The 108,505-nt window shown below is 54.3% G+C and overlaps 4 protein-coding genes across 8 annotated transcripts; 2 read left to right on the forward strand and 2 right to left on the reverse strand.

Annotated features, from left to right (window-relative positions):
* Positions 1-219: 219 nt before the first annotated feature.
* On the reverse strand, positions 220-17,599 carry fam53c (family with sequence similarity 53 member C). 3 transcript variants are annotated; one of them, XM_069196040.1, is made up of 5 exons: positions 17,515-17,599; positions 12,020-12,263; positions 11,715-11,772; positions 6,670-7,475; positions 220-655 (listed from the first exon to the last, which is right to left on the reverse strand). In XM_069196040.1, the coding sequence occupies exons 2-5, from the start codon at positions 12,098-12,100 to the stop codon at positions 383-385; spliced, it is 1,218 nt and encodes a 405-aa protein (XP_069052141.1). In that variant the 5' UTR covers positions 12,101-12,263; positions 17,515-17,599; the 3' UTR covers positions 220-382. The 3 variants fall into 3 exon arrangements, with proteins under 3 accessions (XP_069052141.1, XP_069052143.1, XP_069052142.1); XM_069196042.1 differs by lacking the exon at positions 17,515-17,599 and adding an exon at positions 17,013-17,089; XM_069196041.1 differs by lacking the exon at positions 17,515-17,599 and adding an exon at positions 12,668-13,281.
* Positions 17,600-19,154: 1,555 nt separating this feature from the next.
* On the reverse strand, positions 19,155-25,255 carry slbp2 (stem-loop binding protein 2). 2 transcript variants are annotated; one of them, XM_069196044.1, is made up of 8 exons: positions 25,067-25,255; positions 24,649-24,780; positions 23,773-23,850; positions 23,298-23,381; positions 23,037-23,183; positions 20,765-20,935; positions 19,715-19,802; positions 19,155-19,632 (listed from the first exon to the last, which is right to left on the reverse strand). In XM_069196044.1, exons 1-8 carry the CDS (start codon positions 25,111-25,113, stop codon positions 19,516-19,518), a joined length of 864 nt encoding a protein of 287 aa, XP_069052145.1. In that variant the 5' UTR covers positions 25,114-25,255; the 3' UTR covers positions 19,155-19,515. The 2 variants fall into 2 exon arrangements, with proteins under 2 accessions (XP_069052145.1, XP_069052144.1); XM_069196043.1 differs by having other exon boundaries at positions 23,773-23,853; positions 25,067-25,247.
* Positions 25,256-27,440: 2,185 nt separating this feature from the next.
* Positions 27,441-38,250, forward strand: LOC107077630 (M-phase inducer phosphatase 1-B). The gene is made up of 15 exons (XM_069196045.1): positions 27,441-28,106; positions 28,183-28,253; positions 28,347-28,392; positions 28,865-28,903; positions 29,407-29,440; positions 30,175-30,270; positions 30,844-30,969; positions 31,469-31,552; positions 31,635-31,838; positions 31,981-32,067; positions 33,652-33,714; positions 33,815-33,913; positions 34,636-34,769; positions 35,808-35,919; positions 37,204-38,250. The coding sequence occupies exons 1-15, from the start codon at positions 27,667-27,669 to the stop codon at positions 37,342-37,344; spliced, it is 1,776 nt and encodes a 591-aa protein (XP_069052146.1). The 5' UTR covers positions 27,441-27,666; the 3' UTR covers positions 37,345-38,250.
* Positions 38,251-49,394: 11,144 nt separating this feature from the next.
* Positions 49,395-65,967, forward strand: gfra3 (GDNF family receptor alpha 3). Of its 2 annotated transcripts, none has more exons than XM_069196046.1 (8): positions 49,395-50,458; positions 58,122-58,400; positions 59,261-59,362; positions 60,096-60,441; positions 61,916-62,025; positions 62,882-63,016; positions 64,036-64,160; positions 64,966-65,967. In XM_069196046.1, the coding sequence occupies exons 1-8, from the start codon at positions 50,326-50,328 to the stop codon at positions 65,131-65,133; spliced, it is 1,398 nt and encodes a 465-aa protein (XP_069052147.1). In that variant the 5' UTR covers positions 49,395-50,325; the 3' UTR covers positions 65,134-65,967. The 2 variants fall into 2 exon arrangements, with proteins under 2 accessions (XP_069052147.1, XP_069052148.1); XM_069196047.1 differs by having other exon boundaries at positions 49,398-50,458; positions 59,261-59,353.
* The last annotated feature ends 42,538 nt before the right edge of the window (positions 65,968-108,505 follow it).

Raw genomic sequence — 108,505 nt, forward strand, 5'->3', positions numbered from 1 at the left:
CGCTGTTTGGCAGACAGGGGGCGATGGTGAGCTTCCCAATTATTCCTGCGTGTTACAAGAACTGAGAAAAACAACCACCATCTCAGATCACTGCTCTCAAAACAAGGACGCGGAGAGAAAAGGAGGCGGACAGAGAAGCAGAGAGCGGAGCAGAGACACAGCACAGAGACAAGAGCAAGGTCCTGGAATGTATTCAGCCAGAAGGACAGTGTCCAAGGCTACCTGCATCATAATTATTTTATTATTGTTAACGTTAAGAGTAGTATTCTGGTTGTTATAGAAACCCCTGTCCACGGGGAGGGTGGCTGTGTTCCTGAGAGCTCTCCCGGGGGTGAGGGGTCAGGGGTCAGAGGTCGCGGAGGCCATGGCGGGTTGATTTCCACTAGTTCTCCTCGATGAGCGTCAAGTCCAGCTCTGTGCAGTCTCTCTCAAACACCCCCTGCTGTTCCTCGCTGTCACTCTTCGAGTCGTCGTCATCCTCCTCCTCCTCCTCCTCGCTCTCACTCAGGGGCCCGATGCTGACTCCAAGCCCTTCAGGAGGGCTGTGTGACCCCAAGAGACACCCCAGACCAGGCTCCTGGCCCAAACACATACCCCCTCCTCTGCAGGCTCCTGAGCCCCAGTCACCACAGCATAGAGGGTCACTGCTGCGCGTCTGAGGAGAGAGGAAGGGCAGGGTCAGTTCACACACGCTGACTTACTGACCGCCTGTACCCTCACACTGCACTGAGACACTGATCCTGACCGCCTGTACACTCACACCGCACCGAGACACCGATCCTGACCGCCTGTACACTCACACCGCACCGAGACACCGATCCTGACCGCCTGTACACTCACACCGCACCGAGACACCGATCCTGACCGCCTGTACACTCACACCGGACCGAGACACCGATCCTGACCGCCTGTACCCTCACACCGCACCGAGACACCGATCCTGACCGCCTGTACACTCACATAGTTGCTAATCCTCATTTTCCTAAATCACTTTTCTTTCAAATAAACAAAACAAAATGGGAAAACCTGGACTGGAAGTCAGATTGACAGCACTGTAAAGCCTGGAGTGGATCAGACTGCTGTGCACTGGGAGTGTGACTGAAAGCACTGTAAAGCCTGGAGTGGATCAGACTGCTGTGCACTGGGAGTGTGACTGACAGCACTGTAAAGCCTGGAGTGGATCAGACTGCTGTGCGCTGGGCCCGATTGGCTGAATCAGTACTGTTTCATGGGATCTGCGTGAAGGACTACGGGGGTTGGCTTGTCTTACTCAGCTGCTAGCTCCGAACAGTCCCCATGTGCGTGAAGACATCAATGCGAGCAACGGACCACAGGAAGAAGATCCTTCCCTCTTCTCCGTCCCCAAAAAACCGGCCCCTCCCCGCAGCCGGTGACTAAGGCCACCGTCGATCTCGCTGCCGGGCCGAACAAAAGCAGCTTTCAGCACGAGGTTCCAGAGCAGAAACCCCACACGCGGGCAGGCAGGAAGACGGCCTGGGGCCGGGAGTCTGGCAGAGGGGGCTCTGGGCAGGCAGCTGTATGCAAAGCGTATGCAAATAGGCACCGTGCCTTCTCCCGGAGCCGGGTCTGCAGCCAGGACTCCGAGGGGGTGGAGGAGTGTGTGGGGGCCTTCACCTCTCCGGGCAGCCCCCTGCCAGAACGCTCTGGAGCCTCCTCACAGGCAGATCGCTGCGGCGGCTGTTGGGTTTCGTTTGATTTTTAAGAATAAGAAGCCGATACAAATATTTACCCTCTATGAGCAAACTGCATCAACTCTTCTGCCAAGGCCCCGCTTATCCCAAGAGCATGCACGCACGCGCACGCACACCCACCCCCGCACACGCGCGCCCACGTGCGTCAGTGCAGAAAGGATGGCGCGCCTTGGCCACTAACAGAGTTACTGCAGGGCACCCAGCACTTGCCCAGACTTCCCTGCAAGAGGAATGTCAGTCCTCCCTGGGAGCATCTGCGTCAGGCCCTGCCCCCGTCGGCGCTGGGCTCCTGGCAGGGCGGTGCGCCGTGGGCGAACGCCAAACAGCGATTTACACTTCAATCCGGCAGGCTGGCTGCCTCTGCGCTGTGAAAGGCCGCCTGACGTGACAGCACGGCGGGAGGTGGGGAGGGTTGTGTCAGTCATTTTCCACAGGGCTGGGAAGGCCAAGACCTTTACACAGCGTCAACCCCCACCCCCCAAACCCAGCCTCGGGGTCTCGTGTGTGGACGATAACACTAGCGTCCGCTGAAGCAACTAGCCATACAGCAGAGAAACCTGAGCCAGAGGACACCACTGGGAGTGAGACTGACAGCACTGTAAAGCCTGGAGTGGATCAGACTGCTGTGCACTGGGAGTGTGACTGACAGCACTGTAAAGCCTGGAGTGGATCAGACTGCTGTGCACTGGGAGTGTGACTGACAGCACTGTAAAGCCTGGAGTGGATCAGACTGCTGTGCACTGGGAGTCAGACTGACAGCACTATAAAGCCTGGAGTGGATCAGACTGCTGTGCACTGGGAGTGCGACTGACAGCACTGTAAAGCCTGGAGTGGATCAGACTGCTGTGCACTGGGAGTCAGACTGACAGCACTGTAAAGCCTGGAGTGGATCAGACTGCTGTGCACTGGGAGTGTGACTGACAGCACTGTAAAGCCTGGAGTGGATCAGACTGCTGTGCACTGGGAGTCAGAGTGACAGCACTGTAAAGTCCGGAGTCCAGGGTAGTGCTGGTCTGTACTGTAGATACTGTCCAGGGGTCAGAGGCCTTGGTCAATTGGAAAATGGAGAATAGAGCTACTGTTAGCAACACAGACAACTGATTTTCTGTTTACCAGATTTCTGAGCGAGATGCTTCAATCCAGCTAAATGCAGCGCAATGTACTGTCGCCCCCAACACCACTAAAGCGCCGAGCGGCTGGGTGTGCAAACACTGCGCAACAGGAAAACATCCACTGCAGCCGAAGAGGCAGCCGAGAGGGAGGGCGGAGAAGGGTTAAGGAAACGAGAGCCAGGCTCAGTCTGGAAAGGGAAAGCGCGTTAGTCCTTGTGGACCAGGCTCATCCGTCCCCAGAGCCGACAAGACGGAGGAGGACAGCGCAGGGGTCTTGGCAGGGGGGGGGGTCACACAACTGAAAGAGGCCAGCAGCCGGGTTCAGGATCCAGCAGGAGCTGCTGGAGGACGATCACGCAGCGGGGGAGCTGCCCTGCGGGAGGAGGAGGAGGAGGAGGGAGCTGCTAGCTGTGTACCACAGGGAGGACCAGGAGGGCGGACTTCACAACGCAGGGAGCAACACGAGGACTGACAAGCTGCAGCCTTTCTCAAACTTCAACAACACTAATGCACTGAGCTAATAAGGGGTCAAGGGTGTTGGCTTGTAACGCGTGTCGGGGCAAGTCACACCCAGCGGACTGTAGACCCAGCTGCGATCAGAAGACCCGATTTGCCCCTCGAGACGGCCGCAGGGGATGTTTTGCGGGGAAGGGAGGGGGGGCACTCACTGGGAATTGCCCCCCCCTCCCCAGGGCCTGCCATGACGGAGAGAGATGAGCTTTAACCCGAGGTGCTGCCTCATCACCCGTCAATGCGCCAGCTGCCAGAACGATCCCCTTTCCTCCTCTGCGGGACGCACACCAGGACGCAGGAGTCCGGATCGCTCGCGCTCTGTGGATCTCTGGGATCCCGGGAGGTGAGCCCTTCTTCCCACAATCCCAGCACAATGGCTCGTGCTCTTTTCCCTGCCCCTGCGACAGCGAGGGCACGCTCGTCCTTCGCCCGGCTCGGCCCGGCTCGGTTCAGCCCAGCTCGCTCTCTGGGCCGCGGACAATGCAAGGCAGCCTGCTTGTCAACAGTTTCTCTGTCGGCAACAACGGGCCCAGTGTTGACATCACAGCATCCCCTGCGGGCAGACAGGGGTGCGAACACAAACACGGAAACTGGGTGCCCCCCCCAGAGGAAACGGGGGGGGTAAAGGACTTCCAGAGGAGCCCGTGTCACTTCCTGCAAGGCCGGGGGTCCTTCCCCAGACAGTGCAGGAAGTGACACGGGCGGCACCTGCAGAGCAGCAGTGTCTGCAGGCCGACAGTGAAACGGTTAATGCTGTACTGTTGCCGAAGTACAAAGAGCACAGAACGCCTTTCCCACATAAATCTATTCCGCTCCCCTACGCCTCCAACAGAGGAGAGTATATTTAGACAGTAATAACAGGAAACACAGCCTGGCAGATCGCAAAGCTCACTTCCCCCCTCTCTCTGTCTGCCTTAAAAAGAGCTGAGGATAATACCCCATTTCAGACACGCACACGATCCCCACACACACACACCGTCAAACCCGCGATCCCCACACACACACGCACCGTCACACCGTCACACTCGCGATCCCCACACACACACGCACCGTCACACCCGCGATCCCCACACACACACGCACCGTCACACCGTCACACCCGCGATCCCCACACACACACGCACCGTCACACCGTCACACTCGCGATCCCCACACACACACGCACCGTCACACTCGCGATCCCCACACACACACGCACCGTCACACTCGCGATCCCCACACACACACGCACCGTCACACTCGCGATCCCCACACACACACACACCGTCACACTCGCGATCCCCACACACACACACACCGTCACACTCGCGATCCCCACACACACACGCACCGTCACACCGTCACACTCGCGATCCCCACACACACAGGCACCGTCACACCAGCGATCCCCACACACACACACAGTCACACCGTCACACTCGCGATCCCCACACACACGCACCGTCACACTCGCGATCCCCACACACACGCACACCGTCACACTCGCGATCCCCACACACACGCACACCGTCACACTCGCGATCCCCACACACACACGCACCGTCACACTCGCGATCCCCACACGCACCGTCACACTCGCGATCCCAGGCACACACGCACCGTCACACTCGCGATCCCCACACACACGCACACCGTCACACTCGCGATCCCCACACACACGCACCGTCACACTCGCGATCCCCACACGCACCGTCACACTCGCGATCCCACGCACACACGCACCGTCACACTCGCGTTCCCCACACAGACCGTCACACTCGCGATCCCCACGCACACACACACCGTCACACTCGCGATCCCCACGCACACACACACCGTCACACTCGCGATCCCCACACACACACACCGTCACACTCGCGATCCCCACACACACACACCGTCACACTCGCGATCCCCACACACGCGCGCACCGTCACACTCGCGATCCCCACACACGCGCGCACCGTCACACTCGCGATCCCCACACACGCGCGCACCGTCACACTCGCGATCCCCACACACGCGCGCACCGTCACACTCGCGATCCCCACACACACGCGCACCGTCACACTCGCGATCCCCACACACACGCGCACCGTCACACTCGCGATCCCCACACACACGCGCACCGTCACACTCGCGATCCCCACACACACACACTGTCACACCCGCGATCCCCACACACACACACTGTCACACCCGCGATCCCCACACACACACACTGCCTAATTTAATAATACTGCACACAGAGAGATCTCACAGCATGACCTGTGAAAAACAAGGACACTCTTCAGTGCATTAGTAAACAATTTTAAAACATACTTATGTGTAAGTGGAGTGTGTTATGTAAGAATTTTTCATCTACTTTTAATTTGTCAAAAAATCTCTGATCTGCTTCTTAACACCTGTGAGATTTAAAAAAAAAGATGTAAAAAGTCCCTAGGATTTCAGATAAGCATTTCATCAGCAGCCACAAAGAACAACTGGCTTCCTCTCCCCTGTAGACACATGCCCTCCTGTTGTCCCCTGGAGGGACCCAAAAAGACACAAGGAGAGACACTAACCACACAAACAACACTATGCCTCCACTGTACCACCCAGACTCCACTGTACCACTCCGACACCTCATACTGACACTGTACCACCCTAACACCACTGTACTCACACTGTACCACCCCAACACCTCATACTGACACTGTACCACCACAACACCACTGTACTCACACTGTACCACCCCAACACCTCATACTGACACTGTACCACCCCAACACCACTGTACTCACACTGTACCACCCCAAAACCTCATACTCACACTGTACCACCCCAGCACCACTGTACTCCCACTGTACCACCCCAATACCTCATACTCACACTGTACCACCCCAACCCCACTGTACTCACCCCAACACATCATATTAACACTGTACCCCAACACCACTGTACTCACACTGTACCACCAACATTCATGACAAACAGGAGAAAGGCTTTCAAAATGCTATGTCAACATCGTCACACCACAGGAATCGTGAAATATGCTTTACAATATTTACAATATTCACACATCAGCACCAGCCTTATGCACGAGCATCTGCACCAGGCTTCCGAGGCCGACAAGGCCCAGACCACAGTGCCTTGTTGTGGTGTGCTCCCTTTTGTGGTTAGTGTTGTGTCCTCTGTTCTCTCTCCAGGTTTTCAGCGGAAATGTGGATGGCGCTCTGGACGGGGTGACCAGAGCAGCTGGAAAGGCTCCCAAAGCCAGTACCGCTCACTACAACACACGCGCACGCACGCACGCACGCACCACAAACCGAACCCATGAGCCTCCCCGCCACGCGCTCTCGCCCACCCCTCACCTGCGCCATCTTGCCGAAGTCCAGCCCCGGGCGCGCGCAGTGCGGCCCCTCGGGGTCGCGGCGCCGCTTGATGCCCGGCTTGCGCAGGTGGAGGTCGCAGGGCTGCGACTGGCTGCGGGGCAGCGCGCCGGCCGGGGGCGGGGCGCGCCGCGAGCAGGAGGGGGTGCTGCAGGCCGAGGAGGGCGAGGGGGGCCCGGGGGGCGGCGGCAGGAAGCGGGCGGCGGCCTCCTGGATGTGCACGGGCGAGAGGGAGAAGCGGCGCTGGGAGAGGGGCGGCGGGGGGGCGCAGAAGAGGGGCGAGGAGGAGGAGGACGGCGGGGAGGGGAAGAAGCAGCCCCCCCCGCCTGCCTCTGCCCCCGCCTCCCAGGGGAAGCTCCAGTGCAGGGGGGAGTCCGGGGACAGGGCCAGGCTGAAGAAGGTGGGGCTGCTGGGGGAGGGCAGGGAGGAGCTGGGGGCTCTCTGGGGCCTCTGTGGCCCCTGCAGCGGGCAGGACCCTCCGGCCCCCCCGCCGCTGTGGCACCGCCGCTTGACGGGGGTCCAGATCTTGGAGCCGCTGGGGCGCCAGGGGGCGCGGCAGCGGGACAGGTCCTCAGGCACGGACAGCGAGCGACAGTGGCGCTTGGGGGGCGGCGGGGGGGCAGGGGGCGCGCCGGGACAGGACAGGTCCGTCACCGAGGTGCTGGGGACCAGGAGCTGCTGCGTCGCCTCGCCCCCGCCTACGGGAGGCGCACCGTGGGCCGCGCCAGCCAGGGCCGAGCTGTCCTGCAGACCGGGCCCGGGGGAGCACAGCCTCCAGCAGCTGGTCTCTGCAGAGAGAGAGAGACGACATTGGAACGAGGCAAGAGGAAGAAAAAGGAAGTTGAAGTGATGATAACTGCACTCTAGAGCCCAGCTGCTGTTGTGTAGGAAAAGCAGAGACAGAGCAGACGTGTGGAGAGAAGTGATACAGAAAGGAAAAGAACCTCAAAATATCCTCCCAGTGTCCCCCAGTCCTCACTCCTCTGCACAGACAGCCAGATCACCAGTGTCTCCCCAGTCCTCACTCCTCTGCACAGACAGCCAGATCACCAGTGTCTCCCCAGTCCTCACTCCTCTGCACAGACAGCCAGATAACCAGTGTCCACCCAGTCCTCACTCCTCTGCACAGACAGCCAGATAACCAGTGTCCACCCAGTCCTCACTCCTCTGCACAGACTGATCGCCAGTGTCCCCCAGTCCTCAGAGATGCTGTCCTCCTGTTCTCAGTGTTAAATGCTCTTCCCTGTAGTTCCCACTGGAATCCTCCTAGATTATGTTTAGCTGTTCGTTCTGAACAAGTCCTCCAGGTACGAGCGTGTCGGTGTCTTAGGAGAATGTGAGCTCTTGTATCAGGGTCCCCTCAGTCATCTCTCTTCAAGACCAAAGAGATTCACTTCCTTCTGCCTGTCAATGTGGCACACTCCCGTATTCCCCAGAATAGATCTGGTCACTCTGCTCTGGCCTGATTCCAACCCAACACTAATTTTCTTGTATTGTGGTGTTTGAAACGGAGCATCATTTTCTAGATGAGCGCATTGAAAAAAACAACAACATCCCTGGCTTTGAATCCTACATGTTTAAGTATATACCCTAACATTCTGTGTTTTGTTGCTTCCTCGGTGTCCATGAAAAGGATTTGTCAGTTCAGACATGCATGAACACGTGTGGCATTTTCCATCTTGTCCTGGCCCAGGCAGAGGGCAACAAAGGGTTAAGTCCTTCGCTCTAGAAACGCAGGAGTTCCTTATGCACATGCCTTTCTGGCCAGACAGACGTTACCAACTAAAAAGAATATAAAAGTGGTCTTCCAGGACTCCCTGATGAGCCTGTTTTACCCGTACTGTAAAAGGACGAGTAGCTTACATCCCGAATACGAGCTGGGCCACACCCCAGAGCAAGGGGAGGACAGAGCTGTCTGAATGGAACACCAGAAAGCAAGAGCGCCACTGATCACCGATAGTCCCCCAGGACACAGCTGGCCAGCCATCACTAGCCACAGGAGAGAGCCTGACAGTCACACAGCGGGAGCCCAGGGCCTGGTGCAGGAGAGAGTCTCACAACCACACAGCAGGAGCCCAGGGCCTGGTGCAGGAGAGAGTCTCACAGTCACACAGCAGGAGCCCAGGGCCTGGTGCAGGAGAGAGTCTCACAGTCACACAGCAGGAGCCCAGGGCCTGGTGCAGGAGAGAGTCTCACAGTCACACAGCAGGAGCCCAGGGCCTGGTGCAGGAGAGAGTCTCACAGTCACACAGCAGGAGCCCAGGGCCTGGTGCAGGAGAGAGTCTCACAGTCACACAGCAGGAGCCCAGGGCCTGGTGCAGGAGAGAGTCTCACAGTCACACAGCAGGAGCCCAGGGCCTGGTGCACGAGAGTCTCACAGTCACACAGCAGGAGCCCAGGGCCTGGTGCAGGAGAGAGTCTCACAGTCACACAGCAGGAGCCCAGGGCCTGGTGCAGGAGAGAGTCTCACAGTCACACAGCAGGAGCCCAGGGCCTGGTGCAGGAGAGAGTCTCACAGTCACACAGCAGGAGCCCAGGGCCTGGTGCAGGAGAGAGTCTCACAGTCACACAGCAGGAGCCCAGGGCCTGGTGCAGGAGAGAGTCTCACAGTCACACAGCAGGAGCCCAGGGCCTGGTGCAGGAGAGAGCCTGACAGTCACACAGCAGGAGCCCAGGGCCTGGTGCAGGAGAGTCTCACAGTCACACAGCAGGAGCCCAGGGCCTGGTGCAGGAGAGAGTCTCACAGTCACACAGGAGTTTGAGTAAACTAATTTTTTCAAAGTATGCCAGTAGCTACATTGGTAATTAACTTTTTAAGCTCCCCCCCAAGTTCTTGACAGTTTTGAAAAATAACCACCTTCGCTGTTGGGGTATGGGACTTGGCTTGGGAGAAGTGAATTTCCCCATCACTGCAGGAGCGCCAGGGCACAGACACTCATGGCGTCTTTATTTAACTGGAGCACCTTGGCTCTCGCAGAGTTTGCACTTCTTACGGTAAAGACACAAAACAAAAACACGCCAGGGGCGTGGGCGTCCCGACTCGGCCCCGCGCGGGGCTCTGCTCTTTCGGTTTCGCTCACCGCGGCCTCGGCTCCCTGCACCCCAGGCCTCGCTGAGCTCGGCGCCCGGGAGGCAGCCCAGAGGTGACATTTACACCTCTGAAAGGTGATCGGCAGCGCGGGCCGGGGCGCAGACACTGCTGACGTCCTCTCGCCATCCGGCGAGCTCGCCTGCCCACAGCTCCCGCGGTGCAAGAAGAAAACGGGTCAGATATAAACCCCAGAGGGCTGGCGGCGAACACGAGCGCTAGCCTTCTCACCACCCGAAACACAAGAACTGCTGACTCCGAGACTCGGGTATCGCGCCATCACGCTCTTCCTTCCCAGGGCCGCAAGATAAAAAAAAAACGACTTCAGAAACGACCACGGCAAAACGGTGCTGTCAGCAAGCACTCTCCTGTGCAACGCCACGCTCACGCCCGCCGAGAGCACCGAGCTGGGTCGCACGTCTGCCCAGGGCAGAGACACGCAAAAGTTCAATGTAAAGGTCACGGATGAGTACAGGAGGCTGTTTGGTAGCTAATTGATCGCAGGATCTCGGCCAGCTGTTTCTTGAAAAGAAGCCAGAGTACCGGTTTCAACAACAATAGCTGGGCAGCTTGCTCCACACTCCCACCACCCTTTGTGTGGAGAGAGCCTCTTGTCCCGACAGTAGGAACTCTGCCAGCTGTTTCTTGAACAGAAGCCAGGGTATGGGTTCCAACAACAATCTTCCTCTGGCTCCCAAGTCCGAGCTCTTCATTCTGAAGAAGAGGCTGCTGTGCAGTTCAGCACGCTGCAGGACCAGGACTCCCCACCTGAGGTGAAGAGGAGGAGCTCTTTCCAAGCTGCCTGCTGCCATACAGCACTGCCTGTCGCTTCCCAGCACAGTGTGGCCGGTGTTGTTCAGATACTTCAGCTCTCTCTGGCTCACAATGCTGAGGAGGGAGGTACCGCTGCAGCAGAGCCAGGGTGTCTGCAGCAGGGGTCCCCAGTCCTGGAGGGTCAGGGTGTCTGCAGCAGGGGTCCCCAGTCCTGGAGGGTCGGGGTGTCTGCAGGAGGGGGTCCCCAGTCCTGGAGGGTCGGGGTGTCTGCAGGAGGGGGTCCCCAGTCCTGGTCCTGGAGCATCAGTGTGTCTGCAGGAGGGGTCCCCCAGTCCTGGTCCTGGAGCATCAGTGTGTCTGCAGCAGGGGTCCCCAGTCCTGGAGGGTCAGGGTGTGCAGCAGGGGTCCCCAGTCCTGGTCCTGTAGGGTCAGGGTGTCTGCAGGAGGGGTCCCCCAGTCCTGGTCCTGGAGGATCAGTGTGTCTACAGCAGGGGTCCCCAGTCCTAGAGGGTCAGGGTGTGCAGCAGGGGTTCCCAGTCCTGGTCCTGTAGGGTCAGGGTGTCTGCAGGAGGGGTCCCCCAGTCCTGGTCCTGGAGCGTCAGTGTGCCTGCAGCAGGGGTCCCCCAGTCCTGGTGGGTCAGGGTGTGCAGCAGGGGTCCCCAGTCCTGGTCCTGTAGGGTCAGGGTGTCTGCAGGAGGGGTCCCCCAGTCCTGGTCCTGGAGCGTCAGTGTGCCTGCAGGAGGGGTCCCCCAGTCCTGGTGGGTCAGGGTGTCTGCAGCAGGGGTCCCCCAGTCCTGGAGGGTCAGTGTGTTTGCAGCAGGGGTCCCCAGTCCTGGTCCCAGTCCCCACCCTGGCTGCCTCTGAGGACACCAGATACCAAGGACACAATTACGATGTCTGGACCCTGCACCCTGAAAGCCCTAGGGATCCTTCAAAAGCCCACATCCTTCAAAAGCCAACGGCGAAAATAAGGAGCTCCTCCAATATCAGCTGGAAATCCAGAAACGTCGGAATGGATTTTTTCAAAGGGGGAGGAGAAAAAAGGAGCTGAGTGTCGTCCTGTCTAACCGTCAGCACCCAGAGTCGAACCCGAATGTGTGGTAGGGGGCTATTACACTGTCAAACCCAGGACAAAGAGGGATGCGGTTACCAAGGTGACCCCTACCTGGCGTCAATCCATAGGTGGTCCAGCAGCCTGCGTGGCCAGGGGGCTCAGGCACTGACTGAAACACACAGACACAGGCAGTCAGCCCACAGATCACAGCTCAGGACCCGAGTGCTCCCCAGCACGGCCGTACAGCTGAAACAGAGATACAGGTCTCCACGGGATCAGACCACACATATCTGAGCGACATCAGGGCCATCGGGCCGCACTTTCACACAGGGGGACAGCGGAACAGAAGAGGTCCGGAGACCCGGACCCACACATGACGGAACGGACACAGACGGGACAGCAGTGGGCTCCCTCACCAGGTTGAGGGTGAAGGCTCTGTGGTAGGTGTGGTCGTCCAGACTCTGTTTCTGCAGCTGTTTGGTGATGAGGGTCACCATGGCGACGGGCGGCGGGGTGGGGGGGAGGCGGGGGAAGCGTTGGGCGGTCCGTGCGTGCGTGCGTTGGCGAGCGTGGCGCTGGCTCCGCCCCTCTGGGCCGGGCTGCCCAGCCCGCGACTCACTGAGACTCCATGATTGACACCAGGAGCGCCATCTCTACAGCCTGAGAGAGACAGAGAGACAGGGTCAGGGGTCACCCCCATCACTGACACCGAGAGCACCGTCAGGCACTGAGCTTTCTCCTTCAGATTAGAATGAGGCTCTCTGATATCAATGCTGCCACAAACATCTGGCTGAGGACATATGAAAGTTTAATACAACCTATATAGCGGCTACATCTACTCAAGGGTCCACTCACAGGCCAGGATTACACTAAATGGGACAAAGACCCCCCCTAAAAGATCCCATGGAAGACCTGCACACAGAGTTCTGTAAAAACATTCTCCATGTACAGAGAAAAACACCTAACTATGTGTGCACGGCTTTATTAGGCCAATATCCATTACTAATCAGCATACAGAATAGAGCTATAAAATAAAATACTTATTACACTTGAAACACACTGACCAGAGCTCCTACCACCACAGGGTCCTGCTGAGCCAAGAGCTGAGCCCAGAGAAGAGCCCCCTCAGACAGCTGGTCCTGAAGCTCACTGACACCAACCAACCTCAGGACAGCACAGCTAGAACATCATGGATCAAAATAAACCAAACAACACTACCTCATCCACTGGGACACACACACAAACACAACATAAACTGGGCCCTAAGAAGGCAATACACTCTAGCTGAGTATCTGACCAGGATAAGAAACAGCAAAGAGATACAGACCCTGTGAAGTGCTGGCTCAGTGACCATAGCCTGGACATAAAAACTGGACACAGACAGACCTGAGTGTCCAAAGAGGACAGGCTCAGTGACCATAGCCTGGGCATAGAAACTGTGTGACACAGACAGACCTGACTGTCCAGAGAGGACAGGCTGTGTTCTCACTGCCAGCAGGGAGCAGCAGGGACAGAGATACACTTTCTGCTGCACTGTGAGAAATACTCTGGGATTAGACAGTTATTCTCCCTTAAAATAACAATTCTAATACCACAATTCCCACACCTGTTAGAATCAGCTTCCGATCCCACTGGGAGAGGAAACTCAATAGAGATCCAGCCCAGTGTGTGTGATCTCCTGTCACAGCCTGAGGACAGACAGTGAGCCCGTCTCTCAATAACGTTGTATGTGATGTCTGAAAACGTCGTATAATATGTTTGCACTATAAATATTGTATTATTTGTATCATCTTCGACAATTAATCAGTCCTGGCAATAAAGCTCTTTGAATTTGAATCTGAGAGGGTCAGGGCAAAGCACCTGACAAAGCGCTGAGGGGACAGCGAGTCTGTGGCACGTGCACATGTCTGCCCTCCATAGCACAGACCTTAAATTCAAGGTGGTTTGATCACCTTAATAACTCTTGCGAAATGTACACACTTGTATAATCCAGAAAAATGCATATGGACTTCGAGTGAAATTAAAGATACAAAAATGTTATCTTACAGTAAAGTAAGAGGTTTAAAGACCCATCCTTGCAGCAGGTAAAACTTGTAAAACTTGTAGTGAATCCGACTGCTAAGACACAGGGAACCAGAAGGACTGCCCAGGAGCCTGGTTCAAGCATGAGGCTGATGATTATCTATAGCAACACCGGGCTCAGCTTCCTTCTCTCTTGAAAACAGGTTCATGATTGACAGCTGGATCCCCAAGGAAGACAAGCACAGCAGCTCTCGTTATCTGGGCACCTCCAGCTCCATGGGAGCACAGACACGAGCACGGAGACCGACTCCCGAGCCCGTACCGACAGTCTGCTCGCCAGGCTGCGTGCACACGTTTACGCAAAACACACACCCAGCAAGACAGCCAGCTGCCTGGAGATAAGGCAACTGCCACCACTTCCACCCTCAGGGGTAAGGAAGGTGAAACGCAGAGGTCAGAGGGCGATGAGGGCTAGGAGGGGCTGGGGTTCTGGAGATCTCGGTTTAGCAGCAAGATGGAAGGAGGAAGAATTCCACTCATCGACATGTAATTAAACTGCAGCTCCACTCACGCCCCCATACTCTAGCCCTGAGCTAGATTTTTGTGGGTGTATTTACTTCATAGAAACCACAGAATCTCAGTGCACAGCCGTTTGATCCACTACAGTGCGACTCCCAGTGCACAGCAGTCTGGTCCACTCCTGGCTTTACAGTGCTGTCAGTCACACTCCCAGTGCACAGCAGTGTGGTCCACTCCAGGCTTTACAGTGCTGTCAGTCACACTCCCAGTGCACAGCAGTCTGGTCCACTCCAGGCTTTACAGTGCTGTCAGTCACACTCCCAGTGCACAGCAGTCTGGTCCACTCCTGGCTTTACAGTGCTGTCAGTCACACTCCCAGTGCACAGCGGCCTGATCCACTCCAGGCTTTACAGTGCTGTCAGTCACAGTCCCAGTGCACAGCAGTCTGATCCACTCCAGGCTTTACAGTGCTGTCAGTCCACTCCCAGTGCACAGCAATCTGATCCACTCCAGGCTTTATCAGCTACACAGTTCTGGTACAGAAGCAACACCAGCTGCTGGAGATATCAAGCTCTGAAACTTCTGTAACTCCATCATTGATATTCACAGAAGTCCTGCAGCTGCTGAAACTGGAGTGGATCAGGCTGCTGTACACCGGGGGCCTAATCACTTTCTTCATAACTAAAAACAAGCCCCAGCAGCCTCCTCCCACCTCTCTCATTGCCCCTCCCTTCCTGCTTCTAAGATATTTCAGGTTATTTCCCCGCGATTAAAATAGAACACAGAATAAGTCTTATTTCTCAATTCAACCACCACATTACGCCTCTTATCCAACCACACATAATTCAGAAAATGACTTCACGGGCCTGCGCCGCACGTTCCTTCAGAAACACTGGTCCTCTGCTTTCACCCCTCCCCCCTCCTCTCTCCTCTCGTCCTCCTCTCTCCTCTCTTCTCCTCCGTTTCCTCTCACCCCTCTCTCCTCCTTGAGCCCAGGAGTGGAAGTGTGCCGATTATTCACTTCCCTCCCCCTTCCTTCCCCACACTCCCTCCCTCCCTCTCCCTCGATCCCCGATCCCCGCTCCCAGCCCGCGGTCCGTGTTGAAGAGAGAGCCGTGTGAAACCCCCCCGGCCGCGAGACACCGCGGGAACCAAACGCAGCTCCGCTGGGGACTTCAGCGCGGGGAAACGCAGACGGAAAACCTAGGCGATCCCTAGGAATCGGCCATCCCTGGACAAGCCCAGACATCCTGGCAGCTGACTTCACCACATCCCAGAGGGAGAGAGAGAGGAGCTTCCTGCCCTGTCTAGTCAACCCACTGATCGGAATCTTAACGAGTTCGCGGGGGGCAGGGAAATCGCCAGCCTCGCGCACGAACTCAGGAGCATCTGCCCTCTGCCATCAACTCACCCTGCCCCGGAAGCAGAAGGCCAAATTAAATCAGCCGAGCCACACTTGGCGTCTCTGTCCATCTCCCGCGTCCACAGAGGGGGACGGCGGCCCCTGCCCAGGCTCCCTAGCCAGGCTGACGGATGAGAGAGGGACTGGACTCGGACCCCCCCGGCGTGAACATGGTATCGGCCTGCGGCCATGCCAGCGGATACTCTGGCAACAGCAGCCAAAACAGGGCAAGAGAGATGACAGAGGGAGGCCTGGTGCTCCCCAGTGCTCCAGCAGCACCAGTGTGGTCCTGTAGAGAGGCTCCACAGAGGCAGGTCTGGGGGTCCGCAGCCACCCCTTGTCACACACCCGCGTAGCTCCAGAACCACAAACCCCCCTCGTCAGGCACCAGCACAGCCATGGAGGACGACCCTCCTACAATAGAGCTAGCCCCTTCCTCTGTCCCAGTGCGGGTTCGCTGCAGGCACAGCAGAACAAAGCATGAACTTGGCAATGAGCGCCTATAAACCTGCTCACCGACAGCATATCACCTGCATCTGACCCTTCAAAACCAGACCATATTCAAAAAATCAAAAAAATCAAAACATCTGTGGTCACATGAAATGTTCATCAGTCTCATTCCCAGTGCACAGCAGTCTGATCCACTCCAGGCTTTACAGTGCTGTCAGTCACACTCCCAGTGCACAGCAGTCCCATCCCCTCCAGGCTTTAGCAGTTGTATATACTTTGTTGCAGTTTAATTTCGGATCAGAATTTTCTGATCTAATCAGCTAAAAACCAGCTTGGCTCTTCCAAGTCAATGGTGACATGCTTCTGCACACATGGAATCACAATGTAATACAGGACCCTTGGATAAAGCCCACGTTGGGCGCTGGACAAGATAAAAAGAAGTGAACACAGAGCTGTCCCGGAAGAGCCCGAGTTTCCAGAGGACTTGATTTATGACACTTATGTAAATCTTCACATGGCCGGTTTGGCATCTTGGGGGATTAAAAGAAAAGCAGCAGCAGGGACAGAAATCCAACTATCTGGCAACTTTGGCGGCTCGCTATTATTTTTCGGCTCGGTTTCACAGAGTCCACAGATGAGATCGGGGGGGGAACCACGCGTGTCAAGAGCTGACCACTCGGGCTCTGGGGGGGGGGTCATTTTAACTCAGGAGAAGAGTGGAGCCGCCACGCCAGGCACACACACAGACACGCACCCGAGTGGGGACCGCCCGGCAGAAACGGCTCCGGCCCGTTGCCTTAGTAACGAGCCAGGGAGCGGAGGACCGGGGTGAGCCAGCCCGCCCGCACACAGAGCTGGCGACGAGTCCGTTTGTGCCTTAATGTCATTAAACGTCATGACCCATCCGCTCGACCAGCCCCACGCGAATAAACACGCGACAGACACGCACGGCAAAACCTCCCCGGCAGCCACCACGACAAGAGACAAATCGCTACAGCGGCTGATCAATAACTTACTATTTATAGGCGAGCGCCGTCTCCTGCTTGTTTTCCATTTTTACTCCTACGGTGTTAGAAACCAGTGATGTGGCTGGCGAACACACAGAGGAGGGAAAGAGCCTTCGCTCGCTATAGGTGGGTCAATTTAAATACAACATTTTAAAAAAACAAACTGCGATAACGTGCCTGACTCGTACAGAAACGGCAATCATCACGCCTCCATACTGCGCGATAAAACGAGAAGTAACGTGAAACGCCTATCCCCATTTTTTTTAGAAAAAACACCCCTGGAATGAAAAACAGGATTTATGATGCATCTGTAATTGATCTCCAGCAACTCTACCAGGTACGCGTGCCGAAGGGAAACACACACATCGGGAATTGAGAAACGAGCAATATTATTCAGCGTTTTCAGGAACGGGTTTTCGTCACGACCCGTGGTATCTATCGCAGAGAAACCCCCTCAGCCTGTGGCAGCCCATCGCGACTGAGCGCTCGCCGGAGATAATGTCCGCATTACCTGCCCGAAGGATCTCCTTAGCAACCGAGAGCAGCACGGAGCAACCAGAGGCCTCGCGCTGGGAATAAATACCGCGGGAGGTACCACCGTGGAGAACGAGGGGGGGGGGGGGAGGCGGTTCTTTCTCAACGTGCCGAGAAACGAAATCGGGGCTCCACACGGACAACCGAACCCGTACATGGGCCTCCACGTCAACAGGATGGCGTTACCATTTTTGTATTGAGTATTTTTATACCCGCTTTTGCCCAGAATTGTAGTATACTGTTCCCCTTGAACTAAAAATTGCTTTCGCCCAGGAGCAACGAAAGGAAAGAAGAGGGGAGTGCAAATGAACAACACGAGTAGAATAAAAAAAAAACCTTAACATCTGTCTCTCACATGGGTTTAAAATTCATTTTAATTCTGGAGCCAAAACAATTTATTAAATACAGGGCAGTTGAGGGGGAAAGGTTGTGTTAAGAGCGCATTACTTCTCAGGAAAACACCCCCTTGCGCTTGGGATTTCAGGGGGGGGGGGGGGGGGTACGAACGCGAGAACGCTGGAACTGTGGGTAATGTAGTTCTGCCGAAGGTGCTGCCCGAATGCCCATCACCTGTGTCGGCGACTTCGGGTGCTTGCAGAAAACCTTTCTTTTACCATGCGACAACACCGTGCACAAAACTGTTAGAGAGGGGTTAAAGACTTGGAAACAAGACGGGTTCGAGCCCGGTGGGAGAAAATTATTTAACACTATAAAAACCATAAGTAAATATAGGACGGGAGACAAACGGCAGAAAACCAGTCCCATAGCCTGTTTTGGCTTCAGGGGGCGGGGGAAGCCACCAGAGAGCGTGCCTCTAATTACAGAGGAGCCCTCCCGCCGGGGAATGAGAAAATGAGCTGTTGATAAACCCAGCTCTGCGTGGGGCACAGACACGGGGCAGGCAGGCCGCTCGCTGGCATTGGCGAATTAGCGTTTCGGAGCCCTTCCGTGGGTAAGGGTCATGAGCGTTTTCTCACTCTAGTTTGGCCCACAGCTCCGAGGGAGCTTCAGAAAAGTCTTCACCCAGACGACAGCCCTCTAAACTAACATTCTAGAGTCCTACTAAAAACCCGGGAAAGCTCATTTTTGGCGACGCGCAGCCCGGTTCCCACGGGTCGCGCCTCAGCTCCGGGCGCCCCCTGGTGGAAGCGAGCGGTACTGCAGCCGCCCGAAAGCTCGGCGCCGCGAGGCGCGAAACGCGAGACTGGGGGGGGGCTCCGCGGGCAGCCCTGGCCCAGACCGAGCTCGTGCCCAGAGCCCTGCTGCACGTGTCCTCCAAACCACCCCGCTTCCCCCCCCCGACCACGCGCTCGCCCCCGGGATTCCCCGCCGAGACCCGGAGAGGCTTCTCAGCGCTCTCGTGACTTTTAAAAGCAAAGTGGGCCGGACCCCCGCCGCGCCCCCCCCCCGCTCCGGAGGGACCAGCAGGGAGGGGGCCGGGGGTCGTGAAGACCCACGCAGGAGCGGCTGTGGGGTTGAACTCGTGTCAGGAAGGGGTCGGCGAGGGAGAAGGGTGGGAACAGGGAGGAAGGAGCTTCAGACGCACACTGGCGGCTCCCCAGCGCCTCTCACTGGGCGACGGCTCAGACGGACAGTGGACAGTGGACAGTGGACAGTGGACAGTGGACAGTGGACAGTGGACAGTGGACAGTGGACAGTGGACAGTGGACAGTGGACGTCAACCCCCGAGCCGGAGGAGGTGGGGGTGGGGGTCTGTGCGCGTGTGCAGGTGCTCTGTGTGTGTGTGTGGGTGTGTGTGTGGGTGTGTTCCTAAACAAACGGTGTTCTATGGGGGGGCCCGAGGACAGTGGACAGTGGCTCAGCGCGCGCGCGGTGAGAGGGTGACGACAGCAGCGGGGTGCGCGAGGACGGTGCTCTCGGGGGGAGCTCGAGACTCCTGGGACTGGGGGGGGGGTCCGTGGGGCGAGGTCAGCGGTCAGCGGTCAGCGGTCAGCGGTCAGCGGTCAGCGGTCAGCGGTCAGTGCGGCGGCGGCTGGCAGCGCTCCGTCTCCATGAGCCAGTGCAGCCAGTCCAGCAGCTCGTGGTCGGCGGACAGCGGGGCGCAGGGGGGGCCGCCCGGGCCGGGCTCCAGGACCTGGGGACAGGGGCACGCCTCAGGAGGGGGCCGCGGGCAGGAGGGGGGGCGGCCGGGGGCGGGGGGCGGGGGGCGGGCGTACCTGAGGAGACCAGCTGTGGCAAGCGGGCAGGGGGGGCGGCGGCGGCCCCCCGGAGTCTCCCCTGGGCGGCGGCCCCGGCCATCCCGGTCTGGAACGCAGAGCCCAGTCAGCACAGCCAGCCCGGACTCGAACCTGCAGGACACGGGCCCCTCCCAGGGATCTCGGGGTGCGCTGCGTACCCCACACACTCCCAGGGACAGGTGGACAGCAGTGATTCCTGTGTGTCTCACCCCTTCCCCTCCCTCAGGGCGTCCCCCCCCATCTCTCTCTGTCCCTCCAGTGCTCACTGCAGATCCTCGGGGTCCCCCTCCCTGTCCCCCAGTGCTCACGGCTCATCCTTGGGGTCCCCCCTCCCTGTCCCCCAGTGCTCATGGCTCATCCTTGGGGTCCCCCTCCCTGTCCCTCACTCCTCACTGCAGATCCTCGGGGTCCCCCTCCCTGTCCCCCAGTGCTCACGGCTCTTCCTTGGGGTCCCCCCTCCCTGTCCCCCCAGTGCTCACGGCTCATCCTCGGGGTCCCCCTCCCTGTCCCCCAGTGCTCACTGCTGATCCTTGGGGTCCCCCTCCCTGTCCCCCAGTGCTCACGGCTCATCCTTGGGGTCCCCCCTCCCTGTCCCCCCAGTGCTCACGGCTCATCCTCGGGGTCCCCCTCCCTGTCCCCCAGTGCTCATGGCTCATCCTCGGGGTCCCCCTCCCTGTCCCCCAGTGCTCACTGCAGATCCTCGGGGTCCCCCTCCCTGTCCCTCAGTCTTCACTGCAGATCCTTGGGGTCCCCCTCCCTGTCCCCAAGTGCTCACGGCTCATCCTTGGGGTCCCCCCTCCCTGTCCCCCCAGTACTCATGGCTCATCCTTGGGGTCCCCCTCCCTGTCCCCCAGTGCTCACGGCTCATCCTCGGGGTCCCCCTCCCTGTCCCTAAGTCCTCACTGCAGATCCTCGGGGTCCCCCTCCCTGTCCCTAAGTCCTCACTGCAGATCCTCGGGGTCCCCCTCCCTGTCCCCCAGTCCTCACTGCTGATCCTCGGGGTCCCCCTCCCTGCCCCCCAGTACTCACGGCTCATCCTCGGGGTCCCCCTCTCGCTCCTGGGGCTCCGGGGTGTCTGCAGGGGGGTCCCAGGCGTGCAGCGCTCGCCTCCACAGCCTCACCTGCATGTCCCAGGAGCGCCGGCTGTACTTCCTGAACTTGTTGGGGGTACGGGGGTGCAGCCCCGGGATCCGCTGCCTCCTGGGAGAGTACAGGGAGGCTCGCTGCTGTCGGGGTACTGAGGTGTGGGGGTGGCAGGAGGAATGGTGCAGAGGGGTTTCGGGGCACTCTTACTTGGGCACCTCCCGCAGGTAGTTCTGGGTGTGGGGGTGTCAGGGTGTGGGGGTGCTCTTACTTGGAGCAGGTAGTTCTGGGTGTGGGGGTGTCAGGGTGTGGGGGTGCTCTTACTTGGAGCGGGTAGTTCTGGGTGTGGGGGTGTCAGGGTGTGGGGGTGCTCTTACTTGGAGCAGGTAGTTCTGGGTGTGGGGGTGCTCTTACTTGGAGCAGGTAGTTCTGGGTGTGGGGGTGTCAGGGTGTGGGGGTGCTCTTACTTGGAGCAGGTAGTTCTGGGTGTGGGGGTGTCAGGGTGTGGGGGTGCTCTTACTTGGAGCGGGTAGTTCTGGGTGTGGGGGTGTCAGGGTGTGGGGGTGCTCTTACTTGGAGCAGGTAGTTCTGGGTGTGGGGGTGCTCTTACTTGGAGCGGGTAGTTCTGGGTGTGGGGGTGTCAGGGTGTGGGGGTGCTCTTACTTGGAGCGGGTAGTTCTGGGTGTGGGGGTGTCAGGGTGTGGGGGTGCTCTTACTTGGAGCAGGTAGTTCTGGGTGTGGGGGTGCTCTTACTTGGAGCAGGTAGTTCTGGGTGTCAGGGTGCTCTTACTTGGAGCAGGTAGTTCTGGGTGTGGGGGTGTCAGGGTGTGGGGGTGCTCTTACTTGGAGCAGGTAGTTCTGGGTGTGGGGGTGTCAGGGTGTGGGGGTGCTCTTACTTGGAGCAGGTAGTTCTGGGTGTGGGGGTGCTCTTACTTGGAGCGGGTAGTTCTGGGTGTGGGGGTGTCGGGGTGTGGGGGTGCTCTTACTTGGGGACCTCCTGCAGGTAGTTCTGGGTGTGGGGGTGTCTGGATGTGGGGGTGCTCTTACTTGGAGCAGGTAGTTCTGGGTGTGGGGGTGTCTGGATGTGGGGGTGCTCTTACTTGGAGCAGGTAGTTCTGGGTGTGGGGGTGTCAGGGTGTGGGGGTGCTCTTACTTGGAGCGGGTAGTTCTGGGTGTGGGGGTGTCAGGGTGTGGGGGCGCTCTTACTTGGAGCAGGTAGTTCTGGGTGTGGGGGTGTCAGGGTGTGGGGGCGCTCTTACTTGGAGCAGGTAGTTCTGGGTGTGGGGGTGTCAGGGTGTGGGGGTGCTCTTACTTGGAGCGGGTAGTTCTGGGTGGGGGGGTGTCAGGGTGTGGGGGTGCTCTTACTTGGAGCGGGTAGTTCTGGGTGTGGGGGTGTCGGGGTGTGGGGGTGCTCTTACTTGGAGCGGGTAGTTCTGGGTGTGGGGGTGTCGGGGTGTGGGGGTGCTCTTACTTGGAGCGGGTAGTTCTGGGTGTGGGGGTGTCAGGGTGTGGGGGCGCTCTTACTTGGAGCAGGTAGTTCTGGGTGTGGGGGTGTCAGGGTGTGGGGGTGCTCTTACTTGGAGCAGGTAGTTCTGGGTGTGGGGGTGCTCTTACTTGGAGCAGGTAGTCCTGGGTGTGGGGGTGTCGGGGTGTGGGGGTGCTCTTACTTGGAGCGGGTAGTTCTGGGTGTGGGGGTGTCGGGGTGTGGGGGTGCTCTTACTTGGAGCGGGTAGTTCTGGGTGTGGGGGTGTCAGGGTGTGGGGGCGCTCTTACTTGGAGCAGGTAGTTCTGGGTGTGGGGGTGCTCTTACTTGGAGCAGGTAGTTCTGGGTGTGGGGGTGTCAGGGTGTGGGGGTGCTCTTACTTGGAGCAGGTAGTTCTGGGTGTGGGGGTGTCAGGGTGTGGGGGTGCTCTTACTTGGAGCAGGTAGTTCTGGGTGTGGGGGTGTCAGGGTGTGGGGGTGCTCTTACTTGGAGCAGGTAGTTCTGGGTGTGGGGGTGTCAGGGTGTGGGGGTGCTCTTACTTGGAGCAGGTAGTTCTGGGTGTGGGGGTGCTCTTACTTGGAGCAGGTAGTCCTGGGTGTGGGGGTGTCAGGGTGTGGGGGTGCTCTTACTTGGAGCGGGTAGTTCTGGGTGTGGGGGTGTCGGGGTGTGGGGGTGCTCTTACTTGGAGCAGGTAGTCCTGGGTGTGGGGGTGTCGGGGTGTGGGGGTGCTCTTACTTGGGGACCTCCCGCAGGTAGTTCTGGTAGCCGCTGGTGTTCTTGCCGTACTGGATCTGCTTCTGCCGGCGCTTCAGAACCGCCTCGTTGGTCTCACAGCGGGACGGGTCCAGGGCCCGGGAGCAGGGGGCGCCGTCGGGCTGGGGGCTGCGGAGAGGACGGGGAGGCCGAGGGGGGGGGCCCCCGCACGGTGTCAGGGCAGACGAGAGGGGAGCAGGAGAGCCAGCTGGACGTGCAGAGCGGACCCCTCCTCCTCCTCACCTCCCAGCCCGGTCCAGGTCCTCAGTCCCCACGGCGACGCTGGCAGTGGACAGCCTCAGGATACAGCGCTCCAGAATGGACGCTCTGCGGGGACGGAGACAGCAGGTTGTGACCCGGGCGGGACATCCCGCTGGGGGGCTCTGCTCAGCTCCTGGCCTGACACACACACACACACACACACACACACACCACACACACCAGGGCACCCCAACAGCTGCGCTGCTCTCAGACTGAGAAGACCCCACTGCTCAGGTGCTAACAGGTCACTTCAACTCCAGGGACTCCAGGGGGCGCTGTGTTCAGCTGGGAGCGCCCCCTCTCTGCAGGGCGCCTCGTTTCCCCCGCCTCGCACCCCGCACGAACCTACACATCCTCCGCCCCGATCGCACCCCCGACTGCCAACGCCACGCCTCAGGACAGGGGTAGCCCCAAGTCCAGACCGGCACGGGCGCCCCCTGCTGGCGAGACGGCATACCTGTGAGGTTTGTGGGGGACGCCCCCCTGGTCAGACTCTCCGGTCATCCTGCACTGGGGCTGCGCCGCCTCCGAGGAGCTGCTACAGGGAGCAACAGAGAATGAGGGACCTCAGTAGTGCCCCACGCCCCCCCTTTTCTCACACAGCAGGCAGAGGGCTAGGCAGAGCCACACAGACACTCGAGGACACCCCAAGCGCCTGTCCGCAGCTGCCTCGGAGAAAAACACTCCGAGCTGGGAGAGGCTGCTTGTGAGACCGGGAGAGATGTAGGGTTGACACATCGTGGTCACTGGGGTCATCTGCCGGACACTGAGGAAGCGAGGAAACAGGCCAGCAGAGAGAGGACGCAGGGTCAACAGCGCAGGATCTAAACCAAGTCGAACCCTGTCGAAACTGCGTCACACTCCAGCAAGACCTCAATGAGAGCTGAGGACGGTTCTGGTCACCAGGTTATTTCAGCGCCACACTCTCGAAGACAAGATGCTCCGGAGACGAGTAACGACTTCCTTTCACAGGCTCGGAGGCCTGTCCTGCAGCGACTGGGTCCAGCGACAGATTCCGTAGTCTTAAACAGAAGACCGCAGACCTGAATCAAGCACCCCCAAATCCTGAAAGACTCCGACAGTCAACCAGGGGGACTTCAGAACCAGAGAAGCAAACCAGAGAACACCAGTGGAAGCTACAGGGAAGAGCATGTAGCACTGAGAAGTGGAGGCACTTTACACAGAGGGTGGTGGGAGTGTGGAACAAGCTGATACCCTGGATTCTTACAAGCTTATTTAGCTTTTGGCCTCTAATAAGCTTTTGGAGTTAGATCTTCCTCCTGAGCCCGAGTCTGTGCAGAGAAGTGCCCAGGAGTGGGTCAGCGCCCCTCACCTCACCAGCCTGTTGTACACGGAGCTGCAGCCCGGGAGCAGCCAGGGCTCTGGCATGCAGGTCTGGGGCAGCGGGTCCCAACAGGCCAGGTCCAGGTCTAGGGCACCGGGCCAGGCCGGTACCGGCCACAGCCTGCAGGAGGAAGCGCAGGGGAGACAGTTAGACGGCAGTGCCTTGCCGACACAGGGACCGGCGGAACGGGCGGAGACAACGCCACCTCTCCCCCGGGCACTTCCGGGGGGAGGGCTCGCGGGCCGTGACGCAGACGGAGCGGGCGCGCGCTGTCCCGAGAACACGCCCCGGGACAGACCGCAGCTCGTCCGCGCGCCGGCCCGCCCGCCCGCGCCTCCAGAAACCGGATCGGGAATCAACTCGTCACTCGGCGCAAGAAACGCGTGCACACGCAAGCGCTCCAGACCTGTGGTCCGGCGGGCTTGGCGAAGCGGGGTGAAAGCTGCTGGTCATGCTGTTCGGGGCTATAGTAACAGCCAAACTGATCTGCCGCCGCCTGGGGGCTTAAATACCCGCCAGGTGACCGGGGGCGGGGCTCCGCGCGGGTGGACACAGGAAGCAGGGCTGGACTTCCGCTTTGGCGACACTCAGTCCAACCAATAAAAACTGAGAGTCTGAGCTCGAATTTGTGCGGGTTGTTTTATTAACAAGAGCCGCTAGGAAAATGAAGAGTTTCTTTAATAGTGTTTTATAATTAGCATATTTATACGAAGCAAGAGGAGATATGTCACTGAACTGTATCAGAAATTAAATAAGATGTAAGGAATGTTTCATTTAGCCGGGTGAGTTTAGTAAACGTGTTGACAAAGTCCGGTTTTTGGCTTTCACGGAAGCACAGTTGGTTTATATCGGGGTTTATAAGTATATCAACATATCTTCTATTAGTTAACCTTCTCCGGGGCAGTTTAAATCAAATTTAATCTGGCTTTGTGGTTAAGAGCTCGGCTCATAGAGCAGACTCACGCAAAAAAAAAATGCCGTCACTTTTCATCAGGCTCCAGCTGACGTTAGAGTTTTCGGAGAGAATTAAAGTTTTGAGATCGCCATTTACAGATTGCTGATCATTTTTATTTGAAAGATGTCTTATCTGCAGACAGAGTATACTCTACACTGACTACCTTAAGCCCATGCACTGTTTGTACTGCTCGTACATATAGCATGTCAATATTGAGCACTGGCCATGTAGCTTCTGTTCCCTGTAGCTATGTACTCTGATCAAAGCTTTTTTTTCCAGTGGGATTTCCTGATGTAGTAGGTGCTCTGGACTATCCTCATTACACCCCCCCCACAGGGCCAAACAAGGCTGCTTTTATTAGAAGAAAAACAATTCACAGTGTTGATGTACAAGTAAAAAAAATAAAATTCCAGACTCAGAAATATAAATATATTGATCACAAAAAGACAATCCTGTCAGTCAGTTCCATTGAAAGACATCTCTAAACGTGTGACTGCAGTGGGTGTTAGCTAGTCTTAGGAGCTCATCATGCAGTTTCCTGAGTATCAGGTGATCTGTGATGCATGATGTACATGACTCTCACATTTTCAGACGGTCCACGCTGTAGCTATAAATCTGAGCAAAGGTATTGAACACACACAACCATTGATCTTAAGTACAGTTTGTTGTGAAGCAATTTGTTTCATTAATCTACATTTCAGCACCACCTTACTGACCCAAATCGACCCTGATCCGGGTCCGAGAGACCAGGCCCACTTCAATGAGGCTGTTGCAAGGCCAGTAGCCCAGGCTGAGGTGCCCCTGGAGCTCCTGCAGTCAGAGCTCATGGTGTTGCTGGGGTGGGGGATCCCCAGACGGGGCGTGTGACATCACTGCTGCAGGTGCTGTGCTGCTCAACACTGCCCCCCAGGGGAGGGAGACAGTCCCTCCCCTACCCCCCCGTACCCCGATGGTCAACAGGGCGGCAGAGCTGGGAGACACATCACAGCTCAACAACATTCTAGTGAAAACAAAGGTTTTTAAGATATATTTTTTTCTCATTCCATTTAGGTTGTTTTTTCCCCACCCCCAATTATAATTGGGTCGCATTTTTATCTTAAGACTTTCTGCAACTTGGGGGGGAAACAGACTCAACTGTAAGCCCCCCCCCGAAGATGTTGGAAAAGACAGTGTCGCAGAAAAGGAATCCATTCTTTGTTGTGCTGATGACGGTTCCTCCTCGTCCAGTCCTACTCTGCACACACCTCCTCTCTTGGCTAAAATCACGCAACAGGTTCACTGCAGTTCACGCTGCAGTTTTCAGGACCGCTGTGGGTGATACCCTTGCATTTTGTCCTGACCTGCTGTTAAAAGTTTGAACCCACTTATCGAGTTAATTCAATAAAAATCACCCTTTGGTTGGAAACCACCCGTGGATCTGTCTCTGATTCATTGTTATTCCTACAGATAACAACGCGTGGGAGTCTGCAAAACACGAATTACATTTAGGCAGCATTTTTCTTGAAGGAGCTCTCTTTAAACTGACTCTTTATGTCGTTAAACGTACAGATATTCCGCGTGTTTTAACTACATAACACAAAAACCACGAACAAACATCACGGGCCGTATGATACTTCTCCAGCGTGGTTGAGCTTTCCGGCCAATAGCCTTCAGCGCCGTAGCTCTCCAGCCCCTCCTTCCTCGGGGCACGCTTTGATGGACAGCAGAATGGACCAGTAGACCTGCAGCGTCCGGAAACGCTGTCGTGAGCGTGCTTTGACTCACGTTTCGCGGACGTCGTGCTGCGGAGCGTGATCCGTGATTGGCGGATCGCAGCGCGTGAAATTTAAAATCCTGTGTTGGGGAGTTTGGGGGAATGTAATGGAGGGTTTTACAGGAAAGGAGGGATTGTTACGGAATCGCAAGCTTAAGATTAGTAGATAAGAAAATATAAATTTTCCATCAAGTATTAAGATGCATTTAAACATAATTTCGTTCATTTGTTAGCACGATGTCTGAAATGCACCGGGTTTTTTTTGCTATCAAGAGGAAAGGGGCAGCACTGAAGACCTATGTGTTGTAACTACAGCACCACTTTCTGCTCTGTATTAGCGTTCGCCTGGAGTTTTATTCCAACCGAGAGACGCAATCCGAGCGCAGGGCGCCGTGTGTCCTTATTCTTTCGCAGTCGGCGTGAGAGGGAGCGGGCGAGGGTCGCAGGCAGGCGCGAGACGCCCGGTTCCGGCTGCCGACGGTTCGAGAATCGCCTGCGCCGCGAGCAACGCAGCAGGAAAGCGGTCTCGGGGAAACACGCGCAGGAGAGGGACCCGAGCCCCGGCCGCAGCGCAGGGCGCCGCCGAGTCAGGATGAGCGAGGGCCTGTCCTTCCGCGCCGGCTGCCGGATGCTGCTCAGCCTGGCGAGAGAGGGGGAGGCCGGCTCCCCGGAGCGCCTGCTGTCCCCGGTATCCGAGCTCACGCACAGCCTCGGCAGCCTGAACGCCTTCCAGAGCGGGTGAGTGCAGGTCCGGCCTCCCCCGTCCCCCGTGCCCCGCGCCCCGGGCAATAACCTCCTCGCCCGTGTCTTTCAGAGACACCCCCCGGCGGTGTCTGGACCTGTCGGGCCTCAGCGACGGCGACGCCCCGATCCCGGCGCACAGCGGTCAGTCCGTCCTGTCCACCCGAGCCGAGCCGGCTGTCTCCCCGGCGCCTCCTGTCTCCGTCCTCATGTCTGTCTGCGTTTGTGTCTCCCCAGACCAGCTGCTTTCCCCCCGCGGTCCCCCAGACTCTCCGGCCCCGAGGTAACTCCTTCCAGTGTCTGCTGACCGCCGCCGAGTCTCTCTCTGGCCCCGCTGTCCACATCTGGCTCTCTCTCTCTGGCCCCGCTGTCCACATCTGGGTCTCTCTCTCTCTGGCCCCGCTGTCCACATCTGGGTCTCTCTCTCTCTGGCCCCGCTGTCCACATCTGGGTCTCTCTCTCTCTGGCCCCGCTGTCCACATCTGGGTCTCTCTCTCTCTGGCCCCGCTGTCCACATCTGGGTCTCTCTCTCTCTGGCCCCGCTGTCCACATCTGGGTCTCTCTCTCTCTGGCCCCGCTGTCCACATCTGGGTCTCTCTCTCTCTGGCCCCGCTGTCCACATCTGGGTCTCTCTCTCTCTGGCCCCGCTGTCCACATCTGGGTCTCTCTCTCTCTGGCCCCGCTGTCCACAGCCGGGTCTATCTGTACGTGATTGTAACTTTTTAATCCAGTTTTGCTTTCTTCTGTCTTCCCAGTTTCCCCCAGAAAGTGACCCCCGACTCGGAGAAAAACAAGTGAGTGTGTGGGGGCAGAGGGGAGGGGGCGGCAGTGGGGAGGAGGGGGTGAGATGGGATGGGCGGACATTACAGATCAAGTAAAAGCTGAAATGACAGGTTCGACAGAGAGAGCACTGATGGTCAGTAACATGCCGCATGGCCCACACTGGGCCCTAGACAGTATGGCTGATGTCCTTCTCCTGTTCCTTAAGTAGTGTCCGTGACTGTAGTAAACTGTGAAGCCGGGAGTGGATCAGGAGTCTCACTGACAGCCCTGCTGAGGCTCTGGAAGGCAGCGCCCGAGTCTCGCTCCGTCACGAGTATCCTTCTCAGCCCGGCCTCTGCCGGCGACTCTTCGCTCCGAACGGGGTCGTTAACGAGGCGTTCGGTTCCCTGCCGGGCCGTCGCTGTGGTTGCCCGGCTGGCCGCGTGCTTGGCCCGACGGGTCGGGTGGCCAAGCGGGTCTGTGGATGACCGGTCGTCTGCTCGGCCTCATGCCTGCTGTTCTCTCTCTCTTCCAGGAAGGGCCATATGAAGCGCTTGAAGTCCATGCTGGTAAGAGATCAGCCCCCTCTCTAGGCCAGGGGTTCGGGTTCCTGCAGTCGGCTCCCTGAGTCACCTTGTCCCCGAGATCTGGGTCCTGGGCTGTGCTATTTCACTAAGAATTATAATGCTTAATAATTCCATACACTTATATAGCGCTTTCCTGGATACTGCACTCAGAGTGCTCTACAGGTAAGGGGGATCCCCTGCACCACCACCAGTGTGCAGCCCCACCTGGATGATGCTCCAGTGTGCTCACCACACACCAGCTCTCAGTGGGGAGGAGAACAGAGTGATGAAGCCAGCTCAGAGATGGGGATTATCAGGAGGCCATCATGGGTAAAGGCCAGGGGGGAATTTGGCCAGGATGCCGGGGTAACACCCCTACTCTTTTTCAGAAACGACTTGGGGTTTTTAATGACCACAGAGAGTCAAGACCTTGGTTTTACCTCTCGTCTGAAGGACAGTGCATTTTTTGCAGTATGTCCCTGTCACTATACTGGGGTGTTAGGACCCACATAGTCCAGTGGGTGAGTGCCCCCTGCTGGCCCCTCTCACACCTTTCCAGCAGCAACCTTAGCTTTCCCAGGAGGTCTCCCCTCCACACCTGCTGGGCTTCAGCGGGCTGCTAGTGTGAGCTGCGGGGTGATAAGTCTGCTGGCTATCTAACTGTCATCTGCTAATCGTGCCACCTGGATGAACGTGTGTCACTCCTGTTCACTGCTCTCTGTGTTTCTGTTTCTCAGCCCAGGTTGCTGTGCAGCAGCCCTAAGGTCGGCTCAGGCGGTCTCAGCCCCGGCGCGCGGGGCCCCAGCAGTCCCTGTTTCAACAACAAGGAGAATGTGAGTGCGGCCTTGTGTTTCTCTGGTTGTCCAGGAGAGTGTTCTGAGGTTCTCAATCTTGGGGAAAATGCAAATTGAAGCGCAGACTACACAGCACAACTGCATTGTTTCATCAGACCTAGGTAACTTAAGACGAACGTAAACACAAAAGTATAATTTTCTCATTATAATTATAGAATTCTAATGTTAGGTGTAAAGAACTGGTCTTCTTCAGCGATTCTGAGCAGGGTTGCGAGACCAGATTTTGAGAACCAAAGGGTGCAGCTGCAGTACTGGTTAGGACCCAGTGTCTCTGGGAGAAGCCTGTGCCTTGCTGTAGTTCTCCATGTGGGCACCAGAGGGTAGTGTTGGCTGTGCTATAGGCCACAGTCTCATCCAGAGCCACAGGCCTCCCTGAGATGAGGTTTTGTGCAGGTTCTATCCCGAACACTGCAGGGCACACTGGTAAAGGGCATTGTTGACCTATAGCAGTGTTTACTGATGGAGCTCCCAGAAATTTGAAATCAACCTTTTCTCTGCCCCGGACCCGTGGTTCTGACCCGTGGTTCTGACCCGTGGTTGCGTGTACTCCAGGTCCAGGAGACCAGGCCGGACTGCGAGGTGGCCGGGCTGGGCAGTCCCATCTCCTGCGGTCCCCCTTCCTCCCCAGTCCTGATGCAGTCTGACGAGCAGGATGGGTTTACAATGGTCTTGGATGAGGTAACACACTGGAGTGCAGGCTGGGGGCAGACCCTTGGCACCTGTGAAGGGGGGGGATCTCTGTATGGCAGTGGAGGGCGGGGCTGTGCCAGCAGAGGCGGGGCTCTGTATGGCAGTGGAGGGCGGGGCTGTGCCAGCAGAGGCGGGGCTCTGGATGGCTGTGGAGGGCGGGGCTCTGGATGGCTGTGGAGGGCGGGGCTCTGGATGGCTGTGGAGGGCGGGGCTCTGGATGGCTGTGGAGGGCGGGGCTCTGTAGGGCAGTGGAGGGCGGGGCTGTGCCAGCAGAGGCGGGGTTTTCAACAACGAGCGTCGTGGCTCTTCTTTACTTATTTAGGTTGTGTAGAAGACAACAAAGGCTCTTTCTGCAGTAAAGTCCTGCATTCTTCATGAAAATAGAGCATTTCTTGCTCTTGTTTCTACTATGTCCTCTTCACTGTGTTGATGTCTTATCTGCTGCCTACACTGCTCAGCGAACTGTTTTGACCTCTCCCCCTCTCAGAGCTGTGGCAACCCCCACATGACCTCCAGCATGGCCCGGCTGCTCTCTGACCCCCTGATGAGCCAGGAAGTGGAGGTGTCCTGGGTAAGCGCCACTGCAGCGGGAGTGTACCTCTCAGAAAGAGCCACAGCCCCCCGCTAATCTCCCTCCTGCCCCCCCCCCCCAGCTCCAGCCCCAGCCCCCCCGCGGAGGCAGTCGCAGGCTGGTCCGGTCGCCCTCCATGCCGGAGCGTTTGGACCGGCCCGTCCTGAAGAGAGCGCCGGCCCCCCCCGACCCCGGGCCTGACCCCTGTCCCCTGGCCAAGCGCTGGCGCAGCACGGCCCCCATCCACGAGGAAGAGGAGGAGGAGGGAGACGGCAGGAAGAGAGGGGTACGAGGAGGGGCGGGGGGCGCGGGTGTCATGGCGGACAGGTGGGAGGGAGGGGATGGAGGATGGGTGGGGGGGGGGCGGGGATAGAGGAGGAGGGACAGAAGCAGAGGCGTGGGAGTCAGAGTGGTCTTCCTCTCCACAGCGGCTCCTGAAGAAGACCCTGTCTCTGTCCGACGTGGAGACGAGAGGGGAGCCCGGAGACTTGGGGCTCATTGGGGACTTCAGCAAGGTCAGACAGTCCCGCTGTACTCCCGACTCTCAGCCTGCCACACTCGGGGTGTGTGCGCGCGCATCTTCCTGCGCGTGTGTGTGTGTGAGCGCGTTTTCCTGTGGATACGTGTGTGTGGCACCTACAAGCGCACATCTCGGCAGCAGTGTGCAGCAGGGCTCAGGGTTCATGTCTCTGGGAGGCTGAGGGTTCGAACCCCAGGTGAGACCCTGATGCTATGCCCTCCAGTGAGGCAACTGGTCCAACTAAACACCCGGCTGTGTCGGTGCTTCTGTATAAAGATACCAGTCCAAGAAATTAGTCCTGTTAGTCCTGCTCGCAGCTCCTGAGAGCTGGCAGGAGTTTGTGTCCGGCTGGCCCCCTCACAGCTGTAGAGGGTGGTGCTCTGGGACCTGGGAGCGAATTCGCGGTCTGTCATTCCTGACCGAACCAGCCTGGAGCCACTCGGCGACAGTGCTGTCATCTGTGTGAGCGCTGAGCCGCTGACCAGCCCTCTGCGTGGGATGGAGAAGGAAAAGGGCAAATGAAATGCCTGGATAGGTGCTGAGAGGTGGGGCACTGATTTGGTGTCAGAATTGTATAAGGCGCTAGTAAGACCACATTTAGAATAACTTCTTTCATAAAGAAATTTAAGAGATTACTTCACTAAGAGAAACAACCAGATACATTCTAGGACTTGTTCAGAATCTTACAGTGGAGGCGCTATTGGAAACTACAGGGTGCAGCATTTACAACTGAGAACTGGAGGCACCCCTTTACACAAAGGGTGGTGGGAGTGTGCTACAAGCTGACCAACTGTGTTGAAACGGGTACCCTGCTAAAAAGCTGGATGAGATGCTGTGATGGATCACTGGCATTCGAATAAGACGAATGGGCTCCTCTGTTCTGTGACCTTGCTGTGGTTATTAATCCGTTTGCACACCCCTCTCAGCGCAGCCATGGTCTTAAAAGCAGCACTTCCTTTTCTGACCACTAGAGGTCGCCGTTGCTCTAAAGACCTTCAACTTGAAAAAAAATCCTTGTAATCTTTGTAACGAGGATGTGAGAGGCCATGAATCGCAGTCTCTGGGCTTTACCCTCTAATACCAGCTAGATGCTGTTCGTAGAAGGTCAAGACGGGGGAACCGAAATAGTGATCCTACGAACTCGTCATGCAATGCGCTACATTTTGCTTGAGACCCAAAATAAGCTTTAGTTTACTGCATGTATGCCAAAAGCCATTCCTCATCAATATCACTAGTGACAGAGCTGAGATTTTATTTTTAAGATTATAATTTAACTTGTGTTCCCCTGATCTGCGTGTCGTGGGGCTGCAGGAGGACTGAACCCCACTCTGGTCTTACACAGATCAGGGGAGGAGAGGGAAACTGTACAAGACCAGAGTGGGGTTCAGTCCTCCTGCAGCCCCACGACGTACAGTTTCTCTCTCCTCCCCTGGGGGGTCCGGGGGATCAGGGCAGAATGACGCCTCCCGTGCCTGTTTTTGGCAGCCTGTGAGCCCGGTGGGCCAGTCGGTGCCGGTCGGGCTGGGTTCGGCAGCCCCGGGCTCGGGCGCGTGTTGACCAGGTGGTTTGTGTGCCGCAGGTGTACGCCCTGCCCACGGTGACCGGGAGACACCAGGACCTGAAGTACATCACGCCGGAGACGGTGAGCGGGGAGCCGGGGCGACGGCGGGGTGCAGCTCGCCCTCCTCCTCGACACCGGGGCTCACGGCCGCCCTCTCTCTCTCTCTCTCTCTCCCCCCCAGATGGGCGCTCTGCTGCGGGGCGAGTTCAGCAGCCTGGTGGAGAGGTGCCTGGTGGTGGACTGCCGCTACCCCTACGAGTTCCAGGGTGGACACATCAGGGTGAGGGGGAGCTCCTGGCGGCGCACCATCGCCGCTCGGCCGGGCTACTGGAACAGTCTCCACGGGGGGCTCCCTTCCTGCCCCCTAAAGATACTTCACACGCTCCAGATCTCAGCTGTGTGACTTCCAACGTCTGCGGGGCCCCGTGACCACGTCGCCCCCCAATCCTGACACGTCCTCACTGGCTCCCCCTTCCCCAGCACACTCGGCTCCAGCCCCGCAGCCCCGCAGCCCCCCAGTTCCCCTCTGATCGCCCCATGTGTGCCCGGCTGAGGCACATCTTGTAGCGCCCCCTGGCAGGTGGGGGCGTCTCGGGGCGCAAGCTTTCAGAGCCCCGCTGCACAGCGAGGGGGCTCAGTCCCTGGGGGCTCTCTTACAGCGCTCAGACCTAGACTGCGGGCCGATCCGTTTAGTCGGGCTCTTCATTAACATTTATCTTTTCTTTTTTGCCGAAGTTCCAATCTCTCTTTCCTGTTCCTTTCGTTCTGTGGAGTGTTATTTTGATTTTTACCCTGTAAGGTGCCTCGGACGCTGCTGGTACGCTCGGGTGTCGCGGTAAATCTTTGTAACGAGAATGTGAGAGGGCTTGAATCGCGGTCTCTGGGCTTTACCCTCTAATGCCGGTTCACAGGAGTTGTCTGATGTCTTAAAGGGGGGCGTTGTGCCTCCGAGCTGTGGGGAACCATCTCCGAGCTGCCTGCCTGTCTGTCTCTCTCCACTAGGGGGCGCTGAACCTCCACGACCCGGACGCGGCAGTGCAGCGCCTCCTACGGCAGCCCGTCGCGGTGCGCAGTCCGGACCGCAGGGTGATCGTCGTCCTGCACTGCGAGTTCTCCTCCGAGAGGGCGCCCAGGATGTAAGCTCCGCTCCGAGCTGCGGCCGGCGCAACCCAGAACCCTCCACGTAGCCCCCTCGTTCGGGCCGAGCCCTCGCTTCGTTAAGACTTACTGACGGAGTCCCAGCAGGAACGCCCCCTGTGGGGGAATGGTCCGGTCCATTTTCCTGTGGTGTGCAGAGCAGGACTCCTCCACTTTCAGCCCCCCCGGGGGGGGGGGGGGGTAGATCGGCGCTGGCCATTAAGAGCGCTAGTCTTCAAACGCATTGCTCCGTCCGCCGCTGAACACAGCCTTGCTCCTGCTGCGTTTTGCTGCGGTTTAGGGGCTTTGTACTTCCACTAATTGCACAGGCAGCCGGTCCAGGTCTGCATGTGCAGTAAATCAGTAAATTAGCACTCCTCCGCCACGTCTGTTACAAAGAGCTGGAAAGAAGAAAGCAGCAGCCCTTGTCAGAGTGGGATCGTTATAAATTCTAGCTGAACGAGCTGGGGAGCAGAACGATGATGAGAATTGGGGGATGGGGGGGTGGAGGAAAAGCCTTTGAAAACAGTTTTGTAATGAGATCTTCCCTCTCCCCTTGTCCTGTGGCTCTTCTCCTTTTTACTTTCTCTCTTCCCCCTGTCCACTCCATTCAATTCCACAAGCCTTATTGGCATGACTGATCTGTCTCTGTATCTGTCTCTGCTTTGCCCTCCTGGGAGTACAGCCTGTCCTCTCTGGACAGTCAGGTCTGTCTGTGTCCAGTTTCTATGGCCAGGCTGTGGTTACTGAGCCTGTCCTCTCTGGACAGTCAGGTCTGTCTGTGTCCAGTTTCTATGTCCAGGCTGTGGACACTGAGCCTGTCCTCTCTGGACAGTCAGGTCTGCCTGTGTCCAGTTTCTATGGCCAGGCTGTGGTCACTGAGCCTGTGCTTCGTCAGGGTCTGTGTCTCTTTGCTTTTTCTTACCCTGTTGAGGTATTCAGCCAGTGTGTAGTGTCTGTTGAGGGTCCAGTAGAGGGAGTTTGATCTGTGGTGTGATGTGGTTGAAGGTGTGTGCGGTCCGCTCTGTCTCCCCCAGGTGCAGGTTACTGCGCAGAGAGGACCGCAGTGTGAACGATTACCCCGTCCTGCACTACCCCGAGCTCTACATCCTCAAGGGGGGGTACCGGGACTTCTTCCCGCTGAACAAGGTGAGCGGCCATTGACTTTTAACCCCTGTCCACCCCCCCCACCCCCACCTCATACTCTGTGTCTCCAGTCGTGGACCCCGAGGTAGCTACAGGCAGGGCCAGTCCCTGTCCGTCCTGCCTCGGAGGTTCACCTGGAGAGACGGGAAGGGCAGGAGACTTCAGGAGCCGTGATGCCGGTGATCCCTGAGCCCCTGTACGGAGCAGGGCTCTGGTGCTGTGTCCGGCCTGTTGTGGCAGGTTGCTATGTATTCAGCTGTCTCCTTGTGTTCCTCTAACACTATTTTTAACTTGGCCTCTGCTGAACTGTGGAAACCCTGTTCTCCAGGAGCTGTGCATATCTCACTCGGGCTCTTTGTCTCTTCCCAGCTGTTGTAATTTACAATCGCGGACTGTCTGTCTTGATACTTCCACAGCTCTGAGCTATGGCGGTACATCTCTGTCTGTATTCTCGTTACACCCGGAGCTGTGCGGTATGGCGGTACACCTCTCTATCACTCTCTCTCGTTACACCCAGAGCTGTGCGGTATGGCGGTACATCTCTCTATCACTCTCTCTCGTTACTCCCGGAGCTGTGCGGTATGGCGGTACACCTCTCTCTATCTCTCTCTCTCGTTACTCCCGGAGCTGTGCGGTATGGCGGTACACCTCTCTCTATCTCTCTCTCTCGTTACTCCTGGAGCTGTGCGGTATGGCGGTACACCTCTCTCTATCTCTCTCTCTCGTTACTCCCGGAGCTGTGCGGTATGGCGGTACACCTCTCTCTATCTCTCTCTCTCGTTACTCCCGGAGCTGTGCGGTATGGCGGTACATCTCTCTCTATCACTCTCTCTCGTTACTCCCGGAGCTGTGTGGTATGGCGGTACATCTCTCTCTCGTTACTCCCGGAGCTGTGCGGTATGGCGGTACATCTCTCTCTCGTTACTCCCGGAGCTGTGCGGTATGGCGGTACACCTCTCTCTCGTTACTCCCGGAGCTGTGTGGTATGGCGGTACATCTCTCTCTCGTTACCCCCGGAGTTGTGCGGTATGGCGGTACACCTCTCTCTCTCTCTCTCTCTCTCTCGTTACCCCCGGAGCTGTGCGGTATGGCGGTACACCTCTCTCTCTCTCTCTCTCTCTCTCGTTACCCCCGGAGCTGTGCGGTATGGCGGTACACCTCTCTCTCTCTCTCTCGTTACCCCCGGAGCTGTGCGGTATGGCGGTACACCTCTCTCTCTCTCTCTCGTTACCCCCGGAGCTGTGCGGTATGGCGGTACACCTCTCTCTCTCTCTCTCGTTGCCCCAGGAGCTGTGCGAGCCTCAGGCGTACTGTCCCATGAACAGTGAGGATCACCGCGAGGAGCTGCTCCGCTTCCGCACGCACTCTCGCTCCTGGGCCGGGGAGAGGCGGCGCCGGGAGCAGATCTCGCGCCTCATGAAGATTTGAGCTGCGCCGTCCTGCAGCCTCGGTCTCCTCCACCTCTGAGCCGATCACAGTAACCCTCAATCATGTACGATTTCTGCACCGGGAGAGACGCGGGTCCGATATGATGAGGACATTCATGCTGATGTTCTGCGCCGGAAACCAGACGATTCTGTAACGCTTAAAATGTCTGAGCACATCTCCGGTGCCGACGCCCATCTTCTGACATCATGGAAGGAGGATGATGTCGTTGTCTGATACAGCATCTGGCATCACAATTGCTGAGGACATCGCCTGCCATTTACCCACCTGCTCCTGCTGTCTCGTCTTCAGCGGCCCTCCTTCAAGACCTGACTGGATGGCGGGCAGTGTCCATTGTCTAGTGACCCCGGCCTCTGGGAGGGCCACCGCCCAGCTTCCCCGGTGACATCATCAAGAAGGAGGCTCTGAGGGGTGTGGCCTCGGCTCTGTTGCCGTGCTGGTTGGCTGAGGAGAAGGGGAGGGGCCGGGAGAAGCTTCAGCCGTCAGTGTCCTTGGAAGCTGCATCAGTAACTTTACACTCCAATGAAGGAACAATCCTTCTATCACTGCCCGTCTTTGTTTGAGGTCCGGTTGTTCTTTGTTATGTGAGGATGTCTTAAAGGTGGAGAAGCAGTAGCTGTTGTTGTGAGCAGTGGCCCAGCCCCAGGAATGAACGATGCATGTTGTTGTGGAGCAGAGGGGTCTGTCAGTGAGAATCCAGAGGGAGCTGGGGTGGAGGTGTTCTCTGCACTCGAGCATGCCCCCTAGTGGATGGGAGGGCAGATAGCTCCTGTCTGGATTGTTTTTAATGATGGGGGGGGGGGGAGATAAAGTAATTTACTCCAGGGGGGTTATGTGTCCATGTATCCAGGAAGTGTGTGATGCTCTTCCTGTTTTAATAAAAGCTCTCCTCCATGCTGGTGTGGTACTTGCCAGGGCTGGGCGGGGCTGTGGTATGATGGTTTTGCTGTGTGTTAATCGCTGCGGCGGATCTGGGCAAGACCGGAGACCAGAGCAGGGAGGGAGAGAGGCGTGATGCTTGATCATGAGCTTTATTACTGCAATTACACACATTGTCTTCATTAGTCCAGATTAGCTTGACCTCTGACCTCTGTCTGAAGCGACCTGTCAGCCCCAGCAGGATGGCTGGGGGGTTTCCATGGCAACAGCTCCACCCTGAGACCTCTGCCCCCCCCCCCCTCCTCCCAGCGCCTCCTCTCGCACCCGGCACCTGCGAGGGGTGGCTGGGTTCACCTGCCGCAGGCTCGAGCGCGGTAAGTGCTCGCGGCCGCTGCAGAGCACAGGGGCAGGGGGACTCGTACCCGGGCTGGCGGGAGGGTGGAGAGCAGTGAGGGGGTCAGGCTTTCGGCCCCTGATACCCAAGAGCTGCACACAGCTGGCGTGAGAATCTCTCCCTCTCCCTGACTCTCTCCCTGTCTGTCTCCCTCTCCCTGACTCTCCCTGTCTGTCTCCCTCTCCCTATCTCTCTCCCTGAATGTCTCCCCTCTCCCAGGGTTTTGCTTAGTTTCTGCCTCCCACCTTCTCCCTCTTATGAAATCTGGATTCCGGTGGGAATTTCCTCTTCTCCTCCAGGGAGAACACGGAACACATCTCTGCCTTTTGAAATCCAGAATCCTTAGGGACTTTCCTCATTACTCCCCAGCGAGAGCCTGGACACAGCTGAGCCTCTGAATACCAAAAACGCTGCCTTGGCTTTTCCACTATTTCAAGGATTTGTTTTTGGAGTCTTGATGAAAATATTTACGTTTCGTTCTTTACTCCAATTGACTGTTAATTTTAATTTACAGTTCCATGCAAAAGTTTTGGTTACCCCTGGTCAAATTACATGTTCACACGTTAAATGGGGGGGAAAAAGTTAATTTCTGCAATGTACAAATTTAAACATGACATTTTAATGCACAATTACTATTTATTTGCTAAATTTAACAGATTGAAAAAAAATTCAAAGTGAATGTGTCATGTGCAAATGTTTGGCTGTGATACTTCGTAACACCACCTTTGGCCAAAATCACAGCTACCAAATGTTTCTTGTAGTCAGCGAAGAGTCTTTCTATTCTTGTTTCAGGAATTGTTTCCCACTCTCCCTTGCCGAACTCTTGTAGCTCAGAAATATTCTTAGGTCGTCTTCCAAGCACTGCGTGTTTAAGATCTACCCGCAGACTGTCAAAAATCTTCAAGTCTGGGGACTGTGAGGGCCGTTCCAAAACCATCTTTCATTCATGCAAGTGTTTCATGTTTGATTTTGAGGTAGGTTTTGGATCGTTGTCTTGCTGAAATATCCAACCTCTTTGCAGAGACTAGAAGAGTCTTGAGCCCTGTGACTGGGCCGTGTCAGTGTACTGGACTCCACAGGGACTGGAAGAGTCTAGAGCCTGTGACTGGGCCGTGTCAGTGTACTGGACTCCACAAGGAGTGGAAGAGTCTAGAGCCCTGTGACTGGGCCGTGCCAGTGTACTGGACTCCACAGGGACTGGAAGAGTCTAGAGCCTGTGACTGGGCTGTGTCAGTGTACTGGACTCCACAGGGACTGGAAGAGTCTAGAGCCTGTGACTGGGCTGTGTCAGTGTACTGGACTCCACAGGGACTAGAAGAGTCTAGAGCCCTGTGACTGGGCTGTGTCAGTGTACTGGACTCCACAGGGACTGGGAGAGTCTAGAGCCCTGTGACTGGGCTGTGTCAGTGTACTGGACTCCACAGGGACAAGAAGAATTAGATAAATTAAGGTGTTAAAGTTCTATGTTGCTGCATGAAAAACTTTGTGTAATGCAGAACAGACAAAGTTGGTGTATTGAGTGTCCAAAAGGAACAAGCCAAACAGTTATCACAAAATTAAAAATGCAAAAAATAGAATTAATTGGCCTAGACAATACCCTTAAAGTGGGCTATTATGTGTGTGCTGACAGAATGGGACATTACCGTCTGTCATCACAGGCCAGAGTAGCTACAGGTGCCAACAGCCCCCCAGGGAAAACAGGGAGGGGGATGTGAATGGAGGAGAGGGGGACGGAGAGGAGAGGGAGGGAGAGGGGAACTGGAACGTCACTGGCTATGCATCTGACCAAGAAACAGTAACTAATTAAATCCAGGCTCAGAGTTCACAGCCTGGCCATAGAAACTGGACACAGACAGACCTGACTGTCCAGAGAGGACAGGCTCAGTGACCCCAGCCTGGCCATATACAAATGTATATGTGTATATGTAATTCAATGTTTATTGTTCTCCCTGTAGCTCCTGTAGCCTCACCTGACGAGAGAGAGAGAGAGCTGTGAACAGTTGGGTAAACCACATCAGCCAGTAGCTGTGCTGTTTTGGCAGGAGCAGATGCACATCGGTCACTTTAAACACACACTGAGTACACACGCTCTCCGGGCTGTGTGCCCGCGTTGGCTCTGCCGCGCCAGCCGTGCCGCACCCAGGGGCTCTGCACAGCTGCGCGCCCGCACCCCCTCGCCCCCGGCCCGGGCAGAGCGTCGCCCCGGTGCCCGGCTCGGCCCCCAGGCGGCCACAGTGCACAGCAGCAATCTGTTCGCTGTCAGAGCCCATCTCTTCACACACACCATGTGGGCTCTTTCATCTCTTCTGAAAACTTTCAGCTGCATCCGCTTTAATTTGGCCTTCTTCTGTCCCATCCTCATCCTCTTCTTCTTCATCGGGAGCTTCATCCTCATCTTCACCAGCAGCTGCAGCCTCATCATGATCATCATCTTCATCGCCGTGTTCTTCATCAAGCGCTTCATCATTGTCACCTTCATCAGCGGCTTCATTCTCATCATTATCAGTAGCTTTCTCATCATCATCATCATCTCCATCACATTGGCGTTCTGCATCTCCATCATTGTCATCACCTCCATCACTGTTGCTGGTCAGGCGCATGCTCTCCCTGACCCTGAAATACAACCAATGAGCTTGTCCCAATAAGTCTTGGAATTGATTGACCAGCAGCAAGTAAGCAGAGTCTGACCCTGAGAAGGTACAAAGCCTTGGGGGTATTCTGCCCGCTGCTGTTCCTCAGTGCAGTGATCTCTGTGCTGGTGCTGATGGTGCACACTGTCTGGCTCCTCCCCTTCACTGCCCTGTGGGCGGTACTGGAGATCACATGACCCCTCTCTGGCCCCACCCCTTGATGGAAGTCACACAGGTGATAAAATGTGCTTTTAGAGCTTTGTCTGGGTGTTATTAGTGTGGCTAATTTGCATAGGGCTGTGTTAATCCAAGCGTGCTGGTAAATATTAGCACTGGTTATCTGTGACAAAGAGGATTTGTTTGCACAGCCTTTCTCAGCACCCCTCCTCCTCCACTTGCACACCCCTGTGTTAGTGCTCTGAATTAACCCCCCTGCCTGGGGTGGGGCAGGTATCAGCACCTTCCAACCTCTAATTACAACACAGTCGCACACACTCACTCACACACCCACACTCCCTGTTTGATACGCACCACATGTACACTCTGTAGGTGACACACACTCATCCACACTCTCTTACACTCACTAATACACACTACCTGACTCACACACACTGACACACACACTCCCTGACTCACACGCACTGACACACACACACACTGCCACACACACATCCCCTGACTCACACACTGACACTCACACACTCCTTGACTCACACGCACTGACACACACACACATTCCCTAACTCACACACTGACACACACACACACACACACACACACACACACACACACACACACACACACACACACACACTACCTGGCTCGTAGACACTGGCACACACACACACGCACACACTACCTGGCTCGTAGACACTGGCACACACACACACACTCGCACACACTACCTGGCTCATAGACACTGGCACACACACACTCCCTGACTCACACGCTCTGACACACACACTCCCTGTGAGATCTGCAAGCTGTTGCCAAAGCTCTGCTGTCTCGAACCCTGTGCAGAACTCACTCCCAGTGCCTGTCACGAGGATGAAATCCCAGAATAAAGCAGAAGACATTAAGGCCATCTAATCTAGCTAATTTACCTAGAATAATTAAGAATAATTAATTTAATACGATGCCTTTCATCTGCAAGAACTCCAAAGAGCTTCACACACAGTAGGGGACCCACTTCATCCTCACTGAACTGCAGAACCACCTGGGTGACACTGTTCTGCACCTGCAGCCCCACGACACACAGATCAGGGGAGGAGAGAGAAACTGTACAAGACCAGAGTGGGGTTCAGACAGGATACTGGGGTGACAACCCCACTCTTACTACCAGCCCTGGGATCTGACCAAGCAGTCAGGACCTCAGTTTAATGTCTCATATGAAGGACAGCACCTCCTACAGCTCAGTGTCCTCTGTCCCCTTACTGGGGCTTTGGACTGGAAGTTCTGCTCCAAGAAGGAAAAGTGCCACCTACTGGTCCATCAATCTTTCTCTCTAGTCTGTATCTTAATGGATCTACAGTCAGGCGTCTCTAAACTTTCTTAGTGCAATTATTTTAGGAGTTTTGTAGTTGGTTGTTCATTTTTGTGAAAAAATATGTTCTGAAAAATCTGTATTGTAAAACTGAACACTATATATTTTTTTCCACCTGAAAAAATAAGTCACTTTAAAGCCTAACAACTCCTATCTTTCTGTCTGTCTCCACTTAAAGGCAGCAGGTGAATTTGCAGTCATATACCAGCTTCACTTGCATTTCCTGCCTCCTCCTGAAACAAACAAAGTAATTAGAGCAATTAGAGCAATTAACAGCACTGTGCAAAAAGCAGCTCGTTATTCCCGAGCCAGGGCCGTGACACAGCGAGCGCAGAGCTGGAGCACCAGTGTGAAGAGCTGCTGATAGAGAAACACCAGGACAATCTCACTGATTACAGAGAGAGGCGGAGGGGGAGAGAGGGAGGGGGAGGTTGATGGGAGAGGGTTGGGGAGGTGGAGGGGAAGAGAGAAGAAGAGAGAGAACGAGGGAGGGAGCAAGAGGGACAGAAGGAGGGAGTTGGAGAGAGAGAGACACAGGAGTGAAGGACACAAAGACTGGTGACTGAACAGTCAGGTCTGTCTGTGTCCAGTTTCTATGGCCAGGCTGTGGTCACTGAGCCTGTCCTCTCTGGACAGTCAGGTCTGCGTCCAGTTTCTATGGCCAGGCTGTGGTCACTGAGCCTGTCCTCTCTGGACAGTCAGGTCTGTCTGTGTCCAGTTTCTATGGCCAGGCTGCGATCACTGAGCCTGTCCTCTCTGGACAGTCAGGTCTGTCTGTGTCCAGTTTCTATGGCCAGGCTGCGATCACTGAGCCTGTCCTCTTTGTATACTCAGGTCTATCTGTGTAGTCTGTGCTTGTTCAGGATCCAGTCTGCTGTGTTGTGTTGTGGTGTGTGTGTCCCAGGAGCCCCTGGTCGACTGGGGGAGTCCTAAAGCTGGCTGGTGCTGGTGTACCTCTCAGTCTCCTCATCTCTTTCTCCCAACTCTTTCTCTCTGTGTCTCTCTTTCAAAATTCCTCTGTTCCCCAACTCTCTTCCTACCTGGTAGTAATGAAAAAGCCATAGAAACAGTTAGTAATTTATCAGCCTGGTTCTGACAGTAAAACTTTTTAAACAGCCTCATAAAAGCTCAATGTCAAACATCGTTTCCTATTTTAAGAGCATCACAGCCTCTGAGCATCAGCCCCCGCCCAGCCAGAACAGGCCACTTTACAGTCCACTAAAACAAACAACTTCATGGCCTCTCTGTACTGTCAGTGCTGTCAGCAGCAACCGAATGTGTCAGATAGCATCTATCTCTTCCGCCCACTCCACCACGACTACAATTAATACTGCAGCTACTACTTCTGCTGCTGCTGTACCTGGCTCCTTAACGTTACTGCCATTTCTGATAGGATTACTGTGGATGGTGTTACTCCTGATACTGTCTCCTTACTCTTACTACTGCTGTCACTGTTACTCCTGATACTCTCTTTACTCTTCCTGCTGCTGTCACTGTTACTCCTGATACTGTCTCCTTACTCTTACTACTGCTGTCACTGTTACTCCTGATACTCTCTTTACTCTTCCTGCTGCTGTTACTGTTACTCCTGATACTGTCTCCTTACTCTTACTACTGCTGTCACTGTTACTCCTGATACTCTCTTTGCTCTTACTGCTGCTGTTACTGTTACTCCTGATACTGTCCCCTTACTCTTACTGCTGCTGTTACTGTTACTACTGATACTGTCTCCTTACTTTTACTACTGCTGTCACTGTTACTCCTGATACTCTCTTTACTCTTCCTGCTGCTGTTACTGTTACTCCTGATACTGTCTCCTTACTCTTACTACTGCTGTCACTGTTACTCCTGATACTCTCTTTGCTCTTACTGCTGCTGTTACTGTTACTCCTGATACTGTCCCCTTACTCTTACTGCTGCTGTTACTGTTACTCCTGATACTGTCTCCTTACTCTTACTACTGCTGTCACTGTTACTCCTGATACTCTCTTTACTCTTCCTGCTGCTGTTACTGTTACTCCTGATACTGTCTCCTTACTCTTACTACTGCTGTCACTGTTACTCCTGATACTCTCTTTACTCTTACTGCTGCTGTCACTGTTACTCCTGATACCGTCTCCTTACTCTTATTGCTGCTGTCACTGTTACTCCTGATACCGTCTCTTTACTCTTACTGCTGCTGTTACTGTTACTCCTGATACTGTCTCCTTACTCTTACTGCTGCTGTTACTGTTACTACTGATACTGCCTCCTTACTCTTACTGCTGCTGTTACTGTTACTCCTGATACTGTCTCCTTACTCTTACTGCTGCTGTCACTGTTACTCCTGATACTCTCTTTACTCGTACTGCTGCTGTTACTGTTACTCCTGATACTGTCTCCTTACTCTTACTGCTGCTGTTACTGTTACTACTGATACTGTCTCCTTACTTTTACTGCTGCTGTCACTGTTACTCCTGATACTGTCTCCTTACTCTTACTGCTGCTGTCACTGTTACTACTGATACTGCCTCCTTACTCTTACTGCTGCTGTTACTGTTACTCCTGATACTGCCTCCTTACTCTTACTGCTGCTGTCACTGTTACTCCTGTTACTGCCTCCTTACTCTTACTGCTGCTGTCACTGTTACTCCTGATACTGCCTCCTTAGTCTTACTGCTGTCACTGTTACTGTTACTCCTGATACTGCCTCCTTACTCTTATTGCTGCTGTCACTGTTACTCCTGATAATGCCTCCTTACTCTTACTGCTGCTGTCACTGTTACTCCTGATACTGTCTCCTTACTCTTACTGCTGCTGTCACTGTTACTCCTGATACTGTCTCCTTTTCTTATTGCTGCTGTCACTGTTACTCCTGATGCTGCCTCCTTACTCTTACTGCTGCTGTTATTGTTACTCCTGATACTGTCTCCTTACTCTTACTGCTGCTGTTACTGTTACTCCTGATACCGTCTCCTTACTCTTACTGCTGCTGTTACTGTTACTCCTGATACTGCCTCCTTACTTTTATTGCTGCTGTCACTGTTACTTCTGATACTGTCCCCTTACTCTTACTGCTGCTGTCACTGTTACTCCTGATACTGCCTCCTTACTCTTACTGCTGCTGTTACTGTTACTCCTGATACTGTCCCCTTACTCTTACTGCTGCTGTCACTGTTACTCCTGATACTGCCTCCTTACTCTTACTGCTGCTGTCACTGTTACTCCTGTTACTGTCTCCTTACTCTTACTGCTGCTGTCACTGTTACTCCTGATACTCTCTTTACTCTTATTGCTGCTGTCACTGTTACTCCTGATACTGTCTCCTTACTCTTACTGCTGCTGTCACTGTTACTCCTGTTACTGCCTCCTTACTCTTACTGCTGCTGTCACTGTTACTCCTGATACTGCCTCCTTAGTCTTACTGCTGTCACTGTTACTGTTACTCCTGATACTGCCTCCTTACTCTTACTGCTGCTGTTACTGTTACTCCTGTTACTGCCTCCTTACTCTTACTGTTACTCCTGATACGCTCTTTACTCTTACTGCTGCTGCTACTCCTGATACTGTCTCCTTACTCTTACTGCTGCTGTCACTGTTACTCCTGATACTGTCTCCTTACCCTTACTGCTGCTGTTACTGTTACTACTGATACCGTCTCCTTACTCTTACTGCTGCTGTCACTGTTACTACTGATACTGCCTCCTTACTCTTACTGCTGCTGTCACTGTTACTCCTGATACTGCCTCCTTACTCTTACTGTTACTCCTGATACGCTCTTTACTCTTACTGCTGCTGCTACTCCTGATACCGTCTCCTTACTCGTACTGCTGCTGTCACTGTTACTCCTGATACCGTCTCCTTACTCGTACTGCTGCTGTCACTGTTACTCCTGATACTGCCTCCTTACTCTTACTGTTACTCCTGATACGCTCTTTACTCTTACTGCTGCTGCTACTCCTGATACTGTCTCCTTACTCTTACTGCTGCTGTCACTGTTACTCCTGATACTGTCTCCTTACCCTTACTGCTGCTGTTACTGTTACTACTGATACTGCCTCCTTACTCTTATTGCTGCTGTCACTGTTACTCCTGATACTGCCTCCTTACTCTTACTGTTACTGTTACTCCTGATACTGTCTCCTTACTCTTACTGCTGTCACTGTTACTCCTGATACTGTCTCCTTACCCTTACTGCTGCTGTTACTGTTACTACTGATACTGCCTCCTTACTCTTACTGCTGCTGTTACTGTTACTCCTGATACTGTCTCCTTACTCTTACTGCTGCTGTCACTGTTACTCCTGATACTCTCTTTATTCGTACTGCTGCTGTTACTGTTACTCCTGATACTGTCTCCTTACTTTTACTGCTGCTGTCACTGTTACTCCTGATACTCTCTTTACTCGTACTGCTGCTGTTACTGTTACTCCTGATACTGTCTCCTTACTCTTATTGCTGCTGTCACTGTTACTCCTGATAATGCCTCCTTACTCTTACTGCTGCTGTCACTGTTACTCCTGTTACTGCCTCCTTACTCTTACTGCTGCTGTCACTGTTACTCCTGATACTGCCTCCTTAGTCTTACTGCTGTCACTGTTACTGTTACTCCTGATACTGCCTCCTTACTCTTATTGCTGCTGTCACTGTTACTCCTGATAATGCCTCCTTACTCTTACTGCTGCTGTCACTGTTACTCCTGATACTGTCTCCTTTTCTTATTGCTGCTGTCACTGTTACTCCTGATACTGTCTCCTTACTCTTACTGCTGCTGTCACTGTTACTCCTGATGCTGCCTCCTTACTCTTACTGCTGCTGTTATTGTTACTCCTGATACTGTCTCCTTACTCTTACTGCTGCTGTTACTGTTACTCCTGATACCGTCTCCTTACTCTTACTGCTGCTGTTACTGTTACTCCTGATACTGCCTCCTTACTTTTATTGCTGCTGTCACTGTTACTTCTGATACTGTCCCCTTACTCTTACTGCTGCTGTCACTGTTACTCCTGATACTGCCTCCTTACTCTTACTGCTGCTGTCACTGTTACTCCTGATACTGTCTCCTTACTCGTACTGCTGCTGTCACTGTTACTCCTGATACTGTCTCCTTACTCTTACTGCTGCTGTCACTGTTACTCCTGATACTGCCTCCTTACTTTTATTGCTGCTGTCACTGTTACTTCTGATACTGTCCCCTTACTCTTACTGCTGCTGTCACTGTTACTCCTGATACTGCCTCCTTACTCTTACTGCTGCTGTCACTGTTACTCCTGATACTGTCTCCTTACTCGTACTGCTGCTGTCACTGTTACTCCTGATACTGCCTCCTTACTCTTACTGCTGCTGTCACTGTTACTCCTGATACTGTCCCCTTACTCTTACTGCTGCTGTCACTGTTACTCCTGATACTGTCTCCTTACTCTTACTGCTGCTGTTACTGTTACTCCTGATACCGTCTCCTTACTCTTACTGCTGCTGTTACTGTTACTCCTGATACTGCCTCCTTACTTTTATTGCTGCTGTCACTGTTACTTCTGATACTGTCCCCTTACTCTTACTGCTGCTGTCACTGTTACTCCTGATACTGTCTCCTTACTCTTACTGCTGCTGTCACTGCTACTCCTGATACTCTCTTTACTCTTACTGCTGCTGTCACTGTTACTCCTGATACTGTCTCCTTACTCTTACTGCTGCTGTCACTGTTACTCCTGATACTGTCTCCTTACTCTTACTGCTGCTGTCACTGTTACTCCTGATACTGCCTCCTTACTCTTACTGCTGCTGTCACTGTTACTCCTGATACTGTCTCCTTACTCTTACTGCTGCTGTTACTGTTACTCCTGATACTGTCTCCTTACTCTTACTGCTGCTGTCACTGTTACTCCTGATACTGTCTCCTTACTCTTACTGCTGCTGTCACTGTTACTCCTCGCCGCTGCGGTGGCGGAAGTGCGCCGTGGTCGGCAGGGGTTTACGGTGCGGGCAGCGCCGCGCTCCGCAGTCCGCAGACACGAGCCGGAGCGAGTGCCCAGGTGAGGGCGCGTCATAATCGATCACGTGTTCAGAAAAGCTTCAGTGCCGAGCCGTCGGGCAAGAGTCTGAACGCGCACACTTGAATCCGAACAGCTCGATGCGTCCTGCGGGGGATCGGGGGAAATTACTTAGTAGTTCATACTGAACCGCACTCTAAAAGCCGCGTGAGGACTGTGGCTCCCTGAGGTTCACTCTGCGAAAAGTACCTTGCAGGTGATCGCGGTAATGAGTCGGGAGCGCCGTGGTGTGGCGAATTTATTTGAGGTGGAGGGATCCGAGCTCGCTAAGCGGCGCGGTCTCCAGAAGTCTGCCGGCGGGCCCGGGAGATCCTGTTTAACCGTGACGGTGAAATAAGCCCTCCTCGGCGGTTCGGAGAGGCTGCTGTCCCCTCGCAGACCCCAGCCAGGGCGAGCAGCGACCGCGGCGCTCGCTTCCCGCGCCGTTTCGAACAAACCGTGATTAATTACAGTTTAATTACAGAGCGCGGGTTTGATTGTTTGGAGCAATATTCTGCGCCCGCCACCCTCCTCTTCCTCTCTCACCCGTCTGTCGCCTCTCCCCCCGTTTTCTGTAACTTTGAAGATGTCGTGTATTCAGATGAAAACGGCGCCGCTTTGTGTGCTCTCTCTCCTGAGCCCGGCTGCTCATTCGCTGTTTTCGCGAATTGCCGTTTCGCCGGCGCGGTACATCTGTCACAGCTCAGCCCCCGAGTGTGCGCGTTATGATAAGACTTCATCCCAGAGACAGACTCGCACACGGCCAAAAATCAAAGGACCTTTCGCGCACACACACACACACCCCAGAGCGACACAGCGAAGGAGGGAGAGATTCTGCACAAAAATGAACAGGTCAACCCCCCCCACTCACAGACACGCAAATAAAATAGCCTGTTCTCGAGGGAGCAGGAAGGAGGGTGACTGTCTCTCCCTTACCCTCAAAACACAACACACACAGAATACAACTCGCTCCTGAGCAGAATAAACTCTTCTCTCGGGTGTCTTGGAGTATCCAGACAGTCGCTCTCCTCTCTCTCTCTCTCTCTCGCTCTCTCTCCGCCGGCCGGGCCAATCACGGCGAGCCACCGCGTGTCAAATGCGCGTGCACGGGCTCCTCGCGCAGCCAGTGCGCTCGGCAAGGCAGTGGCGGCGCGAGGCGCTCGGGCGACTCTGCAGGGCTACCGGGGCGAGATCACGAGCCCGCTGGGCGCGCACGGACTGTCCGCGAGCTGGAGAGCGACTGGGGGACCCGTGCCTTTCGGGACACACACGGTGTTTCCCTCTGTGTGTGTTTGTCACTGTGTGTGTTGATGAAGAGAGACTCCCGCAGTCTGGCTTTGCCCTGGAAAAGAGAAGTTGGACTTTGAAGTGATGATCCGCGTCTTGTGAGGATTCTCGGGCTTCGCGAGCCGCTCTGGCCGAGTGACCCCAGGAGGCTGCCACCCCGTCCCAGCGGCGCTCCCCGCAGCGCAGGGCTCCCCCCCGGATCTTCCTGACGCCCCCCGGCTGCATGCGCTCGCGGGGGTGGGCGCGCGAGGGGAGCCGGAGAGCGGGTCCGCTCGCGCCGCTGGCCCGGCCCTCGCCCCCCCGGAAGATGCTGCTCCTGGGGGTCCTGGGGGCTCTCGTGAGCGTCTGCGTGCGCGGTAAGTGGCTGGGTGCCCCAGCGTCTCCGCCGGTACCTGCGCGCCGCCGGGGGACTCGTGTCTCCCGCTCGGGTTCAACAGACCCCCGTCCCGCCGCGAGTGGGCTCTCTGAGCCACGGGCACGGGTTCGTTTTCCCGTGTGGATGTCGCGCTTCAGCCCGGGGGGGGAGAGACGCGTAATTTATCTCAGTCTCGTCCCCTGACCGTGTGGACCGACAGCCTCACACAGCTCGGACCCGGGTCCGAGGGCTCCCCGGGGGAACACAGGGGCTCTGCGGGAGAAGAGGGGCTGGGACGGAGCGGGGTCCTGGGGCTGCGAGTGTCCCCCAAATCGTCTGTTTCTAACAGTTTCTAACGGGGGGGGGGCAGGGCAGGTGGGCAGGTGGGGAGCAGGGTGGGAGGGCAGGTGGGGAGCAGGGTGGGAGGGCAGGAGGGGAGCAGGGCAGGTGGGCTGCAGGGCAGGAAGGCAGGAGGGCAGGAGGGCAGGGTGTTCTGTCCGTGACCCTGCCCGGCCCTTCCGCCGCGCCTGTGCGACAGTGAAGGTTTTATGACACCCCGCGAGCTGAGCTCAGCGCGGGTCAGCAGCTCGAGCCAGCCTGCGACGGTGCGGTCCAAGTCCGCGCGTGACAGCCTGATATACGACCGTGCGCGAGGAGTGAGATGACGATGCCTGTCGATGACATCATCCCCAAGGTCTTCAAAACAATTATCTCCGTCCGCTCGAGAGAAGGGGGGGACGGGAGGACAAAACTTTGGCTCATCGTGGGCTTTGCTCCAGTCTCTCGCACGCGCGCCTTTATCCGTTGTTCCCCCTTCCGAGCTGCAACTTCTTCAGGCAGGAAATCGCACACTTCCCGGGAGTCAGTGGGAAAGTTTGGAAAAGAAGAGAAGCGGCTGCCGCCCGCGGGCTGTCACAGGGCAGTTGGGCTCTCGCGGGGCGACGTCTTTCACGCCGGGGGGCGGCTCTGGCGGTGCCGTCATCTAGCGGGCGCGCTGACGGCCGCTGATGTTTGTGTCGTCTTACCTCACCGCGCGGCGTTCCCGGCACCCCTGACGTCATTGTGTTCCGGGCGACCGACCCCCCCCCCCCGGTGAGAGGGCTCCGCTCCTCCCTGTTCCCGACACCCACCACTCTTGGCGAACAGGGTTCGGCTCCGGGCCGGCGGCACCTCCGACAGGAACCCGCAATAACCGCCCCCCGCTCTCCCTTGTCTGCGCACAGACAGAGGAAGAGCCGGGATCCCTCGTCTAACTGAAACGGCTTCAGGCGCGCTGAAACATGACGTCAGTCTGGGTCAGCGCCTCCTGGAGAAGGTTCTGTTGCTCAGGAACCAGTCCAGGGAAGAGAACCTGATCCGCTGAGAGCAGTAAGGGGTGTCCCACACTGGACCTGTACAGGCTGTCAAACTGCAGGGAACAGGAGACACGTCTTTACACAGAGGGTGGTGGGAGTGTGGAACAAGCTGCCCGGCCATGTAAATGCCGATACCCTGGAGTCTTTCCAGAAACAGTTGGCGGAGGCCCTAACAATACGAACGACCAGACCAGCGTTTGACACTGTTCTTGTGCTTTTCTGTCAGCTCTTGAGAGTGTGTGAGTGTGCCATTGTATGATTGTGTGGTGTTGCTTGTGTATGCATGGGTGTGTGTGTATGGTGGTCTCTGTGCATATGTATATGTGTATATAAATGTGTGTGTGATTGTGACTCAGAGTGTGGCCCATGTTTGGGGGAGTGTGTGCATGTGTGTGAGTATATGATTGTGTATGACTGTGTGTGTGAATGTATGTGTGTGTGTATGAGTGTTTGTTAGTGTATTACTGAGTTTGTGTGAGTCTATATGCATATGTGGGTGGGTGGGTGTATGTTTTTGACTGTGTGTGTGAGTGTATATGTGTACGTGTGTGTATGACTGTGTGTGTGAGTGTATCATTGTGAGCATGTGTGTGGTGTCCAGCCCTGGTCCTGCAGGTCTGAGGGGTCACCCTTAACTCTGCAGTTTCTGCCCCCTGGAGCACTAATCTCCCTCTGACCCCTGGAGCACAGAGCTCAGAGATCGGCTGACCTGCAGACCCTGCACCACCACAGCTGACCGCTCCGGTTTAATTCAACCAATTAACAGTCGGGTGACATTAAACAGCCAACGAGCAGAGGCTGAAGCAAGCTCGGGGGAGACCAGACCTGCCCCGCGACCCGCCACAGAGAGCGCGCGCTCTCCGGGCTCGGGCGAAGCGTGTCCCGCGAGCCGGCGTTTCCTCGCGCCGCCACGAGGAGGAGCGCTGCCTCGCCGCCGTCAGCGCGCGGCGGTCGCTGTTGCCAGGCCCGCGGATTAGACACCGATCCGGGCTCCTGCTGTGGATTTCCTCTGAAGTCGTGGGCTGCGGCTTTTCTTTTTTTTTTTTTTTGGCCGGGGGAGGTTTAGATGTGTTGAAAATCTTGGATTCGCGTGCTTTGTGTGATTAAACAGCGGGTCGTGTGGAGCGGCGCGAGGGACCACTCCCCCCGTGAGCACACAATGAGGAAAAGCACCCCCCCCGCCGCCTCCGGGTGTCGCCTGGTGTCGCCTTGTGTTTGCAGTTTAATTCGCTCGCCTGGCTGCAGGTGTGCTGGGGGAAAGGCGCTCTGCTCCCTCCCGGAGAACAAAATATTGACATTCACCCCTCCCCCCGCAGCGAGCAGGTGGGCCGGGGCAGGTAAACAACAGAGGCCGCCTGCACGCGAGCTGGCTGCGCTCGCGACAAGCGCTGGCGCTGCTGTTCCTGCGCGAGGCTGGCACGCGCTGGGGTTCCCGTCATGCCCGCGGGAAGACGAGCGGCACCTCGCGCTTGACAGCTCGCGCTGGCCGGCGCTGTGCCCCCTGGTTCGCGGTCCCCTTGCCGGGCCCGTGTGCGAGAGACGCGCCTCTTCGATCGCTTTTTGTTCCTTGCATGTTAAATGTGGGCTTAATTCTGGGGCTTTTACTGAAGCAGCCTCAGCCAAGCTCTTTCTTTCGGGGGTGACACACCAGTGTCTCGCCTGGGATTTGAACCTGCAACTCCCCAAATCCCTCTCCTGATTCCTGCCCGCTGTGCTCCACTGCTGCCTTTCCCAGCGTGCTGTGCTCCAGCCGTCCTGGCCAGTGCCGGCCTGCGAGGCCACTATCTTACACTCGTCCCTGCGGGCGACTGTGTGAGTGTGAACGTGCACTAGTGCTGCAAGGGGGAGCTGCGCACTGGTGCGAGACGCAGGTACTCGAAGGTCACCCCTCCCCCCTTTCCTTTCCTTTGAAGCGCCTGAGCTCTTTGGGAAAACCTTCCTGACACCGGCCCTGGGCCTCGGCCTGCTGTCGCTGAAAGAGGCCCCGCTCCCTGGGATCTGTCGTCGGCTCTGGCGCCCGGCGGGGCCGCCTGGAGCCAGCTGGCCCTGGGAGAGCTGTCCTGCCCCTCCCCCTGCGGCCCCTGCTCCAGCAGCCCCCCTCCTCGCCCGGCTCTGTGACCGGCAAACCACCTTGCACCAAAGGGAGCATGCTCCAACACTCCGACGCCTGGGAGAGCTCAGGCCTGTGCGCCCCGTGCAGGGCCTGATGCAGAGGCTGGTGATGTTTACGTGGGGGGCTCGGGGGGGGAGTGGAGTGTGAAAGTGATCGGCACTCTGCCCTTGTCTGCAGCGAGCGGTCTGGGCAGGTGGGCCAGCTCCGTGCGTCTCGCCGCTGTCACCCGAGTCCAGAGGGCGGCCTTGAGCGATTCGTCGCGGCCTTGACTGCGCAGCTCACGGCCCCGCGGCTGCCTGGGGCGCCAGCTGGGCTCAACTTTTAACTCACACTCTGGTGTGGGAACTGCTGGGAAAATCCATTAGGAACCTCCAGTCCGAGTGCTACACAATCTTAACATTGAGGCTACAGTCCCAGTGCAGTAGAACAGTCCTGTTACAACAGGAGCTACAGTCCCAGTACAGTAGAACAGTCCTGTTACAACAGGAGCTACAGTCCCAGTGCAGTAGAACAGTCCTGTTACAATAGGAGCTACAGTCCCAGTACAGTAGAACAGTCCTGTTACAACAGGAGCTACAGTCCCAGTACAGTAAAACAGTCTGATCCAGTGTCTGGCGGGGAGTGTGGAGAGAGCAGTCTTGCTGCTGTGATTAGTCTCTGGGTCTGCGACCTTAACCTCTGCAGGATTTTTAAACCATAAAACCATCAGGTTTGCCTCACGGCTTTCTATAAATCCCAGGCGATTAAGAAATCAATACTACGCATTAAGATTCGCTATTATAGGTATAAATTTCTTCAAAGTCATTTACCCTCTGTCTGTCTGCCTCTCTTCTCAATGTTTCTTTCGTTCACTCCCTCCTTCTCTCATTCCTCTTTACAGAAAATCATGTCCTCTCTGTATTCTGTAGCACTACGACATCAGCTAGCTAAATATTACACTGTATCCATTGCTTTTATTGCATTAGCATAAGTCCCAGTGCACAGCAGTCTGATCCACTCCAGGCTTTACAGTGCTGTCAGTCACACTCCCAGTGCACAGCAGTGTGATCCAGTCCGGGATGTACTAGCTGCTAGGCTCTAGCACAGAAACAATGCCAGGTGCAGGAGATTTCAGTCCTGGCTTATGGCTTTAAGTAACTTGGTCTTGACAGATGTGTGGAATTATCACTGCTTGTTTGTTAGTGCAGAGTGCTCTTTGTTTGCCTTCAGTATTTCATCAGCGCAGCTCTGTAGAAGAGCCACACCTCTGGTGAAGCCCAGATGGCAATGGGGTGGGAACCAGGCATCAGGTCTGCCCGTGGACTGGAGTTCAGGACTGGAGTTCAGGAGGACTGGTGCTCCCAGACACCAGCTCTGCCTGTAGACTAGAGTTCAGGAGGACTGGTGCTCCCAGGCAGTAGAGAGACACCAGCTCTGCCTGTAGACTGGAGTTCAGGAGGACTGGGGCTCCCAGGCAGTAGAGAGACACCAGCTCTGCCTGTAGACTGGAGTTCAGGAGGACTGGGGCTCCCAGGCAGTAGAGAGACACCAGCTCTGCCTGTAGACTGGAGTTCAGGAGGACTGGTGCTCCTCAACAGTAGAGAGACCCCAGCTCTGCCTGTAGACTGGAGTTCAGGAGGACTGGGGCTCCCAGGCAGTAGAGAGACACCAGCTCTGCCTGTAGACTGGAGTTCAGGAGGACTGGTGCTCCTCCACAGTAGAGAGACCCCAGCTCTGCCTGTAGACTGGAGTTCAGGAGGACTGGGGCTCCCAGGCAGTAGAGAGACACCAGCTCTGCCTGTAGACTGGAGTTCAGGAGGACTGGTGCTCCTCCACAGTAGAGAGACACCAGCTCTGCCTGTAGACTGGAGTTCAGGAGGTCTGGTTCTGGTCTGGAGTTCAGGAGGACTGGGGCTCCCAGGCAGTAGAGAGACACCAGCTCTGCCTGTAGACTGGAGTTCAGGAGGACTGGTGCTCCTCCATAGTAGAGAGACAGCAGCTCTGCCTGTAGACTGGAGTTCAGGAGGACTGGTGCTCCTCCACAGTAGAGAGACAGTAGCTCTGCCTGTAGACTGGAGTTCAGGAGGACTGGTGCTCCTCCACAGTAGAGAGACACCAGCTCTGCCTGTAGACTGGAGTTCAGGAGGACTGGGGCTCCCGGGCAGTAGAGAGACACCAGCTCTGCCTGTAGACTGGAGTTCAGGAGGACTGGGGCTCCCAGGCAGCAGAGAGACACCAGCTCTGCCTGTAGACTGGAGTTCAGGAGGACTGGGGTTCCCAGGCAGTAGAGAGGCATCATTCCAGGCGGTGGGGTGTGTGTGGAGGGTGTGTAGAGGGGGGTGTGGAGGTGGTGTGGAGGGTGTGTAGAGGGGTGTGTGGAGGGTGTATAGGGATGTGTGTGTGTTTATAGATTGGTGTGTGCGGAAGGGCAGTATGCCTGTTTTCTTTAAATCATAGAAGAAATGATGGTTCAATTTTGTAAAAAAATAATTTAAGGCAAATGCATAATTGATTTTTTTACATAAATCCAAATCAAAGAGGTGTGGAGGAAGGTTAATTTAGCTAAGTGCTGTATAAACATGCAATATATACTTCATATGTTTATTTATTTCCAGAAACATATTTATGAGATCGTTCGCGCTGACATCCTGTTTTTCCTTCTCGGAGTACATAATCAACCTTGTTTACAATAAAACTTGGCTAAAATGGCTCATTAAAAAAATCAAAATTCTTCAAACTCCCCTTCCTGGAGCAGGGTGAGCAGTTGGATCTTGCTTGTCCTTCACATCAGACGGGCACTGTTGGGTCTCCTGCCCTCATAGTCCTAGTGTCCTAGTGTCCTGATGTCCTCTTGTCAGAATGTCTGTGTCCTCATGCAGGAATGTGTGAATGTCCCAGTGTCCTTGTGTAACAAAGTGTGAATGTCCCAATGTCCTTGTGACACAATGTGTGAATGTCCCAGTGTCCTTGTGTCAGAACATGTGAATGTCCCAGTGTCCTTGTGACACAATGTGTGAATGTCCCAGTGTCCTTGTGTAACAATGTGGGAATGTCCCAGTGTCCTTGTGACACAATGTGTGAATGTCCCAGTGTCCTTGTGTCAGAACATGTGAATGTCCCAGTGTCCTTGTGACACAATGTGTGAATGTCCCAGTGTCCTTGTGTCAGAACATGTGAATGTCCCAGTGTCCTTGTGTCACAATGTGTGAATGTCCCAGTGTCCTTGTGTCAGAACATGTGAATGTCCCAGTGTCCTTGTGTCACAATGTGTTAATGTCATACTGTTTCTGTGACACGTCTGTGTGAACGTCCTCATATTTTTACATCGCAATATTCTAGTGTCCTGATGTAGGTTCTTAGACTGTATCCTCTATCCTACAGGCATAGCTGGTCAGTGCTGCTATCTTCCAATTCTTGGGTCCTAAATCTTGGGGACCTGTCTGTGTGGAGTTTGCATGTTTCCCCCCTGTTCGTTTAGGGTTTCTCTGTGGCTCTGGTTTCCTCCCGCTTCCCAGAGACATGCGGCTGGGTGTGACTGTCCACTCTTAACTGACCCTCCCAGAGACGTGCAGCTGGGTGTGACTGTCCACTCTCAACTGACCCTCCCAGAGACGTGCAGCTGGGTTTGACTGTCCACTCTCAACTGACCCTCCCAGAGACCTGCGGCTGGGTGTGACTGTCCACTCTCAACTGACCCTCCCAGAGACGTGCAGCTGGGTGTGACTGTCCACTCTCAACTGACCCTCCCAGAGACCTGCGGCTGGTGTGACTGTCCACTCTCAACTGACCCTCCCAGAGACCTGCGGCTGGGTGTGACTGTCCACTCTCAACTGACCCTCCCAGAGACCTGCGGCTGGGTTTGACTGTCCACTCTCAACTGACCCTCCCAGAGACGTGCAGCTGGGTTTGACTGTCCACTCTCAACTGACCCTCCCAGAGACCTGCGGCTGGGTGTGACTGTCCACTCTCAACTGACCCTCCCAGAGACCTGCGGCTGGGTTTGACTGTCCACTCTCAACTGACCCTCCCAGAGACGTGCAGCTGGGTTTGACTGTCCACTCTCAACTGACCCTCCCAGAGACCTGTGGCTGGGTGTGACTGTCCACTCTCAACTGACCCTCCCAGAGACCTGCGGCTGGGTGTGACTGTCCACTCTCAACTGACCCTCCCAGAGACCTGCAGCTGGGTGTGACTGTCCCCGGTGTGTCTCCTCGCAGGTAGTGGCGTCCTGGCGACTCAGCTGCTGCCCCCTGCGGACTGCGTGGAGGCGGAGGAGCTGTGCGCCTCGGAGCCCCGGTGCCAGACCAGCTACCACGTGCTGGAGTACTGCGCCTCCGAGGAGGCCGTGGCCCCCCTGGGCCCCGACGCCCGGCGGGAGTGCGTGGCGGCGGAGGCCGCGTTGCTCCACAGCCCCCTGCTGGCCTGCAAGTGTCAGCGCGGCACCCGGAAGGAGGAGCAGTGCCTGCGGGTCTACTGGACAGTCCGCTACTCGCAGGGTGAGAGCCGGCCCCGCCCCCCGCCCCGCGCCCCTGGCCAATCACCCGCCGGCACGGGGGCGGGGCCAGTGGCGCACGGGTGCCGCTCAGCCGGTCCGTCCCCGCTGGTGTCACTGGTGCGGGAGGCTGGTGCTGGCACTGCCCTCTTCGGAACCAGACCCCAGGGGTGCGTTAGTCGCAGCTGATCTGCCGCCAGCGGGCGTTTGGACCTCAGTCACCGTTCATTCGTGGGTCAAGTGGGGAGGATGACGTCATTAACGGGCTAATTGGATAATTGGTGAAGGGCGAGAGTCTCAGACTCACGTGGGTTTCAGTATGTAACGGGCTTGGCGCTGATCGTTGGTGCTGAGGGCTGTCAGAGCAGGGCTCCGCCTGTGTGTAGTGCAGAGCCTGGTTTCGCCGTGTCTGTCGGGCTCTGTGCTGGGGCCTCACCGCGTCGCCCTGTCACAGCCCGCCCTGCCGGTCTGAAGAGGAGCGCGCGGCGAGGTCCGCAGCCATCCCAGCTCTCCCAGCTCTCCCAGCTCAGACTGCAACGGCGCTTTACGGCTCGTCCTTAACGAGGGGACGGGGGGCTGTGAGAAAACCGGCAGGGCACTGCATCTTGCCGGCTGACTCCAAAGTTCTGTGTGTGTGTGTGTGGGGCTGCCTGGTGAGCTGGTACCCGGTAATCTCTGGGGTACCTGGGCAGGTGTGTCAGTGAGTGTCCTGACCTCCCGGGCTGGCAGGGCCGAGAGCACCGAGGTCTCCGAGACCACCGGGACCTGAAGGAGGAGAGCGCGGCTCTCGGAAATGCGACGCGAGAGCTGGGGGCGTGGCCAGCGCAGTGCTGCACTAACGCGCCTGTCCTGTCTGCCGCCCAGGGTACTACGAGTACGAGGCCTCGCCCTACGAGGAGACGGAGGCGCAGAGCCGCTGGAGCAGTCCTGCTGTCCGCATGGCCCCCATCGTGTCAGGTGAGTCAGGTGAGCTTTCTGTCAGGAGACTCTCCCCTGTCTCACCCCCATCCTCTCCCCCTCCCTGTGTCACTCTCCCCTGTCTCATCCCATCCTCTTCCCCTCCCTGTCTCACTCTCCCCGTCTCACCCCATCCTCTCCCCTCTGCCCTGTCTCACTCTCCCCTGTCTCACCCCATCCTCTCCCCCTCCCTGTCTCACTCTCCCCTGTCTCACCCCATCCTCTCCCCCTCCCTGTCTCACTCTCCCCTGTCTCACCCCATCCTCTCCCCCTCCCTGTCTCACTCTACCTTGAATTACCCCATCCTTTCCTCTCTTTCTCTCTTCCTCTTCCTCCATCATCCTCTCCCTCCCTCTTCCTCTCTCTCTCCCTACCTCTGTCTCACTGCGTCTCACTGCGTCTCCCTCTGTCTCACTGCGTCTCCCTCTGTCTCCCTCTGTCTCCCTCTGTCTCACTGCGTCTCCCTCTGTCTCACTGCGTCTCCCTCTGTCTCCCTCTGTCTCACTGCGTCTCCCTCTGTCTCCCTCTGTCTCACTGTGTCTCCCTCTGTCTCACTGTGTCTCCCTCTGTCTCCCTCTGTCTCACTGCGTCTCACTGCATCTCCCTCTGTCTCACTGCGTCTCCCTCTGTCTCCCTCTGTCTCCCTCTGTCTCACTGTGTCTCCCTCTGTCTCCCTCTGTCTCACTGCGTCTCACTGCGTCTCCCTCTGTCTCACTGCGTCTCCCTGCGTCTCTCTGCTCAGGCTCCACCCTGCCCCTGGACAGTCAGAACCAGTGCCTGAAGGCGGCGCAGGACTGCGGGCTGTACGAGAAGTGTGGGGCCCTGCGCTCCGAGTACGTGCTGGCCTGCACCAAGCGCGCGCCCAGCTCCTCGCACTGCAACCGGCAGAAGTGCCACCGCGCGCTGCGCCGCTTCCTGGAGCGCGTGCCCGAGGAGTACGTCCTGGCCGTGCTCTTCTGCCGCTGCTCCACCACGCTGTGCGGAGAGCGCCGCCGCAAGACCATCGTGCCGTCCTGCTCCTACGAGGAGAGGGAGAAACCCAACTGCCTCAGCCTGCAGGGCTACTGCATGAGGGACGACCTCTGTAGGTGAGAGAGTCCAGCACACGGACACAGCCCAGTCACAGGGCTCTAGACTCTTCCGGTCCCTGTGGAGTCCAGCACACTGACACAGCCCAGTCACAGGCTCTGGACTCTTCCAGTCCCTGTGGAGTCCAGTACACTGACACAGCCCAGTCACAGGGCTCTGGACTCTTCTAGTCCCTGTGGAGTCCAGGACACTGACACAGCCCAGTCACAGGGCTCTGGACTCTTCTAGTCCCTGTGGAGTCCAGTACACTGACACGGCCCAGTCACAGGGCTCTAGACTCTTCTAGTCCCTGTGGAGTCCAGGACACTGACACAGCCCAGTCACAGGCTCTAGACTCTTCTAGTCCCTGTGGAGTCCAGTACACTGACACAGCCCAGTCACAGGGCTCTGGACTCTTCTAGTCCCTGTGGAGTCCAGCACACTGACACAGCCCGGTCACAGGGCTCTGGACTCTTCTAGTCCCTGTGGAGTCCAGTATACTGACACAGCCCAGTCACAGGCTCTGGACTCTTCTAGTCCCTGTGGAGTCCAGTACACTGACACAGCCCAGTCACAGGGCTCTGGACTCTTCTAGTCCCTGTGGAGTCCAGCACACTGACACAGCCCGGTCACAGGGCTCTGGACTCTTCTAGTCCCTGTGGAGTCCAGTATATTGACACAGCCCAGTCACAGGCTCTGGACTCTTCTAATCTCTGTGGAGTCCAGTACACCGACACGGCCCAGTCACAGGGCTCTAGACTCTCCCAGTCCCTGTGGAGTCCAGGACACTGACACAGCCCAGTCACAGGGCTCTAGACTCTCCCAGTCCCTGTGGAGTCCAGGACACTGACACAGCCCAGTCACAGGGCTCTAGACTCTTCTAGTCCCTGTGGAGTCCAGTACACTGACACAGCCCAGTCACAGGCTCTAGACTCTTCTAGTCCCTGTGGAGTCCAGTACACTGACACAGCCCAGTCACAGGGCTCTAGACTCTTCTAGTCCCTATGGAGTCCAGTACACTGACACAGCCCAGTCACAGGGCTCTGGACTCTTCTAATCTCTGTGGAGTCCAGGACACTGACACGGCCCAGTCACAGGGCTCTGGACTCTTCTAGTCCCTGTGGAGTCCAGCACACCGACACAGCCCAGTCACAGGCTCTAGACTCTTCTAGTCCCTGTGGAGTCCAGTACACTGACACAGCCCAGTCACAGGCTCTGGACTCTTCTAGTCCCTGTGGAGTCCAGTATACTGACACAGCCCATTCACAGGCTCTGGACTCTTCTAGTCCCTGTGGAGTCCAGGACACTGACACAGCCCAGTCACAGGGCTCTAGACTCCTCCAGTCCCTGTGGAGTCCAGCACACTGACACAGCCCAGTCACAGGGCTCTAGACTCTTCCAGTCCCTGTGGAGTCCAGTACACTGACCCAGTCAGTCCCAGTCACAGGCTCTAGACTCTTCCCTGAGGAGTCACAGTTTCTGTGTGTGTTGTAGGGCCAGACTGGCAGATTTCCAGCGCCACTGTCAGCCGTCGGCCCTGTCCGCCTCTGGCTGTGTCAGAGAGAGTGGAGCTGCCTGTCTCCGGTCCTACATCGGCCTGATAGGTGAGGAGGGGAGGGGCATGTAGTTTCGGAAAGGGGAAAGCAGGGTGAGAGAGGGGCTGGAGATTGGGGAGAGAGGCTGAGGATTGGGGTGAGGATTCGGGAGAGAGGGTGAGGATTGGGGAGCAGGAGAGGGAGAGGGGGTGAGGATTGGGGAGAGAGGGTGAGGATTGGGGTGAGGATTGGGGAGAGAGGCTGAGGATTGGGGTGAGGATTGGGGAGAGAGGGTGAGGATTGGGGTGAGGATTGGGGAAAGGGAGAGGAAGGGTGAGAGGTTGTGAAGGAGAGAGGTGAAGAGTGGGCAGGGTGGCTCTGTGGCTCAGGATCTCCGCCTGTGGCTGGAAGGTTGTTGGTTCGTACCCTGCGGCCTGCACAGGAATCCTACTCCCTTGGGCCCCTGAGCAAGGCCCTTAACCCCAACTGCACCAGGGGCGCTGTATAAATGACTGATCCTGCGCTCTGACCCCCAGCTTCTCTCCCTGTCTCATGGAGAGCAAGCTGGGGTATGCAAAAAGACAAATTCCTAGTACAAGAAATTGTATATGGCCAATAAAGTGATCTTAGAGGCTTGGTGGAGAAACGCTGAGATCATGGCTCCACCAGCTGTGAGTGGGGGCTCCAGGCAGGTGTCCTGACACACAGGGAGCTCTGCTCCGCTGTGGATATTGGTCTGACAGAAAGGGCCTGCAGCCGAGCAAGACTTCAAACAGGCAGCGCAGGGGAGGAGCTGAGGGGCTGCGGGCCACGGGCTGGGGCAGCTGGCTGGCGCACTGATCCCTGAGCCTGACTGATCAGAGTTAACACCTCCTGACTCCTTCTCTTCCTCTCTCCCTATGTCTCTATCTCTCTCCTCTCTCAGGCACGATCATGACCCCCAACTACATCAGTAACAGCAGTGACGTGGTGTCCCAGTGGTGTACCTGTGAGGGCAGTGGGAACCAGTGGCAGGACTGTGAGAGAGTCCTCCGCATGTTCACCAGCAACGCCTGTCTGCGTGAGTCCAGCTGTCTGCATATGAATGTCTCTGTCTGTATCTGCCTGTGTGTGAGTCTCTGTCTGTATCTGCCTGTGTGTGAGTCTCTCTCTCTGTCTGTATCTGCCTGTGTGTGAGTCCCTCTCTCTGGCAGTATCTGCCTGTGTGTGAGTCTCTCTCTCTGGCAGTATCTGCCTGTGTGTGAGTCTCTCTCTGTCTGTATCTGCCTGTGTGTGAGTCTCTCTCTCTGGCAGTATCTGCCTGTGTGTGAGTCTCTCTCTGTCTGTATCTGCCTGTGTGTGAGTCCCTCTCTCTGGCAGTATCTGCCTGTGTGTGAGTCTCTCTCTGTCTGTATCTGCCTGTGTGTGAGTCCCTCTCTCTGTCTGTATCTGCCTGTGTGTGAGTCCCTCTCTCTGGCAGTATCTGCCTGTGTGTAAGTCCCTCTCTCTGGCAGTATCTGCCTGTTTGTGGGTCTCTCTCTCTGGCAGTATCTGCCTGTGTGTGGGTCTCTCTGTCTGTATCTGCCTGTGTGTGTGTCTCTCTGTCTGTATCTGCCTGTGTGTGGGTCTCTCTCCCTTTTGGTGTTTGCCTGTGTGACTGTGTATGTGTCTCTCGCTCTGTTTCTGTGTATGTGTCTCAGTCTGCATGTCTGCCTCTCTGTCCGTTTATCTCTGTCAATGTCACTTACACTTATTTATTGTTCTCTAAAAAATATTTATTGTCCTGGTTATAACTATTTATTATGTACTATTTTGTGATATTATGTCCACATTGTGTGGTGCTGTCTCTTGTATTGTGTCGTATGCTGTACTGTGCATGTCCTGAGAGAGCAGCTAAGAATTCCATTGTATGTAAATGTACATATGGCACATAGACTTCTCTTTCTCTCTCCTTGTATCCATCAGTGTGTCTCCCTCAAGGTAAACATATGTGTGTTTGTCTCTCCCTCTATTTGTTGGTATGAGTGCATGTGTATTGATCAAAGACTGTGATAGTGTTGGCTTCCTGTAACTCTGCTCTGTATGTCTGTCGATCGTCAGGGAATGCAATCACCTCTCTGGGCAGCTCCGCCCCCCGGCCTGTGGAGAGCACAACCCCTCCTCCCACCCGGATCTCCCTCCGAGTCCAGCAGAACAATGACATCATCCTGCCAGACCTAGCCAAGGTCAGTGGGCACTGGACTTACTAACACTGCACCCCAAGATCCACACCAATCTCTCCCTCACAGAGTGCAAATAGATAACTCTCACTCAACACGAGTTACTGACTGCTTGGTTAGTGACTGCTCCTGACACAGGGGCGGGGCTCCCACACGGGGGTGGGGCTGTTCTCCCCATGGGGGCGGGGCATCCCTTCCACATAGGCGGGGCATCTCTTCCACATGGGCGGGGCTGCTCCCATACGGGCGTGTCCTGCTGCAGTCCTGTGTACCACTGTAGTACCAGTTCAACATCACGTCTACAACCTGAACTCAATTCAGGTCTGGGCGTGCGTTGGACAAGTCTGCTTTCTGTAGCACGTTTTACCTCTCCAGTGAGCTAATGCTGCCAAACGACTTCCCTATGAATTATGTTGATAAACTCAACCAATAGCTCATTCCTGATGGAAAGGGTCTCTTCAGCTTCAGTCACTAGGGAACGCAGCAGGTCTGGCGATCTGCAGGCTCGTGCAGCCTGACTCCCTGGGCTGGGCAGCGTGCTGTCAGCCTGAGAGGATTAGCCTCAGGTGCTGGCAGGAGGCAGGACGTCAGTCAGGCTGCGCTAGAATTTATTTATTCATGCCCATCTGTCTCCCTCTCTCTCCTGATCTGTCTTTCCTTCTTCTCGTCTCTGTCCTCTATAACCCTTTCGTTCGGTCTCCCTCTCCCTGTCATTTTTCTGTCACTCCCTGACTCACTCCTCCCCTCTCACACTCTCTCACTCCCTCCTTCTTCCTGGCTCACTCCCCCCTTTTCTCTCTCCCTCCTGTAGGTGGAGGACGAAGAGGAAGATGATGACGAAGAGTTCAATGTCATCCCCCCGTACTCGGAGAAAGCCACTGAGTCCAACGCCCGGTCCGTAGCTCCAGGGCCCCACGGAGGGGACGTCCCCAAAACGCTGCTCCTGGGCGCTGTGCTGGTTCTTAGGGGTCTGGAATAGACACCCCCAAAACCACCAGGGCAGCAATGTGACTGTCACCCCGAAGGGGAGGGAGGGGAGAGAGGAGAGAGGAGAGAGACCACTTTTCTCCTCCTCTGTCTCTGGAGGTCTTCAAACACCCCGACAAAAAAATCTGTACATATCACTTCTCACCTCCTGCTTTCCTGGTCTGTTGGCGTTCGCTGTGGCGCTGTTGTGGCACGCTGGAGTCCTGCCAGAGGTGCTGGGCTGGACGCAGGAGCAGGCAGTGGCCTCTGTGTGGGGCGCTCCTACGCGGGCAGGAACAGCAGGTTTCTCCAGAGTGGGGGGCCTCTCCATGGAGATTGAGGTTCCCGGGACATTTACAGCCATGGAGAAGGAGGGCTTCACTGTCTTGTCAGCGCTTCAGGGCGGAAGTCCACTGGGAGAGTCTGGGACTGGGATACTGGCGGTCAGTCGGAGCAGGACTGAGCTGTAAGCCCATCCTGCCTCTGCTTACCCAGAGCAGCTCACCAGTCCCAGTCACACTCACACAGACCTGAGCACAGCCGGTACACATTCATACAGACCTGAACACTCACGCTCACACAGACCTGAGCAAAGCCGGTACACATTCATACAGACCTGAACACTCACGCTCACACAGACCTGAGCACAGCCGGTACACATTCATACAGACCTGAACACTCACGCTCACACAGACCTGAGCACAGCCGGTACACATTCATACAGACCTGAACACTCACGCTCACACAGACCTGAGCACAGCCGGTACACATTCATACAGACCTGAACACTCACGCTCACACAGACCTGAGCACAGCCGGTACACATTCATACAGACCTGAACACTCACGCTCACACAGACCTGAGCACAGCCGGTACACATTTATACAGACCTGAACACTCACGCTCACACAGACCTGAGCACAGCCGGTACACATTTATACAGACCTGAACACTCACGCTCACACAGACCTGAGCACAGCCGGTACACGTTCATACAGACCTGAACACTCACGCTCACACAGACCTGAGCACAGCTGGTACACGTTCATACAGACCTGAACACTCACACTCACACAGACCTGAGCACAGCCGGTACACATTCATACAGACCTGAACACTCACGCTCACACAGACCTGAGCACAGCCGGTACACATTCATACAGACCTGAACACTCACGCTCACACAGACCTGAGCACAGCCGGTACACATTCATACAGACCTGAGCACTCACGCTCACACAGACCTGAGCACAGCCGGTACACATTCATACAGACCTGAACACTCACGCTCACACAGACCTGAGCACAGCCGGTACACATTCATACAGACCTGAACACTCACGCTCACACAGACCTGAGCACAGCCGGTACACATTCATACAGACCTGAGCACTCACGCTCACACAGACCTGAGCACAGCCGGTACACATTTATACAGACCTGAACACTCACGCTCACACAGACCTGAGCACAGCCGGTACACATTTATACAGACCTGAACACTCACGCTCACACAGACCTGAGCACAGCCGGTACACGTTCATACAGACCTGAACACTCACGCTCACACAGACCTGAGCACAGCCGGTACACGTTCATACAGACCTGAACACTCACGCTCACACAGACCTGAGCACAGCCGGTACACGTTCATACAGACCTGAACACTCACGCTCACACAGACCTGAGCACAGCCGGTACACATTCATACAGACCTGAGCACTCACGCTCACACAGACCTGAGCACAGCCGGTACACATTTATACAGACCTGAACACTCACGCTCACACAGACCTGAGCACAGCCGGTACACATTTATACAGACCTGAACACTCACGCTCACACAGACCTGAGCACAGCCGGTACACGTTCATACAGACCTGAACACTCACGCTCACACAGACCTGAGCACAGCCGGTACACGTTCATACAGACCTGAACACTCACACTCACACAGACCTGAGCACAGCCGGTACACGTTCATACAGACCTGAACACTCACACTCACACAGACCTGAGCACAGCCGGTACACATTCATACAGACCTGAACACTCACACTCACACAGACCTGAGCACAGCCGGTACACATTCATACAGACCTGAACACTCACACTCACACAGACCTGAGCACAGCCGGTACACATTCATACAGACCTGAACACTCACGCTCACAGAGACCTGAGCACAGCCGGTACACATTCATACAGACCTGAACACTCACGCTCACACACACCTGAGCACAGCCGGTACACATTCATACAGACCTGAACACTCACACTCACACAGACCTGAGCACAGCCAGTACACATTCATACAGACTGAACACTCACACTCACACAGACCTGACCACATTGCTCCTACAGAACACACACTTTCTTACAGACCTGAATACATCACTGAACACACACACTCATATAAACCTGAGCACATTCCTGAACACATACACTCGCACATACTGTACCTGAGCACATCGTTGAACACACTCACTATATAGACTTAAGCACATCCCTGAAAAACCACACTCGCACAGACCTGAGCACATCACTGAACACTCACACACACAGTCCTGAGGACAGCCCTGAACACTCACACTCATATACACCTCAGGACATCCCTGAACACACATCTCCACACATGCATATATACCCTGCTGTGCAAAGCTCTCAGTCACTGAACTGTTCGCTCAGTCACTCTGCTCACTCAGTGATCAGGGTTCTGGACTTGTGACTGCATGGCTGCGGGTTCAAATCCCAGGGGAGGCACAGCTGGCGTACCCCTGAGGAAGGTACTTTACTCAGAATTACTCCAGGTTCCATTACTACATACATTGTGAGTCACAGGTCAGCCTCATTCATTAGTGGCAAGAAAGCTGGAGTGGTTCCAGAAAAGTCACCGACTGAGTATCTAGCCTGCCTCAGCGGGGTGTCATCTGTCTGAAAATCTGGGGCACCCTTGCCTGACGCTGGGGGTGCCTAGCCTGTTGCTCCCCGCTGATATAAGAGACTTAGCAGAGCCCCAGTACGCCAGAGGCAGGTGTGATTGGCTGTGAGCTCCTGCCTCGCCTCTGCAAGAGCAACTCTGTCTGAATCTGACCTTTGACCTATGGCCATGGAAACGAGACCTGGGTGCCGGGTCTTGCCTGGGAGGTGAACACAGAGGAAGGGCGAGCGCTGGCCCTCACACAGTGGCCTCAAAATGTTTGTGCGGGGGATGATCTTCCCATCTGCACCCCATTCCTCTCTGCACCCCTCTACCCCTTGACGTCCTCTGCGCGGAGACAGCCGGGCGTGCCCCAGATGTGGAGGGGTGACTCCACGCCCTGCCTGTTGCCCCTCCTCTGCGGGGCTTTTCTCGCACCGACAAAGCAGCACTCCTGTCCCAGCGGGGAGGTCAGGGGTCGGATGTGAACTCCCTGCCACTCTGATCTCCACTCTCAGACTCAGGGCGCAAACCGGCACATTCTGGCTTCTCTCATCGACAGGCAGCGAAGCTCTGCTTTCTAACTGCGGACTCCAGCCCTAAAGCTGTTCTCTCCGCTGTCTGGCGGCCAGTGGTCGTGCCCTCTCTCGGCCCGTCTGGAGGTGCCGTGAGCCAGGGAGACCGGCGAGTTTGGGATGGCGCAGAGCTGTGCTCAACTGAGCTGTACAGATCTGAGCTGTGCAGAACCAAACCAAGCTGTACAGATCTGAGCTGAGCTGAGCTGAGCTGTACAGATCTGAGCTGTGCAGAACCAAACCGAGCTGTACAGATCTGAGCTGAGCTGAGCTGTACAGATCTGAGCTGTGCAGAACCAAGCCGAGCTGTACAGATCTGAGCTAAGCTGAGCTGTACAGATCTGAGCTGAGTTGAGCTGTACAGATCTGAGCTGAGCTGAGCTGTACAGATCTGAGCTGTGCAGAACCAAGCTGAGCTGTACAGATCTGAGCTAAGCTGAGCTGTACAGATCTGAGCTGTGCAGATCTGAGCTAAGCTGAGCTGTACAGATCTGAGCTAAGCTGAGCTGTACAGATCTGAGCTGAGCTAAGGTGAGCTGTGCACATGTGGGCTGAGCTGTGCTGACCTGAAGAGATCTGAACTGTGCTGTGCAGATCTACCTGACTACAGATCTGAGCTGGGCTGTTGTGCTCTAGGCCGATGCGTATACATTCAGAGCTCCTCGCTTCATGCATGAGGTTCATCATTGGCCTAATTCCGCCGCTGTGTGCAGGTGTTGTCACAGGCCTGCGTCTATCCAAGGGCTGCTGTACAGACGTCAACAGAGCAAACAGTGAGCAATGCATTAAATTAATGCGCAGGTATGTCGTGCGGGGGAGTGTTGGAAGTTGATTCTGTTTCCTCAGTTTGACCGTCTGTCTAGGCTTTTTTCCATTTCGGGAGCTGACCCCTGACCCCTGTGTCACCCCCCAGATGACCCCTGACCCCTGCTGGGCGTCTGAAAACTACTCATTGCAGCTGAGATCTTACTCACTTGACTGGGCCTTGTTAAATCAGGCTAATGATGTGCTTTATTATCCCTTTTGTTTTAATTAGTTCTAGCTCTGGGGCGGCTGATAATTTCCATATCGCATCCATCGTTTTCTTGAAGTGCGTTGGAATCTGTGCCGGAGCTGAGCCCACGACACTTAGGACCAACTGTAATTAACCCACTTAAGTAAGGCTGCTTCCAATTAATCGGTGACTCGGGCCAGAACGGACGGAGAAGACCTCAGTGGGAACACGCAGGGTTTCCGAACTGCAGCCGGAATCTTAAACCTCATCCTCCCTGTATCCCGGCTCATGTGGAAAAAGCCCTCGATATCGCCGCCAATGCGCGACAGTACTCTCCCTGTTATCCGAAATGTAATTCTTCCCAGCAAGCACCACTCTCCTGCACTAAAACCCCCCCCCAACGTCGTGTGTCCTGTAAATACTCCCTCGGGTCTCGGCCCCGGGTCCGAGCCCGCCGGGCCATGTCGTGTTCAGTGTTTGCGTCACCCCTGTGTTGTTTTGTAAATCTATATAGGAGTGTGATGGGGAAAGTAACGCTGTGTATCAGACATAAAGAAATAAATCCAGATGCTACATTTCCTTACCTGCGAGTCCTGGGTCTTCTGTTGAGGGATGAATGGCTGGGGTAGGAATTCCAGAGGTAGGACCTGGAAAAACTCCTGGTCCCAGTCTTGAAGATCCACACCAGGGTTTCGCTAAAGCTGAGCTCTTCCCTTAAAGCCTTAAATGAGTCAAGAAGTTGCTGGGCTGGAACCTTTTGCAAGTGTTTTCCTCATGAGAAGTTGTAGATTTTAAGGTAAATGAGATCCTCAGTATCTGAAGACAAAGTCCTACATGATTAGGAACTGAAAGCCATTGGCAAGCTCAGGTTAAACCTATCGTTAGTCTATTGAGGGTTCGGTTATACAATGAGATGCTCAACGGGGAACAAAACCAGCAGGAGTGAGGGGTCCCCAGGAGACGGATCGGGATCCCCTGCCTCATACCCGGGAGGAGTCCGGGAATTCTGGCAGCTGTCCATCGGAGGAGTCCGGGGGATTACTCGGATGACACTGGCACTGCCACAGATTGTGTACCCCAGGGGTTCACCCTGTCACATAAACACGTCCCAGTGTGTATAAACCATAAAGTGTATTTTGTGAGAAAGTCAAGTCTGGGAGGTTGACGTGGGACGTGCTGTCGAAGGCAGCGTCTTGTGTGATTGCTATGGTAACACCGCTGTGGCAGTCCGGGCCAGTGGAACCTGGCTGAATTCAATTGAATTAACGGAGTTAATTGAGTCGAGAGAGAGGAGTGCTTTCTCCGATGGGAGAGAGGGGGGGACGGAGTTGGAGGAGAGTGTAATGTATGCAAATCAGACCTACAGAGAATAATGATCCCGGCTCTAACGGTAAAACAGAAATGCGAAGGGGATGTGAGTGGAGAGGCTCGGAGGATTGACTGTTCTCAGGCTTCTCTCAGGCGACTGTCACACTTGGATCTGTTAAACTCTCACCGGCTGAGCTTATCTGAGCAGCCAGATGGAGAGATCTTAACCACAGTCCCTCGCTTGAGTCAGCACAGCGTCCTGACGAGACCAGAGCTGCTCTCTGGATGCTTCATGCTAACTAAGAGAACTCATTCCCTGCACTTGTTAATACTCCCAGAGGCTCCCACACACAGGAGGGGGACCCACTTCACCTCACCTGACCTGCAGAACAACCTGGGTGACACGGTTCTGCACCTGCAGCCCCACGACACACAGATCAGGGGAGGAGAGAGAAACTGATTCACCAGTTGAATAAAAGTACAGACTGTACAAGACTAGAGTGAGGTTTAATCAGGGCACAATGCTGACAGCCCTCTTCTTACAAGATGGGTGATGTTAAGCAACAGCCAGAGGAAATAGAGCAAGACTTTGAAATAGTATTTATGTTGTAAATGTCTGTAGATGTTTAATGTTTAACTGTAAATGTTGTGTTAATTGTAATTGCTTCGACAACACTGTAATTCATCAGTCATGCCAATAAAGTTCTTTGAATCTGCATATGATTTACACAGGGATAGAGAGACAAAGACACAGAGATACAGAGACTGAGAGAGACAGTATGAAACAGAGACGGGGAGATACAGAGACAAACAGATATGCAGAGACAGAGAAAGACAGCCATAGAGAGTCCAATACCTACAGAGACAGACACAGAGACACAGAGACGAAGACAGACAGAGAGACAGATTGAGGCACAGAGACAGAGACAGGGAGAGACAGCGCGAGAGATAGCTGGAGAGTGAAAGACTGGTGAGAGAGAGAGAGAGAGTGAAGGTCAGGTTTGCCTTGTCTGGAAGATATTGTCCATCCCAGTAAGCCAGGAGTCTCAGGCTGACATTCTAACGGAGAGCAGGCATCAGGCGGAATGCTGACACGGCGCTCCACCAGACTCCTGACGCCCCCTCGCCCTCTCCAGCCCCCCCGCCGATACAGCCAGCCCGGGGGTCACCTGCCTGAGTGAGGCTTGTTTTGACTGCGCCGGTTCCTGAGTGCAGTCAGAGCCCCTGCTGTGGGAATCAACCCTGCACTCCCACTGTAAGGCTGGCTGGAATTATGAAGTACCCGGAAGGACTTAAAGCCTTTAATCCCTTAATGGAGACTGTCTAAGGAGGTCATTTAAGCCCAGATCCACTGTTGGCGATGCTAGAACAGTAACATACTCCTTCGTGCCAACCACAGAGCAGAAAGAATTCTTTTATGGTCTGAACGATTGTTTTGTCCTGCTGCCCTGAGCCCCATCACTGGCAGTTCTAGTAAGTAACAGCAGTTAGCGTCTCCTGCTGATCATTTTCCTACACACTCGTACCCTTTCCATCCAGAACCATTCTGGAGGGGGGAAAGAGCTCAGAAGGAGTCTCCAGTATTTGTGTCTGAGAAGCAGGAAGTGGCCTGCTGGGATGTCCCAGGATGGGATAGGGGCAGATGTCTCACTCTGTCCTTCCCTCCTCCAGGACACTCAAGGAAGTGCTCATCAGCTGGTAGAGCTGGATGGGTGTATGGGGTGGACCTTTCGTTACCGCGGGTTACGGGGGTCTCTGTGTTGCCAGGTTACGGAGGGGCGGGGCAGTTTCCGACACGCGATCGTTTCCCTGAATCCCTGATCTTTATTTCAGAAAGCACCTCACCAGAGTTCATCGGTCACGTCAAGGCGAGGGAGAGCAAACTCTTGGAGGTCAGGGGCAAAGGCCAGATTGAAAAAGGGCCCAAGAAGCTGTATTTCTTTCGGGAGGCCGTTCAGCAGTTTAGGGGTGTCAGAGGTGTCAGAGCTGGCCCTCCCATATCACACAGAGAGGGGAGCCATACCATTCCAGGTCCGATAAACCTGCGGAGTCGCCTCTAGTGTCAATCCGGAATGTACGCTGACCCCATTGACTGGAATCCCGGAACGGAGCGATGGGATCAGCTGAACGAGAGCCGCTCAGGGTTGTAGCCGAGTCTTTTGAGGTTCTGGTATTGCTTCCCTGGCAATCTGCTCCGTTAGTGGAATTTTGACACCGTCAAGTCAGCTCCTTCATTGCTATTGAGATCATTGCTGATCTATCCATCCAGGGGTCCCCAGTCCTGGAGGGTCAGGGTGTCTGCAGCAGGGGTCCCCAGTCCTGGAGGGTCAGTGTGTCTACAGCAGGGGTCCCCAGTCCTGATCCTGGAGGGTCAGGGTGTCTGCAGCAGGGGTCCCCAGTCCTGGAGGGTCAGGGTGTCTGCAGCAGGGGTCCCCAGTCCTGGAGGGTCAGGGTGTCTGCAGCAGGGGTCCCCAGTCCTGGAGGGTCAGTGTGTCTACAGCAGGGGTCCCCAGTCCTGGAGGGTCAGTGTGTCTACAGCAGGGGTCCCCAGTCCTGATCCTGGAGGGTCAGGGTGTCTGCAGCAGGGGTCCCCAGTCCTGGAGGGTCAGGGTGTCTGCAGCAGGGGTCCCCAGTCCTGGAGGGTCAGTGTGTCTACAGCAGGGGTCCCCAGTCCTGATCCTGGAGGGTCAGGGTGTCTGCAGCAGGGGTCCCCAGTCCTGGAGGGTCAGGGGGTCTGCAGCAGGGGTCCCCAGTCCTGGAGGGTCAGGGGGTCTGCAGCAGGGGTCCCCAGTCCTGGAGGGTCAGTGTGTCTACAGCAGGGGTCCCCAGTCCTGATCCTGGAGGGTCAGGGTGTCTGCAGCAGGGGTCCCCAGTCCTGGAGGGTCAGGGTGTCTGCAGCAGGGGTCCCCAGTCCTGGAGGGTCAGTGTGTCTGCAGCAGGGGTCCCCAGTCCTGATCCTGGAGGGTCAGTGTGTCTGCAGCAGGGGTCCCCAGTCCTGATCCTGGAGGTTCAGTGTGTCTGCAGCAGGGGTCCCCAGTCCTGGTGGTCTCTCCCAAGCAGAGTTGGGAGAAGCTGTTAAACTGGGCCAAGTTAGCCAGAGAAGCCAGTAACCAGCTGGTTGACCTTATTAAACAACTGAGGAGGTTGTTGTAGCACAACACTGGAGTGGAGCAGATTGGAAGGGTCTCAGGCCGAGGCTCCCAAGGTAAGGTGGTCATGCCTCTGCACCTTCCCCTGCCTCCTTCCGTGGGAACAGGGAGCTGTTGCAGAACTAGAAGAGGTGTCAGGAGGGCCCTGCGCATGAGCTCAATGTTTTATAATAATGTTTCTTTATTAGCCCTATACAATTTCTTGCATTAGGAATGCGTCTTTTCGCATACCCCAGCTTTTTCTCCATGGAGACACAGACACAGAGACAGGGAGAGAAGCTGGGGGTCAGAGCGCAGGGTCGGCCATCGTACGGCGCCCCTGGAGCAGTTAGGGTTAAGGGCCTTGCTCAGGGGCCCAACGGAGTAGGATTCCTCTGCCAGCCGCGGGATTTGAACCGGCAACCTTCCAGTCACAGGCGCAGAGCCTTAGCCACAGAGCCACCGCTTCGCCCTAAATGGAGTGCGCTTTCCTATTTCTCAGGGCAGCCACGGGCTCTGTCCTGGACTGTAAGAGCCCGTCTCCTCCCCCCATGACTGGTCAGCGCCCAGGTCACAGGACAGCTCCCTGTGCTGTGTGGGGTCTGTCAGAGTGGGACGCTGGCCCACAGCTCAGCACGACTCCCAGACCACACACACTGAGTCGCTGAAACGGGCTCAGAGCAGCTGTTCAGCAGGAATAGCTCCTCAGGCACAGAGAGACAGAGAAGGAATGGAGGGGGGGTGAGGAGAGCTGGGGTTATCTCTGCTTGCAGATCACAGCTGGAGGAAAGTAAAATAAAGAAATTAAAATGCAAGGAGATCAACTTCTAAGCAGGTGCAAGACAAGCAACTCAGACTTGGCTAAAGGGAAACCTGAAATCCCAGAGAGCAGCCTGACACAGTGAAGATGCTGGATGTGTGGGGCTGTGTGGAGCTGTGTGAGGCTGTGTGGAGCTGTGTGGATCTGTGTAGATCTGTGTAGATCTGTGTGGTGCTGTGTAGAGCTGTGTAGAGCTGTGTGGTGCTGTGTAGAGCTGTGTAGAGCTGTGTGGTGCTGTGTAGAGCTGTGTAGATCTGTGTAGATCTGTGTGGTGCTGTGTAGATCTGTGTAGAGCTGTGTAGAGCTGTGTGGTGCTGTGTAGGTCTGTGTAGAGCTGTGTGGGGCTGTGTGGTGCTGTGTGGGTCTGTGTAGAACTGTGTGGAGCTGTGTGGGTCTGTGTAGAACTGTGTGGAGCTGTGTGGGTCTGTGTAGATCTGTGTGGAGCTGTGTAGAGCTGTGTAGAACTGTGTGGGGCTGTGTGGTGCTGTGTAAATCTGTGTGGTGCTGTGTGGTGCTGTGTAAATCTGTGTGGTGCTGTGTGGTGCTGTGTAGAGCTGTGTGGTGCTGTGTGGTGCTGTGTAGATCTGTGTTGTGCTATGTAGAGCTGTGTAGAGCTGTGTGGGGCTGTGTGGGGCTGTGTAGAGCTGTGTGGTGCTCTGTGGTGCTGTGTAGAGCTGTGTAGAGCTGTGTGGGGCTGTGTGGGGCTGTGTAGAGCTGTGTAGAGCTGGCAGCTGGACTCAGGCAGCAGTATCTTGCGTGTGATCAGGCGGCAGACACATCTGGGCTACAAGCCGGGGCCCTTGTGCAGGCTTCCTCTGTATCCCACAGTGCTCTTGTGTGCCCAAACTCTCCTTCACCTCTTTCCCACTCTGCCCACCCCTTCTCTCCCTCTTTCCCTGTCTCTCCCATGCTTAGTTAGCTGCCTAATGAAATCTCTTCATTTATTGGGGGTGTTTAGTTGCCTGTGCAGTAATGTGGGAGGAATGTACTCTTACTATTCAATTTTCTTCCATTGTCAGGAGAAATTAATTTAAGACATTTAAACCCTGTTTAGCAGGGCACAAAAATGCTGACCTAATACTGCTTCAGCACTTTACACCAGCACCACAGTACAGTAATCTACAGACTCTTACTGGAGAATCTCTACAGAGACACACAGCTGGAGTAGAGACTTGATGGAGACTCTATACAGACACACAGCTGGATTACAGACTCTTACTGGAGACTCTGTACAGAGACACACAGCTGGAGTACAGACTCTTACTGGAGACTCTGTACAGAGACACACAGCTGGAGTACAGACTCTTACTGGAGACTCTGTACAGACACACAGCTGGAGTACAGACTCTTACTGGAGACTCTGTACAGAGACACACAGCTGGAGTACAGACTCTTACTGGAGACTCTGTACAGACACACAGCTGGAGTACAGACTCTTACTGGAGACTCTGTACAGAGACACACAGCTGGAGTACAGACTCTTACTGGAGACTCTGTATAGAGACACAGCTACAGTACAGACTCTTACTGGAGACTCTGTACAGAGACACAGCTGGATTACAGACTCTTACTGGAGACTCTGTACAGACACACAGCTGGAGTACAGACTCTTACTGGAGACTCTGTACAGAGACACACAGCTGGAGTACAGACTCTTACTGGAGACTCTGTACAGAGACACACAGCTGGAGTACAGACTCTTACTGGAGACTCTGTATAGAGACACAGCTGGAGTACAGACTCTTACTGGAGACTCTGTACAGACACACAGCTGGAGTACAGACTCTTACTGGAGACTCTGTACAGACACAGCTGGAGTACAGACTCTTACTGGAGACTCTGTACAGACACAGCTGGAGTACAGACTCTTACTGGAGACTCTGTACAGAGACACACAGCTGGAGTACAGACTCTTACTGGAGACTCTGTACAGAGACACACAGCTGGAGTACAGACTCTTACTGGAGACTCTGTACAGACACACAGCTGGAGTACAGACTCTTACTAGAGACTCTGTACAGAGACACACAGCTGGAGTACAGACTCTTACTGGAGACTCTGTATAGAGACACAGCTGGAGTACAGACTCTTACTGGAGACTCTGTACAGAGACACACAGCTGGAGTACAGACTCTTACTGGAGACTCTGTACAGACACACAGCTGGAGTACAGACTCTTACTGGAGACTCTGTACAGAGACACAGCTGGAGTACAGACTCTTACTGGAGACTCTGTACAGAGACACACAGCTGGAGTACAGTCTCTTACTGGAGACTCTGTATAGAGACACACACCTACAGTACAGACTCTTACTGGAGACTCTGTACAGAGACACACAGCTGGAGTACAGACTCTTACTGGAGACTCTGTACAGAGACACAGCTGGAGTACAGACTCGTACTGGAGACTCTGTACAGAGACACACAGCTGGAGTACAGACTCTTACTGGAGACTCTGTACAGACACACAGCTGGAGTACAGACTCTTACTGGAGACTCTGTACAGAGACACACAGCTGGAGTACAGACTCTTACTGGAGACTCTGTACAGAGACACAGCTGGAGTACAGTCTTCCTAGAGACTTTGTATATAAACATCCTCCATGTCTCAAATTTCGCTTGCTCTCTCCCACTCTCTGGGTTGTCCCTGGGGCAGTGGTGCTGGGTTCACCTCTCTCAAGACCCTGGGTGTCTCTCTCCATCTGTCACTACTTCACTGCTGAAGAGAGCTGCTCCCCTACATCTCCCTCTGTATGCATCTACACTCTCAGTCTATCTGTCTCTGCCCATCTTTCTGTTTATATCTACCTCTTTCCCTGTCTTCCAATTTCAAATTCATAGAGTTCTATGGCATAATGGCTGAATTAGTGATCCCAAAGCAGTAATAATTAGCCGAACGTTTACAGACATTTCCAGTAAATTAATATTTTTATTGTTGGACATTTACAATGTAAAACACTATATGATATTCTGACCTCCTGTTCCTCAGGCTGTGACTGGGCTGCAGCTCTATTGAGTTTCTACCCTGTAGGACCAGAAGCTGTTCTGATTCTGGCAGGAGTGGGAATTCTGGGATTAGATTTGTTATTTAAGAGGAAAATGTTTGTCCGATCAGAGTTTCTCACAGTGCAGCAGAAAGTGCATCTCTGTCTCTGTTTCTCTCTGCTGGCAGTGGGAGCACAGCCTGTCCTCTCTGGACAGTCAGGTCTGTCTGTGTCCAGTTTCTATGGCCAGGCTGTGGTCACTGAGCCTGTCCTCTCTGTGCAGTCAGGTCTGTCTGTGTCCAGTTTCTATGGCCAGGCTGTGGCCACTGAGCCTGTCCTCTCTGGACAGTCAGGTCTGTCTGTGTCCAGTTTCTATGGCCAGGCTGTGGTCATTGAGCCTGTCCTCTCTGGGCAGTCAGGTCTGTCTGTGTCCAGTGTCTATGGCCAGGCTGTGGTCATTGAGCCTGTCCTCTCTGGGCAGTCAGGTCTGTCTGTGTCCAGTTTCTATGACCAGCCTTTGGGCACTGAGCCTGTCCTCTCTGGGCAGCCAGGTCTGTTTTCCATGGCCAGGCTGTGACAGCCAGGGCAGGTGCTATATTTCAAGTGGGATTTTTTGCTTGCTTGTACATGTGCAGACACACACCCATACATCCTCATGAACATACACATGGACACACTCAGGTGCACGCACGCACAATCACACACATGCACGGGCACACAAATGCACATGTGCTGATGCACTCCATCGCACACATAAGCTGTGCAGGCCTGGCTGTGCATGCATGTGATCGTGCTTTCAGAATCCTGGGACGCCAGAGGAACCTGGTAGCAGGAGCACTGAGGCCTGAAGGCAGGAGGGGGAAGGTTTCTTTACATAGAGAGAGGCGGGAGGAGGCTTCCAGCAGAAACCAGATCTTTTCTGAAAAGGTGGGATAAAGGACTAAACAGAGCTCCACTCGTCTATAATGTCCATCATAGTATGATGTCCATCATAGAGATTTCATTAAAAGAAATCTCTTTCTCAAAAAGCGCTGTAAGAGGAAGACCTGTGTCACAACCCACACTGCTCTGGTTGGAACCTTGTCTCATTCTGTTGTGGCTGAGGCTGAGGCTTAATGTTGCACACAGAAATACTGGCACTCAGTATCTGAAACAAGTTCATGTTCTCATTCATTCAGTAATTAATACAGCCTGTTAACCTGTATTGATCTGTCAGTAACATCCGTTTTACATTTATTGAACACTTATTTATCCCAACCAGAGTGGTAAATTATCTCCTTGAGGAGAGTTTCTCACTGTCACAGTCTGTAGAAAAGTAGAGAGAGACACAGAGACAGCAGAAAGGGCTGTTGATAAGAGAGACACAGAAAAAGACAGAGACTGAAAGGGACAGAGATCAACACAGACAGACCTGACTGTCCAGAGAGGACAGGCTCAGTGACCACAGCCTGGCCATAGAAACTGGACACAGGCAGACCTGACTGTCCAGAGAGGACAGGCTCAGTGTCCACAGCCTGGCCATAGAAACTGGACACAGGCAGACCTGACTGTCCAGAGAGGACAGGCTCAGTGACCACAGCCTGGCCATAGAAACTGGACACAGACAGACCTGACTGTCCAGAGAGGACAGGCTCAGTGCCCACAGCCTGGCCATAGAAACTGGACACAGGCAGACCTGACTGTCCAGAGAGGACAGGCTCAGTGCCCACAGCCTGGCCATAGAAACTGGACACAGGCAGACCTGACTGTCCAGAGAGGACAGGCTCAGTGACCACAGCCTGGCCATAGAAACTGGACACAGGCAGACCTGACTTTCCAGAGAACTCTCTCTCATGGGTCTGAGTGTGGGCCAGCTGATTGGCGAGTGCTCTGGTGTGTGGATTGGTCTTACTGGGGTACTGTCACGATCGCCATCCCTCCTTTAGAGGGCTCTCCCACCTTTATTTATTATTTATTGGCGTTACGCGCACCTGTCCCCTGTTCCCCTCTTATTATTTAAGTCTGGTGTCCCCGGTGTTCAGGGCTCAGCACTGGAGAGGCTTCCTCACGGCGTCCTGACCAGCTGAGTCCGGGGCTCGGAGCGCCGCCTGGCCCGGTTCTGTGTTCCTGTTCCTGGCGCCACGTCCCCGTTCCCTAGTTCCCGTTTTGAACTGTCTTTGTCTCGGACGGATCATCCGGGACCCGGACCCTGTCGTCCCCGACTGGACTTCCCGTGTTCGGACTCGTTCGCCTGCTCTCCTCCCTGTCCGTCATTCCTCGCCACACCTTCCCCGATGTCCTTCTCCAGTCACTTCCCGGTTCTACCGTCCCGGATTCTGCTCCTGTTCCAGCTGCTCCTCTGAGAGACAGCGTTGCAGCTCCGATGCAGGTTCCCAGGGTCCTGTCAGGCGAAATCCAGAGCCCTCCAGGGCGACTGAGGAACTGTGGACACACAGGGGAGGACCTCAGACGGTCCACTTTGGACATGTCAGGAAATTCCGTCTGGATGCAGGAGTTCCACTCTCTCCCCCTGTCTCTCTCCTCTCTCCTCAGCGGGACGGGTTCAGACAGCTGCAGTCTGCAGTCGCTCACAGACACTGTGAAACTGGCACGGATTGATTTTGCTCAATGAGTGTTTACAGTCTGAACCCTGACGCGTGCGCACACTCTAACTCACACACTGACACACTGAGACACGCACAGTGACACAAACTGCAGCACAATGATGCTCTCTGAAACACACAAACTGAGCCACACTGTCACAAACACCCTGAGAGACACACTGGCACACACACTGAGAGACACACAGAGACATACACCGCCACACAGAGACACATCCTGGCACACATAATCACACACACTGAGAGACACACATTGGCACACACACTGAGAGACAGTGAGAGACACACACAGAGACTTACACTGGCACACAGAGACACGCACACTGAGAGACACACACTGGCACACACACTGAGAGACAGTGAGAGACACACACAGAGACTTACACTGGCACACAGAGACACGCACACTGAGAGACACACACTGGCACACACACTGAGAGACAGTGAGAGACACACACAGAGACTTACACTGGCACACAGAGACACACACACTGAGAGACTCACACAGAGACACATACTGGCACACATAGTCACACATACTGGCACACACACTGAGAGACACACTGGCACACACACGTGCTGTGTTAAACTCATGGAGACGCATAGTCTGCCACACACAAGTTGGCATTTGTCTTGTCTGGCGTGCCAGCTAGTGAGCGAGAGAGCCAGGAGGGATCCATAATCAGATATTACACTGTCTTCTCTTCCCCTCCTTGCAGGGCTTCGGTATTTATTTATATCTGACACAGCTGCCAGCTTCCTTTTCTGAGAGCGTGTGGGGGAGTGATATATCCTCCCTCTCTCTTTATTGTTTCCTACACATAACACTCACGACACCCCCACCAAGAGAAATACCGGAGCCGTCCAGCTCCCCCCCAGGACCAACACCACTTGTGTCGCAGACACCTGCCTGCTGCACAATCATCTGCGTCAGGCCCTGCCTGCCGCACTGTGCTGCTGTGTTAGAGCCTGCTCTGTTTCGTGCTCCGTGTTGTGCCACAGGTGTGCCGCCACCCCCCCACCTTGCTCATTTTAATCAGGCAGGCCTCCCCACCACAATCCCGGGATAGTGCCGTCTGTCGGAGCGGGACCTCAACTTGCAGGGGGGGGGGTCTTTGAAGGATTTATTTCCCATTAAAACGGCCAGTGCCAACAAGCCGGGAGGCGCGCTTTGCTGGAGGAGCTCCAGACGGGCAGCTTTTCCCAGCTTCCGGCCGGCATCCGTCCTGGAGCGTCTCCCAGCTGTCACTCCCTCCGCTGGCGGGGTTTCCTGGGAAAAGTCCCCAGATACTCCGGGTGAGCAGGAGAGCGTCAGGCAGAGGATTCTGGGAAACGGCCTCGCCGATAATCGGCAGACACTATCTTGGAAATAAATACTCTGAAGCACCTTCAAACTCAGGGGAACCCGAAGAGCTTCACGCACACAGGGGGGGACCCACTTCACCCCCCACTTAAGTGCAGAATCACCTGGGCCATGCCGTTGTGCAATGGAGATCTGAATTAATACACTGGTGTAAAGGTTCTGCTCATTTGCATTGCCCTAGTAACACTGTAATACATCAGCTGGGCCAATAAAGCTCTTTGAATCTGAATTGAGTGAGTTTCTGTGCTGTTCTGGGTTTCGGGGTGAATTGACTGGTCTTGGGGGATCCCTGTGCCTCGAGCTCTGGTCCAGCTCTCTGCAGGGGGACAGGCTGTATTCCCGTGGAGCGTCGAGCAGTTTGGGAAGCGCTGTCCCGGGAGAGAGGGAGAAGGGAGAAGGGCACAGGCAGCTCGCTCTTGAAGGAGCGTGCCGCGCAACCATTAATCAGGGCCGTCAGACAGCCCGCGGTGGGAGTCTCCCGGGACCCTCACTGTGCCTTCGCTGGTCACAGCAGCGCTCTCTCGACTCCCTTCTCGCCCCGCCACAGGGCCCACTGGGACAGGGAGGAACTGGGGCAGCCCTGTGCCTCGCTGAGCTGGGGCCCCGGGTTCAACTCCCGGGCTGCTGTCTGTGTGGAGCCAACAGACCTGGCCCATACAGGGGTCGAACCCATGGCCTTGGCGTTATTAGCACCACGCTCTAACCTACTGAAGCAGCTCCCCCCAGCGTCCAAAGACATGTTGTGAGATTACTTGGTAATATTGGTCCTGATGTGAGTGTGTGTCCAGGGTGTGTGTGTCCTGTTATAGACTGGCGTCTTGTCTGGGGTGTGTGTGTCCTATGATAGACTGGCATCCTGTCCAGGGTGTGTGTGTGTCCTATGATAGACTGGCATCCTGTCCAGGGTGTGTGTGTCCTGTGATGGACTAGTGTTCTGTCCAGGGTGTGTGTGTCCTGTGATAGACTGGTGTCCTATCCAGGGTGTGTGTCCTGTGATAGACTGGCGTCCTGTCCAGGGTGTGTGTGTGTGTGTCCTGTGATATGCTATCACAGTGACGATGAAGAGGGTGATGATGATAAGAGTGAGGACATTGAGAGCCATGATGTTAGCTATCACAGTGACGATGAAGAGGGTGATGATGATAAGAGTGAGGACATTGAGAGCCATGATGTAAGCTATCACAGTGACGATGAAGAGGGTGATGATGATAAGAGTGAGGACATTGAGAGCCATGATGTTAGCTATCAGAGTGATGATGAAGAGGGTGATGATGATAAGAGTGAGGACATTGAGAGCCATGATGTTAGCTATCAGAGTGACGATGAAGAGGGTGATGATGATAAGAGTGAGGACATTGAGAGCCATGATGTTAGCTATCAGAGTGATGATGAAGAGGGTGATGATGATAAGAGTGAGGACATTGGGAGCCATGATGTTAGCTATCAGAGTGATGATGAAGAGGGTGATGAAGATGATGGTGGTTAATGATGATATTCCAGGCTGCTCTGGCTCATGGGGTCCTGTGTCTGAGTGCTGAGCAGCAGTGCTCTGTCCCCAGCTGAAACTGTTTCTCGCAGTTCAGTGGCACTGCAGCTGCCCAGCCACAGTGCGTGTGTGCGCGTGTGTGTGTGTGCGCGCACGCGTGTGTGTGGGGACAGTTGTATAACATTTGCCTTTATACATGTTACCTTACGGACAGATCCCAGGTTGCATAATACACAGAGAGAACAAAACCTAGAGTGGCCATATGTCTCTTGGCAACTGTCATATCTGTAGATGCAATTGGGCAACATTTCAGGCATGTGAGTCGTTTTTATGCACTAAAAAATGTTCTGTGTACAGCCCTGCTCCTGTCCGTGTGTTATCAGTTTTTGTAAATGAGCTTTAAAAATTTTGCACCCCTGCTCTCGCTGAACCAGACTATACAGTACTAGCTGATGTGACTGCCAGGCTCATTGCCATACTCAGCACTGCTGTGTTGGTGTATACTCCACTTTGTGCCTGGTGTTGTGTCAAAGTTGTAGTCACTTGAACCCAGGGCTGCTTTCTTTGGGAAGGCGAGGGCACTGACTTCAATGGCTGGAAAGTTTAAAAAAGTATAGTGTTGGGCTTCGATCCTTCCAGATCGATGCAGTGCCTGGAACAAGCCTCTCGTTAAGTAGGGGATAAAACAGTGGGATTACAGCACTGGCCCCAGAAGCATTGTGACAGACAAGATGCATTGTGCTGAAGGCAGTAATGGAGCTTCAGGGGTTTAGCACATAATCCAGAGGCTGAGACAGGGCCTAGACCACATCTATCTCTCTGGAATCTGCAACAGCACTGATCTTGGCCCACAGACATACTCATACAGAGACACACACTCACTGATACACACACACACACTGACATTGATCAGAGACACACACGCTGAACAAGAAACACACACTGACACTGATACACACTGAACAAGAAACACACCGAACAAGAAACACACACTGACGCTGATACACACTGAACAAGACACACACACTGACGCTGATACACACTGAACAAGACACACACACTGACACTGAGACACACTGACGCTGATACACGCTGAACAAGAAACACACACTGACGCTGATACACACTGAACAAGACACACACAGTGACACTGAGACACACTAAACAAGAAACACACACTGACACTGAGACACACTAAACAAGAAACACACACTGACACTGATACACACTGAACAAGAAACACACAGTGACGCTGATACACACTGAACAAGACACACACACTGACACTGAGACACACTGACGCTGATACACGCTGAACAAGAAACACACACTGACACTGAGACACACTGAACAAGAAACACACAGTGACACTGATACACACTGAACAAGAAACACACACTGACACTGAGACACACTGACGCTGATACACACTGAACAAGAAACACACACTGACACTGATACACACTGAACAAGAAACACACAGTGACACTGATACACACTGAATAAGAAACACACACTGACACTGAGACACACTGACGCTGATACACACTGAACAAGAAACACACAGTGACACTGATACACACTCACTGATAGACAGAGGAGTGAGGAGAGAGTGGGAGACAGGCAGCCCAGCATGTGATCTCCTGTCACAGCCTGAGGAACAGCGAGCCTGTCTCCCAATAATACTCCATATGTTTGTATGTGAATATGATTTATGATTGTGGCTTTATTGTAAACGTCTGTAGATTGTTGTTTTATGTTAATTGTATTTGTTTTGCTTTGGCAACAGTGATTGTGCACATCGGTCATGCCAATAAAGCACCTTGGATTGAATTGAACTGAAATTGACAAGGGAGTGAGGAGAGAGTGAGATAGGGGAGTGAGGAGAGAGTGAGACAGGGGAGTGAGGAGAAGAGTGAGAGACAGGGGAGTGTGGAGTGAGGAGAGAGTGAGATAGGTGAGTGAGGAGAGAGTGAGACAGGGGAGTGAGGAGTGAGGAGTGAGAAGAGTGAACAGAGGACAAAGAGGAAGCACGCTCTGGGGTGCTTGCAGGCTGGGGGACCTGAAAGTCACTCTGCAGCAACAGCAGGAGCAGATGCGGGCTCTCACCCGGGACTGACACCCCCCCGTGCCCCTGCGCCGACCGCGGCGTCCCCTTCAGGCACAGCAGGCGCAGGCCCGCTCCCTGGCGCACATCGGGAACGGCATCGCGATTGAGTGTTATTAAATCTCCCAGAGGACCCGGCCAGCTCTTTTCATTTTAAATCTAATTTCCCCTAAAGAGAATGAAATAAACATTAAGCGCTTCTAACACAGAGAGCTGGCCTATTTTTCATGTTTTCATCTGCTTTTGCAGGAAGGAAGAGAAATAAATAGTACCCAGCAATTTTCTACAGTGTGCCAGGGCATAATATATATCTATATCTATCAGTGTGCAGATAATGAGCAGGGAGCAGTGTGCGATATCACGCACCGCGCTGCCCCGTGCAGGTCTGGCTAATGGCGCGTGCTAAACACTGGGCTGCCGCGCAGCACTCAATTACCTTCGAAGTGCAATTTGTTAACAATGCACAAAACACACACTATCCGCTCATATTAGTGACTCAATTCACTCGGTTCTCTCAGGCTCCGGGAAAAAACGTTCGACGAGGAGAAACGGATTCCTGGGGGATCAGTCGTGCTGAATCTGGCAGCAGCAATTTCTTCTTAAAGTTGCTTGTGTGCTGCGCTGGCGTTATAGTGTCTTGTGTGGTGTAATGGAGTTCAAGTATCTTCTGTGGTGCACTAGTGTTAAAGTGTCTCGTGGTGCACTAGTGTTCAAGTACCTTGTATGGTTCACAGGAATTAAAATATCTTGTGTGGTGCACTAGTGTTAGAGTATCTTCTGTGGTGCACTAGAGTTAAAGTATTTTGTGTGGTGTAATGGAGTTAAACTCTCTTGTGTGGTGCACTAGTGTTAGAGTATCTCGTGGTGCACTAGTATTAAAGTATCGTGTGTGGTGCAGTAGTATTAAAATATATTTTATGGATAACTAGTGTTAGAGTATCTTGTGTGGCGACTGGGATTAAAATGTTTGTGCAGGGAGATGGGAATAAAAAGTTTAGTGTGGGGCACTGGGGCACTGGGAATAAAATGCAGTGCACTGGTTTTGAAATGTTAATAGCATGTGAAGGAATCTGCAGTCACAACTGGACTGAAATGTCCCTGGGAGGCTTCCATACTGAGCGGCCATTTGGCTCCTGTGTGAATTAGGAGTGGTCCCTCAGTCAGAAGGAAATGGATAGGCTCAGAATTGAGCACAGGTGCAGGCAGGGCTAATTAGACTCAGGTGGTATATAAACCAGGAGCAGAAGGACGTTTTCTGGTGGGTAGAAGTAGATATGGATGGATGGAGCCACTCTTGCACCATGTCTTGTTAGGAAAAGGTTGGTGTAATAAGGATGCTGGTAAAGAGTTTGGTTTTTTATTTGTTTTTTTTTAAGTTTTATTCCATAAGGGTTCTGTTGGCCTGTTGAAAGGAACTGCACCAATCTTGGGTTTGCCTTGGAGTTAGATCTGCCATCTGGCATTGTTCATTTGGGGAATTTTCTCCCCATCATGAGCTTGTCTGCATGTGCTACCTTCATCATTGATGGTGGTCTCCTGCTCTGGGACCCCAGCTCATCCTGTCTGGGGTACCTCTCTCTGGTTGTCTTGGTGGTGTTTCTGTGGGAGTTAGTGCTGCACTTCCTCATGGTGGAATGGAACATTAGACAAGCCCTCCTGCTCCTCCTCCTCCTCACCTGTAGCCTGTTTGTGTTCATGCAGGTGAGGGGAAGGGCCTTGTTCTGATGTTCCTGTAGAAAAGGCTGTTTACTGTGCTGTACTGCGTTTTTACCCTGATCTCACTGGGCTGTACTGTGCTCTTATCACAGCCTCTGCTTTACTACATTATGTTCCTCATCAATGTTTAGTGAAGCAGTTTCTGCAGGGATCCCTAAACTAGAGTGAAAAATAAAGGCGTTTCGGTTCCCCGGATCCCAGAGGGTCTTCACACGCGTCCCACGGGAGTGTGTGTGTGTGTATGTGTGTCCGATCACCCAGCGCCTCCCCACCCTCCCCACCCTCCTCCCATCTGCCTCTGGATTGTCTTTCTGTAAATATAATATTTGGGTTTGTTTAATCAGATTGGCCTCGCCGCGGCAGTGAAATACGATAAGTGGAGTTATTTAATTAGCCCGCGCGAAGATGGATACCGCAGATCTCGGAACAATGCGCCCGAGAGAAGACGGGGGGCGGGGAGAGAGAGAGAGGCGCCTTTTTTTTATGGGGCCCATTAATATGAAATAATTCTGCTAAGAGCACGCGGGCCCTTCTCCCCGCGCTTTCTCGCGCTCCCCCTCGCTCCGCTTTTCCCGGCGGTTCGCGGGGACGAACCCTCGGCTCGTGACAGGTTAACGGAGGCGCTTTTACCCGGCGGTCTCCGCGCGGTGACAGATCACCAGAGAGAGAGAGAAACAGCTGCAGGGATAGAGGCAGTTTGTTTCAGGCCTGGCAGAGAATGCTCGCTTTCTTTCTGTGAAATATTATTTCGAGTTTATTGTATGCTGCGTTTAAAAACGGCGGCAGAAAAGCGTGCCTTTGCAGGACATTTTGGTCCCCAGTCGCGTTGAAGCGAGTACAGGCTGGCACAGAGACAATATTACAACACACCTGGCACAAAACGGAGCGGAGTCAGCACTGTAGGGCTTTAATAGAGTAGACCCACACACACAGAAATAGGTGCCTCTCTTGGGGGACACTTCTGTGTGGAGTGTGCATGTTCTCTGTTTTGACACTAGGGTGATTTTGAGTGCCAGGGTTTCCATTCTGTCTTGGTTAAGAGGCATCTCTCCCTTGTCCTCTGTGTGCTGGCTCGTTAGGCCCCAGTTCTCCATGACTGTGTGGAATTAAACAGCTACCAGAGATGGGCATTTGAGCATAGCTCACTAACAAGGCAGCAGGCATATAGTATCCAGCACCTTGCTTTGTATGTGGCAACAATGCCTCTGTGGTGAAACCTGGAGTGGATCAGACTGCTGTGCACTGGGAGTGTGACTGACAGCACTGTAAAGCCTGGAGTGGATCAGACTGCTGTGCACTGGGAGTGTGACTGACAGCACTGTAAAGCCTGGAGTGGATCAGACTGCTGTGCACTGGGAGTCAGACTGACAGCACTGTAAAGCCTGGAGTGGATCAGACTGCTGTGCACTGGGAGCTGTTAGCAAACTGACGACTGGCCTGAACAGAAAGTGTGCGCAGTGGCGTTGGGAGCCACCCTCCCCTGCTCTTTTTCACCCCCTCCTCGGCCTGAGCTTTCTGGCTCCACCCTGCATGAGCGCTGCCGCAGTTCGTGGGACACAACACCGAGCACGGAACAGAGCAGGCTCCAACACACCTGGCCAGGGCGCCTCAGGAGCGTGCAGCAGCCTCGTCTCCCTCCCCCCCCCACCCCCCCTCTCGCTCCTGCGCTGGGAGGGCGGAGGGCTGGGAGACGGCAGGCAGGGAGAGTGGAGATGAGCTGTCGATATGGTGTGGCCTGGGGACAGAGCGATCTCCAGACTGCCCTGTCAGAGCCTCAGACACAACTCCTGCGCCCACACCTCTCCTTTCTCTCTGCTTCTTCTCTCCTGCCATTCACCTCTCCTCTCCTCTGCCCCCAGGCTCTGGTCTCTGCAGTCTGTCCCGGTCGAGTGCTTATCGACAGGATCTTTATTTTTCCACTTGGTCTCTGTCGGCGCCTCGTCCTTCCTGCTCTCCGCGCTCCTTCTGCGGGCGAGGGGGGCGATGTGGCAGACGGCCCCCTGCCCCGCAGGGCCGCTAGGTCAGACCCGCGCTCGGCTTCCTGTTCGATCGCGGCTCCGCTCTTCCTCCAACGCTCTTCCGTGTGTGTCGGAGCGCTGGCGGCGATGTTCTGCGCGGATCTGCCTCTGCATGCCCTATCCCAAGCCTGCAGTGATAGAGGGGACACCGGTTCTGAACCCCAAGAGCCCCGATGTGGTGAGAAACCTGCAGCGTTAGTGAGGACCCCAGTAATGAACCCCAGCAACCCCCCCAGTGAAAACCTGTAGCAGCAGCTGGGACCCCCAATACTGAACTCCAGGAGCTCTGAGTGAGAAACCTGCAGTATTAGTGAGGACCCCAGTACTGAACCCCAAGACCCCCGTCTCGATGAGAAACCTGCGGCATTATTAGGGCCCCCAGTACTGAAACCTGCAGCAGCAGCAGTTGGGACCCCAATGCTGAACTCCAGGAACTCAGAGTAAGAAACCTGCAGTATTAGTGGGGACCCCGGTACTGAACCCCAGGTTCCTTGACTCAGCAGCCCACTGAAAGACCAATCTGCCACCCTGTCAGGCAGGAAAAGTGTGGAAACAGTGACCCCTGCAGGCTGGGAATAGGAGCACACCTACTCAGTTTAAAATGTCTAGGTTTATTTACACTGGGAGCAAAATAATTCTCTGGACAGTTACAGACAATCAATGAGAATCCAGAAAGGAAATTAAGGGGTTCTATCAGTGTTGTTAAATTAGGTGGTGCAACTGATATTTATAGAGTGTTCATAAAATCCTCAGCCCGGTCTTCAGCGTCACCAGTGAAACATGGAACAGAGGACATCAGTGAAAACTACAGCAAAGATTTTAAAACCAGGGACAGGTGGCACTTCTTTACATAAAGGGTGGTGGGAGTGTGGAACATGGCTGGGCAGCTCATGGTTGAAGCCGATACCCTGCTCTCTTTCAAGAAGCAGCAGCATGAGATCCTCCAGTCAGGACAGGAGGCACAAATGTACTCAAATCAATTAACGGCTGATGACTAAATGGACCAAACGACCTCTCTCGTCTGTGACACGTCTGACGTTTTTATGTTCTTCTCACCCCTCTACAGCAGCTTGCGCTACTGATAAATGCCACTACCTTCTCGGCAGCAGCAGGCAGGCAGCCTGCTCCCCCTCTGACTCTGTCGTGCCGGTCGTTTTCAGCAGGCAGAGGCTTGCTGTCATGTACTTCTAAATCATCCTTTCCGGCCCCTGGAGTCGGAGAGAAATCTGCAGTGCTCCTCGCGTTGCAGGCCCGGGTTCGAGCCCCGGAACCCCAGCCTCCCTCCTCTGTGGCCGCTGCCCTGGGACCTAGCAGGAAGTGTGGAGCTGGGGCCTGTGAGGAGGAGGAGGAGGAGGAAGGAGCGGACGGGCACGGTCGTGATGTGTCTTCAGCTCGATGGGTGCATCATTAGTGAGGGGGGTGGGGGATTAGCAAATCTTATTAATTTTGGTGCCGTAATCTTCCTCCCTGTGTAATTGAGGTCAGGCTCTACTTGTGTGTGTGTGTGTGTGTGTGTGTTGGAGGGGGGCCGGGCTGCGTGGTTATGCTTGCTGAAAGCGCCCCACCTCTGTCGGACCGGGAAACAGGAGCGCTGGCGGCCCTGCTGGCCTGGCAGGGCCCAGAACGAGCCCCTGGAGGTGGGGGGCGGAGGTATCGTCACACCCACCCCCCTGGGGTTCCTGGCCCCTGCCCGTGGGGTGAATGACTCTATTCCACTGTCTGAGCGCTGCGCTGAGATCTGTCTCTGTCCCCTCTCTTATACCCCCCAAACGCATCCCTGGTCACCCTGACGAGACGGAGAGTTTGTGTCCACTGTCTCCTCTTCCAGGCACTGAGGAAGCGAGGGAAGAGGATCAACAACGCAGGTTCTAAATCAAGTACGACCCTGTCAAAACGACATCGCACTCCAGCGAGACCTCCCTGGGAGCTGAGCACAGTTCTGGTTGCCATTTTAACAATAACAATGAATAATTTGATATTATTAAAATAAATCATTTTATAGTAAAAGACTGCTGATCTGGAAACAGTTCAATGACTTCAATGATTACAATTGTATTTACTTCTGTTCTTCTCTCCGTATCTATCTGACTTCCACAGCTGGAGCAGCAGCTGGGTGAAGAACTGGGCCCAGAGAACTGGCCCACTGGCCCTGCCAGTGACCCTGCTCCAGCCTGCCTTGGTGCCCACAGGTCCCCTTGGAACCAGGGTGGGGGCGTGCTGGGCCAAGCACGCACACAGACACACACTGGCACAAGCATGCACAGGCCCAGACACACATGGCCACAAGCATGCACACACGTGCACAGACACATGTGCGCACACAAAGAGAGACACACACCTTGCGACTGCAGGAGAGAGTGATCAATATTTTAATAACCTGAAAGGATGAAGGCATCATCATAATCGATAAGGCGGTGAGCACAGCCTGCTGGGGACAGAGGAGAAATCATCTTCCCTGACAGCCCCCGTGAACTGGACTGACACCTCGTACATTACTCTAACGGATACCCGCTCACCACCGCGGCCAGCTCCTGCAGCCCAGGGAGAGTGGAAAAACCCCGAGCAGCAGACACACTGGCAGGGGCAGAGAGACAGACGGGGAGGAAGGTTACAGAGAGAGGTCAGAGGGAGATTAGAGATAGGGAGATCAGAGGGAGTGAGACAGGGAAGAGATTATCCAAAGATTAGAGGTATAGATAGTGAGACAAAGGAATGTCACAGGGAGGGAGATTAGAGAGCATGAGACAGGGAAGAGATCCTACAGAGAGAGATTAGAGGTATAGAGATTAGAGGGGGTGAGACAAGAAGAGATTCTACAGAGAGAGATTAGAGGTATAGAGATTAGAGGGGGTGAGACAGGGAAGAGATTCTACAGAGAGAGATTAGAGGGAGTGAGACAGGGAAGAGATTCTACAGAGAGAGATTAGAGGTATAGAGATTAGAGGGGGTGAGACAGGGAAGAGATTCTACAGAGAGAGATTAGAGGGAGTGAGACAGGAAGAGATTCTACAGAGAGAGAGATTAGAGGTATAGAGATTAGAGGGAGTGAGACAGGAAGAGATTCTACAGAGAGAGATTAGAGGTATAGAGATTAGAGGGAGTGAGACAGGAAGAGATTCTACAGAGAGAGATTAGAGGGAGTGAGACAGAGAGAGATTCTACAGAGAGAGATTAGAGGTATAGAGATTAGAGGGGGTGAGACAGGAAGAGATTCTTCAGAGAGAGATTAGAGGTATAGAGATTAGAGGGGGTGAGACAGGAAGAGATTCTACAAAGATTAGAGGCAGTGAGACAGGGAAGAGCATGCAGAGATTAGAGGGAGTGAGACAGAGAAACATCAGGCGGAGAGAGATTCTACAGAGGTTAGAGGGAGTGAGACAGGAAGAGATTCTACAGAGAGAGATTAGAGGTATAGAGATTAGAGGGAGTGAGACAGGAAGAGATTCTACAGAGAGAGATTAGAGGTATAGAGATTAGAGGGGGTGAGACAGGAAGAGATTCTACAAAGATTAGAGGCAGTGAGACAGGGAAGAGCATGCAGGGATTAGAGGGAGTGAGACAGAGAAACATCAGGCGGAGAGAGATTCTACAGAGATTAGAGGGAGTGAGACAGGAAGAGATTCTACAGAGAGATTAGAGGGAGTGATATTAGGAGTGAGTCAGTGTGATAATGTGTAAGGGTGAGTGTGACTGCAGTGTGTCATAGTGAAATGTGATAGTGTTTGAGGGTGAAGGCGAGAGTATCAGTAAGTGCAGGAGGAGTGTTGAGTGTGTGTCAGAGTCAGTGTGAGTGTGTTGCAGGAGGAGTGTGTAAGTGTGTCAGTGTGAGTGTGAGTGTGTCAGTGTGAGTGTGTTGCAGGAGGAGTGTGTAAGTGTGTCAGTGTGAGTGTGTTGCAGGAGGAGTGTGTGAGTGTGTCAGTGTGAGTGTGTCAGTGTGAGTGTGTTGCAGGAGGAGTGTGTAAGTGTGTCAGTGTAAGTGTGTCAGTGTGAGTGTGTCAGTGTGAGTGTGTTGCAGGAGGAGTGTGTGAGTGTGTCAGTGTGAGTGTGTCAGTGTGAGTGTGTTGCAGGAGGAGTGTGTGAGTGTGTCAGTGTGAGTGTGTCAGTGTGAGTGTGCTGCAGGAGGAGTGTGTGAGTGTGTCAGTGTGAGTGTGTTGCAGGAGGAGTGTGTAAGTGTGAGTGTGTTGCAGGAGGAGTGTGTAAGTGTGAGTGTGCTGCAGGAGGAGTGTGTGAGTGTGTCAGTGTGAGTGTGTTGCAGGAGGAGTGTGTGAGTCTGAGTGTGTTGCAGGAGGAGTGTATGACTGTGTATGTGAAGGATTCACCTAGCTGCAGAGTGAGTTCACTCTGGAGGCTGAGAGCTCTGAGTTAATTACAGAGGCATGCTGGCTCATTAGCGGAGATCAATGCTAAGGGAGTTAGACTCCGTGACAGCGTGTTTGTGTGTCCCAGGACTGTCCCTCTGGGCACTCCGAGCCAAAACTCAATACGCATTATAGATACATTACTGACTCTGAGGGGCTCGCTGTCTGTCATCACAAACTTGAAGGATCTGACAGTACAGACATACGGATGGAAAGTGGCGTATAGAAACACAAGCCTGTGGGATGCAAGGCTACTCCAGCATGAGGTGAATAATGCTATTGAGAACTGGGGCAAAACTCACTGTTTACCCCATATATCTGTTTCTTCCCCTTCAACTCTTTTCTTATTTTCGCTGCACTGTTGCAGAACCTCAGATTGAACAGTGAAACAGAGCTAGAGGACACAAGAGGAAAACCGGGTTGAGATGACCTTCATCAGAAATTAGAGGGCTTCTGACTGTGTCTCTGTGAGAGTCTGACTGTGTCTGTGTCTCTGTGAGAGTCTGACTGTGTCTGTGTCTGTGTGAGAGTCTGTCTGTGTCTGTGTGAGAGTCTGTCTGTGTCTGTGTGAGAGTCTGTCTGACTGTGTGTCTCTGTGAGAGTCTGACTGTGTCTGTCTGTGTGAGAGTCTGACTGTGTCTGTCTGTGTGAGAGTCTGACTGTGTCTGTGTCTGTGTCTGTGTCTGTGTCTGTGTGAGAGTCTGACTGTGTCTGTGTCTCTGTGAGAGTCTGTCTGTGTCTGTGTGAGAGTCTGACTGTGTGAGACTGTCTCTGTGAGAGTCTGACTGTGTCTGTGTCTCTGTGAGAGTGTGTCTGTGTGAGAGTCTGACTGTGTGAGACTGTCTCTGTGAGAGTCTGACTGTGTCTGTGTCTGTGTGAGAGTCTGACTGTGTCTGTGTCTCTGTGAGAGTCTGACTGTGTCTGTGTCTCTGTGAGAGTCTGACTGTGTCTCTGTGAGAGTCTGACTGTGTCTGTGTCTCTGTGAGAGTCTGACTGTGTCTCTGTGAGAGTCTGACTGTGTCTGTGTCTCTGTGAGAGTGTGTCTGTGTGAGAGTCTGACTGTGTGAGACTGTCTCTGTGAGAGTCTGACTGTGTCTGTGTCTGTGTGAGAGTCTGACTGTGTCTGTGTCTCTGTGAGAGTCTGACTGTGTCTGTGTGAGAGTGTATGTCTGTGTGTGAGTCTGAGCTCTGCAGGGGGAGTAAAACTGTGAAGGGTCCCAGGTTGTCTAAGACAGCGAGGACCAGCGAGCCAGTCCCTGTTTGAGGTCTGGCCAGACCAGCTGTGTAACAGATCTCGACCATCAGGTGTTCAGGGCAGCTCTGTTTGGGGGGGGAGAGGAGGTGCTAATTAGCAACAGAGCCCTGACCTTCTGCCCCTGCCCCCGCCCCCCACACACACAGCTTTCATCTCTCCGTCAGCAACTGGCCCGGCCTGCCCTGGGACTGGGATACTGTCAGAGACTGGCCTGTGGGACAGGGGTCACCTCTCAGAAAGCAAACCTTTTCATTCTGGGAATCCTGTCTGGAGGCCACAGAAACTCTTGGGTTTCAGAACACTGGCTCCAGTACCTTAAAGTACTGTACACAAACACAATAAAATACAGTATAGTACCCTACAGCACTGCACACTACAACACAGTATAATACAGTACAGCACCCTACAGCACTGCACAGTACAGTATAGTAAAGCACAATACAGAAGAGGACCCTATAGTACAGTACAGTATAATACAGTAGAGTTCCCTATAGAACAGTACAGTATAATACAAAAGAGGACCGTATCGTACAGTATAATACAGAAGAGGACCTTATAGTACAGTACAGTATAATACAGTAGAGTTCCCTATTGAACAGTACAGTATAATACAGAAGAGGACCCTATAGTACAGTATTATAGAGTTCCCTATAGTACAGTACAGTATAATACAGAAGAGTTCCCTATAGTACAGTATTATACAGTAGAGTTCCCTATAGAACAGTACAGTATAATACAGAAGAGGACCCTATAGTATAGTATTATAGAGTTCCCTATAGAACAGTACAGTATAATACAGTAGAGTTCCCTATTGAACAGTACAGTATAATACAGAAGAGGACCATATAGAACAGAACAGTATAATACAGTAGAGTTCCCTATAGAACAGTACAGTATAATACAGTAGAGTTCCCTATTGAACAGTACAGTATAATACAGAAGAGGACCATATAGAAAAGAACAGTATAATACAGTAGAGTTCCCTATAGTACAGTATTATACAGTAGTGTTCCCTATAGAACAGTACAGTATAATACAGTAGAGTTCCCTATTGAACAGTACAGTATAATACAGAAAAGGACCCTACAATCTAGTGACCTCTGCTCTGATATCAGTGTCGGGCTGTCCTGACGCCCTCAGGGCCTCCCCAGGGTCTCTCAGTACTCGTGGCGCATCCTGGCCCTGAGCAGGTGGGAGAAGGGTGAGGCTGGGGTCCTCTCACCTGGAGCAGCTCCAGACTGCTCGGAGTGCGCCAGGTAATTCGATTAGCGATTTCTCAAGCCCCGCCGATACCACCAGGCACTATCTGCAGCCCCGGGCCATTAGGAGCATTAACTGTTGGACCGGGGACAGAGGACCAATCCCCGCTGTCCCGCTATCGGCCTGCATCTCTCCTCCCCGGAGCAGCAGCTATTAGCAATTAGTGTCAGAGCTATCTTCTCTCTAATGGCAGCAGAGAGCAGGGAGCTCCTGCCAAGCCGGTCCCAGGATTCAATTTGCCGCGATAGGGCTTTCTAAATATTTAATAACGCTAAAACGCGCTCGCAAGCAAGCAGGCCGACGCGGCCCCGCCACGTCAGTCCCGCTCGGACTGCGCCCAGGTGCAGGGGGGCGGGCGGAGGAGCCGACGTGACTCTCTCCAGGCAGGCCTGGGGCTGGATCGCCTGAGCTCTTTATTCCTGGGCTGCGTCTGATTCAGAAGTGAATCCGAAAAAAGGCAAAACGTCTTCTCTTTCTGAAGGAGGAGTAACGTCAGCAAGGTGACAGGGGAGAGGAGGGGGCTGTGTGGCCTGTCTCACCCCTGTTCGTTTCGAGGATCTTCTCCAGCTGTCTCTTGCAAAGAAGCCAGGGTCCCGGCTTCAGGAGTGCACCTGGGCAGCTTGTTCCCACACTCCCACAATGCTTTGTGTGAGGGGGGGCGGCCTGTCCTGACTGGAGGATCTTGTCCAGCTGCCTCTTGAAAAGAAGCCAGGGTGTCGGCCTCAAGAATATGTCTGGGCAGGTTGTTCCACGCTCCCACCCTCCTTTGTGTAAAGAAGTCCCTCCTGCTCTCAGTATTAAATGCATTTCCCTGTAGTTTCCACTGGTGTGCTCAGGTTCGTGTTTCTCTGTTGGTATTGAAGAGTCCTCTGTTTGGGCTGTGTCAGTATGAACACCTCAGTCTGTCTCAGTGTGTCCTTCCTTACACTCTTCCTCTTCTCCTTCTTCTTCCTCTTCTCTCAACAGAGTCACAGGAGAATCATAGAAGTGAGGAGTTATACAAACCCCTCCAGTACTCATGCTGAAGGCCGCTGGTATCCAGTGTCTCTCTCTCCTGCTGTACCCTGGACTCAGGTGAGACAAATGAGAGACACAGGAGACACAACAGAGACAAGAGACACAGGTGAGAGACAGAGGAGAGAGACGGGAGAGAGATGGGTGAGGTACAGGCCTGACTTAGGCCTCTCTATTGTCTACCTGTCTCAGACTGGAGAGAGGTGAGAGACAAGTGAAACATGGACAGGTGAGAGATCCACTGACAGCTACAGGCCAGGGGCTGAGGGAGACGGCGGAACAGGGAGAGACAAGCAGAAAGAGGGAAACAGAGAAACACAAAGGACAAGAAGGAGAAATTGGGAGAGACAGGGAGAGAGGAAGACAAAGCCAGGCAGTTTCCGATGGCCCACTGTGTCTCTGCCTCTCCCTGCCTCCAGCACTCTGAGAATTTCGTATTCCGCACAGCGGAGAGGAGCAGCACTGACTGGGAAGACAGGGAGCTGAAGAGAGAGGAGCAGAGAGACAGGAGAAATAGGCTCAGAGGAGGAAAGAGAGAGAGGAGCAGAGGGACAGGAGAAATAGGCTCAGAGGAGGACAGAGAAAGGGGGAGAGATGAAAAGGAAGAAGATGAAGGAGAAGAGAGATGGAGAGAAGGAGAAAGAGGAGGAGAGAGGGAGACAGAGGGAGTGAGATGGAGAGAGATACAGAGGAGGAGAGAGAGGGAGTGAGATGGAGAGAGACAGACAGAGGAAGAGAGAGATGGAGAGAGGGAGACAGAGGGAGAGAGATGGAGAGAGACAGACCTTCCTTACCGAACACAATGTCCTTAGTAAGAGTCAGATTGGCTTCCTACCAGATCACAGCACATCTGATCACGTATACACCCTACACACACTGATAGACAAACACGTCCACCAAAAAGACAAAGGAAAACTTTTTGCCTGCTTTGTTGATTTCAAAAAAGCATTTGACTCGATTTGGCAGGAAGGACTATTTAATTAACTACTTCAAAGTGGCATAGGGGGTAAAGTGTACAACATAATTAAATCAATTTACTCAGAGAGCAAATGTGCAGTGAAAATTGGAAACAAAAGAACATAATTCTTCACCCAAGGCCGTGGGGTGAGACAGGGCTGCAGCCTGAGCCCAACACTGTCCAATATCTGTATCAATGAGTTAGCAGGAATGTTGGAACAGTCTGCAGCCCCTGGTCTCACACTTCATGACACAGAAATCAAGTTCCTGCTCTATGCAGATGACCTGGTCCTGCTGTCCCCCACAGATTAGACACAGGCAGACCTGACTGTCCAGAGAGGACAGGCTCAGTGACCACAGCCTGGCCATAGAAACTGGACACAGGCAGACCTGACTGTCCAGAGTGGACAGGCTCAGTGACCACAGCCTGGCCATAGAAACTGGACACAGACCTGACTGTCCAGAGAGGACAGGCTCAGTGACCACAGCCTGGCCATAGAAACTGGACACAGACAGACCTGACTGTCCAGAGAGGACAGGCTGTGCTCCTCCTGCCAGCGGGGAGAAATACAGAAAGAGGTGCACTTCCTACTGCACTGTCACAGATATTCTGGAATAAGAGAAACATTCTTTCCTAAATTTACAAATCTAATCCCAGAATTCCCACACCTGCCAGAAACACAACAGGCCCCAATCCTACTGGGAGAGGGAGAGGGAACTCAATTGAACTGGCAGCCCAGTAAGTGAGCCTGTCTCCCAATAATGCTCCATATGTTTATATGTACAGTAAATATCTTATGATTGTGGCTTTATTGTAAATGTCTGTAGATGTTTTGTTTTATGTTAATTGTATTTGTTTTGCTTTGGCAACAGTGATTGTGCTCATCGCAATAAAGCACCTTGGATTGAATTGAAATTGACAGACAGAGGAGGAAAGAGACGGGGAGAGAGAGGAGACAGAGGGAGACAGGAGAAGAGAGATGGGGAGAGGGAGATAGAGGGAGAGAGGAGAGAGGGAGACACAGGGGGGAGAGAGGCGAGCAGACGCAGCAGGCAGCAGGCAGAGCCCCTCTCTCAGACCCTGGCCCTGCTGTAGCTCAGAGCCATTAGGAACATTAGCTCTGATAATAAACTGGTTCTGCTCTGTCAGCCGGCGCATTAGCCCAGCCATCAAACTGACCCCAAAGTGTCAACAAGTTAATAGCCTGGATATTGCTGTTATTATTACTTGTCACTGCTTGCTAGAGCCGACACACTAATAATTTACCACATGAAAAAAGAAATAAAGAAACAAACAAATAAATAAGTCCAGGAGAGTCACTTGTCGGGTAGAGATGCAAGTTCATTGTGAAGGGGGAGGTGTGAGAGAGTGACACACTGAAGAGAGGAGTGACACACTGAAGAGAGGAGTGACGCACTATAGAGGGGGGTGACACACTGAAGAGTGGAGTGACACACTGAAGAGAGGAGTGACACACTGAAGAGAGGAGTGACACTCTGAAGAGAGGAGTGACGCACTATAGAGGGGAGTGACACACTGGAGAGAGGAGTGACACACTATAGAGGGGGGTGACACACTGAAGAGTGGAGTGACACACTATAGAGGGGAGTGACACACTGGAGAGAGGAGTGACGCACTATAGAGGGGAGTGAAACACTGAAGAGAGGAATGACGCACTATAGAGGGGAGTGACACACTGAAGAGAGGAGTGACGCACTATAGAGGGGAGTGATATGTGGAAGACTAGTGGAGTGACACACTGAAGAGAGGAGTGGCACTGGAGAGAGGAGTGATATACTATAGAGGGGAGTGATATGTGGAAGACCAGTGGAGTGACACACTGAAGAGAGGAGTGGCGCACTATAGAGATGGGTGACACACTGGAGAACGGAGTGACAGGCTAAAGACATGAGTGACACAAAGAAGAGAGGAATGACTTCTAGAAGACAGGAGTGACACTGCAGAGATTAGTAAAACATCGAAGAGAAGAAAGACTGAAGACAGGAGTGGTAGACTGAAAAGAGGAGTAACACGTTGCAGAGAGGAACAACAAGCAATTTAGGACCAAGATCAGGAGGTGGTTCTTTACACAAAGGGTGGTGGGAGTGGGGAACAACTGGAACAGTCTGTTGATGCAGATTTCCCAGAAATAAATACAGCCAGACTGGCCAAATGAGTGAAGTGGGAAACGAGCAGACTGGCCTGATTTAAAACTTTGAAATACACTGTTCCCACATTCTGCGCTTCTGTTCCGGGACGTCTGGACCCCTTAGTGCCCGGCGAGGGGCGCTGTTCTATGTCTCTGGCGTGCAGTGCCGCTCGGCATTGCCTTCTCCTGCTAATGAACATCCTCAACCCGTTTCCCCATAGATTATGGGTAAGCAGCTAAAATCACTCTCCGCGCTAATGATGCCTAAACCAAGCCTGCTCTACACAGGAGAAACTCCTTGCGCCTGCGCTTAAAACTGGCTGGGGAAATCGGAGTCGCGCATCTAATCAGGCTTATTGATCAGGGGTAGTTCCACCCCCCCCACCACACACACCTCCACCCCTGTCCCGAGCAGAGGGGCGGCAGGGTTGTGACACTCGGGGTTTGGGAAATCGTGCTGTCCCTGCCTGGCACCATCCCAGCGTCTTTATTTATGTCCGGCTCAGCTATCGGCCCCTGCTGTAAACATGTGATTTATCAGCGCTGCATTTAATTAAACTTGAGAGTAATGGAAAAACTAATATGGATCCCGTCTTGTCTGCGGCACGATTAGGGGGCTGGGGCAAAGAGTTCACCAGCAGACAGCTGACAGCAGACACACACACACACACACACAGCGGCACGGCATGTGTGTGTGTCTCAGAGTGCGTGTCGGTGTGTGCCTGCCTGTGTGTTTTGGGTCAGTGTTTTTTGTGAACGTGCACGTGTGTCTGCCAGCGTGTGTGCCTGTCGGTGTGTGTTTGTGTCAGTGTGCTTGTGTGAGTGTGTCTCTCAATCTTTTTCCTCAGGCTGTGACAGGAGATCACACGCTGGGCCGCAGCTCTATTGAGTTTCCTCTCCCAGTAGGATCGGAAGCTGATTTTAACAGGTGTGGGAATTCTGGGATTAGATTTGTCATTTTAGGGAAGAATGTTTGTCTGATCCCAGAGTATTTCTCACAGTGCAGCAGAAAGTGTATCTCTGTCTCTGTTTCTCCTTGTTGGCAGTGGAAGCACAGCCTGTCCTCTCTGGACAGTCAGGTCTGTCTGTGTCCAGTTTCTATGGCCAGGCTGTGGTCACTGAGCCTGTCCTCTCTGGACAGTCAGGTCTGTCTGTGTCCAGTTTCTATGGCCAGGCTGTGGTCACTGAGCCTGTCCTCTCTGGACAGTCAGGGCTGTCTGTGTCCAGTTTCTATGGCCAGGCTGTGGGCACTGAGCCTGTACTTTGTCAGGGTCTATTTCTCTTTGCTGTGTCTCACCCTGGTTTGGTACTCAGCCAGTGTGTAGTGTCGTTTTAGGGACCAGTACCATTCCAGTTTGTGTTGTCTGTGTGTGCGTCCCAGTGTGTGAGATATTGTTTGACCTGTGCTGTGATGTGGTTGAGTTGTGGTGCTCTAGCAGTGCTGTCCTGACGTTGGCAGATGTCGGTGTGGCTCGGGCCAGTGAGCTTCAGAACCAGCTGGCTTGGAGGACTGTTCTTTGGGCTCAGCTCTTGGCTCAGGAGTGGTAGGAGTTTTGTTACTGCTTTTTAGATGTAGCTGAAACTTTATTGTTCTTTTCTGTATATTGATCAACAGTGGGTATTTGCCTATTTCAGCCCTGGACATATTGCATAGTTCTTCTCTGCACGTGAAGAATGTTTTTACAGAACTCTGTGTGCAGAGTTTCTATGGGGTGTTTATCCCATGTAGTGTAATCCTGGTCTGACTGTGGATCCCATGCTTTGTGGGATTATATACTGTATACACACTTTGTGGGCCTGTATAGGGCAATGGATTGGATTACACTCTCGAATATTTGGAGCCAGTTTCTTGTTGGTGGGTTGATGTTGAAAAGCCTCCTTATTGTGTAGAAAGCCCTGAGTGCCTTCTCCCTCAGTGCCTTCACTACCAGGTTGAAACTCCCAGATGAGCTGATAGTCAGTCTAAGGTATGTGTAGGTCAATGTGTGCTTCAATGTGTTGTTGTTTATTGTGAAGTTGTACCCGTCTCCCTGAGATCTGGCTGTCTTTTCGATAACCATGACTGTCTGTGCCCAGGTCTGGCAGTACTGCTCCATCAGTCTCTCTCCCTGTCCCCCTGTCCCCCTGTCTCACTATCTCCCTGTGTCTCTGTCTCCCTGTCCCAGGACAGCAAGTCTAGGGGGTGCTGTATGACGTAATGTGTTTCACTGTGAACCCCCTCCCCTATTCCCATGGGAAGACAGGCAATTTCCCAAAGTGCTGTCCCTCCCTCCACCCTCCGTTCTCCTCCCATTAGAGTGATAGAGACATCAGACATCTGCCCTCTCTAATTATCTCCACTCGGCAGCTCTCCCTGGTGTGTGACACCACACAATTAGCACTGAGAACATCGGTGTGTGTGTGTGTGAGTGTGTATGCGCCAGTCACCCTTTGTACTGCAGCTCCACAGATCCTGACAGCAACAGACTGGGAGATAGCCAGTTACATAGGCAGATACATTTACAGATGCACACACAGATAGACAGCTGTACAGACAGATAGTCTTATAGACAGGCAGATACAGAGATAGGCAGATAAAATGAGCTACAGTACCTAACAGATACAGAGATAGACATAGATAACTTCTGTACTCACACACATGCATAAGCATACAGTAGATTGATAAACAGATGCATACAGAGGGAGAATTACAAATCCTACATCGAAATGTTGTTCTCTGTGATATTTTTATTTCAAAGCACTGAAACTCAAAATTAACTATTTTAATGTGACATTGTTTTATGTTAGAAAATATTCTTAAGAAAAATAAAAAACTGAAATGACAGAGACACAGGCACACAGATAGACAGATGCACTGAACTGTGCTGTCCAGAAATGTGCATGTGACACCCTTTTAATGTCACAGACTTAACTTCCAACACCCAAGGATTTTAAAGTTATCAGCCCTGCAAGAAATAACATATGTTTAAAAACTGCAACATTAATTGAAACAGTGTGAGATATTTGCCTTCACATTTCGATGTGAAGTGCGAGCTTCAGTGAGCAGAGCTGTGTAATATTTGGTTCAGTGCTGGAAAAAGCTAGAAACACGATATCTTCTGATTCCACAGCGCACTAGAGGTGTTTCCACGGCCCACCAGTGGACTGTGAAAAAACACTTAACAATACGTGCACAGCAGAACCAGCCCACTGCTGATCAATATACAGGACAGAGAAAAACAATATTGCTTACACCTGAAACACTGTGACCAGAACTGAAAAATAACAAATCTAATCCCAGAATTCCCACACCTGTTAGAAACAGCTCCCGATCCTACTGTGAGAGGAAACCCAATTGAGCTGCAGCCCAGCCTGTGATCTCCTGTCACTGCCTGAGGAGCAGGGAGCCTCTCAATAATGTTTTATGTGTTTTTGTGTTGTTTGTAAATGTTGTGTTAATTGTATATGCTTTAGCAACACGGTAATTCATCATTGTTGCCAAACATTAAAAATGTTTGAACTGAATTGAGACAGAGAGATGAGGAGAGAGGGACAGGAAGAGACTTTTGACTGACAAGCACTGTGTTTATAAGCTCACAATTTGAGCTTCACCAGTCTCCAGTCAGAAACTGCCCCACGACACACAGATCAGGGGAGGAGAGAGAAACTGTACAAGACCAGAGTGGGGTTCAGTCCTCCTGCAGCCCCACGTCACACAGATCAGGGGAGGAGAGAGAAACTGTACAAGACCAGAGTGGGGTTCAGTCCTCCTGCAGCCCCACGACACACAGATCAGGGGGGGAGAGAGAAACTGTACAAGACCAGAGTGGGGTTCAGTCCTCCTGCAGCCCCACGGCACACAGATCAGGGGTGGAGAGAGAAACTGGACAAGACCAGAGTGGGGTTTAGCCAGGTGACACCCCTGCTTTTACAAACAGCCCTGGGATCTGCGACGATCAAGCAGTCGGGACCCTGGGTTTTTATTTTAACTTTGTATTTCCTCTGAACGAGCCATATGGAGCTCTGACTGATTAGTCTGCAGGCATTTTCAAACAATTTGCTCGCTTCCATCCAAGTTTAACAAGAAAAACACTTTCAAATGACAATAAAAAAATGGATGAATTCAAAATATTCCCAGATTCGTGGTTTATGAAACCATCAAAGACAAGGCCCCCTCTTCCCCACACGGCAGTGAGACGGGCTGTTCGCAGTGACCCACTTTCCTCACGGAGAGGGGAGGCGGAGAACGGAAGCATGTGGCGATGATGGCATGGATACAGGAAAGAAGAGAACAGGCCCACCGTGGGAAAGATCCGTCCATTATCCGGAAGCTGCTTATTCCCGGTGAGCTGGAGCCCTTCTGAGGAAAAGGGGGCGCAAGGTGGGACTGTCTGTCAGGCGACACACACGCAGGTACCTGGGACAGGCCGGAATCGCCAATGAGCCCACCGGAGCATCTGGCAAGAACCCGTGGGACACCGGACCATACAAACTCCACACAGAAGGACACCAGGTCACAATCAAACCCGGGACCCAGGAGCCGTGAGCTGGCAGTGCCACCTCATTGCGACGCAGGCTGGTACTCGTGCCCCAGTCCCAGTTTCCAGCGCCAGCGCAGCGCCCAGGTGGGCCCGTGAGAGAAATAATCTTAACGAGACCACATCAGTAGCTGGCCTTAATTAGGAGATGACATCAGCCGCTGCACAGCTGAGCGCCCACAGCTGAGACCCGCTGCTCTGAGCCCTGTGGGGGGAGGCGGTAGGGGGGCGTGGGGGTAGTGATTTTGGGAGATTTAGACCAGGTTAGTAACAGGCTAGGCTGTACAGGCACAGATACACACATATTTACACAAGCAGACACACACACTCAAACACAAAGATACACACACACAGACCCTCACATTCACTCACACAGAGTCACACTTACAGAAACACACACTCACACTCTTACAAGGACACAGACTGTCACACAGTTAGACTCTCACACACACAGACACACACTCACACAACTGTATGGACCCTCGCCCATGCCCGCGCTCCTCAGACACACCCTCCAGTCCTGTGCCGTCAGTCGCCTGGCTGGTATGGAGCTCTCTGGGACCGCCTGGAGGCACGAGCCCAGCTCTGAGAACAGAGGCAGCAGTGTGGAGTGATGGTCGGCACTCCGGGCTTGTATCCAGGAAGGGGTTTGCAGGTTCAAATCCTACATGGGGGTACAGCTGTTGCACCCTTGACCAAGGTCCTGGCTCAGACTGCCCCAGTAAAATGCCCAGCTGCACAGCTGTAAATCACTGTGGATAAAGACAAATTAAGTGTTAACAATGATATGAACAATAATTCATTCATTCTGTCAATGGCATGCTGCTAACAGGGGAGCCCAGACTGGCTTGTACTAGTGACATCTGGCCCAAGGGGCTCTGTCTGGGCTACAGGCAAACCTCTGCACCAGCTAATCCGCTGGGATTCCTGGAGCGGGCAGCGCTGACTTTCTGCGAATCAGTGCGGACCGGAGCAGACCGCAGGTCACCCGCAGGACTGATCCCAGGCTGTCTGGACAGAGCTAGGCCCGGAGAGGGGGGGAGGCCACAGGTGATCAGATCTGGTCAGCAGGGTGCTGAGTGGAGATCCCCTGTGTGCGATTGTTAAGTGCGGGCTTGCACCCGTGTCTGTGTAAAGCTGTACGTGCGCGCAGATCTGTGTCATGTGTGTCAGTGTGCTGTGCATGTTTGTGAGTATGTGTGAGTCTCCACGTATCTGTGTGCAGATCTGTGTGAGTGTGAATGTGTGTGCAAGTACGTATGATTGTGTGAGAGTTAGTGTGTGTGTCTGCATGTGTGTGTGTGAGTGTGTGTGAGTGCAGGCCTGTGGGGTGTGTGTGTGTGTGAGCAGGTCTGTGTGTGTGTGTGTGAGCAGACCCAAGGGGAGGGTGTGTGTGTGTGAGCAGACCCGTGCGGAGGGGGTGTGTGTGTGAGCAGACCCGTGGGGAGGGTGTGTGTGTGTGTGTGAGCAGACCCGTGGGGAGGGTGTGTGTGTGTGTGTGTGAGCAGACCCGTGGGGAGGGTGTGTGTGTGTGTGTGAGCAGACCCGTGGGGAGGGTGTGTGTGTGTGTGTGTGAGCAGACCCGTGGGGAGGGTGTGTGTGTGTGTGTGTGTGTGTGTGTGTGTGTGTGTGTGTGTGTGTGAGCAGACCCGTGGGGAGGGTGTGTGTGTGTGTGTGTGTGTGAGCAGACCCGTGGGGAGGGTGTGTGTGTGTGTGTGTGTGTGAGCAGACCCGTGGGGAGGGGGTGTGTGTGTGTGTGTGTGTGAGCAGACCCGTGGGGAGGGTGTGTGTGTGTGTGTGAGCAGACCCGTGGGGAGGGTGTGTGTGTGTGTGTGTGAGCAGACCCGTGGGGAGGGTGTGTGTGTGTGTGTGTGTGAGCAGACCCGTGGGGAGGGGGTGTGTGTGTGTGTGTGTGTGAGCAGACCCGTGCGGAGGGGGTGTGTGTGTGTGTGAGCAGACCCGTGGGGAGGGGGTGTGTGTGTGAGCAGACCCGTGGGGAGGGTGTGTGTGTGTGTGTGTGTGAGCAGACCCGTGGGGAGGGGGTGTGTGTGTGTGTGTGTGTGTGTGAGCAGACCCGTGCGGAGGGGGTGTGTGTGTGTGTGAGCAGACCCGTGGGGAGGGGGTGTGTGTGTGAGCAGACCCGTGGGGAGGGTGTGTGTGTGTGTGTGTGTGAGCAGACCCGTGGGGAGGGGGTGTGTGTGTGTGTGTGTGAGCAGACCCGTGGGGAGGGGGTGTGAGAGTGGGGAGTGATGAGCCGGGTGAGATATTTATTGCTCTGCGAGGAGTGATGAGCTGGGAGCAGGCAGGGGGAGGAGAGGGCGGCTGTGCCAGTGGAGCTGTCACTGTGCTCTCAGGCTCCTGGGTAATGTTCCCTCTCCAGGGCCGGCAGGAGAGAGGCGGGGAGCTGTAATGGTGTGTTGTTCTTATTAATTGCACAGTTGTAATAAATGACTCTGTGCTGGCAGTCCTCGCCCGCCGCTCTCTCGCCGCGAGCTGCGCGCTCTTGAGCTCACGCACTAGAGCATCAGAAAGAGGCGTCTCCTCCGTGAATCAGCCTGGTCTGACACGCGGCCTCCGTGACACTTAAAACCATCGCTCTGCTTTGAGAGTCCGCCCAGGTCCTCAGCCATGTTTCTCAAAGGGCTTGATAGAGTCCTCCCCTGCCGGGTGTCGGGGTGCAAGGCTGAGTGAGAGGAGGTGACCTCTCCTCTGGTCCCTCTTGCTGTTTTACACATTTTGTCCACCTGCGCATCACGGCTGTTCCAGTTCATAGGTTTTACGCTCGGTCCTTGTTTTACTGCATGAGCGCACAGTGCCCTCTGGTGGCGGAGGGACGTCACTGCGCCGGTGCAGAGCCTGTCCTCACGCACTGCACCCACTGCACCCTGAGACCCACGCCTGCAGGGGAGAGGGAGAGACTGAAGAGCTGCTTCCCCAGTGTGAACAACAGCACAGTCACAGGGGAGTGTCACCGACAGGCTGAAGGAACCCAATCTCCACGGCCTTGAACAACAGAGAACACTTCGAGGGGACCTGACACAAGTGTTCAAAATCCCCAAAGACACTGACAGAGTCACCAGAGGACTTCTTCAGAGCCAACAGTGGAACACTAACCAGAGGACACCAGTGGAAACTCCAGGGAAGAGTATTTAAGTCCAAGAACAGGAGGCACTTCTTTACACAAAGGGTGGTGGGAGTGTGGAACAAGCTGCCTAGCCCCATAGCCCTTCATAGTTCTTACTTCAGTCCTGTTTGCATGTCAGGAGCAGGACCAGAGCCCCGACACCTGCAGCTTCTCTGCGGCCTTGGGGGTCCCTGTGGGAGGAGGTTGTGGGCTTTCCGGGGGGGGGGGGTCCCTGTCTCCCACACGCTCCCCAATTTTCCCTCTCGTCTGCACTGTCTGGACTCATCTGTTCCCCAGCCCCCGGCTCTGCTTCAAGCACACAGCCCACAGGGAGCCCCGTCAGCGCCTGTGCACCCCCCACTTTCCCAGCCCCCCTCGGGGAGGACCACCACGCTAACAGACCACCGGAGGGGGGGGGAGGGAGTTCAGAGGGTTGAGCTCAGCTAACGAGAAACAGCTGAAGTCCTGATTAATCTCGTTAATCAGCAGCGGACTGACAGCTCAGGAAAGAGAGGGGGGAAATGGAGAGACAGACTGAGGGAGAGGCTCAGTAACGTTTCCTGGCTTACAGGCTGTATGTTCATGTCCTGTAACAGGTGTGTAAATGTTCTGTGTATTGTATCTGTCTGTAATTCATCAGTCATCGGGGGAACAGAGATAGAGTGGGGTACAGTGAGAGAGGGGTACAGAGAGAGGGGAGATACAGAGAGAGAGTGGGCTACAGTGAGAG

This window comes from Lepisosteus oculatus, chromosome 11, assembly GCF_040954835.1.
Source record: "Lepisosteus oculatus isolate fLepOcu1 chromosome 11, fLepOcu1.hap2, whole genome shotgun sequence".
Classification (NCBI taxonomy): domain Eukaryota; kingdom Metazoa; phylum Chordata; class Actinopteri; order Semionotiformes; family Lepisosteidae; genus Lepisosteus; species Lepisosteus oculatus.

Coding starts and splice junctions, on each gene's coding strand:
- fam53c (XM_069196040.1), bottom strand. CDS start 12,100: ATGGTGACCCTCATCACCAAACAGCTGCAGAAACAGAGTCTGGACGAC. Junction 11,773..12,019: donor GAGCCTTCACCCTCAACCTG/GTGAGGGAGCCC, acceptor TGTGTGTTTCAG/TCAGTGCCTGAGCCCCCTGG. Junction 7,476..11,714: donor CACCTATGGATTGACGCCAG/GTAGGGGTCACC, acceptor CTCTCTCTGCAG/AGACCAGCTGCTGGAGGCTG.
- slbp2 (XM_069196043.1), bottom strand. CDS start 25,113: ATGACCAGCAGCTTTCACCCCGCTTCGCCAAGCCCGCCGGACCACAG. Junction 24,781..25,066: donor CCAAGCCCGCCGGACCACAG/GTCTGGAGCGCT, acceptor TTCCTCCTGCAG/GCTGTGGCCGGTACCGGCCT. Junction 19,803..20,764: donor GGGGACCCCGAGGATGAGCC/GTGAGTACTGGG, acceptor TCTGCGTTCCAG/ACCGGGATGGCCGGGGCCGC.
- LOC107077630 (XM_069196045.1), top strand. CDS start 27,667: ATGTGTTGTAACTACAGCACCACTTTCTGCTCTGTATTAGCGTTCGCC. Junction 28,254..28,346: donor CCCGATCCCGGCGCACAGCG/GTCAGTCCGTCC, acceptor GTGTCTCCCCAG/ACCAGCTGCTTTCCCCCCGC. Junction 33,914..34,635: donor TCCAGGGTGGACACATCAGG/GTGAGGGGGAGC, acceptor TCTCTCCACTAG/GGGGCGCTGAACCTCCACGA.
- gfra3 (XM_069196046.1), top strand. CDS start 50,326: ATGCGCTCGCGGGGGTGGGCGCGCGAGGGGAGCCGGAGAGCGGGTCCG. Junction 59,363..60,095: donor CATCGTGTCAGGTGAGTCAG/GTGAGCTTTCTG, acceptor CTCTCTGCTCAG/GCTCCACCCTGCCCCTGGAC. Junction 64,161..64,965: donor TCCTGCCAGACCTAGCCAAG/GTCAGTGGGCAC, acceptor TCCCTCCTGTAG/GTGGAGGACGAAGAGGAAGA.